Source organism: Cupressus sempervirens, chromosome 2, assembly GCF_028749045.1.
Source record: "Cupressus sempervirens isolate cs-2001-9-10 chromosome 2, ASM2874904v1, whole genome shotgun sequence".
NCBI classification, from domain to species: Eukaryota; Viridiplantae; Streptophyta; class Pinopsida; order Cupressales; family Cupressaceae; genus Cupressus; species Cupressus sempervirens.
The window spans coordinates 427,816,663-427,960,841 of record NC_143119.1 but is presented as its reverse complement, the minus strand read 5'-3'; the positions used below and the strand labels follow the sequence as shown (position 1 = coordinate 427,960,841).

At 34.5% G+C, this 144,179-nt stretch overlaps 1 protein-coding gene across 1 annotated transcript; it reads left to right on the top strand.

Annotated features, from left to right (window-relative positions):
- Window positions 1-74,552: 74,552 nt before the first annotated feature.
- Window positions 74,553-127,385, top strand: LOC149572916 (protein FATTY ACID EXPORT 2, chloroplastic-like). Its single transcript, XM_089814023.1, has 3 exons — window positions 74,553-74,944; window positions 126,519-126,653; window positions 126,984-127,385. Exons 1-3 carry the CDS (start codon window positions 74,890-74,892, stop codon window positions 127,124-127,126), a joined length of 333 nt encoding a protein of 110 aa, XP_089670149.1. The 5' UTR covers window positions 74,553-74,889; the 3' UTR covers window positions 127,127-127,385.
- The last annotated feature ends 16,794 nt before the right edge of the window (window positions 127,386-144,179 follow it).

Genomic DNA, 144,179 nt, shown 5'->3' with positions numbered 1-144,179 from the left:
TGTGGAGTAGAAGTCAGAAGTTCGTATATTTTTCAGTTTACATTGTCTTTATAGTCTGTCTAGTTTTTTGTGATTGTGTGAACGTATTTAGACTTGTGAATTTGAAAGAATAGTGAATATCAATGATTGAATTGCTAAGTTTTGATTTATATTATGAGTCTATATCTAGTGTTGTATGTATTTTCAAAGAAAATTAATACAAAACAAAATTTTGCATATTTGTGTATCTGAATTTTGTCTCCTTCCTTGCATATTTGTGATCTTGAGATTGAAATGAGCAATGTTCTTTCAATTTAATATACCTTAGATAGATTGTATATCTCTTATTGATTACTTTTAGTTCAAAGAATTAAGTAATCGCTCTCAATAAGTGGTAGGGTTTTGGGTATATAAGGGGGATATGATAAGAATGAGATTCAGAGTTCACTATTCAAAAATTTAATTGCAAGTTAATTAAATAGGTCTAAGCTTGTTGGTTCAAACTCTATATAACAATGGATAAGGCACTGATCAATTAATTTCAATTGCAAGTTGATGGTTTATATAGTTGCATAATATACATATCAATCAAAATCAATTTTCCATTTTATGTAATGAAGAACTAAAGTTGTTGGCCAGCCCTTATTTGTAATAGCTTTCCTCTTGATTATAAGTATCCATTGTGATCAAGAAATTTATTACAAATCTACGAAGAAATTGCTACCAAGATTTGCTATAAGGGATAGGTTTGAGGGAAAAAGTATTAATAAGTGTTTGAAGAGAAAATCCAAATTATCAATCATCTTCACATCCTTGAGGTTCACCCACCTTGGCCTTGCAAAGCCTAAAGAGTAGGGAGTAATTTGTACTCTGTTAAAGTTGGTCCAAAGCTAAGATTGATCATACTGAATATAGGATTTGGCTAATCCTTAGGTTTGTTTATGTCTTGTGTGTTCTAGTATTGGGTTTAAAGTACCTAGTAGTCTAAAATACAACCAACAGGATGAATGGAAGATAGTGCACCCACCTTATCCATTTGAGTAGCAACTTATCGATGTAATTTTTAATTTGGTTCTTTGCATGCTTCATTACAAATCAATTTCAATAAGTTTGCCTTCACATTTCCCTTCACATATGTAGAAGTTGAAGCCATTTTTGTAGGTTATGGCTTTGGTAAACAATGATTACACTTCACTTGATTCACACCAGGTTATCCTTCATACTTTGATTCTCAATATAACTGCTCTCACAGACTTCTGAATTTTTTGGCTCTAACAAATTGCACGAATTTTGTCTTCTTCCTTTGTGAATGAAGGGTGAATTAATGAACATTTGAAACCCCAATATATACGATCAAGTTTCCTTTATGACCACTAATTAAATCCTTCATACCCAATGTTCTATTATCATTAATAAACTCAATTACCATTAATTACTTGGTCATGCTCCATTTCCATCACTTACTTGGTTAGCATAATAAAATTGTCTCAAACTTGAGTCACATGCCATTTCTCCTTACAACATTACATGCTCGATCAACACTACATATTTTAGTTGTCGACCATCTTCGTGTGTGTAGACACCTAAATCCTTTAGAAAATAAAGTATTTTTATTTTCAAAAAAAATTCCTGATGACATCATCATTTATTAATTATTTATTTACTTAATTTATTTATTTATTTTTATGCCATTAAATCCCTTTATCTTAATTAAAAATATTTAATTAAGGAATCCCTCCCAAAAATGTTTAAATTTTATTTAAACATTATTTCCTTATTTATTAATTATTTAATTAATAAATTGATCAAAAAACCCAAAATAAATAAAAAAATTATTTTTTGCCCAAAACTTGGCCAATTTCCTTAAGACCACTAACCTCTTCCAAAATCTTCTAATCCTTCTTTAATTTTGATTAAAGGCTAATCCCATCATTTTTTACCCCTAATCCCAACTCAAAATATTTAATTAAGATTAAATATTAATCCTCATGTTTATTAAAAAAGTTTTAATAAATATCTCCTCAACCCAAACCCTTGAAATAAATAAAAATTTATTTATTTCCTAAAATCTAATTTATCCTCATCCTAAGAAGTTGTAGACTCTTCTAGAAAGTCTTCATCCTCATCCTAGGAAGTTCTAGACTATTCTAGAAAGTCTTTATCCTCATCCAAAGTCTAGACTCTTCTAGAAGATGTCTTTAAACCTAATCCTAATCCCCTCCTAACCTTGTCACATTCCCTAAACATGGGTTAATACTTGCTAACCCAAGCCAAAGTTAACAAATACCTCCTCTTTCACCCACCCTCATTAAATGTCATCCACTTGCCTATCTCTAAGCTAATCCTAAACCATCCTAATCCATCCTCTAATCATTTGCACAATCCTAAGCAAGCTTAAAACCTTACTAATCAAGCCCAAGTCGAGATTCCTCTCATCTTCCTCAAAATATCTCAACCATAAAACTTTATGAAGTCCACTAGGCCATAAATGACTCTTTCAAGCCCTTTCATTGCTCTTACAAGCCATTATGAGGGTCTTTATTAAGATTTTATCCCTTGAGCCTCCTTTGTTGACTCATCCTTCTCCTTTCCTCCATCCTCTCACCCTATGACATGTGTCACTCCCTGATTGGTTGTAAGGAAGCACAATCCATGTGCTCTCCTCTCATGCAATCTGAGCCCTCCATGAGCTTTTCCCCATCCTTGCATCTTAGCCCTCAATCCCTCAAGCCTCTTGCCTATAAATTGGATCCTTCCCCTTTGAAAAACAACACAATCCATGAAGTAAAGTCATAATGCCATTTTAAGAAGCCATTTTACATCAAAGCCATACACTCACACCCAAATTCCAACTCCATTTGAAGCCCTTTTTGAAGCATAAGCTTGAGCATACATCCTATCTATTTAGACAAAGCCACTCAACAAGAGAGCTTCTCATTGAGAGAGCCCATTAATGGCTCATATTCTCAATTGAGAGTTCATCTTAGTCTATCTTGAAGTTTATGAATTTTTTTTAGTTTGTAGAAGCTTTATTTAAATTTGGTTTCTATTAGCATACTAACATTGCTCATATACATTTTGGCACGCCCGATGGGACCCCACATGGGTCATTTTCATTAGCTTTTTTAGTCAAGTTTTGTATGTCATTTGCTAATTTTGGCTATTTTTTCTTGTTTTTGTGATTGGTAGGATTGTATAAATTGGTTTTGTAGGCCCACATGAGCATGAAGAAGACAAAGAAACTCATAGTCTATCTCATAGTGTTTGCAGATTTTTCAAGCTTATAGGTGGACAAAGCACTTGGAATTCTTCTTCTTCTTCTTGTCTATATTCTTCTTATTCCATCTACTTCTTCTTCTTCTTCTTGTGGGAGATCTTGGCCATTTTTTTTTAAGGAAGCAAAATCATACACACTTCTTTTTAGTGCTTAAAATGAACCCCCAAATCATACTTAAATCCATTAAAAACTAAAAATTTGCAAAAAAATAAAATAAAATCTTTTAACAAGTGAAACTAAACCAATCCAATCATTTTCATCCTTGCAACATCAAGGTTTTAGATACATTCATGCAAAGTTAGGAACACTTCATTTTTGGGAATTTAAAAAGAACTTCAAGTTTCCATTTCAAAAGGTTCAAAATCAACACTAAGTGCACACTAAAATCTAAATCAAACTCAAAGCATCAATCAAGGATAAAATGAACCTCATTTGCAAATATTTTAAAGTTCTTTTAAAAATCTTATTAAAACTAAGAGTCCTAAATGGTTGCCAAAATTGTCCTAAAAGCTTTGTTATTTGTTCCAAACAAATGTCTTGTTGCAAAATCTTGAATCTTTCTTAGGTTTTTCATGCATCAAAACAATCTAGGAATATCATTTTTGGGCTTAAAAAATGCAAACTAGAACACAAAATCTTGAATGAAAAGCAAAGACCAAAGAGTCATTTTCACTTTTGAGTCCAAAAAAATCTTGAATGATCTAAGGTTAAAACAAAGCACTTCAAAGTTCTTAAAACAACACACAAAATCTCAATCTTGAATGCTCAAAGGAAAAAAACTTGAATGTTTAATCACTTGTCTTTGAATGCATGTTGCTAAAATCACTCTTGAGTGCCATGGTTTTTTTATGAATGCATGATTAAAACAACAAATCCAATCGTGAATGCAAAAGGTCAATTAATCGTTACAATATCTCACACTTCATCTTTTGGGGCATAAAAAGAATCTACATTTTAGAAACTTTCTAAGTTATAAAAACAAATAAAGACACTTTGAGTGAATTTGTTGTTGGACTCACCCTCTTTAATCACCCATCATTCTAACCATTGGTTGCAATATCAGCGCCATATATGGGGATGGGTCTACCTAAGAACGTGTTAAGTGCTCCACAAAAATAAAATTCCACTCACTTAAGTTTTTATTGGTTTTTCTAAGTTAGAAAATTCCTTGAATGCACATTAGTCTCACTAACACTTCATTTGGGCATAAAAAAAAATTGAACAAATCTTGACGTGGAGGGCCTCCGAGTGTGTGCTTGAAATCGAATTTCACACATCTTTGTTTTGGGCTTAAAACAAACTCACACTCAATATTGAATGCCTTAAAGAAAAATTAATCGATACTTGATGTGGAGGGCCGTCGGGCGCGCGAGTTTACTTTTGTTGACCCTAAATCTTCTTGGTGTATTCATTCTTCAATAAATTTTACTTTTGTTAACACTTCAAGTTGGAATTGAAAATTTGCATCCTAAACATGTGTGTTTGCAAGGTCTAGATTAGAAAACTTAAACGTCAGTTGGAAAAGAATTCTGTCTTTTAGCCCAAGATCATCCAAGTCTTCTCTCCTCTTGTCATCTTTCGAGGCCATTTTGGGTGCATAAGATTAGGATCCAAAATCTTGTTTAAGTTTTAGGAGGCTTGCTTGGAGATTTTATCACCCCTTGAGATGACTTCAACTCTAGCGTTCCAACGGAGTATAAAGATCGGGAGGTGAATCCAAAGACACCTCTCTTGGAATCAAGATTTTGTCACTTGGGCTAAGCCTCAAGGAACTTTATACTCTTGAGAAGTGAAAGAGGAGAAGTGGGTTACCGCTCCTCTCGACTGTGTGACATTGTTTTGGTTTCATCTACAGATTAGAACCTCGCGTACCTTGGATATATCGAGGACTTCCTAGCTAAACCAACTATCAGCCTTGTAGACAACCATCTAAGATGTTAATGTGTTTGAAGTGACTGATCGAAACATTTGTAGAACATACACACTCTGTGGCGCAAGTATCACATTTTGAGAATCACAAACTTCTATTTGGTTGTTCCTATCTATTGCTTGATTTTTTACTTATTGAATGAATGTTTGCCAAACTTGGTCAATCCTAGCTTAGGGCACACTTAGCATAGTCACTGCCTATTCCAAAAGTTGAACGAGTTGAAGAAAAACAACTAAAATCTCTCTAAGCCAAGAACATTCAGGAATTTATGTCAGAACAACCCAAACCCAAACAAAAGTTTCACAAAGTCAAACTCAATCCGTCTCAAGCATACCAAGAACTTTCAGCCAAGAGAAAGGAAATAACACCAAGCCCTCGAATTGCCAAACTCCACAAAGTAGAGGACAAAGCTACCGACAAAGCCCTTGGAGATGCCTGGTTAGATCACACTATCCAACTTAACCAACATCCAGGAGTTAACCCTGCTTATGCATTACCAACTATGCATGATTTCTATGATTAGACCCCCTTGTTTCTCTACATCTTCTTGAATAAGCTTCACTTTAGAGTCATCCTTGTAGGTAAGCCAGCCATCTTTAGTCCTCCCCTTAAGCATTTTAGCTCATCCATCTCATTTAGAACCAAACCATCTAGCCAGCAATCCAAAATCTTCACATCCAAGCCTTCAAAATTGTTGTCACTTTGCCAAAAGTTTTCCATTCCTAACATCTTCCAAATCCACCAATCTCACCAAGGTTATCCCTTTGATAGAGCTTTGTCTAGGGTAATCTAGCTTTGTCACTTGTTATCCCTCATCACCTTGAGCTAAAGGTTGGGATCCACAAGTGGTCAATCTTGTGTTCTTCCTAAAGGATCATCAGTCTATCCTTAAGTTGACACAATCATCACCAAGCTTGCACATAGGAAAGCAGACCTTTCATGCTTTGGCAACATATCTTTGAAGTTAGAATCCCCAACCCAATCCTCCTTAGGTTTTGTCATACAGCTTTGCCTCAACCTAGGAAATCATTTGCATAGAAAAGCCTTCCCCCTTTGCATCCATCAACATTGTTGCATCTCATCCCTAGGAACATTCTGCATTTTCATGCCACCTGTCACTCATTTAGCCAAGAAGAAGAAGGAAACAATGGAGCCCTATCATTTGGATCAAATAGCTTTGCTCCCCTTAAGCACCCAACCATCCTTCAACCCAGAGAACACTATACCATAACCTACTGACATTGAAGCTTTCATGAACCAACCAAGAAATGCAGTATTGGTGAACGCCATTATAGACAAGAACAAAGAAATAATCATGGCTAACTTTCGAAGGGACAACATAGGAGCCTTCGACTTTGGAAGACCTCCTCCCTTATCAGATCCATCTCACCTATTGTTTGGACAACTCCCACCACCCATAGGCTCTTATGATTCAAATTATCCTCAATATGTGCCAAAAGAAGAGCCTCAACCCACCCCATATGATCCAAAAAACCCAAACATACCAGCCTCCACTCTAGTTGAAATCTCCCTCCCGCAAACCAATCCAGCCACCACCACTCCACCATTGGTCCATACCACTCCATCCCAAACCCCCTTTTCCCAAAACACCTCATCATTCACTCCCTTCACTATTGTTGTTGTTGCTCTCCAACCCAGCCTTCCAAATCCACCCATCTCCCAAATTAGTGCTAGTATCTTTGGCCAACCTCAGCAATATACAACAGGGATGCCACCCATGGGGCCAAGTAATCAATCCTTCATCACCTCCAGCTTGTTTACCTTAGCTTAGAACACAATTCCATCATTTCCACTAGGTCCTTAGAGCTCAGTGCCATCAGCCACAAATCCACAAGCTACTACCCTCACTCCACAAAGCTATCAAACCCCACAAGCTACTACCAATGTTCTGCCAAGCTCTCAAGTAACCCAAGCTCCTTCCACCACTCTACCAAGCTTTCAAATCCAGCCACCAAGCTATCAAACCCCATCAGTTCCATTCCCAAGCTTTCAATTCCCACCACCTCCACCACCAACTAATCCATTACCTCCTATCATCGACTATTTTTCTATGCCGCTTCTAGGAGGAAATCCACCACCACCAACCACCAATTACTTGGCCTCCTTTTCCATGCAGATACCTTCCCAAATGGGGGCACAACCCACATATATTGGCCAAAATTCTCAAATCCAAAGTCAAGTTCCACAAGCTCCCTGATCCTTCCCCCAAGCTTCACAACCATCTTATACCTTACCTCCACAAAGCAATCCGTTTATCCCATAGCCAGCTTATGTTTCTCAATCCCAACCTCAAATCCAATATCAGCAGCAAGCCTCACAACACATGTAGCAATATGTGCCACCTCCACCTCAGCAACCCACCATCCACCATTTAGTTGCCCAAGCCATGTACAATCCCTACCAGCCCATACCTCAAAGCCATCCATATTCCATTGCCCCATCTAGCACATACCTACCTCAGGGCACTCCTACATTGGGGGCACCCTAGCCATCACCCATTAATTCAGAATGGGAAGCCATGAAGATAGCTTTGAAGAACATCCAAGAGGGAAATGATCCAAAAACCTTCAAATTTGAGAATGTGTGTCCTTACCCATTTGACAGAGCCATTACTATGACTCCATTCCCCAAGCATTTTGAGACACCCAAGTTTGACAAATTCAGAGAAAAAGGAGATCCTGTCACACATATCAAAGAATTTTACATGACGATGACGTCTTCCTCTTGCGTCTCTTTCCCAAAAGCTTGGCCGGACCAGCTCTTGAATGGTTTTATAGAATACCATATGGCACAATTAAAAACTTTGTTGAATTATCTGAGGCATTTGTAGCCCAATATGCCCATCTTGTTGAAACAGAGCAATCAGTAGTGGATCTTGTCCACACTAAACAAAAAGGTGGAGAAAGCCTTCCCGAATATTTGCAAAGATAGAAAACCCTTACCACCCACATATCTTGCACCTTGCCAGAGCGCCATTTTGTGAAAATGTTTATTGATAATGCCCATCCTAGCTTGGCTCACCACATGACCATGAACTGTTTACAGACCTACAAAGATATCAAAGAGAAAGGAATGATCCTTGAGCAAGGACTCATTAAAGATGGTGTGGTCAAGATTTACAAAGAAGCCAACCAAAATCAAACACATTCAAATGACAAGTCTAGGTATTGAAACAAAAACAAGCACGTTGCAACAGATGGGGTTACTGATATGAGACATGTGAATATTGTTGGTCCTTCCTAAAATCAATCCAACCCACCTTATTAACCAAAACATCAACAAGTTATCAACTACCAACAAAAGAATCACCAAAGCTATCAAAGCCACAATCCAGGACCCAACTTTCAAAGGTCTAACAATCAAGCTAATGCCATCAATGTAGCTGCAGGGCAAAAGCCCAAATTCCAACCTGCACCTAGAAACTATACACCCCTTGGTGAGCCATTGGATGTCATTTTTGATAAATTGAGTAAGGAAAACCTCATCAAATTTCCTCCTACCCAGCAAATTGACCCAAGCCAATCCAAAGCTGCATGGTACAAAGTAATGAGTACTGCAAATTTCATAGGGTAAAAGGTCACACTACCCTTAGATGCATGAAACTGAAAGATTATGTGCAGGATCTCATTGATCGGAAAGAAATCACCGTTGGCACCCAAACCTCTCCCAATGCAGGCTTACAGATCTATCAAAATGCTTTTCCTCCTCACAACAACCAAAATCTTGGAAAAGCACCTATCCAAACCAACAACAACAACACCAACAACTGCCAGCCAAACCAATAGCATGGGAAGAACAATGACCACACTTCATCCTATATAGACTATGGTAGCCTCATAGGTTGTATATCCGAGAAAGAGCCTTCTGTCAATGTTATCAATATCCAAGGACCAAACAATGAGTGTGCAGTCACCACTCGAAGAGCATGATTTAACATCGCAGGCCCACCCATTTCACCAGCACCATCAGCTCCATCAAAAAGCCAGTACAATATCTTGGAACACCTTGGGAACATGCCAGCCCAAATCTCCATTTTAGACCTTCTCCGCACTAGTCCTGTGTACAAAAACATCCTTGACAGTGCTCTCATAAAATCTCGTGTCCCTTCAGATATCAACGCTGCTAATTTTTTTAATCTTGTTGGACACCTTTCATCCTCATGTGCCCTATCATTCAAACCCACCGACATACCCGTGGTTGAGCCAGATCACACCCTTTCACTTCGCATAGGCATTATGGTATCCAATTTTTCCATAAAAAGAATAATGATAGATAATGGATCGGCCTTGAATATTTGCACCCTAAAATTCATAAAACAAGCTGGGTATATTGAGGCAAATATCATCAGTGAGGTTATCACCATCAAAGCTTATGACAACTTTTAAAGAACCACAGAGGGAACTATTTTTCTGCCAATCAAGGTTGGGCCAGTCATTGAAGAAACACTTTTCCATGTTATTGATCTAAACCTACCATTTAACATCCTCCTTGGTCGCCCATGGATTCATGCCATGAAAGCCGTTCCATCTACTTACCATCAGTGCATCAAATTTTTGCATCAGGGCACTGAGGTAACCATCCATGTCGATCCAGAACCCTTTGCTACCATTTCCCTAGAATTGATATCGGCATAGCCATCGCCAGCTCATCCCACACTTGTAATGACCCAGAAACCATCCTTGCCTCCACCCTATCTACCGTGAAGATCAATAACAAAGGCTATGGAGAGTATAGTCTGTCAGATGCATTTGCTGTCGGGGCACTCCCACTTGATCCACACGCTCATGGACGACCGACATATCATAAAGCTAAGGAGATTCCACCTCCTCGATACAAATAGTTTGGCCCAACAACCTTTGTATCCTCAAAACTCCCTCTTCATGAGGAGCTCACTCCAGATATCAACAATTGGTTACATAATGATGCACCTCCAAGAAATCAAGCACGCCTTGATCACTTCAGCTAGAAGTATCCCCAAGAACATAAGCTCATCACTGACAAATGGAACTATCAAGGTGGTGGTCTAGGACCATAAGAAAGAGGCATGTAGTGCCCCATCGATGCACACAAGTGGGAATCGAAGTTAGGTCTTGGCTTTGGCATACCCACAACTAGGGGCACCAATGAGAACAGTCATGCTTTTTCAAACATTCACCGCGACCTTGTCAAAATCAAAGACATTCCTGAGGAAGTTGAAAAGAGAGCCTATGATGATATCCCAAAACAAATCTCCCTGGGAGACTTTGTTCTCCAAGAACTATCCATCCATTTCATTGACCTACCACTCGCCCATCCACAACTCATAGATTGGAACCAACCAAGCGTCATACACATTGATGAGTTCACATCAGAGGAAGCACTTTTGAGATTCATGGGAGCCAAAACTCCTCACAAGAAAACAAAGCTAGATTCTGCCTATATCTATAAGCTAGATCCCAAGGGGTATTTTAGAGAAAATCCCCAACCTAGTTCTGATACACCCAAAACTGGAACTAAGGTGAAACCAAGACTAGTTAAGGTAGCGAAGAGAACCCCTCAGCAAGAAAATCCAAAGTCACAAGTAGAACATGAGGATTTAGCATTGCCTCCTCAAGATAATCGACCAGAGATATCTTCTATTCTAATTGAGGATACTAGAGAAGTCAACATCGGTTCTTCAGACATCCCCAAACTTGTTCACATTGCTGCATCCCTATCACAAGACCAAGCTGATCTCCTCTTTGAGGTCTTAAGAGAGAACATTGGCCAATTTGCATGTTCATATCAGGACATGCCAGGACTTGATCCAAAGCTTGTAGTTCATCATCTTGCAGTCGATCCAAAGATTAGGCCTGTCAAACAAAAGCTTAGAAAAATGCACCCCAAGGTGGCATTACTAGTCAAAGCTGAATTAGAAAGAATGTTAGCTGCTAAGGTTATCCAACCTATCGACTACTCAGAGTGGATCTCCAACATGGTCCCCATCACTAAGCCTTTTGGTGACATTAGAATCTACACTGATTTCAGAAATCTTAACAAAGCTTGTCCAAAAGATGATTTTCCCTTACCCAGCATAGATATGATTGTAGACCTTACAACTGGACATGAAATTATGTCCCTCATGGATGGATTTTTTGGGTATAATCAAATCAAGATTGTAGAAGAGGATCAGCATAAGACAACATTCACTACCCCTTGGGGAACCTTTTGCTACAACATGATGCCTTTTGGCCTAAAGAATGTTGGGGCTACCTATCAAAGAGTTATGACAACCATTTTTCATTATCTCATCCATAGCATTTTGGAGGATTATGTGGATGATATCTTGGTCAAATCGCATACCTTCATGGATCATCTTGCTGACCTGGAGAAAGTCTTTGATAGGTTAGCCAAATATCATCTCATGCTGAATTCCAAGAAGTGTGTCTTTGGGGTCACATCTGGCAAGCTTCTAGGCTTTATAGTTTCTAAACGAGGTATAGAGATCGACCCCAAGAAGGTCAAGGCTATCTTAGACATGCCTCCTCCCCAGACACTGTGACAGCTTCACTCTCTTTAGGGAAAGCTTCAATTCATCCGACACTTCATCTACCAGCTTGCAGATAAGTGTAAACCATTTGCACATTTACTGAAGAAGGATGATAACTTAAAGTGGGATCCTTTATGTTAGCGCAGCTTTGATCAACTCAAGCAATATCTCATCAATCCCCCTATCTTGGTTCCACCAGTTCCTGGTCGTCCCCTAATTTTGTACATATCAGCAATGCCTACTGCTCTAGGGGCACTTCTAGCACAGCTCGATGACTACAATAGAGAAAGAGCGATCTACTACATCAGTAGAACCCTAGTTGGTTATGAACTCAATTATACTCCTATGGAAAAAGCTTGTTTGGCAGTTGCTTTCTCAACTCAAAAGCTTCGCCACTACATGCTAAGTCATACCATCCAACTAGTCTCCAAGATCGACCCTCTCAAGTATATGCTCTCCAGAACAGCACTTACAGGTCATTTGGCCAAATGGGTTATGCTCCTTAGAAAATTTGACATCCAGTATGTGGACAGAAAGGCAATCAAAGGGCAAGCTATAGCAGATCACCTAGCTGATGTGCCTCTAGTAGATACATATCCTTTGATCACAGAATTTCCAGATGAACATGTCTATCTAATTGAAGAACAGCCCCCATGGAAACTTTATTTTGATGGCTCACACACATCTTGTGGATCAGGGGTAGGAATATTGTTGGTCACACCTCAAGGAGATTACATTCCAAAAGCCTTCAAGCTACAATTCCCTAGCACCAACAATATAGCTAAATATGAGGCTCTCATAGCAGGATTAAAGATAGTTGCAAAATGGAACATCACTGAGTTACAAATCTTTGGCGATTCTTAGCTCATCATCAACCAATCCCTAAATGAATATCAAACCAAAGATGAAAAGCTATTACCCTACAAAGAGCTAGTTGATCAACTAACCCAGCATTTTACAAAGCTTTAGTTTACACAAGTACCTCGAATGCAGAACAAAGCAGCAGATGCTATGGCTACTATCGGCTCACTCTTGGAAATTCCCCAAGAAGCTACACAGTATGAATTTTTAGTCGAGCAGGTCCTCATACCCGCCTATGCCAATGAGGATTCAAACTATGTTTGTATCTTAGTTGGTCCCCAATCCCCTTGGTACCATGAGATTCACGCTTACCTTAACGATGGTATCATATCCCCTCACCTCACACGTACCCAATATTAGAACCTCATCCGAAAATGATCCTGCTATGTTATCATAGCCAATACCCTATATTATCGAGGTTATCACAATACTCTCTCTCGATGTTTAGATGAAAATGAGGCCATGATGGCGTTAAAAGAAGTACATTCCAAACTTTGCGGTGCCCACACAAGTGGTATTTATGATGGCGTTAAAAGAAGTACATTCCAAACTTTGCAGTGCCCACACAAGTGGTATTTTCCTAGCACGACAAATCCTTAGAGTAGGCTACTATTGGCCTACCATTGAAGAAGACTCTTGTGACTTTGTCAGAAAGTGTCTCCCATGTCAGCAACATGCAAATCTCATGCACGCTCCAGCACAGGATCTATAGCCTATTGCACCACCTTGGCATTTTGCTTGTTGGGGCCTTGATCTCATTGGAACTATCACACCTCTCTCATCTGATGGACATAAATGGATAATAACAGCTACAGACTATTTCACTAAGTGGGTGGAAGCAGTCCCCCTAGTCTCAGCTACAGGAGTTCAGGTCTCCAAGTTCATCTTGTACCACATTGTTTGCTGCTTCGACATCCCATCCACCATCTTCATCAACCATGGAGGTAACTTTGAAAATCTCAACATGGAAGAATTATGCACTTCCCTCCACATCCATCACCACTTTTCTAGTCCATATTTCCCACAAGGTAACGGCCAGGCAGAGGCAACTAACAAAACCCTCCTCAAAATCCTAAAGAAAGTTGTCAATGATTTCGGTTGTGATTGGCACCTACAAATAAATCCAGCCCTGCCTATCGAACTTCCTTCCATACATCCATAGGCACAACTCCATACTCCTTATTCTATGGTGCCAAAGTGGTACTACCCATAGAGGTTGAACTTCCCTCCTTGCGCATATCTTTGCAAGGGCAAATATCAGATGAAGAATACAGAGTAGCCAGACTCACCCAACTAGATCTCGTAGACGAGAAGCAACAACAAGCCTATGATCATCTCACAGCCTATCAAACTTGTCTCAAAAGGAATTTCAACAAGAAGGTGCTTCCATGACACTTTTAGCTAGGTGACATGGTCCTCAAAGAAAACATGAAAGTCCAAGCAGATCAAGAAAAGAAAGGCAAGTTTGAACCTACCTGGCTTGGTCCTTATGTTGTCACTACATCCGTTGGCTCTAGAGCCTATCAGCTATCTACACCAAAAGGAGAACTCTTGAATGATCCTACTAACATCATTCATGTCAAGAAGTTCTATGCTTGAAGATCCTTGGTATACCCAGCTTTTGAAAAATACAAAAAAATAGTAAAGAGAAATAAACGTCCAATGGTGAAAACTTGGCAATTCAAGTGCCTTGGATAGGTACTTTGGTGAAAACCTGGTAATTTAGGCACCTTGTGTACTAAGACTAATCCATTATCTATCACTATCCTATCCCTCATCCATTCACCCACCATCCCATAACACACCTGCTTGTTCCCTTAGTGTTCCAACCAAATATCCAAAATCTAATGAAGCTTGTAAATACCTCCTATACAGCTTGTAAATCTTGTACCTCAGCTTGTAAATCTTGTACCCCAGCTTTTAAATCTTGCATCATCCCTTGTATCATAGCTTGTATATCCAAATCTTGTCCAAAGCTTGTACCATATTCCAGCTTGTATTATATGCCAAATCTTGTATCCTAGCTTGTATCCTATCACATGCACACAAAGAATCTCATTTTCTTTAAGCTTTTCGCAAACCATCTACCTATCCGCCTATCAACTATTGTAGACATCCAACCCTTCATGAACATTTCCATCTCACAAAAACCAAAACATGAACAAACCTTGTACATTTGTAACATATCTTGGTCCGTCAGCTTGTACATCCTCTTTAGCTTAGTACCATTGTATCTATCCAACTTTCGTGTCATTTCCTCCTTGATCATCATCTTGCACACATCGCACAACCCTTGGTTACCTATTCCAATGCATCCTCTAGCTAGATCTCCTATCATCAAAGTGTTATCCTTCTTAGTTCAGCTTGCCAGATGCATCACTCATCCAAATCCATCATCTTAGGTGCTCTCCGATAGATCCTTGTAGGATATAGCTTTTCTCATGTCTGATCTTGGTCTGTTAGTACCTCGTCCCACCCATCTCGTTGAAAAATAGTTCTCTTTTGGATTTTCACTTTATTTTGATTTGGAATCTTCCCTTTGGGTCTTGAGTTATCTTTTCCAAGCAATCTTTTTGTTCCCTCCTCAAGGTTGCCACGATCTTCCATATCATGGTATACCTCGAATGGGGCAATCTGAGCATAAGGTCTCTATCAGGTCTTTTGTTTGTTTTTCTTTTTTGCTTGTGGGTTACCTAGTGTCAGTTACATGTTGCTTCCTCTAGGATTCATGTGTGATGCTGGGGCAATCCTTGCATGTTTGTTTTGAGTCAGTCCGTCAGTCCTCTAGATAGTTGGTGAAAAGGCCTTGATGTTCTTGGTAACCTTGGCAATTAACCAATAGTACTATAGCAAATCTAGTGCTCAACTACATGGTGGTACTTCTCTTTGAAGTATCCCCCTGCTCAAAAAAAAAGCTTCAATGGTTTCCCTTCATCTCCATTATCCCCCATCCATATCCAGCATCTGTCTCTCCTACCCTAGCTTATGCATCAGTATCTCTTTGAATCAATCTTCACTTTTAGCTTTAGGGATCCACAATCTTAGTCTTAGGGATCCACCAATCTAATCAATCCACCAAGCCTCATCTTCCGAGATCCACAATCCTAGTCCTAGGGATCTTCGAAACCCATCTTCCGCCAATTTGACTCTTTGAAATCCTGTTGCATCAGCTTTATCATCCCATCATCCATCTCCCTATCTTGGATTCCTTTTTATAACGCTCCACTCCTTCATCCTCTACAATCCCTGAGATCTTAAGCTTGCTTCCTCTTGTGCCTCTGATTCTCCCTTTATCATTCTCTTATAGTGAGAGTTTGAGCTAATCTCGCAGTCCATTCTCTCCTCTTCTGGTCTAGCCTTGGGCATCTTATTTTCTTATCTTTGATGCCATGCCACTTGCGGCATCACATCAAAGAGGGGCAAAATGTAGACACCTAAATCCTTTAGAAAATAAAGAATAAGTATTTTTATTTTCTGAAAAAAATCTCATTTATTAATTAATTAGTTATTTATTTTATTTATTTATTTTTATGCCATTAAATCCCTTTATCTTAATTGAAAATATTTAATTAAGGAATCCCTCCCAAAAATGTTTAAATCTTATTTAAACATTATTTCCTTATTTATTAATTATTTAATTAATAAATTGACCAAAAAACCCAAAATAAATAAATAAATAAAAATTTTGCCCAAAACTTGGCCAATTTACTTAAGACCACTAACCTCTTCCAAAATCTTCTAATCCTTCTTTAATTTTGATTAAAGGCTAATCCCATCATTTCTTACCTCTAATCCCAATTCAAAATATTTAATTAAGATTAAATATTAATCCTCATGTTTATTAAAAAAGTTTTAATAAATATCTCCTCAACCCAAACCCTTGAAATAAACAAAACTTTATTTATTTCCTAAAATCTAATTTATCCTCATCCTAAGAAGTTGTAGACTCTTCTAGAAAGTCTTCATCCTCATGTTAGGAAGTTCTAGACTATTCTAGAAAGTCTTTATCCTCATCCAAAGTCTAGACTCTTCTAAAAGATGTCTTTAAACCTAATCCTAATCCCCTCCTAACCTTGTCATATTCCCTAAACATGGGTTAAGACTTGCTAACCCAAGCCAAAGTTAACAAATATCTCCTCCTTCACCCACCCTCATTAAATGCCATCCACTTGCCTATCCCTAAGCTAATCCTAAACCATCCTAATCCATCCTCTAATCATTTGCACAATCTTGAGCAAGCTTAAAACCTTACTAATCAAGCCCAAGTTAAAATTCCTCTCATCTCCCTCAAAATATCCCAACCATAAAACTTTATGAAGCCCACTAGGCCATAAATGACTCTTCCAAGCCCTTTCATTGCTCTTACAAGCCATTATGAGGGTCTTTATGAAGATTTTATCCCTTGAGCCTCCTTTGTTGACTCATCCTTCCCTTTCCTCCATCCTCTCACCCTGTGACATGTGTTACTCTCTGATTGGCTGTAAGGAAGCACAATCCATGTGCTCTCCTCTCATGCAATCTGAGCCCTCCATGACCTTTTCCCCATCCTTGCATCTTAGCCCTCAATCCCTCAAGCCTCTTGCCTATAAATTGGATCCTTCCCCTTTGCAAAACAAGACAATCCATGAAGTAATGTCATAATGCTATTTTAAGAAGCCATTTTACATCAAAACCATACACTCACACCCAAATTCCATCTCCATTTGAAGCCCTTTTTGAAGCATAAGCTTGAGCATACATCCTATCTATTTAGACAAAGCCACTCAACAAGAGAGCTTCTCATTGAGAGAGCCCATTAATGGCTCACATTCTCAATTGAGAGTTCATCTTAGTCTATCTTGAAGTTTATGAATTTTTTTTAGTTTGTAGAAGCTTTATTTAAATTTGGTTTCTATTAGCATACTAACATTGCTCATATACAGTGTGACTCACCAACTTTGTAAAATTTTGAAACTTCATGAGTTGTCCTTGTGCATCATACAATATGTAGATATGGACTTCCTTCCATTGCATTCTAGGATCTCATGTAAAATATATCAATAGTAGTGTAGTTCCTTACTTCTTCTAAGGTTTAGTTAGAAGTAGAGGTTTCCCCTAATCCATTGGATGAGATGTCACCATCAATTGTATTTGATGTTTTATTCTCTTTTGACTTTTTCCTTCCATGTCTTATTCATCTATTTACGTATTTCATCCACATTGACTTTTCTTTTTCCTTTTGGATTTTCATCTTTCAATGTTGACACTCAATATCTATAGACTATAGTTCTTGCTTAACTATTTGAACACGTGGAAATGATGACATGCCATACCAGATTTCCTCCAATTACCAAATCTATCTTCAACATAAAATCTCACACAATTTGTAGAAATATGACCATACTTTCCACATGTAGTGCAATAGTACCATATATTTTAACTCCAGTTAATTATATTACCCTTATTTCTTGGTGTCTAGTTAGACTTCATCTATGACCTTCATTCTTGTGACTTATGTCCAAACTTTTTGAGAGTATAGAAATAACTATTAAATGTATACTTCTTAAGTGACTGATTGAACTTCGATTTACATTCATATGCTTGGTGTCCATGTTGAATACAATTGATTAATTGTGTATTGTCTTTGATGTTACACAAAATGTCATACCATTATCAGTCACTATATGTTGAGCTCACTCAGGCAGTGTAGATAGTTTTTTGTGTCTACTGAGCATTCTAGAGTTTTTCTAGTTCAGAAGAAAGTGTCTACCGAGTTCACTCAGGCATCCAAGGAAAGTCCATGGAAGATGAGTGTTAATTGAGATGACTCGGTTAATGAAGAAAATGTTGGATGGAACTAGTGCTAAATTAGCTCACTCAATTACCAATGAATTTGTGCAAGTATGCAGTGTTAACCAAGTTCACTTGGTTAACATAGGAAAATCATTTCTAAGTTAGTGTCTACCGAGCAGGGTCAACTAACAAAGGATTTTCTTGTTTTGGCATATTGAGTTCAATTGATTTGATTATTGGTTCTATCTGACTAAGAAGATGAATATTAGTTATTACAAGTTGTATTTCAACCTACTTGACAATATGAAAGATATAAATAAAAGATCAAGTTGAGGATTAGATGTAAGGAGATAGATATGTGAATGTATTGAAGATTTTATGATGAAAAGAAGAAGAAAATTAGAAGGATAAGTAGAATAACCTTGTGGAGCTAAAAATATATATTCAATCAGGAAGGATCAAGTATACAAGCAAGAATTGAGATTTGTAATCAACAATTCAATTGCATCCAAATCATGTCACTCTAACCATTGTAGCAGTGATCTAAATCTCTTAACAGAGTTGGCTTAACAGATATTTGTAAATCCTCTAACAAGGTGGTAGTTCTATTAAATTGTCTAAAGACCTCTAACAAGGCCAACCCTAATAGGTTGATTAAATCCTCTAACAAGGTCACACTTAACAGTGTGTTTTGTAACCTTTAACAGGGTTTGTTTCTAACAAGGCTCATTTTAGAAGAGTGAAAAATAGTAAGTAGTTGCAATTGATAGTTTTTCCAAAATTGGATTTCCACGTTAAATCTTGGTGTCTAATGTGTTCATGCTATTTCTTTTTTGCGTTTACAACTAAGTTAAAGTAAAGGTAATCAAAAATAACATCTTAAGATTTGCATGCTAAGTAATTACCGAGCAATTATAGTGTTTTTCGAGCATCAATAGAATCAAGTATTGATAGAATTATTTTGTACTAACATCTACGGGATCTAGGATTTATTTTTGTAGTAACTAATTTACCCCTCCCCCCTCAATTACTCCTCTTATCTTTCCAACAATTGGTATTAGAGCTTTTGGTGCTTGCAGAAAAGGTTTCAAGGACCTAAGCTAAAGATCGGGATGTCTTATAGAAGAGAGATTCCCAAATTGAACAAAGACAATTTTGTAGCTTGGCAAGGACTTATGAGGTTATATTTGGCTACTATCAATGATTTAGGTTGTAAATATTTTGATGCTGAATAGAAAACTCCCACTAGAACATTATTAGTAGAAGATATTGTTGAAAAGAAGAATCATAACATCATAATGATTGATATTGCATCTTCTCTCAGTTATGTTGAATTTGATGAAGCAAAAGATTGTAAAACAACACATGACATGTGGACCAAACTAAAAGACATTTATGGAGGAGATGACAATGTAAGAAGAGCTAAAGCAGAAATTCTCAAAGGTCATTTTGATTAGATGAAAATTAGAGAAGATGAAAACATTGCAAATTATGTGGAAAGAATCAAAGCAAGTGTGAGTGCAATCAAAGCATCTAGAGGAGATATTGATGACAAAATAGTTGTAAGCAAGGTACTCATAACTCTTCTTCCTATTTATGCAATTAGAGTATCAACTATTCAAGAGATGAGATGTGATCCAAATAAAAAAATATCTTTGGATGCTCTAGTTGAAAGATTAACAACTTTTGAGTTAGATAACTATGATAACTATGTTCCTAGTTCCAAAGGTATTGAGTCTACATTTGAAGCTAAACTCTCACTTAAGAAAAGGAGTAAGAAATCAAAGGCCAATCAATTAGGAAGTGACGAAGAAGAAATAGAAGAAAGTTTAGACTGTAATCTTGAATTTTTTGAAGCCTTACTTGCAAGAAAGTATTCCAAAGGAAAAGAAAAGTACAAAGGTAAGGTTCCTCTGATCTATTTTCTTGTGAAGAAGTTGGTCATATTGTTGCAAGGTGTCCAAACAAAGAAAACAAGGATGAAAAGAAAAGAAATAAGCACAAAGGAAAGAATAATTTCAAGAACTACAAGAACTACAATGACAAAGGTGAGAAATCTTGTTTTATGGCTAAAGATTTTGATAACAATGAAGATGAAATGGTATATATTGTTGTAAAAGATGAGTCTAATGATGAAGGAGATAAAATGGCACTTATCTCTCATGTTAGCAAAAATGATACATGGATTATTGATAGTGATTGTTCACATCATATGACTAGAGATAAAATAAAATTTGAGCACATGGAATATTATGATGGTGGTAGTGTGAGATTCAGAAACAATGAACTTTGTAACATAAAAGCTAAAGGATATATTTCCTTGACTAAAAAACTTGTATGTGATAATGCTTATTGGGTTGAAGGATTAAAGCATAATCTATTGAGTGTTGCATAGTTGAATAACATTGGATTTAAGGTAGAATTCATGAATGGAAAGGCCAAACTACTGGATGGAAAAGGAAATCTGGTTGGATCTAGCAAGCAAACAAAAGGTAATCTATTTTATCTTGATCTCAATGAAAGTTCATGTTTTATTGCTCAAGTAGAAGAAAGTTGGTTATGGCACAAAATATTATGTCATGTAAACTTTGATAATTTGATTAAGATAAGCAAACATAAAAGAGTAAGAGGTATTCCTAGTTTGAAGAAACCTGATATGGGCCTATGCAAAAATTGCCAAATTGGTAAGATGGGAAAGACTAGTTTCAAAAGCAAGAACTATCATTTAGAAGAAGTTTTAGAGCTTGTGCACATAGACTTATGTGGACCTATTAGAATAGAAAGTTATAGTGGAGAAAAAAAAATTATTCTTTTTGTTGATGATCATTCTAGAATGATGATTGTAACGTATCTAAAAGAAAAATTAGAAGCTTTTCAAAAATTCAAGTGTTACTTGGCAAGAGTAGAAAAAGAAACTGAAAAGAAATTGAAATGTTTGAGATTAGAAAAAGGTGGTGAATTCATCTTCAATGAATTCTACATTGAAAAAGGAATTAAAAGACAAGTATCAGCCCCTAGTACACTTCAGCAGAATGGCATAGCTGAAAGAAGAAACATATCCATAATGGATTGTGCAAGAACATTGATGATAGAAATAAATGTTGCAATCAAATACTAGAAGGAAGTTATCAGCACTATAGTTCATACCTTGAACAGAGTACAGCTAAAGAAAGACTCAAATCAAACTCCTTATGAACTATGGTATGGCTACAAAACCAATGTAAGTTGCTTGAAAGTATTTGGTAGCAAATGTTATATCTTGAAAGAATCTAGAAAAGGTAAATTTGATGTCAAAGGTAATGTAGGAATATTTCTAAGATACTCCTATAGAAGTAAAGCATACAAATGTTTGAATTTGTCTACTCATAAAATCATAGAAAGTGCACATGTGAGAATTGATGAGTTTGCATAAAAGAGTGAAGAAGAAAGCAACAAAGAGCCAGAAGATTACAGAAGATTTTTTTACTGTGAACCTAATACCCTACCAAATCTATCTGAAATAAAAGAAGCTTCACCTCTCAAGTCCCCAAAATCTCGAATAGTTATTGAGTTGCAGATAATACAACCCAAGTCACAATCTGAAGGACTCGAGTCAGAAGGTACTGAGCTAGAGAAAACCAAGTCTGAAGGACCTAAGTCATAGATAGTGGGACTCGAGCTTGATATTGAAGTTTATGATGAAATTAGTGAAACTCGTTCTAAATTTAAAGAACCTGTGTTAGCAAGATATGTCAAAAGGCATCATGTACCTGATCAAATCTTTGGAGACAAATCTGATGGAACAATGACAAGAAGCAAATTGAAAGGTACATGTTTACTTGTTGAATTTGAACCTAGAAATGTTAAAGATGCATTATAAAATGAAAGTTGGATTAAAGGAATGAATGAAGATACAAAAAAAATAGAGAAGACCAAAACTTGGACTCTTGTTCCTAGACCCAAGGATAAAAATCTAATTGGCACAAAGTGGGTATTCAAAAACAAGTCAAGAATGAAGATGGAAAACTATCTAGAAATAAAGAAAGGTTGCTATGTAAAGGCTATTCTCAAGAAGAAGGTATTGATTACGGTGAAACTTTTTCTCCTATTGCAAGACTAGAAGATGTTAGAACTCTATGAGCATATGCAACTCACAGAGGATTTAAATTATATCAAATCGATGTAAAATCTACATTCTTGAATGGAATTCTTGATGAGGAAGTCTACATTGAACAACCAGAAGGTTTTGTAGATCCTACCAAAAGGGACATGGTCTAAAAATTACATAAGGCATTATATGGACTCAAGCAAGCTCCCAAAGCTTGGTATGAAAGACTTCATATTTACTTCAATATAGATTGGCTTTCAAAGTAAAAATGATAACGGTAGTCTGTATATCAAAGAAGGACTAGATAAAAGGATTGTGTTGGCAGAAATATTTGTTGATGATACCTTATTCACAGGAAATGATGTCTTGTGCAAAGAATTTTTAGAAGAAATGAGTAAAGAATTTGAGATGTCTATGTTTGGAGAAATAAAATTCTTTCTTGGATTATAGATTCAGCAGAAGAAAGGTGGTATCTACATTACTCAATCTAAATATATCAAAGAAATACTAAAAAAAATTAAAATGAAAGATTCAAGACTAGTTGGAACCCCTATGTCTACTAGACATAAGCTTTCTAAAAATGATGATTTCAAAGAGGTAGATCAGACCACATACAAATCAATGATTGGAAAATTGTAGTATGTAGTGCATACAAGGCTTAATATTGCATTAGCAGTCGATATGGTGGCAAAATTTTTAGAAAATTCCAAAGAAAATCATTTGATCGTAGTCAAAAGAATTGTGAGATATCTAAAATGTACTGAAGAATATTGCTTATGCTACAAACTAGGAGACAATTTGGAATTAAAGGTATTCATTGATGTTGATTGGGTAGGAAGTGTTGATGATAGAAAAAGTGCTAGTGGAGGAACATTCTTTCTTGGTAAAAGATTAGTGTCTTGGACAAGAATGAAAAAAAATTGTATCTCTCAGTACACAGCAGAGGCAAAATATGTGGCAACAGCAGTTAATTGTTGTAACATTGTTTGGTTCAAACAATTGATGACAGGTATGAAGGTAGAGATCAAGGATCCGGTAGTCATATAATGTGATAACACCAGTGCAATCAATATATCAAAGAATCTAGTGATGCATACCAAAACAAAGCACATTCCTATAAAATATCACTTCTTAAGAGAATTGGTGCAAGATAAAGAAACTAGATTGGAATATGTGAACACAAAAGAACAAATTGCAAACATATTCACCAAGCCATTACCTAAGGATGCATTTTTGTATCTAAGAGGTAAGCTAGGGTTCACTCTACTATCTAAAGCTCATTAAATGAAGTTTAATGATACATCAACTAGAGCATGTTGAAGATCAATCAGTTGGTGTAGTATTGACAAGGGCATATTGCAAATGAATCAGTACTTAAGGTACATTTATTTTCATTGAGTATTGTCTTTGGCATGTGTTGTCAAAGAGGGAGAAGTATATTGTCATATCTCATAGAAATTTTGTTGAAAAGACAAAGAAGTGTGTTGTCATAGTAAAGAGATGTCATAGAGGGAGATTGGAAGAGAAGAATTATCAAAAATGGAGAATGAACTTGGCAGAAGTTCTATGCAAACAAAAAATTTCTAAAAGAGGGAGAAATTGAAGGTAGAAAGAGTTCACACTAACAATGGGAGTTCTCATGGATGAGAATTGGAACAAAGCTAAGGATATGTTCCTTACTTTATTCTTGCTCCAAAATTTTCATTGTAATATGACATGTTATGTTGCCATCAATGCCAACGAGAGAGATTGTTGAGTACAATTGATTAATTGTGTATTGTCTTTGATGTTACACAAAAAATTATATCATTATTAGTTAGTGTATGCTAAGCTCACTCGATTAGTGAAGACAATTTTTTGTGTCTATCGAACATTTCAGAGTTTGTCTAGTTCAGAAGGCAGTGTGTACTGAGTTTACTCGGGTGTCTAAGGAAAGTCTGAAAAAAATGAGTGTTAACCAAGCTCGCTCAATTAATGAAGAAAATGTTGGATGGAACTAGTGGTAACCAAGCTCACTCAGTTACTAAAGGATTTGTACAAGTATGTAGTGTTAATTGAGTTCATTTGGTTAACATAGGAAAATCATTTCAGAGTTAGTGTCTACCAAGTAGGGTCAGCTAACAAAGGATTTTTTGTTTTGACATATTGAGTTCAATTGATTATTGTTGGTTCTAGCCGACTGAGAAGATTAATATTAGTTATTGCAACTTGTATTTGAGCCAACTTGACAATATGAAAGATATAAATAAAAGTTCAAGCTGAGGATTAGATGTAAGAAGATGGACATGTGAATGTATTGAAGATTTGATGATGAAAAGAGGAAGCAAATCAGAAGGATAAGAAAAATATCCTTGTGGAGATGAAAAGATATATTTGATTAGGAAGGATCAAGTATACAAGCAAGAATTGAGATTTGTAATCAAAAATTCAATTGCGTCCAAATTAGTTCATGTCATTGTTACTCTCTAACCATTGTAGTAGTAATCTAAATCTCTTAACAGAGTTGGCTTAATAGCTATTTGTAAATCCTCTAACAAGGTGGCAATTTTATTGGATTGTCTAAAGACCTCTAACAAGGTCATTCCTAATAAGGTGATTAAATCCTCTAACAAGGTCACACCTAACAATGTGTTTTGTAACCTTTAGCAGGGTTGGCTCCTAATAGGGCTCACTTCATAAGAGTGAAAAACAATAACTAGTTGCAATTAGTGGTTTTTCCCAAATTGGGTTTCCACATTAAATCTTGGTGTCTAATTGTTCATGCTATTTCTTTTTTGTGTTTTCAACTAAGTTAAAGTAATGGTAAACATAGATAACATCATAAGATTTTCATGCGAAGTAATTACCAAGCAATTATAGTATTTACCGAGTTACAACATTTCTTTGTTTGTGGAGCATCAACAGAATCAAGTTTTGACAGAATTATATTGTACTGACATCTAAGGGATCTAGGATTTATTTTTGTAGTAACTGATTCACCCCTCCCCTCTGAGTTACTCCTCTTATATTTCCAATAGTCCATACTTATTGCAATGATAACTATAACCATCAAACTTGGGAGTAACATTGGACTTACAATTTTTTCTTTTTCAGACATTTGTTGTATGTCTAGGATATTCACAATGATAGAATGTAGGTTTCTTTGGATTTGGATTGGTGTAGGCATTCCTCTTTTCAACTTTCTTTGATGATTCTCCTTACTTGATTGTAGAATTGTTGGTATAATGTAGTCCAGATGTATCTTTTGAACACCTTTATCCTCTAAGTGGTTCATCCAATATCTTGATACTTTCCTCTGATATCCTCAGTCTCTCTTTGGTCTCTTTCTCAAATTTTGGTTTATTTTTTAGATCTTCATTCTCAGTGCTAATTTCAACAATATCTTCCATCTTCCTTCTAACCTCATGATTTTAATTGAGTTCCTAATTTATCATATCTTAATGATTCTAAGTCAACCTTGAGATTTCTTCATCTTCAATATCTAGCCTTACAATGATTTGTGTCTTATCTTCTTCCATAATCTACTAGTCATCCTTAGCTTTTCTCTTTTGTCCAATTACTTTACACATCCTACATGATCTTATGTCGATATCCCTAGCATTGATCCTAATATTGTAATGCATAACATTATTATCGAATCGAATGCTAAACCTATTGAACAAAAAATTCAAAAGATGAATCTGAGTATTTCCCTCCTTGTTAAAGAAAAGATCAAAAAATTATTAGATGATGGTATCATTTGTTCTATTGATTATTCATCTTGGATATAAAACATTGCTTTTGTTCCTAAGGGAGAGAAAAAAATCTCCATGTGCACTAGCTTTCAAGATTTGAACAAATCTTCCTTAAAAGATTATTTCCCTTTACCTAATATTGACATGATAGTGGATTCTAGTACTAGACATGCTTTGTTATCTTTCATGGATGGATTTTTTGTTATAATTAGATATTTATTCCCCTTGAAGATCAAAACAAGACTACATTTATAACACCTTGGGTAACCTTTTGTTAGGTTATGATGCCTTTTGGATTAAAAAATGTGAGAGTAACTTATCAATGTGTTATGACTCTCATGTTTCATGATTACATACATAAGATTCTTGAATATTATGTTGATGATGTTCTTTCTAAATCAATTAAGCATGAAGAACGTGTTGCTATCTTCAAAGATATCTTTGAATGGACAAGAATTTATAGCATTTGATTATATCCTCGTAAATGTTCCTTTGGGGTTGATACTAGAAAATTACTTGAACTTATTATTTCTAGTCATGGTATTGAAGTCAAAAATGATAAGATAGAGGATATTGTTAATATGCCTCCACCAAGTCCAATAGTGGCATGTTGTGATGGTTAAGTTGTCGAGTTGTTATCCTTGCCATCAAGGTTCAAATCTAATGGGGATGAGGTCCCCCATTTGTGGCCTCACTGGTTCATAGCTCCAAGTCAAAGCGTTTACCCCTCTTTAAAAAAAAAATGCCTCCACCAAGGAATATATCGTAGCTTCAAATTTACAAGGGAAGATACAAGATATTCAAAGATTTATTTCAAATTTGGTTGATAGAACTATTCCATTCACATCCTTGATTAAGAAAGATGAAAGTCAACAAGCATTTAATAGTTTAAAGATTGTCTTACTAATCCTCCTATCTTGAAGCCTATGCAAACTTGATAAAACTTGTTTATGTTTATACCTTGGCTTCCTCAAATGCATTAAGTGCGGTTTTTATTCAAAATGATGATCATGGTAAAGTATATCATATCAATTATACTCTAATTAATTATGAAACACAATATACAAAAAAGAAAGCAATGTCTTGCCTTAGTTTTTGCATGTCAAAACTTTGACACTGTCTCCCTAATAAAAAATTCAATGTGATTTTGAAACTTGATCCTCTAAAGCATATTTTTTTTCTAAAACAAATTTGTTTGGTCGATTGGAAAAATGGGTTATGATTTTTTTTTAAATTGATTTAAAATTTATATCTCAAAAATCCATTAAAGGGAAAGCCTTAACTAATCATTTAGATGAGGCTCCTTCTTCACATACAATTATCACTCCTATTGACTTTCACGATGCAGGAATATTATCTATGGATAAAGATGAAGCTAGGAAATATATTTTGATGGATCTAGGTGTAAATTGGTGTTGGGGTGTGTGTGATACTCGTTCCCCCATTTAAGAAACCAATTCATCTATCATATAAGATAAAATTCTCATCTACAAATAATATTGTGGAGGATGAGGATCTTGTTGCTAGATCACAAGATGCTTTATCCCTTAAAATTATGAAATTGAATATCTTTTGTGACTCACAATTAATTGTGTAATAAATAAAGGGTTTATATCAATCTAAGAATGATAACATGGCAAAATATCATGAACTAGCTCTTGATTCATTGACTAAATTCTCATCTTATGATATCTAGCTAGTTTCTCACATAGAAGTGGATAATAGGCATGCAGATGCTATGTAATGTCCCCTTTTTGGGATATTAGAAAATTCAAAGTCATATTTATATAATATTAAATTTTGACTTGGAGTGCATGGAATTAAATTATTAAAGGCCATTTAAAATATTATAAAGTGGGTAAAAAGGACAAGGAGAGATAAGACGAAAAGCCAGGAAGGGAGTCAAAGAGTCACATTTGTGAAGATAAAAGGAGATGAGACTCATTCCTTTGGATATGCTTGATTTATTATTTAGATTTTAGTTTCTCTCTCGTGAGAGTATTCAAAAAGCTTCATCTTTCAACCAGAGTGAGGGCGTAGCCCCTCATGCTAACAGACAGTGGACACAAACCCATTGTCCATGGAGACGTCACTTTAGGTGTCTCGTATGGGCTTATAGGTTCTTCTCTTAGTGTTCCAATCTGACTGTAAAACTATGTTCAAGATTAGATTCTAAATTGGTTATTGTATTGTTGTAGTATAATGTAATAACATGTTTGAGGAATTTTATGAGAGTTTTTGGGTTTTATATTGTGGGTCTATAATGCATTTTTATATGCTTGAATCCTAAGAATCATTTTGAGAAAGAATGATTTAATATCTGTTGGAGTTTCTACTAGTTTCTATTGTGTTTTGTAATACATCTGCATATGTTTAGTTCTAAATATATTTTGAGAAAAAATTGAGTAAATATCTGGTTTGGGATATTTCATTCTATGGCTAGTGTGGCATCCTTAATATGTCTTGATGATAATAGATATTTTTAATTCACTATTCACACTTTCTTGGAACCTTTTATTTTGGATAATGATCTTGTGGTAGATCAGTGTTACAATTTGAGTTTTGATGAATGATTTTCTAATATCTTCTAGTAATTGAAAGATGAAACTTTTCCTAAATCTTCTTCTCAAAATTATTTTAATCATTTTAAAAAATTAGTCATTTGATACATTATTTTGGTTAACACTATATAAAATATCTTATGATGGTCATTTACTAAGATGTCTAGGAAACAACCAAATCATGATTGCTTTACAAGAAGCTTATTTTGGATCTCATGGTGGACATTTTGGTGGAAATTCATTGGTAAACAAGTTATTGAGAATAAGATATTAGTGGGTTACAATGGAACAAGATTCTTTTGCTTTTGTCAAAAAATGTCTAAAATATCAACAACATGACAATATTATTCATGCTCATGCTACTGCATTTCACACTCTATTGTCTTCATGTCCTTTTAGTGTTTGGGGTTTAGATATTATTAACAGTGTTTCTCTTCCTTCTTCACAAGGACATACTTATATCTTAATAGCTACTAGTTATTTCACTAAATGGATTGAAGTTATTCCTATTCGATCTACTATGGAAGAGGTTATTTATGATTTTATTCTTCTTCAATTTTGTATCCCCTCTACTATTATTTTAAAAAGGTAACCTCTTTCAAAAATAAGGAAGTCAAGAAATTCATGGAGAAATATTGTATTCATTAGCAATTTTATACTTCTTATTATCCTCAATCTATTGGTCAAGGTGAGGCATCGAATAAAGTCATTGAGAAAATCTTATAGAAAATAGTGAACAAGCATGGGCAAGATTGGCATACTTAACTAACTTATGCTTTATGGGCTTATAGGCCTAAATTTTGTACTATTATAGGTACTTCTTCCTTTAACTTAGTATATTGATGCAGGAGCATCCTAGGTGTAAGGGATGTTAGTGTAAATAATTATTATTTACGCTTTACTTAAGTTTACTTAGAATAAATGCATTATTTTATTATTTCTTAGGTTAGACACTTAGGAGTTTGCATACTCATATGAGTTGTCATGTTGAAAACACAAGAGTAAGTAACTCTATTTTAGCACATCGTGTCTACAACACTAGAGTTTTTATTATTAACTGAGTTGTCATGTTGACAAGATAGTTATTCACACTCTTATTTTAGCACATGGTGTACCTACAACATAATTTTATGTGATACACTCATGTTAGCTTATCCTCTCATCATCGCACTAACTCCTATGCTTAATGGAGGATAATCCACTCCTAGTGGACATGTGCCTCGTTGTAAGACTTATCAATGTGTTGACTCCTAGTCGGTCTAGAGGCCTTTATATATAGGCACTCCTAGTGTACTTGTATCCAATATCCAATATCTGAGAACATTATTCATTCTCATACCATTATTTTGATCATTCTTTATTTGGTCAATATTATGTTTGTCTTGTGCTTCTTGGTCTTGGGTGAATTCTTACAAGGGAAACCTTGCATCAACCATAAGTATTTCTATTTTCATCTTTGTATTTTCAATCAAGGTTATTCTAGTGTAGAGTTGATATTTATGGAAGTTTTCTAATTTTAGTAAGTTGGTATTATGTGCTCAAACTATTCTAATCCCATATCTGGAGGTTCATCTTAGAAATATCAGCATGCTAGATGAGTTGCATTGCCATATCATATGTATTAGAGCAGTTATTACAAATTTTTTATATGAATTTCGCTATCCAAGCTTCAGGTCCAATGATGAAGGCCTAAATGACTTTGAAATGAGGTCAAACCTTGATTGATGGATTCTTGTTTAATCAATGACTATAAAAATTTAGTTAAGGATTCCATAATAGGATTATAATAGCCCATTAAGTCAATAGTTTCCTAATTATGGTCTTGAGAAATGGACCTATCCAAAAATGTAATTTATAATTTTTTGAGTCGATACTTTGTAATAAATTAATATAATATTATAAGGTTGGTTGGCCCCAATGGTTAGGGCTTAGTGTCTAGAACCTTCTTGGATGGTGAAAAATGCCTATATAGCGAAGGCTCATAGATTATCTAGGGCAGTTTTGGGTGATAGTTACAACTCTCTCTTGCATATTATTGTAAGGAAGGTGCCCATGTGGGTTTACATATTTTAATCTATAACTTTACATTTGCAACAATAATAAGAATCCCATATTTTCTTCTCTTAAATTGTATTGTTTCTCTTTTTCTATTGAATGTTGTTGTATTAAGGGGAGAATCCTTCATAAAGTGGTATCAAAGCCAAGTTCCTGAGTGTGTAAAAAAAAGGCTGACTTTGAGGTAGTTTGCATGAGGACTATGGTTTGGGCTAATTGTGTAGATAGATCATTGATTTTGAGCCAGTTTGCACTAGGGTTTTAGTGGAAGCACAAAAATGCCTCCATGAAGAGAGAGTGGTATTGGAGGTGTTACACCTTAGGTTAGAGCCCTCTAGAGGAAAATTCAAGCGTTACAAGAATAGATGCATAGAGGGATGAATCTCACCATAAGAGATGACAGTGAGGATGAAAAGGAAGGAGAAGGATAGACAGATCAAGAAGAAGAAGAAGTTTTGAACCCAGAATAGGAAAATATTTTTAGGACCATTTCCAAGATTAGAAAAAGACCCAGGTTTGAGGTTCCCACATTTTTAGGAAGTCTTAATGTGAAGGAATTGATTGATTGTATCAATGAATTACAAGAATATTTTGAGTATGAAGATATTCTAGATCCTAATAGGGCCAAGTTTGTGAAGGCCAAACTAAAGGGTCTCGTAACGATCTAGTGGAAAGAGATTCAATTGGAGTGAAATAGAAGAGGGAAAGATAAAATCACCAGATGGGATTGAATAAAAAATAAGTTAAAGTGACAATTTATTCATGTGGATTATGAGTTTGATCTACTAAAGAAAATTCAAGGGTTGAAGCAAGTGGGAAAATCAATTCAAGATTATACAAAAGAGTTCTACAAAGTTCTCATCAGAATTGGCCATGCAGAAGGATGATAAGAAGAAATTTTTTCATTATCTTAATGGGTTGGGGTCAAGAATTTAAGAGGATTTTATTCTAGTCTAAATTATTAGTATTGAAGAGGCATACCATTTTCCCCTAAGAGTTGAGGAAAATTTGAACAAGAAGTTTGATAACAAGAATAACAAGAGTGGTCGTGGTGGAAGATCTAGAAGACTATCTTATAGAGGCCAAAACAATGATAAAAAGAAGAAGGATAAAGATAGTAGTAGCAATTAGAACTAGAGAGGAACTAATTCAAATAATTTCTATGATTAGAATAATAGATATCAAAGAGTAAGAGGAAGAGGGAAAGGATCTGGAATAGAAGTTTTTTTTGGAACCTATTTTCATTGCAGAGAAGAAGGGTATAGGGCATTTGAATGTCCTTAGTGCCTAGGAAGGACTAATAGGAGAATTGAAGGCTAGGATAGAGTTGCGCATGTTGGTGAAGATTTCAAATCCTCATATTCTAAAGATATTGAAAGAGGAGAAGTCTTAGTTAATAGAAGAATCTAATTGAGTAGTGAAAATGAAATTGATCAAAGGAGGAGCCTATTTTGCACAAGGTGAAGATGTGAAGATAAGTGTTGTGATATAATCATTAATAGTAGTAGTACTTGTTGGAAATATAAGAGTAATTGAGAAGGGAGGGGTGAATCAGTTATCATTAAAACAATTCCAAATCCTATAGATGTCAAAACTTCTTAATAACTCAAATCCTTGCACAACTCGATTAGAACTAGATACTCAATGTAACTCAGTTAACCAAGAAATATTGAGATATTAATGTGCATTAACCTTTAGTAACTTAGTTTTAGAAAGATGAAGTACTAAGGAAATAACACGAACACATGAGACACCAAAATTTAACATGGAAACCCAATTTGGGAAAACTACCAATGCAACTAGTTACAACTTTTTACTCTTCTAAAGTGAGCACTGTTAGGAGCCAACCATGTTCAAGGTTACAAAACACATTGTTAGTTGTGACCTTGTTGAAGGATTTGCATCACCCTATTAGGAGTGTCTTTATTAGAGTTCTTAAGACACTTCAATCTAGAAACACCGCCTTGGTAGAGGATTTACAAAATGACTATTAAGTCAACTCTGTTAAGAGATTTCTTTACTACTACAATTGTTAGAGAGTAACAATGATTGACCTAATTAATGAAGCAACTAATTTGTAGATTTAGATTGTTGTTATGGCTTATCCTCTGGATCATCCTTGATTAGAATAATCTTTGTATCTCTTTGGATGTTCTACTCTAAATCGTATATCCTTTTGTATTTGCATCTTATCTTCTTCCATAAGTTCCATATTTTAATCAACAACTTGACCTTTCATATATATGAAACCCAATGTCAAGTTGGCTTGAATACCTTTACAAGTAAATTATTTAACATCCACTAAGTTGGCTTACATAAAAAAAGTAATAAAAAAATTTGTTCTATTGTAGGTCGGTTGATACTGAAATAGGGTCAGTCGTTTACCACCGAGTTCCTTGGTAACCAACCTAACTCGACTTACCCTAAACCCATTTGGTAACCGACCTGACTCGATTAACACTTGAATCCTTCAATGACTGACCTAGCTCAGTTTGTACTTGATCATTGAACTTGGCTTCTTCTAAACTTCTACTCGCGTAATATTGGAGTCTTCTAAGCCTGATTACTACTGGTAGTGCTTGGTTAGAGTGTAACATTTGTGTAACATCAATGAAAATATACAATTGAATAAGTGTTTTCAATAGTACTATCAATCTGGTGTCAAACAATATCATCATAAAGTTAAAAGCTCAAGAGGCAGAAAAATCCACGTCCACACCATATTTCTTGGGTGCAGGATGACCACAAGGTTATGGTCAATGAGAAGTGCCTAGTGAAGTTCAAGATATGAAGCTACTAGGATGAGGTGATTTTTGATAACATACCTATGGACATATGTCATATGTTGTTGGGTAGGTTGTGGCAGTTTGACAAACATGTTGTATAGGATGGGCATGAAAATACCTACACTCTAACAAGAGTGAAACATAAGTTGAACTCATTGAAGGACAAAGAAGAAAATGTATGTAGTGCTACCAAAATAATTTTTTGTTGATGCAAAGAAATTCCTAGAGTGTATGAGGTGTGAACATATGTGTTTTGTTATAATTCCAAAAGATGACAAAAAAGAAGTAGAAGAGGTACCTACAAAATTTGGAGATTTGTTGGAAGAATTCCTAGTTATTATATTTGATGGATTACCAATAGTAAGGAAGATCAATCACCAGATAGACTTGATACTAGGAGCCAATTTTCCAAACAAGTAGAAAGTAGTAAGGTAGGGCACAAAATTACACTAGTAGAAAATGATGAGTAGAACTGACAAGTGCATGAGTTGTTGTAGAAGGGGTTGATTTGAGATATTATGAGTCAATGTGTTGTACCAACAATATTAGTACCTAAGAAGTTTGGAGAATAAATGATGTTTATAGATTCTTTAGCTACCAACAAGATCACAATCAGTACAAATTTCTATTTTCATGAATGGATAGTACTATGGAATGTTTGAGTGGAGGTGTGTATTTCACAAAGATGGATCTAAAGAGTGGGTACCATTAGATTCACATTAGAGAAGGAGATGAGTGTAATACTTTCAAGACAAGGGAAGGATTGTACAAGTGGTAAGTCATGTCTTTTTTTACTAACCAATACATCAAGCACTTTCATGTGGCTCCCAAATGAGGTACTAAAGAAGCTTTTGGATAAGTGTCATTATTTACCTAGATAATATTTTGATCTTTAGTAAGACATTGGAGGAGCATTTGATGCACATTCATAAGGTGCTTGATAAATTAAAGGAGGAAACATTGTTGACAAATTTGAAGACGTGTAGTTCTGTGAAGGAGTTGGTGTACGTGGGATTTGTACTATCAAAAGAAGGTATGAAAATTGTAATAACCTCAATAGGTTATAACTTCTTCAAACACCAAAAATCTTTATACTTCAGTTGTTTGACATTTCATCAAACACTTTGCAAGCAAGCTCTGATACCACTGTAATAACCCACCTCTAATCTGCCCTCAAAAGAAATGTTGATGAAAGCTCAAGGAATTTCATCAAACAATTCACATGCAAGGGACGTATGACTGATATAGTATTTCAGCTAGCTTCAAATGACTTTTTCTTCAATTTGCATCAATGAAAGTCTTGTGCTAGAAGACTACAATGGACTACACAATGACCTAACATGAGTGTGCTACTAATTTTGACAATATTCAGTGCATATATATGATCTAAGCATGAGAAATGAACACCTACAACCAACTGGCATTTTTACAAATAGTTGGTATGCAAACTAACTAGCTGATAAATAATGATATTAAATTGCTTAAATGGCACCAGCAACTATTATCTTCTTAATTGCAATGAAAATTACAATGCTCATGAAATATGGCCAAGACATTGGCATTTACATGGATTACAAAATGATAATGCTGGTATAATGCACACTTACAGCTGAAAACTTATAACACCCTAAAAAATAATGCATAACAAAGAACCTAGTTGTAGATGGCTATAATAATTTTCTCCTATGCTGCCCCTTCTACTTCGCTTTTTCAAACTACTTTTTCGGCCTGCTTTTTTCGCACCCGCTTTTTCAGCCTGCTTTTTTCAGGATTGCTTTTTTCAAACTGCTTTTTTCAACCTGCTTTTTCGGTTTTGCTTTTTCGAACTGCTACTATGTTGAATCTCAAGACCATATCTTTCAATGGCGTCAAAATTTCTAGCTTGAAGGGATTTCATCCTCCAAACTATTGAGACATAATCTCCAATAAATTTCCCAATTTTTTTGATATTTCCAAGCATACTTAAAAGAAGCTCTTCTATTTCTTTATAGTGTTCTCACAAGGGCTCCATCCTTCGTTTTCTCAATGTGGGATAAAACATAACTCCCTTTATGTAACTTATGTCTCCAATGTGTTATAAAATAAAGGGATCTCTTTTAATTTAAATATTTTCCACAAACTATAGTCTATGCATTAATAAAGTTAAATATTTAAATTTAACTTTATAAAATAGCTTTATCAATGCATAACAAATCTTATTAGTGATAAACAAGTCTTCTTGTCAATTTTAAACAATTACCATTGATATATCATTGCCACTGGATGTCCGCCCATGCCCAAGATGACTTACTATAAATAGTAAGTATGCCCAAAGTTGCCTCAAAACCCCTCAAAAAAATTTGCAACTGAAACTATCTAGGCCAAATAGCCTCTAAGTCCCATTAATGTCTTGGTTAGTCTACGGGATTGTGGGGAAATAGGCTAACGACAACATCATGCTATGAATGCTAAAAAAGGGACATTACAAAAATGGACCTTGAGAAAGTGAAGGTTGTCCTTGAATGGACTACTCCAAGGAGTGAAACAGAGGTAAGATCTTTTCATGGACTAGCTAGTTTTTATAGAGAGTTTATCAGAATTTTAGCAGTATTTGTTGACCCTTGACTAAAATAATGAGAGGGAATAGGAAAGAATTTAGGTAGACTATAGGAGTAGATGAGATGTCCAATTTATTGAATAGAAAGTTATAGAGAAACCTATTTTAGCACTTCCATATTTTAATAAGGCATTTCATGTAGATTGTAATGCTAGTGGTATTGCAATAGGAGTTGTTTTGAGCGTAAAAGGCATACTTGTTGCTTATATCAGTGAGAAGTTGAATGTTGCAAAAAAAAAAATTATGTTTATGATTGGGAATTTATGCTATAGTTTAGGAATTGAAGAAGTGAAGACACTATCTTCTCCTAAGGAGTTTTTTTTGTATATTGATCATCAAGCTTTGCAATATTTGGATAGTCAAGGAAAATTAAACCAAAGGCATTTGAAATGGATTGAGTTTTTGTGGAGCTATACATATTTTTGAAACATGGGAGTGAAAATTCTAACATAATTGTAGATGCTCTTAGTAGAAGATAGATTTTGTTGATAAAGATGTAGATTGAGGTGGGTGGGTTTAAGGAACTCAAGAATTTATACCCGAAGGATCCTAATTTTGGTGAAGCTTGGAAAGATTGTACAGAACCTGTTACACTTGACAAGATGAAGTGGTTGGATTTCATAATCCAAGATAGAATGTTGTTCAAAGGAAGTTAGTTGTGCATTCCAAGAAATTCTATGAGAAATAATCACATTAAGGAGAAGCATAGTAGAGGGTTGGTTGGGCATTTTGGTAGAGATAAAACTATTGATTTGGATGCTAAGAATTATTACTAGCCACCATTGTAGCAAGATGTGAAGAATTTTGTACAGAGTATATCAAATGGGAAAAGGAGTGAAGAAAAATATAAGGAACTATTACTTGTACCTAAGAAGCCATGGGAAGATGTCAGTATGAATTTTGTGCTTGGTTTACCAAGAATACATCAAGGGCATGATTCTATATTTGTGATGGTTGATAGGTTTTCAAAGATGGTTCATTTCATTCCTTGTGAGAAGACTAGTGATTGTGTTCATGTGGTTGAGTTATTTTTTAGAGAAGTGGTGAGACTACATGGTCTACTAAAGAGTATAGTTTTTTATCAGAATACCAAGTTTGTTGGGTATTTAGGGAAAACTTTATGGAAGAATTTGAAGATAGATTTGAAGTTTAGTTCATCACATCATCCAAAGACTAATGAAAAAATAGCATTTGTAAATCAAATTTTATGGAATTTGTTGAGGTGTTGAGTTGGAGATAAGAAAAAAGGTTGGGATTTGATTTCACCAAAGGCAAAATTCACATACAATAATTTTATCAATGGGAGTACTAGTAAATCACTATTTTGGATTGTATATTGGAGCAATCCCAAAAATGCTTCTAAATTAAGGAAGTTGGATAAAAGAGAGATAAATAGTGCTAAAGTGTAGGATTTCATTGAGCATTTGAAGAACATCTATGAGGAGGTGAGGAAGCACATCGCAAAGATGAATACACAATACAAGACTCAGGCAGATGTGAAAGGAGGTATAAGGAATTTTAGATTAGAGATGAAGTCATGGTTCATTTGAGGAAGGAGAGATTTATAGTGGGTACATATAACAAGTTGAAAATGAAGAAGTTGGGACTATGCAAAATACTAAAGAGGCATGATTCTAGAAATGCCTATGATGTAGATTTTCTTACTGAACTGAATATTTTACCAGTATTCAATATTTCATATTTGACAAAATATTATGAAGGAGGTGATGGAGATGAAGTTGCAGAAGCACAACAGAGTATTCCAATAGCTACTACAACTACAAAGGAGATTGAGGAGATATTGGACAATCATGTTGGAAGGAGCACAAGGAATATAACATATGAAGAACATTTGGTTAAGTGGAAAGAGAGACTAGTGGAGGATTCATCATGGCTAGCAAGGGAGGAGGTTGAATGCCTTGATTTTCCTCTGAATACCAAAGATGTGATAGGGTCACTTCTCAAATTATCTCGGGTGCTTATAAAGGAGCATCTTGAGTGTTACAGAATTCTTGCATCACCCAAAATTATTTTTATTTCCAGTTCTATATTTTTATTGAGGGTTATTCCAATATAGAGTTGCTATTTGTGAAAGCTTGCTAATTTTAGTAAGTTGGTAATATGTGCTCAGATTGTTCTAATCTCATATGTGGAGGTTCATCTTAGACATATCAACCTACCAGATGAGTTTCATTTTCATATCATATGTACATTAGTACAATTATTGCAGATTTTTGGCATGAATTCTAGCTATCCAAACTTTAGGTCAAGAAATGAAGGCCTAAATGGCTTTGTAACAAGGTCAAACCTTGGTTGATGGATACTTGCACCCATAGCCACTATCTAACTTTAGTTAGGGATTCTGGAATAGAGTTATAATAGTCTATTGAATCAACGGTTTGCTAGTTATGGTCACCAAAAGTGGACCCACCTAGAAATGTAATTTGTACATTGTCTTGAACTAATCCTATGTAAAAAAAGTGTACTAAAGAAATATAATATGAGCTTGGTTGGACTCAAGGATTAGGGCTTATTGTCTAGAACTTTCCTAGGTGGTGAAAAATGCCTATATAAGGAAGCCATGTAGGTTGTCTAAGGAAGTTTTGAGTGATAGTTGCAGCATTGTCTTGGAGACTATTGTAAGGAAGACACCCATGTGGGTTTGCATATTGTGATCTCTAATTCCACATTTGCCGCGATAATAAGAAGCCCATATTTTGTTCTCTCAAATTGTATTATTTCTTTATTTGTGTAGTGTTGTGGTATTAAGGGGATCATCTTTCATCATATATGGTGTGGATGCTATTTTGCCTTCAAAATTAGAAATTACCTCTCTTCGAGTGTATTTTCATGGAATAATTGATAATGACAGTTTTAGAGAACAATGTTTATAAAAGTTAGAATTATTAGATGAACAACGAATCGATGCATTGGAATAGTTAAGAGATTATCTTAAATCTCTTCAAAATAATTATAACAATGGATTACTTGAATGGTGTTTTTTTATGGTTGATCTATTGGAAACTACAATTCGAACAATTTTCTATATTGTCATTGATGTCAAATATATTGGTGAGACAATTTTCTATCTAATCTAAGTGCATGTCTATTTGATTGATGAAGAGGATTTGAGAAGTTGTTCATAATTAAAGCATCTAGAGGATAGGTTGTGTTATGAAGAGGAAACTACAAATGGACATTTGATTAGTTTGACTTTGACAAGATAAAGTGATTGTTTGAATCATATTGCAAGAGGAGAAGATGGTAATGTTCAAGTCTTAAAAGTGTGAACAAAGATAGATCAAATACATAAGCTTGACCGAGTAATAAAGTAGAAGACTAAAGAATTTCAATTTATATGCTTAGTGATGCTAGTGTCAACTGAGCTATAGTCAGTGTCGAGAAAAGTTGGCATTGACCAAGCATTAGTATTGACTGAGTGATAGTGTACGTGTCAAACAATAAGTTCAATGGTGACCGAGTAACTCACTAATGATTGAGTGTTAATACACAGTGTTGGTCAAGGAACAACATTTTAACTGTTTGCAAGGAATTATAATTTCTAGCTGACTAAGTTGATTTCTTGGGATATGGAAAGTGTGTTGAAGATAAGGATCAATGAGTTGGATCATTTAATTATAGGAGAGGATTAGGTAAATGACCTAAGAGATGAATTCAAGGAAGAAAAGAAGAGATAAATAGAATGACGATCATATTCATTTAATTTGATAGATTGAATCGTGAACCCTAAGATCTATGATGGTGTTTAAGTGGCAAAAGATTAGAACTACTTGTTTAAGGAGGTTCAAAGGTGATAAATGTATAGAGTGCAGAGAGGCTTGTGTGTGTGAAGAAGTTCTAGAGAATTAGAGTTGTTTATGATTTTATTGACTGGTGAATCTAAGAAAAAGGCTGAATTGAGTTGAGAAGAAGTGAAGTGTGATTGCTTGAAAGGTTACCAAGCGAATCAAAACTAGAGTGAAAATGGAGGCCACATAGTGAATCGGTACATGAGAGCTAAAAAGAGATATGTACATGCAGAGTACTTAATAGATCAAACCTATTGTTACTTTCTAACCATTGTGAAAAATATTTCAAATCCTTTAATCAAGGTTGACCTAACAGTCATAGTGGCTTAATAGTCTATGTAAATCCTTTAACAGGGTGACATTCTAATGAAATGTTCTAAAGTCCTCTAACAAGGCCACTCCTAACAAGGTGATTAAATTTGTTAATAAGGACACATTTAATAGTGTGTATTATAACATTTAACTAGGTTGGCTCCTAACATAGCTCACTTTAGAAGAGTGAAAATTTCTGACATGTTGTTGGTGGTTTTTTCCAATTTGGGTTTCCATGTTAAGTCCTAGTGTCAAATTTGTGTGGATGTTATTATGATGTTTTACTAATTAAATTTTATATTATGTAAGTTTGTTAATTTACAATAGTGGACAACTAGTTAATGTTATTGATAATTTACAACAGAGACCGAGCAATGGAATGAGAATATCTTAAGTTGTATAAGTGTTTGTTTGTTCAATTGGTACATCTGAACCTTGGATAACTGATTCACCCCCCTTCCCCCTCTCTCAATTATTCTAAATATTCTAAAATGATCTTGTTCTTTATAATAATCAATTGAATGTTAATGTTATACCAGATAAAAAGCGAAAAAATAGTATTAATTAGCTAGGTCCTTTTATGGTTACTGAAGTTTATAGTTCTGGTGCATACAAGATTGTTGATATGGATGGTATTCCTCTCAAATAACCTATTAATATTATGCATATTTGTTGTTATTATATTTATCTTATCTTTCTTTTCATACTTATGTTTCTCATAATAGAACATTCATTGTGTTTTATTATTATGTAATGTTTAGATTACCAAGATGTTACTTTAGAAACATTAGTATTTTCTCTATTGTTGTTATTTTTATGCAATTAATTAAACATTAATCATACAATAGAATCATCTCACATATGTCATAAAAATTTGGTATACGTGGAGGCATTATATAAAATATATCTTTAATATATCATTTGTATATCTATCTCTATCTATCCCAATGCTCCATTAGGTGGTGACTCCCTGATCTCTCTCATCCATGGTGGGAGGAAGATGGCCTCAGGGATGCAATGCTAAGTGTGTAGCTACTAAATGAGCTACACTCAATTGCAGGCTCTCCCATCACTCATAACTCAGTATCCAACTCCACTATGTGATGCTTGAGTCTATCCTCATTCTCTTGTCTCATCCTTAGCTCTAGAGCAACAGATGCATAGATACCAACATGCCTTCCTAGATCTCTCTATCCTCTGACCTGATGATGGGTGGATGGTATCCTTGAAGCTATAGTCAAGTATTTTAGGACCTCACTCACAAATAATTTCCACTCTCTCTTTGTAATTGCAATCATAACATATGTCATGTCATTAGTATGGTATATTATTTCTTAAAATCTAACTCTAATCTATAACTTATTTTTAAACCCTACCTAGCTATCCCTCAAATCACTCTATATCTCTCTTTAATGTTGAAGGTGGGGGCATGAACCAACTACCCTCTCTAAGTTCTCACTTTTTTATTTATAGGAGTGGTGTATCACTCTAGGACTATGGTCATCATGATCGCAATTATATATCATGCACAGTAAACTCTGGATCCTTATCGATCACATCAACTGGTGGGGCCATCTCCACAACAATTGCCTCCTTTGTTGGGGGGTTTTTTCTCTCATCTTATCATTCTTCTAGATTGGGGATCTCCTCATCCCTCATCTCATGATTTGGCTAATCATCATCCTCCATCTTCTCACTCTCTCTCATGACCTCATCCTCCTCTCTAAGCTCTTTAGAATGGATTTTGATCTCTTGTAGGATAGTCTGGTGGGAAGATGGGCCTCACTCTATCTCATGTAGTAGTAGATGTACTCCTTTGTATAAATAGCATATAAGTTTGTTGTCACTAGGACATCTTATCCCTCCTTTATATCACTAGAGATGATATCAGCTATTATAGGTCGACATATGGCTTTAACTCTCTAAATATATCTTTGAGGATGAGAATACTATGGTACTACTCTCAATACACCCTAATGCAAGAAAAATTATCTAAGTACTTGGTCATAGTAATACAACATGATCACATGGCTCACTCAATCATCTAGAAATCTCTTCCTCTATGAGTATCTTATCTAGTGTCTAGAATCAAATCACTCTTCCATTTGGAGTTATGGTCTCTATACTATCTCATCTTCTTGCATACGATCAAACTTAACTCTCCAAAATTGTGTGTCTCTAAAACCACCACATCTTGGCAAGAGGATCTGCATACACTCTTAGATGACTCTGATCTAGTGCTATAGGAACTCCTACTAACTAGGGGCATGTAAAATTCTTGAACAACCACACCTATGAGAGTGTACATACTATCAAGATATCTCTCTAGTATTTGGTGAGTGTGCTCAACTCCAAATATACGCATACTCCTACCCCAAGAAAATAATGATCAATCTCTCTCCATTGCTTGTACTAAATGTGTAAAAGGTGATTGAAATATTGCACCCTTTCAATTTGGGGTCATGATATAGCTCAAAATAAAATATATCCACCATCTTAATAAAGGAGTATCACCTAAAATGATATCATGTAGATCCATCTAGTCTACTCTAGTTCCCATTAGTGATCTTTGTCATGTACAATACTCCTCATTTGCAAATATCTTTTATGCATCCTTACCACCATGAGGCCTCTCTAAAATCCCTCTGACAGGAACACATAGTATTCAATATATATTCTCTAAAGTCACAATGATCTCTCTTGTGGGAAGATGGAATGTAAAAGTTTCCTCATTCCACACTCTATCAGTGCTAGAATCATGCCTCAATGGAATCTCAAGTACGGAATATTGCCCACCCAATGTAGGCCCACATCTCTTAGTAGTTGGATGTCTTCTCTACTCATGTTTTTCATTTTATCCTAGATGAAGTGCATTACCTATGAAATTTCATGCTCCCATAGAGATATTGGGACCTTAAAATCATATCAAATTAGACATTAGTACCATATTGTGAGCTATTATTATCATTATGCATAGGGTTGACATCCTCATAACTAGGGGAAACTTTACTCTGATCAGGATCAACATCCCCTTGATTAGGGTCAACCTACATCATCATGGTCTGTTAGCATGAATGTTGATGGTATTCTTTTGGGGGAGTATTCTAAGCATTTCCAAAGCACGTGGAGATTGTTAGCATGTTGCATTCATGACTATGTTTTTCATTGATGACAACATATATGTTTTGGTGAAGACTAACAGAGTAGCAGATAGAGATTGAGGTCATATGAACAATGTAGGGATGGTCAAGTGAAGTAGGGTTGAGGACATGTTCTACACTATGTCCTGATGATGAGGTCAAGTATGCATGAAGTAAGTCAAAGACATACAAAATATATGCTTGATTTATAGAGAGTGGTATATAGACAGAGTATCTAATAAGAAGTTTCTGATGATTGGATTATATCTCCTAATAGAGATAGAATCTTGATATGTGAAATCATACAGCGATAGAGGATAATCTAATGATGATGTTAGTGAGTGTGTAAGGTATGGAGTCGCACGTGTGAGAAGTTGTAAAGATCGTGAGCTAACAATGTTTTGTAATTATAATATAATTATCTTAATATGGTCCTATTATAATTAATTGGGAAAGCCTCAAGGTTGACTCAAGGAATTTTTTTGATGATGTGGTATAAAGGAAGGATATTTTCCTTGTTTGGAAGTGTGGATTGTGTGAACAAGAGCAGAGTGTTTGGTAAATGAGTACACAATCCAAGGGATTATTTGATGCAAAGTTGGTGATCTGGTATTGATATCAAAAGAATAAGAGCAATCTGGTTGATGGGACAGAGGAAGAGGAAGTACAATTACAATTTATTTCTATTATCCTACAAGGAATAATACAAAAATCATTTCGATAGTGGGTTCATTGGTCTTGCCCCTGAAGCTTTTTTGATAGTTGGTCCATCTTCCTTCTACAACTCCTAATAGGGTTGAAATATCCTAATAGGGATTCAAAGTCTCCTAACAAGGATTGATATGTACCAAATGTTTTTATTGACTCCTAACAAGGTCCATCCTCTAACAAGGAATATTTATATTAGTACATCACTTTGTGGGTACCATCCCCACTGAGATTTTTCCTCTAATCAAGGGTTTCCCTAATTAATATATCTGGTCTTAACATGTATGAATATCTTATTATGGTTTCTAATTATATTGCTTATATGGTTAAGGATTAATAAGGTTGATAATTGTTATAATAGTTGGATAATTGATTCACACCCCCCCACCTCTCAGTTATATTGGTGGACTTTACATTCTAACAATTGGTATCAGAGTATGAGGTCCTTAAAGGAAAAGCTTAACAGCTTTGGGAGATCAATGACAAGTCAATTCAAAAAAGAAATTCTTCAGTCAGATGGAGGAAATTTTAACACTTAGAAGATGGAGCATCTTACTGAGATATCATAATTGTGTACAGAACAAAGTATTGAGTTCCTAGATCCAAAATCCTTTTGTTGCATACAAAAGAATAGAAGCACAAGTAAAGATATATCTAGATCTCAAGAAGACAAAAAGATTAAAGAAGGTATTGATCTTCTTATGAAAAGAGTGCCAAAAGGTATGAAATTTTTTATTTGTTGGACATGTAATGAATTTGGTCATCTTTCATCCACATGTCCTAAGAGAGTAAGAAGAACTATACAGAATTCACTTTCTAGTGATGATGAAGAATTTAAAGCAAGTATGGAAATATTCTTGAATAGCTGTGATGATAAAGATAATGAGCTTGAATTGGTTAAGAAAGATGAAGTAAAAGAAGAGATAGTCTTAGTGATTATTGTTGATTGAAAAGATAACCATGAGAATGTAGAAGTTTTCATTGAGACTAACAATAGCTTGTAGAATGATGTACAAATTATTGAACAAAGAGGAGAATAGAGAATTGAACCAAGAGAAGAGATAAGAGTTGAGATAGCAACTCCTATACTTAACAGGAACCTAACTAAGAACCACCCTGAAAAGAAAATAATTGGAAGTAAAGACAAATAAGTAATGAAAAGAAACAAAGTGCATGAGGAATAATGTTTGATTTATTGCATTGAACCTAAGAGTACAGATGAGGCATGCAAGGATGATCACTGGATTCAATCAATGAAGGAAGAACTTGATCAAATTGTGATGAATGAAACATGGGAATTGGTTCTTAGGCCTAAAGACATGAATGTTAAAGGAACTAAATGGGTATTCAAAAACAAGATGAATGAAAAAGGTGAAGTTGTGAGAAACAAATCTAGATTGGTATGCAAATTTTATTTACAGTAGGAAGGATTAGATTATGAGGAAATATATTCCCCTATAGTCTGAATGGAAGTAGTGAGAATGTTTTTGGCTAATGTAACAAGTAAGAAGTTCAAAGTGTATTAGATGGATTTCAAATCAGCCTTTCTGAATGGAGAACTTGAAGAAGAAGTTACATTGAGAAGACTGAAGGATTTCCTTCGATAAAAGAAAAAGATATGGTGTGTAGATTGAAGAAATCACTATATGGTCTAAAAAATACCTAGAACCTAGTATGCAAGATTAGACAAGTATTTTGCAAAACTTGGATTTTCTAAAGATATGGTAGATAATAACATATATTTAAAAGAAATTGAGAATGGTTTGTTGATAATTATGATATTTGTTGATGGTATAATATTTGGAGGTAACGATGGAGAAAGTGATAAGTCTTTTGAAGAGATGAAGAATGAATTTGAGATGAGCATGATTGGTGAGATGAAGTTTTTCCTAGGTTTATAGATTGTGAAAAATAATAATGGTATTTTCATATCACAAGCTAAGTATTTGAGAAATGTTTGGCTTTGGAAGTTGTAATCCTATTGGTACACCAATGGTAACTAGTCACAAGCTATCTAGTAAAGATGAGATGCCTAGAGTAGAATAGAAGAAGTATAGATCAATGATTGGAGGTTTGCAATATCTAACTCACACTAGACCAAATATAGAAAATGTAGTTGGGATCGTAGCTAGATTTCAAGCTGATCCTAAGGAGTATCATTATGCAATAGTAAAAAGGATATTCAGATATCTGAAGGGTACAGTTGATTATGGATTATGGTATGATAGATCAAGTGACTTTGCTTTGTGTGTTTATACTAATGTAGACTAGGCAAGTAGTATGGATGATAGAAAAATCACTAGGGGTGGAGCTTTTTTCCTTAGAGGAAGATTGGTTTCTTGGCTAAGCAAGAAACAAGATTACATTTCACTAAGTACGGTTGAAGCAGAATATGTAGCAGCAACAAATAATTGTAATTAGATTATGTGGATGAAACAAATGTTGAAGGATATTGGGATAGATTTTTCAAAACCTATTATCATACATTGTGATATCACAACTACAGTGAGTATGTTTGAGAATCATGTATTGTATTCTAAGACTAAGCATATATCTATTAAGTATCATGTTTTGAGAGAGAAACTTGTAGAAAAATAAATTTGTTTGGAGTATGTCAATACAAAAGATTAGATTGTAGATATATTTACAAAGCCTTTGCCTAAAGATACATTTGAGTACTTGAGAGGTATGCTTGGGGTTATACCCTTACCTACTTTGGAGTAGATGATGTAGACATTGCATCAGTCTAGTGGTACAGAGCATTATTGTTTGACTGGACTGAATGTTGATGCTTCCTATATGCAGAGGATCTTAGATGAGTAGAGTCATCAAGGGCTCTTGTTAATTGGTCTTGAACAATGTCTTTGGACACTTGAATTAATTAAAGACTTTGAGCATATGATTGACATAATGAAGTCTTTACCATTGATGTTAGTGGGAGAGAGAATGCATGAAAAAATCTCCTTTGTACTATAGGGGAGAGATTTCATAGAGTAGTACCATGTATGGGGGAGAAGATTGATTAATAGGGGAGAAGATTGATTAATAGGGGAGAGATTGACTAATGGCAGAGAGATTGGGATGTCCTATGTATAAATAATGGAAAGATTGAGTTACATCGTATGGGGGATAAGTTGAGAGTTGTTTAGTGTGTGAACAACTAATGTGAGTTATTTAGTATGTGAACAACTGATGCTAATCCTAAAAGAAAGAGATGCATAAAAGAGCAGTGTTCGAGAGGATTTCAAATTTTATTGATGAAGAGGATTTGAAAGAAAGAGAACAACAGCAATAATAGAGTGTTGTTTGGTATTCTTGGAACTTAGATGTTTTTCATTTATGTTGCCATTAATGCTAAAGGGGGAGATTGTTAGCATTAATGTTGATGGTATTCCTTTGGGGGAGTATCCTAAGCATTTCTAGAGCATGTGGAGATTCTTAACATGTTGCATTCATGATTGTGTTTGTGTCATTGATGACAACATCGTATGGTTTCTCTAAAGACTGGCAGAGTAGCAGATAGAGATCGAGGTTATATGGACAATGTATAGATGGTCAAGTAAAGCACGGTTGAGGATGTATTCTACACTATTTTTTGATGATGAGGTTAAGTGTGTATGAAGTAAGTCAAAGACATACAAAATATATGCTTGATTTACAGAGAGCAGTATATAGATAGAGTATCTAATAAGCAGTTTCTGATGGTTGGATTATATCTCCTATTAGAGATAGAATCCTAATATGTAAAGTCATATAGTAAAAAAGGAAAGTCTAATGATGATGTTAGCAAGTGCACAAGGTTTTGAGTCGCATGTGTGAGAAGTTGTAAAGACTGTGAGACGATGGTGTTGTGTAATTGTAATATAATTAATTATCTTAATGTGGTCCTATTATAATTAATTGGGAAAGCCTCAAGGTCAACTCAAGGAATTATTTTGAGGACATGGTATAAAGGAAGGATATTTTCCTTGTTTGGAAGTGTGTATCAAGTGTGGATTGTATGAATAAGAGTGGAGTGTTTGGTAAATGCGAGTAAGTGATCCAAGGGATTATTGGATGCGAAGTTGGTGATCTGGTATCAAGATTAGAAGAAGAAGAAGAGTAGTTTGGTTGACAAGAAAAAGGAAGTGGAAGTACAAGTACAGTTCATTTCTATTATTCTACAAAGAATAATACCAAGATCATTGGGAGAATGGGTTCATTGGTCTTGCCCCTGAATTTATAACTGCCCTTAGAAACATGTCTATAAAAGGCATATTCATAAACAAGGCATGTGAATTGTTTGACCTAATGTCTCTAATAATTTTTTTTCCATGGAAAAACCTACTGTAAGTGTTGAATATGTAAAATGTAGAATTATAGAGAAGGCACTGAACTTTGTAGGTAACTATTTGACAAATTACATAAAAGTGTATTGGAGCACTATAATTTTAGAAAAAAATGAGTTTGTTGAATAATCTTTAGAACCTTGTCTTTCCCAACTTCCTCATAGGAGAACTAGGTTGCAATTAAATATTTACAAATAATGCCAAACTATGTTGCAATCTAAAGCATAGTTCTTAGGGGAAGAGTGCTAGTTATTATTCATATTTTAATAAAAAATGAATAACTACTACTCTTCACCAAAAAACTATAATTTAGATTGCAAAATAATTCATTGATGAATACATGTATAGCTTAGCATCCATTTTTTGTTCAAATATTTTTGGTTAAGGGACCTATTTCAATAGTCCAAGAGTGAAGCTTTCAATTGAAAAAGTGGCAAATCTTTTATAATGGAGGAAGAAATAATATTTGTGTCTCTTAAATTTGTCATATTGCTAGCTAGTGATTTTTGAAGTGCACTTTTAGACAAAATTCTAGTCATGGTGTGAGACACACTCACATAGTGATTAGAAAAGCTCTGATGGTGTTGAAATTATACAAATTAATATTTTTTGAGATTACATTTGAAGAAACACTAAGATGATATATTTCAATTAACAAAAGAAGATAAGAGTGAAAAGACCCCTCATCAATACAAAATTGATAAGAGATATCGTAATTCTTAATGATTTTAGTCTTTGAAAGTTAAAAATGCATATATTTTGTAGAATTTTCAAATGCAACTTGCATTATAAGTTAGTCACTAAATACTTTCTTGAGAAATTCAAGTCTCAAAGTCATAGATCCATTGAGATGAAAGAAAAATAACTATAATGAATCTAAGGCCAAGTGTGTTTGATGCCACTAGACAAGTCCAAAATGAGCATGTGAAGGACTCTAGTTTATAGTAGGATGGATACCTTAAGTGAGGGGTCCTTATATGGTGGATTTTTTCAATTAGGGGAAACCATTACTAAACTAACCTCTAAAGAAAGAATATAAAAACACACTTGAACTTCACTTGTCAAATTAATTTAATCCAAAAGAACCATGTTAAAGAAATTTATAAATTAAATCCCAATGTTGGTTTGACTTGTTCAGAGTCAACAAAAAATTGGAATGAACTATGAAGAAATAATTTAGTAAATGAGCCCCATAGTGTATTTGATAAAAGGAATGACAAAGTTTTTACTTTAATCCATCCATTATGGGTTAGTAGTTGAGGATTCCTACATTCAAATAAAAGACATGATCCTGAATATAAAGGATGTAAGATGATGGAAACAATTGATAATATATTATGTCAAAATTTCTTATCTCTAAAAGTAAGAACACACATGCCATGATCATTTTAATAGGCATAAATTCCCTGAGTCACATTAAAAAGTAGACTAGAATTATTAATGATCGTAGACTACCAAAAGTTAGCATTGAGTTAAACAAAATGAAAAGACACACATTCGACCCATCTCCAACCCATTATAAGAGAACATTTATTAAATCAAAATCCTTGAAAATGAGATGACTAGGGGAAAAGATGGGAAATTACTATTGATAGGGGTTCTGATAATCGTTATCATTTTTGTCATAATTACCCTCCAATTAGTACTTTTAGAAGAGACTAAAAAATTAACACACATGTACTAATAATTGGTCACACATGTACTAATAGCCGATAATTTCTTAGATTTTTTTTATTGGTGATTGGCCCATTATTTGGACACTTTATAAAGAATACTTGAAAATTTAGCTATAAGTACTTGCATATTAGATTGAGTAACTATTAGTACATGAACATACTGAGTATCTTATGAGCTTTCTAAAATGACACTTTTGGACCACTTTACACTATGCAATCCATGTAGATAGATGTCTGGATACCCAAATGCTAAAATTTATATTTAAGCACTTTACTCATGTACAAAAGTACACCACAAAAATTTTCAAAATCTAACTTGCGGTTTAGGAGTTCTTGGTGAGGGAAGTTAGCCTAGGAAACTATTGGGTGTTTTTGGAATTGGAAAAAGAAGACATTTTAAAAGGGACACAAAACCCCAGTCTAAAATATTACAAGATATATTCAAAGTAGAGAAAAATTTTTAAATAATTGTAGAGGACAAAAAATTAGCAAACTACCTTGCAACCAATGGGCAACAAAAAACCAGAAACTAAAAAATAGTAACTAGACAAAACAAGCCCAACCTGAAATAAAACTATCTCCTTAAGAGCGTTGAAATCTTGTATCCCTATAGAATTCACCTTGTCCATGGTAGTATTCACCTTCTTTGTGGCCTTCGAGGACATTGTTGCTTTCTTATTAAGACATTCCCTAGTTCTCTTGCCCAAACCCTCAATAGTAGCCACCTCCTTGTCATTGCTTCCTAGGTCCACATTGAGTTGAATGCCTTCCATTTTGGTCTTTCCTATGATATCCATGAATTTCTACAAATAGAAATTCATCCTCTCATCATTCTCCTTAAGGATATTCCTAACTTTACCCTCATAGAGATGAAGTGCTTTGGAACTTTTTTGCATTTTCTTTCCAAATTCTGCTTGTTATTTCCTTCTTCCTTGAGTTTATTCTCCAAGATATTAAACCTTTTTCTAACGGTGTGAATTTCATCATACACCCAACTATCCATAGCAAGAGAGACATTCATTTTTTCCTTAGACTTATGCAACAATTCCAAGGAGGAAGGAGTGAAACCGATTTGCACATTGACCTTGTCTAGTGTATTGGTTTCATTATCACGATCAGAGTGATTCCCTTAAAATCTAGTAGCAACATGATAAATGATATTGATAACAGGGGGAGTCTCCATACTCTTCACAAATTCTTCTTTTCTTCCCCCTCCTTACCTTTTTCACAACTAATCTTCTTAACAGGGGATGTAGTTTTTCCCTTGTTCTGAGAAATAATGGAGTCATTCTCCTTTTACTTAATATTTATTTGCATACCCTTTAGCTCATCATTCCAATCATTTTTTAGGATCCCTTATCTCCGTTAAATCCTATGACATATCAACTGCTTCATCTCTTGTCTCCATACAACTCTCACTATCATCCAAAATAACCTTACCTTTTGTAATCTTAGGTTTCGAGGGAGGCTTCCTTTTCCCATCACAACATATATCCCCATGACCCTTCTTAATATTTTTAATTGGTGATTTAGGGCAGAGAGCTCTACAACATTCTATGAAAAGAAGAGTAAGCCCCTCATTATTGTGATGTGGAGCCTAATCAAACTCGAAGGTTAATTTCTCTCACTTTATTCAGTGTGGTTTTCCCCTAGATTATTACTACGGGGGTTTGGGGGTAGCGCAACCAAGACAAGGTCAAGGGGTAATGCCCCAAGTGTGCTCCCTATTGAAGCATAGGGTGGGGTCAAGGGGCAATGTCTTGATGAGAATTTCAGAGGGTAGTGCCCTCGAAGCCAAAAATGAATTAACTATTGTAAAATGCATTAGCTCTTATATTTTTCTATTGGATGACTTATTCAAGCCATATTTTTGTAAGCGGTAAAAGCTTGTATAATAAGGGTTAGGGTTAGGGATTTCAAATGAATGATGAGATTGTAGCTTCTTGCGATGGTATTGAGTTCTAAAGGATTATGGATTGCAAACACTAGATAATAATAATATTGGACTTGTTGTTGGTGGGCGTAGCCCAAAGATTGGGTGAACCACATTAAGTCTTTGCGTCTTGTGTTCTCTTTTGTGTGATTTATTATTTTATAATATTAGTTATATTTGTATTTAATTGTTATTTCTGTCTATGGTTAATCCTAACACTCATGAAGGATGGGCTTGGAAGCTTCTTTCCTATGTTTAATGACACTATTATTGAGGGAATTGACAATCCACTAAGGGAAAGAAACCTTATTCCCATATCAAAAATTATTTAGGAAAATGAAATTATAGTAGTGAACTCTAGAATACCTTCCATCAAGAGTTATATAGACCCTCACACAAGACAACACTTTCCTCCAAATGGGTTTTGTCATAGATCTTGAGAAGTAGTCCCTTTCCTTAACCAAAGTGTTTCTATTAACCTTTAAAAAAAAATCCACCAGAGCTTCATTTGCAACTTTCCTATCTTTGTAAAAATTCATGCCCTCGCAAGGAAGATCAGAAATCTCTAAAATAAATTTAGGGGTGAGGAGAAAAGTGATTCCATACATGGTAGTGTACGTGTCCTTGTATCCCTTAAAAAACCCCATCATAGCCTCCATCTTGAAACCATACAATCTTTCCTACTAGATAGTAATCCCCCCTTTACCAAACTTCTCCCAAACAAACAAATTGGTCTTCCACTCCTTGCATGACTCTTGGCATTTTGAAGCATCCCCATCTCTTTGTAATATCTTTGAAAAGCCTCTTTCCAATTATAATAATTCACCAACACAATGTCTCCATTCACAATGATGAAGAAGGAAAAGACCAGAATAACCCACAAAACATGTGAGTAATAAATATATATTAAGGCATAACCACCTTCTTCTTAGCAAAATAATGTTTTTAATATCAATGCTCTTTCCTATCATGTATATTTCCCATAACAATATGTGACAAATCCATTTTTATGGTCTCTTTCAATTCAGAATCAGATTCAAGATTAGCATTCCCCTATGGGTATGTGAATTACATACTTCTAAACCTTTTTTATGTAAGTTTAATGAGTAAGTATGTAATTCTTAAGGAGAATCTCTAATCATTCAACCCTTAAATATTTCAAAATCCATTTGGTAAAAGTGTTATGACTACATGAATAACACCAATTCCTTAAGAATTTTATTTATATTAAAAAACTTGGGTTTGTTTGGAATTAGCGTGCTTATGAAGTCATATTTAGCTTTACGAGAGTTTCTTGTCTCATTGGTGAGTCCAACATGAGCAATAATACTTAAATTAGTGTAGTAAGCACCTTAATGCAAATCTATTTAATTTACTTGTGAAGAAAAGAACCATATTAGTCCAACATGATTTAGATTTTGAATGTTGAAGCTCATATTATCAAAAGTTTCAAGAAATAATTCTATAAGCTAAAGATAACACTAAGAATCTCAATTGTTTTCTCTTTGGTTATATCCATTGTGAAGAAGTATATATAAACCAAAATAAAAAATGAAGCATGATTTGATAATTAAATTGAGTCTTAATCTACTATTAATTTTTGATGAATAGGCCCTTTAGATCCCAAAGCTTTTTATATCTATAGTCCATATATAAATCATCAATGGAACTATCAAAATTTCTTTGAGGTCAAAATCTAATAGAATCTAAATAAATATGTATGTGAAAATATTTCTTGGTTTTATTATAAAAATTGTTACTATCCATCATATGAGACAGAGAGAGAAATATAATATTTAACATTACATTTCTATTTTAAATAAAATATATCACATAATATATTCTAAATATGGCACATAATAGTAATATAATAATAAATAGTATATTATTCTACAAGATTGGGGATAAAAATGAAGCACAAATTTGTAAATGATCCCAAAGTTGACATTTCGTTCATTGGATAAGAAAGACACATATAGGAAGAGTGATTGGATCAAATTAAAAGTTGGACCCAAAACTCAATGACTAGTGGCGAGTTACCACCTAAGAACCTAGGATGTAGTGTCAAAATAGAATCAACACCTCTCTATACAAGTCTCAAATGACAAGAGCTTGTATGCATAAGTTTCAAATGAACATAAATGCGTGTATATAAATAATAAGCATAAATTAAATTAAATAATTGCACTAACAACCCCCTTTGTATAACTTAGAAGGACAATAAAAAAATGGGTCATGACTACTGGCCTAGTGACATATACATGTATAATGAAATCTCACATAAAAGGAGAATAATAGAAAATTTGGACAAGTAACTCTGAAAAGACGATGTGTAAGAGTGGTTAGGGAGTGGGGGTGGTGTAAGTAGCTGCTTTCTTTTTTTGAAATCAAGTAAACCTGAACTTCAAAAAGAAATTCAAGTATTGTGCACTCAAAACTTAGAGTTATGTGAAAAATATAAATTTTAGTACTCTAAGTCTAATCTCTAAACTAGTAATTTTGACAATCCATCAAAGTTTAGAGTTATATGGCTTCCTAGATTTGATTGTGTATATACTTTTGCATCAACATTTTGAATCATACTCTCTGATCCATCATTAGGACAAGAAGAGCAGGAGGAAACAAATGAGTTGTTGTAGACCAGTTGAAATATGATTAGAAAAAATGATGTTTCAACTAGCTTGCAACAACTCATTTTGGTTTTATCCTGACGATAGATCATAGAGTGTGATTTGAAACATTAATGCACAAATTATATACATAATCAAATCCAAAAAACCATATAACTCTATACTAATTTTGAGTTAAGAAACATAGCCACATACTCACCTAAGATGTTGAGAGTTAAGAAACATGACATGTTTTTGTATCAAACTTAATTAAATAAAACAAGTGTCAAATATTAAACTTAAAATAAAAGTATGTCAAATAAGCTTAGTATTTCACGAATATGATAATGTATCTAATAGATTTGTCCATGTGCTCCCATATCAATCCTATTAATATTTGGTTGTCCAACCTATATTAAATCTCATTTTTAGGCCCATCTCTTAGATGCCACCCTATTTAAAAATAAAATGACAATTTTTAGATGTTGTCATGAATGGAAAATCTCGATATTTATCAAAATCAAGAACCCAAGCATATTGATCAAAGATAAATTTTGAATAATTTGTCGTATTTATTTATTTATTTAGTTTTCTTATTTTTAAAGGCATTTATTAATTTATTAAGGCACTCCTTTATAAAAATATTGACAAAATTTTAAGAGTTTCAATTAAATAAATAGTCAAGTTTTTTGGTCAGTTTCATTGGGTTCTTTTATATAATATCAAAGCATGGTTTTCAAATAAGGTCCTAATGTTTCATTAAGAAATAAATTGTATATTCAATTTAGAGATTAATTAGAGAATTTACCATGCAACTACTATATTGACATAAATAGTAAGAAAGATAAAGCTCAAAAGATAGTCTTTTTTATTAATATTAATAGAAAATAGTTATTTTTAGATTATGTTAAAAGCAAGTTTTGAGGGGACTTGAAACCCCTTACAGAAACAAAAAGGATTAAACGTTAAAAGTCCCCCAGGTTTTACAAGGACCTAGAACCTAAAGATTCAAAACAACAACAAAAGACTAGGTTTTACAAGGACTTGGAACCTACAAAATAATTGGACAAAGTTCAAAACTAGGTTTTACAAGGACTTGGAACCTAACAGTATATTAGAATAAACAAAAGCTGGAAAAAGGAAACAAACACATAGATAACAAGGACCAACAATCAATTCAGCAACCAAAACCAATAATTAAGCTCGCTCTTTAATCTTCTTAGCCATCTCATTACCAACAGTCACAATCCCTTAAAGGATGTCCTCCACCATCGATCCAGGAGTAGCTTCAACAACTTTCTTTTTACTTTGTCTAGTTCTCTTACGAGGACCACCAATCAGTTGAGCTGTAATAGGGGAAACAATTTCCTCGTTGCTTCTTTCTACCAATGCCTACAACAACAACACACAAACTCAAGGTAACCATATCCATCCTTTGACCATTTTCCTTTACCAATTGATGCAATTCCATTTATAAGCCTTTAGGATCCTAGGGATATTCCCAACCTAACTCTCCAACTAAATTCTTTTTGCTCTCTCATTATCCAGGTTATTTTGAAGTTCCCCCATCTTTTTCTTAAGGATAATAATCTCATTGTAGAGCCAAGAATCAACCTAGAGAGAAGCATCATCTTTTAGTTTAGCTTTGTGGAGGAAAGTCAACTTCCCATTGTTTTTGCATTCTTTATTGGCCTCTTCTTCAACCAAATTCTCAAGATTGAAAGTAGCATCCTGGATATCATCCAACTTTAACTCATTTTCCTTGTTTAAACCCCCCAAGATAGTCTCTTCCTCCTTGTTATCCTTATTCAAATTTTGATTATTAATCACAAGGGCATTTTTATCATCACATTTTACCTTTTCGGAGTCAACCAAGAGCTTCACCTCTTGAATCTCCACCTAGGTAGGACCTTGACCATGAGTAGTGATACCTTTATCTGCAATAGGGTCTAAAGGATTAGAATGAGTCTTGATTTCCATTTTTAGGGACCCGTCATTACTACTTTTCCCATCATCTTTAGCCAAAGAAGCCCCTCAACTACCAGAATATCCATCAAACTTGGAGTTGAGATCACCAATCTCCATCTCACCCTCCTCTTCTTCTTCGCTCTCAGCTTTCATGGCATCCTTGTTAGACTTCAAAATATCTTCAGCCTCAATATCCTTCTTTTTACCCTTCTCATTAGTTTTCTTTTTTGCTTTCTTCTCAAGCTCCTCCAAGTTTGACATTGTCCCAGTGTTGATATTCTCACTACGAACCTTTTCAATTTTCACATTATGGATTTTGTTTTTTTGTCACTCATTTTATCAAGAGGCTCTTTCCCAAAAGATTTCCTCTTCTTACTTGGCACTGGAAAAAGTTTCACTACATTCTCTCTGCAATAATCCTCAATTAACAATATATAACCTTCATGAAATGCATGCCTACTATCTTTCTTTCTATGGGCATTGATGATATTAAGCAGTGAAAACTTCAAATAAAAGGGAAAGGATAACCTATCCTTATACCTAAAATGGTTTAGAAAAACAAAGTGAAATTTATGAACCCTTTTCGACCTTCCATCCAAAATAAAGTACTCATGAACACAAGATAAAACATCTTGCCAGATTTCCTTGATCTTATCTAGCTCATAGAAATCCCCTTCCTTTACCCGTTTCTTTTCTTTATCTTCATTTTTGGGAAACTTCTTGATAGTCGGATTAGATATACTGGTTTCCTTTTTGAACTTCATACCCTTTGTAGGAAGACCAATGATTTCAGAAATGAAATTCTTGGTCAAGTCCACAGTAACCCAAGAAGAGAAACCCTCTCCCCAGACCAATTCTTATAAAAATAATTAGTAAAATGTGATTTAAAACCATGCAACTTCTCAATATATGCAATCACCTTACCCTTTTGAATAATTTCACACATCGTGCACTTTTCCTTCCATTCTTTACAATTAGACGACTCCTGCTTCCTTGGCTCACCACCCATCATACACCCAACTTTGATGACTCTCAACAAATGGTAACAAGAACTAAAGAATAGTTTTCTTTAAAACTCAAAGAAACTTTTCGCCTAGAATACATGCCCTGTCCTATTGGCAATAATGAAGAAGTACCCCCTCAAAAAACAATAATAACCTTTATTAATGCCACCACTTGTCATATTAATCCTCAAAATCTCAAATTATCTTTCCTTCAACATTATTAGTCATATCATAACTAATGATCACCTTTAACTCCCCTTCCTTGTTAAGGTTGTTAGCCCATGTCATCTTATTATTCGCATTTGCTTCTTTTCTAGAAACCCAATCAACCACTTTGTTTCCCTCTCAATAATTATGAAAAATGATAACATTATCAAAATTATTGAAAAGATTTTTAATTTCCAAGATACTCCCTTCAATATTCCATGTCACCATATTTCTATTATTCAACATATTAATAATGTTTAAGGAGTCTCCTTCCAACCATTTTTTTGATAACCAATTTCCACTGCCATTCTATCAACATAAAGAGCAGCAATGGTTGCCACTCTATGGCTCATTGAGCAACCAGTTGGGATTGCCACAATATCCACAACCCTACTATTATGATCCCTCAAGACTCTACCACATCCAACTCTTCTAGGATTTCCTTTAGCAGACCCATCAAAGTTTACTTTCAGCCAGCCCATAGGAGGGGAATTCCACATGACACCCTCTTTGTCATCATTATGTTTTATTGTTTTATTTTCTTTAATTTTCAAGGGGTCACATATTATCAAATCATCAATATTTTTATTCTGGGAGATGAAGTTCTCTTTAATAGCCCTGAGAATATTTTGGCCCACTACCCAATTAGGTATTTCTTTGTTTCTAAAAATCCTATTGTTTCTTCCTTTCCAGACACCCCAACAAAGGTGAGGAAGATAAATACTCCAAAGGAAACAAATATCAAGACTTCTAATAGGGGATTTCTAGTTTTGGAAACACTCCATGAGATTACTAGTCTAAACCCACAATATATTCCAGTACTGGAGGAGAATTCCCCAAATATTCTGGTTGAATGTACAGTGGATGAAAACATGGTTAATATCTTCACCTTTCATCTTACATAAACTAAATCTATTCACAATAGAAATACCCCTTTTTTGAAGATTGTCTAGAGTTAAGATTTTATTTTGAAGAGCAGTCTAGAAGAAAATATTAATTTAAGGAATAAGACCCTTTTTCCAAGATTTAGCCCAAGAGGGAGGATTTTCATTTAAATTAGATCTAAACACAAAAGTCACCTTAAAATTACCACTTGGTTCTATATCCCACACCATAGAGTCCTCCATATTAGGATTAAGATTAAAGGAATTGAGAGATATTTGAATGTAGTTGAAGTTGTGGAAAACCTCTGAAAGATTAACCCATCCATTATTTCTCCAATAGTTGCAGACAAAAACCATAAAACTTGTTTGCATCTATCAATGGGAGTGATATCATTGAAGTCATTTAGCATTGGATGATCCAATAACCACACATCTTCCTAAAACCTAACCTTTCTTCCATCCCCAACTTTCCACATACATTTTTTATTTAGAATGTCTTTGGTACCTTGCACCACTCCCCAAATAGCTGAAGAATTGGAAATGTTTGGGTAAGACAAAAAATATAACAAAGATGAAACATTATAAAGATACTTATACTTCCAAATAGAACTCCATTCCTTATCATCTTGGTACACTCTCCATCCTTGTTTAGCAAGGAGAACTTTATTCATACTTCTTATAGATCTGATACCCAATCCACATTCAATCTTAGGTTTGGATACATTTTCCTACGCAATTAGTGTCATCCTCTTTCTTTCTTCAAAGCCAGACCATAAAAACTTCCTTTGAATTCTATCAATAGCATTTGTAAATTTTGTTGGAATTTTGAAGAGAGTAAGAGCATATGTAGGGAGGCTTTGAAGGCATGCCTTCAAAAGAGTCACTTTATCAACTTGACTCTGCATATTTCCTTTCCATCCAACTAATTTCTTATTGAATTTCTCGTTGAGGTCCTTCCAAAAGGAGCCTGAAGGACTATGTCCTAAAGGGAGACCAAGGTAAGTACTTGGAAAAGTACCTATAGAACATCCCAAGATATTAATAATTTTTCTTTGCCTAAGAATAGGGGTATTAATAAAGAATAAAGAACTCTTATCCCAATTGACCAGTTTCCCTATGACTGTAGAATATAAGTTAAGAGCCCTTTTAAGACTCCTAGCCTCCCTAACATCATCCTTTCCCATAAAAATAGTATCATCCACAAATTTTTCATGAGAACATAAGAGAGATCAGGGAGTGGTCTTACACCTTGAATTTCCCCTTTCAAGACAAGCCTACTAATATACCTTCCAAGATAATCACCCATAATTGTAAAGAAAATAGGAGAGATAGGATCACCTTGCCTCAAACCCCTAGAAGATTTTAAGCAATCTGATGAAACCCCATTGACCAGGACAACCGAGGAGGAAGTAGTTACAAGTTGCATAATAATATTTTATAGGCATTTCTCATTAAAACCAAAAGCCTGTATTACCTTTTCAATAAATTTTTTGTCAACTCTATTATAAGCTTTCACTATATCCACCTTCATCACAAAACCTTGAGAATTAGATAGAGATAAAGAATGTATGTTTTCATGAACCACAATAATAGAATCTAGGATTTTCCTTCCAGGAATGAAGCCATTATGTTGATCAGAAATCAAGTTTGGGAGGATAGTCAGAATATGCTAAATAAGACCTTTTGATATGATTTTTTAGATCAAATTACATAGGCTTATAGGCCTAAACTATTTCAAAGAGTCAGCACTCAACTTCTTTGGAATCAGACAGAGAAAGTTGGAATTTATTTCCTTTAGCATTCTTCAAGCCCCAAAGAATTCTTTCACCGCATCAGTGACATCTTTACCAACAACTTCCTAGAGCTTCTGGAAGAAAAACATGGGAAAGCCATCTAGACCAAGGGATTTATCTCCTTGAAAGGAAGAAATAGTCTTATAGATTTCTTCCCCAGAAGGAATTGCCATCAACATTTTGTTATGCTCATTAGTAATAATTTGAGGAATAGTTTCAAGAAGCTCCTTCTATCTAGCATCATTAACATTTGAATTAGCAGAATGAAGAGAGGAGAAGAAAGAAACCATATCTCTAGTGATTTTATTTTCATTTGTAATTTTATCCCTTCCCTTAATTGGGATAGAAAGTTGATTCCTATCCATATGCTTCATTGTAGTTAGATGTAAAAAATTAGTATTTCGATCACCTTCCTTGAGCCATATTGACCTAGATCTTTGCCTCCAAAAGGTTTCATCTCTTGATATGAGATTATGGTAACTAACTAGCTTCTCATTCTCTTCCTTTAACAACTCTGCTAAAGAACCATTAGACTGAATTTTGTCTTGAATATTCTTTAATTCTATTTTCAAATTATCTTTACCTTTAAAGATATCTCCAAAAGAGCTCTTGTTCCACTCTTTAACCCCATCTTTCACATTTCTTAAGTTTTATAGCTAAAAGGAAAAGTGTCATCCCCTCAATATTGATATTCCACCAACCTTTAAAAATAGTAAGAAAATTAGGATGTTGCATCCACATTTTCTCAAACCTAAAAGGAAGATTCTTCTTACTTAAAGAGGGTCTACTTCAAACAATAACAGAAAGTGGACAGATGCAACCTTCTAGATAAAAGAAAGGGCACACTCAAAATCTTGCATCCAATCAGGGGATATTAGGACCCTATCCAAGTGGGCTTGAATACAACTATCTCTAATTCTTTTATTGCTCCAGGTGAAATCTATTCCTCGAAGGTCCATATCCATAAGTCCCTCCTTGTTAATAAAATCCATTAGATCCAATCTTCCATCTAGCTGACTTGGATTACCTCCCTTTTTTTCATGTTCATGGAGAGGAATATTAAAGTACCCTACCATAATCCATCTACCACTATAATCTAAACTTTTAAGCTTAGATAAAGAGGTCCAAAAAAATTTCCTCACACTTTTATTATTAGGAGCATATATATTAACCATATACCAGTAGGTTCCCTGAATTAAATGTTGGACCTTTAAACGCAATAAAATTCTTCCTTGCCTCCATCAAATTTCTAGAGAACACTAAATTTTTCCACATGATCAGAGTTCCTCCTAAGGCCCCTTCAGAACTACTAGCCAAAAGACCATAGTTATTGGGGGATTTAAAACTTTCTACTTTTCCTTTCTCCATTTTCATTTGTTGAATCACCATGATATCCTATTTGTGATCCCAAATAAAATTTTTAACCACATCTAATTTATGGATGCTATTTATCCCACTTACGTTCCAAGATACGATCTTCACTACTTTTTAGGAGTATAATCCAGAATAGTCACTTGCTTTCCATTAGCTATATTCTGCATAATTTTCGTTTCTCTCTTGTTTTTAATAGTCTTTCTACCCATTTTTCTTGGAGATCCAACATCGAGCTTAAATTTTGGTGATGTTATCTCCAATTTGCTTCTTCTGGCTGCAACTCCTGAAGATAAGACTATTGAGGAAGCTTCCTTTTCAACCTTCTTCCTTTGTTTAGTTCTTTGTTTAATATCCACTTTACCAACTTTTTGTTCCCTTGGTATGCTTGGAGAACTAGAGATAGAAACATTCGAGTTTGACTCCTCAAGTAGATGTTTCGATAATGGGAGGTTGCCTCCATCAAGGGAGTCCTCCACATAATCATTCAAAATATTATCTAGATCTCATTTCTCTTCCTCTTGTATTTCTCCTTCCTCAAAATCCCCTTCCTCTTCATCATTTCCCAGATCCTCATCCTTATTCAGATTAATAGCCATCTGATCCTATATCCTCCCCATTTCCCCATTTACCTGTGGGATATAGGGAAGACTTTCCTCTACTTCCATCACCTTACTACCATTCTTAGACTGCACCCCACTCTCATCAGCCTTATCCTGGTTGCTAGGATTTTCCCTACATTGTATCTCCTTAGAAATTGACTCCCCTTTTGTTACTTTAGGTTTCCATACTAGTTTTGGAGCCTTCTATTCCACTATCCCCACCTTTTTTTATTTGCAGTTTCCATGGGCAATTTTTTGACTGGTGTCCCATCTTCTTGCAAAAGAAACAAGCATTAGGGAGATCTTCAAAAATAATCTCTTGAGTCCATTTTCCTAGTTTAGAGATAATATTCACCTTCAGAGGTAAATCCTTCAGCTGAGAAACCTTAACATAGATCCTAGTTGACATAAGCCTTGACCTTGAGGCAGTCATATTATCAATAGCAATAAGTTCACCAAATGATCCAACAATCCCTTCAAAAATAGCTTCATGCCAAAACTCCAGTGGGAGACCCAGGAGTCTAACCCAAACAGGAGTAGTGAGAAAGAAAGCATCCAATAGGTCCAGATTTGGTTCCCATTTTTTGATTATGAAGGAGCTACTTCAAAATTAGTATCATGGGCCCCCACATAATACCATATTCAGATCCTCCTTATAGGTAAATAAAAGGGAAAAAAAACATTAGGCATAATAACAATGTCAACCTGACCCCAAAGGGCCCATTTCCTTTTTACCATATTTCTTAAGGAATCAATATCTAGCCAAGCCCTGAGAAATTTCCCAACTAGGGTTAAATCCATTTGATGATATAGAGAAATTAACAATCGGGTCTGCAACAAAAATTTGGAACTCATCTTTTTCTCAGCAAGATTTAGATGTAATAGGGGGAAAAATGACTTACCTACTGGTCTTTTTCCAAAAAGACAAGACCATTGCATTCTTTCTGCAATAATCCTCAATTAATAATACAAGACCTTCATGAAGTGCAGGCCTACTATCTTTCTTTCTATGGGCATTGAGGCTATTAAGCAACAACAACTTCAAATAAAAGGGAAAGGATAACCTATCCTTATACCTAAAATAGTTCAGAACAATAAAGTGAAATTTATGAACCCTTTTCGACCTTCCATCCAAAATAAAGTACTCACGAACACAAGATAAAACATTTTTCCAAATTCCCTTGATCTTATCCAACTCTTAGATATCCCCTTCCTTTACCAGTTTCTTTTCCTCCTCTTCATTTTTGGGAAACTTCTTGATAGTTGCATTAGATATACTGGTTTCATTTTTGAACTTCATACCCTTTGTAGGAAGACTGATGATTTCATAAATGAAATCCTTGGTCAAGTCCACAATAACCCCGTGAAGAGAAACCCTCTCCCCAGACCAATTCTTGAAAAAATAATCAGTAAAATGTGGTTTAAAACCATGCAAGTCAACATCCCCAAGCCTTCTTGAAACAAACCCCAATAATATTTTGCCTTCTTCCTTCTCCTGGGAACCACCCATAGTGTCATTCCCAACATTGCCATTACCAGAATCCACATTCACATGCCCTACAATTACATTGTTGATTTGTACAGCTAAATTCTTGCCAAGAACCTCTACCATTCCCGCTCTATCTTAGTAGATTATAGTAAAAAATAGTTGTTTATAATTGTGGTTTCATTAGTTTAATTTAAACCATGAGAAATAATAAGAGAAAATATGTAAGAAGAAAGGTTAAAGTGGTTCATAGATGAGTTGCTAAGCTATGAGGTGGAGGAAAAAGACAAATTGAATTAAGAGTAGAGGGAACCCAATAAATTGGAAAAAAAAAATATAGATAAATTCACAATTCTCAATGTAATTGTGATTAGGAATTATAGATAAACATTATGTGGGGGATATGGAATATAGTCACTAACATCATAATGAAATGAATATTCCATACAAAATTTAAGCATGAAACAAGTACGAAAATTCACATAAACATTATATGGGGGATATGGAATATAGTCTTCACTAACATTTTCCAACCATACAACTACTGCAAATTTATTTGCTTCCCATCTTACCACTTTCACTAATAGATATATAGGCATTGTGGGTTAAAAGTATCACAATGTTTATTATTATAGTAAAATATAATTGTAGCTAGGCTCATGAATCTATAAATAATACTCGATCATCTTTATTACAACCAAAGTTATTCATAGATTGTAGGAACATGCATACTTTTCTTCTTAGTATCCACCATTACAATAAAGTATTCAACTCTAAATGGGTGTTTTTTAGGCATGCGACTATTCTGCAAGACTCCTACCATCTAAGGAATTTTGTTGCTAGTGTCTTAACATATGTATACATAGACACACACAGACCATTAAACATTTGGTCAGAATTACATTCAACAAAGTTTAGGGGATACAGCCATTTTGATGTGCCCTATCACATGCAAATAATTAAATATCAATGCAATTGATAAACTATGCCGAACTATGCCAAAGTAAGCTTTGTCATCTAGGTGAGAAATTAAAATAAACATTTTTATCCTACACAACAAAATGTAACAAATTAATGCTAAAGAAAATATTTTGTACACAAATAGTACACATATTTCTTCAAAAAATAAAAAATAGATCCCTTTATTATTAGAACAAGGGAAAGCATATCAATGCTCAATATATCTAACTTGGCACACCCACAAATCCTTAATAGTACATTGGATTTCAACGAAAAGATTGTTGTTGTTGTATTTATATAAAACTAAATTTCTTATAGCTATTATTATGGCTTCTAGGTAATAGCAACAAATGTTGTAGGATTTGTTAAGTGTGCAAGGGATAAAAGTGGTCATTTCAAAGTGTTGTTCAATTCCTTACTTAAGGTTGCACAATAACCACGCACTACAACCACCTAAAAAATTGCTAATACGTATACACAGTATCTTGGAAAATGTTCAATAATACTCATTATTAGGAATGTAAATAGACAGATATTGGTACATTATACATTTCATAAATTGTATTATTATTATGATATATTTTTTATTAAAATATGAATAATAACTAGTACTCTTCCCCTAAGAACTATAATTCAGATTGCAACAACTTGATATTATTTATTAAAAAAATTGCAACCTAGTTCTCCTATGAGGAAGTTGGGAAAGACAAGGTTCTAAAGATTATTCAACAAATCATTTTGTTAATATCCTACACTTATGGTGCTTCGTTACACTTTAATGCAATTTGTCAAATAGTTATCTGCAAAGTTCAATGCCTTCTCTATAATTCCTCATTTTACATATTCTACACTTGCAACAAGTTATTCCATGGAAACAAATTTATTAGAGACATTCTCTCAAACAACTGACATGCCTTGTTTACATGCCTTGTTTATTAATACACCTTTTACACACATGTTTCTAAGGGTAGTTATAGCTACAACATCTATAAAATTCCCCTACCAATGTTGATGGATCATTGTTTAGAGACACAAATAAAACACTGGGAAACTTTCATGTCAACCTTTATAGGACATTCTTACCTCGTCATTATTGCCAATAGTAAAACCAAATCAAATAACAATGAAAAACCAATGATCTGGACTTTCTACGCTGATAAAATTGTTTGTATTTGTGGACAAGTTATTATGATTATTTTTTTCATTATATACAATGACAATGGTGAGGGAGAGGAAAGAACTAATAATGCATCATAGTTTGATGGATTTCTATACCCTATTTCAAAACCCCCATTTTCAGAGAGTCTATGATGATATTGAAAAAAGTTTTCAACTCTGCCTTTACGCCTTTCAATATCATTTTTTAAAATGTACTTTTGAACAAAATGAACACACATTGTAATGTATATCTTGCATTCACAAAATTCTATTAATTTTTTTAAATCCTTATCATCAAATAGTTCACATACCCTATCTCTGTGTCCATATTATTCAATACTTGTTTACTATGTGTCCATATTATTCCATAATTGTTTACCAAATGAATGCAATGACTAAATCTAACAGCATTAGTACCCTGTTCCAAAGCACCCATCTTTTATAAGCTAAGAGTACCTGCACAATTATTAAAAAAATATTTGGTTAGAAATCTACTCATGAATGCTTGATAGGCGAGAACATCGGTTCAAAAAATAAGGTAGTAGTGGCAAAAAAATAGAAGTAGGTTGCTAGAGGTGAATGGAAGTTATTCAAATTTCAAAAATTAATGGAGATAACTTTTTAGAATGTGAGTAGATGGCTAAAAGATGGGCTTGATCTAATTAGGATCTAGGACGATTACAGAAGAATGCTTAACATAATTACATTAAGTTAATCCAAAACATTAATTAGTGAATTAACATAATTATAATGCTTAAATGAACAAAGCATAATAAGGTAATGATCTAAAAGAAATAGAATAAAGAGATAGAAGACAAAACACAATTGATAACGAAGTTCGTCCGCAATTCGGACTATGTCTTTGGGTCCTGCTCCAATAGAGGGACCGATCTAATGACCTCCAAACAAATCAATTACAAGTGTTCAAGATCTTCCCTTCAAGCATAATGGCAACATTATTCTCCAATGTGTAGGAATAATCAACAAGCCTTCAAGATCATAATTTCTTTCTCATCATCTGGATGATTTTTCAAAGCTTACTACTCCCTTTTATACATGAAATTAGCCATAATTAGACTTTAACCATGAAAACAAAAAATAATCTCCCTTGGGAAAATAATCCCCAAAAAATCCCCTTTGTCATTTTACAAATATGGCCTTATTTCATTTTTAGGGCCTATCTTAACAAATAAACCTTATTTTAATAAGGTTGGCGGTTAAAATAAATTTCAAATATAATATGCACCACACACACTCTTAAATCCATAAATAACACATCGGTGCTCCACCATTTTAGGGAGCCGGTGGTGAAGTTTCAACCCCTATCGACCTCAATTCACTCCATTTGGCGGTCTATTGTAATTTGAAAACAACTTCCCACCAAAATTTAGTAAAATGCATGTGTGGTGTAGCGACTGTCTAGAGAATTAGTTGGAAGTTGGTTGTGGGTTCCACCCCAATAAGGAGATTTATTTTGCATCCGAATTTCAATGTGCCATGTCACTATGCTGACTGGGATGCTAACATCATGATGATGTCATGAATACTTGTGTATTTCCTCTAAAATTGGATGGGCATAACTTCCATGAATCTCGTTGGAAAGCTCTTGACAAGCTCTTCAATTTGAAACCCATTGTTGACCACTTTTGAGATGATTATTTTTTCACCTTGTGACGACCTCTGTACATGGTTTGACCAATTTTTGACCAGCCATAATTTTGGCATCCAAACTCCAATTCCATGCATTCAAGTTGTGTTGGAGTCAGAATTGTGAACACTTTTTAATGATGTTGATTCTTGGAGCATTAGGAACATCTCAATTTTCATTGATTTTTATCTCCCGAATTAGGGTTGACACTTGCCAGTTGCCACTCGAAGCGGTCAAAGCTTCGATTGTGTTCGTTAAGCCCAACCCTGTCAAAGAGCCACATGTTATTCCACAAAGCCACGTGTTGGGCAATAGAGGTGCTTGCTAGATGATTAGGCAACGTATGATGAGAAGTCAGAGGTGCCACTGGGTAAAAATATGAGCAAACCAAGAATTTGCAAGTAAATATTTATTTCAATGACTTTGACATGTTTATCAATTACCTATTTGTGTAAAATAAATAAAAATGCTAAAACTTTGTCACGAATCAATTTCCACCAAAAGAAAAGAATGTTCACAGGCAAAACATCCAATTCTCAAACAAAATTGTAAAACAAACCAAGGCTTATGGAAAATAGTATAGTGCCCATATGATTTAGTTGCAATATGAGATATGTGGCCATTGGCAAATAAGTTGAAAGGAGTGAGGAAGAATGTGCATAACTGCATTGTATTTTAGTTCCATAAATTCCTAGCAATTGTATCTACACAGATCTTGGTCTGAATGCTACCCTCAGAGGTAATTGTTTGAAAATATTTTGGCATTAATATATGCAAAATTTAAAGAGAAGTAAATGTGTGCTCCACACCTGGTAAGATAATCTTCAGTTAAAGCTAAATAATTTCTTGTGAGGCCAAACAAACAGTGATGAGCGTGATGAGTTGGCATGAAAGAAAATCTTCCCAATGATTGGATTCCACCCTAGAAAGAGGATTTTATCTTTTTTGATGTTGAAATTTCGTCGCCTCATTTGGGGATCTCTTAAATGTTAGAACACGTGGCATAAATTTTGGAGGGAACGCATGAATTCATTTTTGAAATCATTTTCCATACCTCCAGTTCGAGTCAACTTACAAAGGTGAAGGAAATTTAATCCAAATTCATTTTGATTGGCCTGACGAAATCCCAATTTGGACTCTTATTGAGAATTATGTTTTTTTATGTCGCCTATATAAACAAGTCAACGAGTTCAATTTTTACTCTCTTTCAAATGTGATCTTGTCTCAGTGTGCATTAGCAACGAAACTCCTAATGTGGAATTTGCTAGCAGATTTCACCAACAAGGCAATAGATTGGCCCTTTAGATAGGTTGCAAATTACCCCAAGGCAATTCTAACAAGTGCTTAGATCTTTATTTTATTTTAATTACCTATTCCTCACAATCAAAATTGAAATTCCTTTTTTCGTATTGAAAGTGCAAAAAATTGCACTATCGAAGAAAATCAAGGCAAGGAGGATTAAGATAAATTAGGGTAAAATTAGATGTGGATAGTTAAGGAATCATTAAAGGTAATTTTAGTTCAATTCATTAGCGGCCTTGTTGAATAAATTGAAAACATAATTTGGGTGACTTTATGGGTCTTGGTGGAATAAAGGGAGTGAATTAATTGTTATAGATATATTTTTATCATATATTCAAATTTCTTTAATTATTATTAGAAGCTTATAAAGTATTTTCAAATTCAAGGAACACAAATCTCACCAAGGCATTAAAGGAAAAGCATTTTAAAATCTAGCTTGCAAAATTCAAGTCACAATCTTAATCTTTTATGTTTGATCAAAAATTAAAATCCAAAGTCTAATTGAGGATGTATGGTGGCAGGAAGGGGGTGGGATCTAGAAGGATTTTACTTTTTTAAAATTATAAGTTTCTTCATTTTATCTAATCTTGTTATCTCACAACTTTAATGCATCTTTATCTTGTTTTGCGAGGTGAATTTAGGAGGGGGAAAGCAAGGAATCTAGGAGATTCTTGAGGATTTATAGTGGAAAGAAAAAAACAAGCTGTCAAGAGCAAAATTTGGCTTGGGGTGCAATTTAAGTTCAAGAGAAAGAAAGGTTTGGCTATATGAAGACTTCAAGGAGTCCAATCAAGACTACAATTTTAAATTGCAAGTTCAAGTTTGAGGATGAAGATTAAAAGGTTCATGTATGCAAATTAATGTCAAAGCCATAAATAAAATTCCCAAGAGATGATGAAGACACAAAGGATAAATCAATTTGGGAAAATGAAACATCACAATCACCCTCAAGAAATTGATGTTTGGAAGATTTAATCAAAGTTAGGAATTTTGTCCCCTCATCAAAGGATTAAAAACATCTACAAGATAAGGATGATGAGGTGACAACATACTAAGTGCCCTATTTCCATATTGGTTGGAAAAAATCACTATGATTTTCTTATTTTCCCATGATGCGGTGCTCTCATGTAATTGGTTGCAAATTTGACAACCCTAATTAGGATTTGTGTAATTACATCTCAGCCCTTGATCTTGAATCAATCTTGGCCCTTCATTGTATTTGAGTAACTATAAAATGTCAAGGCCTTCTCATTTGTAATTCATTAGTTTTGGAGATGGTATTAAAGAGCTAGATTAGAGTAGGCTAGCTAAGGGAGAGACTTGATCAAATTGTTGCTATATGCTTTGGAAGTAATAGATAGTTCATTGTTGGTTCTTCAAGGTGAATTACTTGTTATTAATTTGAAGTGTTACATGGTTTCCTCAATCTTTTACTTGGAGTAGTTTTGGTTTCATGTTGAAGTATCTTAGCTTAATGGAAGTTATTGTGGATATTTACGTGTTTAACTTGAACAAATTTAGGCCACTAGCCTCGTACTAATGGTAAGGGTGTCTTGTGTGGTAAGTCGATGATTGAAAGTATTTAACTTCAATTGATATTCATTCTTTAGTTTGCTTTCATTTGATGAGATTGAAAGGGAGATATTGATGTGAAAACCAGTAAAGTGTTTCATAGAAGCTTGTCGTAGGTGGGTTAAGCCACTAGCAAGATTGCATCTAGTAGAGTTTATGTCCATCTATGATTCCTTGCATTCATAGTAAAGTAGATGTAGAAATAGAGGTTAGAAGTTTAAGTTGGAGTTGAAGTGGAAAAGTTAGATACGTTTTCACTGCACATTGTAAAGCCAAATCTTTAGAAGTGAAACAATTGACATCCACAAGAAACGTATGTGTTATTGTAGCATGATTTTTTAAAGTTCTATTTAGTGGCTTATTTATTTTCGTTGAATGGATGTGTTTCAAGTAATTCAAGTTCTCTATATTTTGAACCCTTTGTATCTTTTGTTTTACTTCTCTACCGATTTTACTGTCATTAGCTACAACATTGTACGCACATTGGTCAAAATTGATTTTCTGTTAGATGTATGTAAACATGTTTGTGCTATTCTAAATTGTGATATTCAGTCTTGATTGTCATTTATGTGCTTTGGTCATAAAGGCCTTAGGCTTAATAAAATGGAGGACAAAATCATTTCAACAGCTGAAACGTTATTCTAATTGACTTCAAAAATATATAGAATTGCCTAGAATGCTTAGAAGAATCTTATAATTGTTACAACATGCATAGTAGCAATTAAATAGAGGTAGCATTATCATTCATTGATTTAGATGTTTTAATAGTCATGGCATTTCAAGATGTCCAAACTTCGCTAAAAAGCATCCAAATTATTTTCCCAATGTTGCCATACTTTATAAGTGCTCAAATTGTTTTGGCTTGAGTAGGGTTAATTATTTTTACTTTCAAATTTTGATAGTTGCAAAAGAGTTTTCTCTCATGTGCAATAAGGATGTAGACTCTTAACTTCAAATAAATATTCTACAACTCAGAATGGATTAGGCAAAAGGTAATTTGGTAAAGGTAAATTATATTAAAAAGATGAACATTTATTTACAGACATACAACTATTAAAGGTATTAGTATGATATCACAAATTGTTATTAGAACAACAATACATATAAGTAAACATTTTTATGTGTTTAATGCTTTTAGATGTATAGATAGTTTAACATATATACATTTTTAATTACCAAATTTGTTTGTAATTCATATTAGAGGCCCTTTAAAATTTTCCCTATTCTTATTTGATAACTCATCTATCGCTATTTCAACCCTAAGATGTTAGTATCTAGCATTTTCCTTTAAGTAGGCAAGTGTATTAATCTTCTTCTCATCTATCTTTTTCATTACACTATTTATGACTCTCATTATTTTGGCTATTGTCACTGCTACTGTATTGAGTTCCTGTTATCATTGTGAAATGAAAATGAATTTTGCAATGAAGACTTTTCTGATCTCTTGTCTTCTTATTCTCTAAGAGAATTTTGTTGCAATGATATAATAAAGCATCACATTTCGACATCATATTATCAATAACACAAACATTTTACTTTATGTGTTCTTATTGTGTACACATCCAGATTTTATTTTATTTGGTGAGTAGCAAATAAGCCAATCAAGTAAGTTTTAGGCTAGAAACTTGATTCCTTGAAGCTTTGCAATAGAGATTACTATTCTACAACAATGCTTACGAAGCTAAAAGTTCTAGAATTTCTTTGTAATAAAAAAGGTTTTATATTAGTCTTGTTAATACATGTTTATTGTGTGGGATGAGCGAGAATGGTTGATATAAGAATAATTTTTATATAATATACTATTATATTTCATTATTTGCTTATATTTGTGATTGAGGTTACATTTAGGAGTATGATTAATTTTAGGATTAAAGTTATAATTTTTTTTTTAATGATTAAAATTAGGATAATGAATTATGATTAGATTGTCTTTACAATTTGAACTATGATATTGTATTTAAAAATACACTTACTTTTTTCCCATAAATATATCTTCCTACCTATTGCACCTTACTTGGTAGTAGATAATTACTATTAATATATAGAAATCTAAGATAATGAAACGAGTCATGGACCCCTAACGTTACCTTTCCTGTACAATTTAACATACTTTTTGTTCACAAGGGGCCATCTTACCTGCGTTATGATATGATATGATAGATTTTAATGACGTCCACGAGACTAAAGTAGTCTATGGGACCCATGCAATCGCCCTCCCGAGTCAGGAGCCAAACTAGTCAGTTGCAAAGTTTTGGTTAACTTGTCTCTTCTTCTTTGAATTTTGATAATCAACTCCGCTGTTCTCTTCACTTGATCTTCCTCAAATAAATAGTTGAAGTCCTTGTTCTGCAGAATTTTTGTATAATCAGATCTGATGTCGTTGTAAGTCAAGCATTCCATGACAAAGTGTTGCTCTGTCTCCACTGTTCCCATATTGCAGAATAAACATGTTCTGTCTGCCCACTCTTCCTTCGGAACTTGCCATCTACCAGTTTCACATCGCAGCTGATGTGAACTAGTTCTAATTTGTGCCATCAACATTTTTGCTTTCCAGTTAATAGGTGCCCTTATATAGACCTTTTCATCATGACTAGAAGTGGGATTAAATTCTTTAATGTAATAAGATTTTTTCCTCCCTATGTGTCTTGTCTACAGAATATTGCGAAATTTTTCATTGACAAACTTTTTTATTTCTTTAATGTTATCTGGGCAAGCTTGGATGTTGATATCCCATTTTTGCATCCATTTGTCATTTTGTTTCATCCATGTGCTTTTCCGCCTCACAAGTTTTTCTTCTATTACCAACTTGGGCCAACGATGTGTTTCTAGACCTTGGGTTTTCTTTAAATAGCTTAGCATTCGGATCAATGCGACGGCTTCTAATGGAAAGGAACCCACCTCCGCCAAAAGGATTTCATACGGAACTGTGGTCTTGACTTTAAGATTGCATGTGATAAAGTATTTTTGAATTCTTTCTACTTGCCGCCATTTCTGTTTGGACATACTACCGCCCCACACTTCACATCCGTATAGAATAACCGGAGTGACCAGCAAACCAAACGGAGTTTTCATGGTTGTCCAATCCCACAATTCTGTGTTCCTGCACTTGTTTTGTAAAGAGTATAACGCCTTCCAGCCCCCTTGGATCCTTTTCAATCTACAAGTATCCCAGTTGAGTTTGTTATGAAAATCGATGCCCAAGTATTTGTACTCTTCCACAATCTCGAGGGGGCTATTTTCAAACAAAAACTTGTCTTGTATGCCCCTATTCTTCTTTAGTGAGAAGATCATAATTTTGGTTTTGCTAGTGTTAACTTGCATTTCTACATCATGGCAAAAAAATTCTAGTGCTTTCAAGTGCTCTTTCAAACCTTTAGCTGTTCTAGCAAGAATTATGAGATCCTCTGCATATAAGAGCAATCTTATCACGAAGTGGGCCAGCTGCACCCCCTCACCATTGGTCTTGTTTATCCACTCTTCTAACTTGTCAATATAAAGCCCGAATAGTGTTGGAGAAAGCGGACACCCTTGCTTAACCCCGATGTTGCTGTCAAAATCTTCTGATATCCCTTCTGTCGTTCTGATTTTAGCTTTGACCTGCTCATATAATCTGTAAACCGCTGACCTAAGTTCTTTAGGGACATCCAACTCTACCATTCTATCCCACAGTTTATTACGTGGCACTGTTTCGAAAGCTTTTTTAAAGTCCACGAAACAACAAAAAGCCTCGTTCCCCGGAGTGTCCCAAACTTTCTCAATCAAATGCGTTGATCAGCCGATTAATGGATTCTCTTTTGATCCGTTAGACCATTGATCTCGTGATTAAAACCTTTCATTTCATTTCATTTCAGTGCATTATTTCACCGACAGCCAAGCATTCTAAATGCTTAAATTGAACATGAGCGGCGAACAGTTACGTCGACCATGGTGTGAACTGGGCAGCGTCATCGGTCGCTTCTACACATTCTCACTCTTCCCATTCAAATATTTTCTCATTCAAAGGAGGTGGCAAATTTCAACCGATTCCAACAATTTGTCTTTATTTGCACCTCATTGACCGTGTCTTCAAGAGCTCGTAACAACTGGTCTCTGTAATCGATTCCTCTTTATATCAAACGATCGACAAATTATAGTGTGCGGAGTCAGTGAGGGGCGGAAAGATTTCTCTGGAAGTAGCGGAAAGGGAGGAGAAGATAAAGTAGGCGACCCTGCCGGAAGTGAAGAAGAAGGAAAGGCAGAGCGTAAACAGAAGATGGCTTTATCAATGTCTCAACAATTAACAATCGCCTATGCGGGGTTGCTAGGAGGTAAACATCTCCCCGCACCATTTCAAGATTTAGTTTTTCTTTCTCATCGCTAACGAACACCCACAGAATGAGTAAGGTTTCTGCAAATAACTGCGAATTTAGTTTAGATCAACGTTTTCAGTCTGTAGCGGACATATTGCTGGCTGAAAGATTGATTTTTTCGCAGCTGATAATGTTAATTGGTTTTGATAAATTTCCTGTACTTTCTTGATGAAAGATTTGATTTTTGCATCGTCTGTGAAGTAAAAGTCTACAGCAAATTTTTCTATCAACATTGTGATTAACAGGATTTTTTTGTATTTGAAGCACAATTTATGAATAAGAAGGAAAATGAGATATATTGCATAACTAGATTTCGTTAGAAAAAAGAGGGAATAAATTAAAGGTCAAGGAGAGTGAATCTAATTTCTTTTCCTTTTCCTTTTAATTTTGATTTTGTAGTATGCTTAGAGTTCATCTTCTTGTTTCTTGTTTTCTGCTCTACTTTCTCCTTTTGCTTATTAAGTGGGTTATGCAATTTATTTCATTCATTCTATGTAATGCCCCCTCCTAGAAGTCCTGATTCTAAGAAGGATAAATTAATATAAATTTAAATTTAAATTGAGTTTAAGTTTTAATAAGGTCAATTTTGTCCATCAAAGAAAAAAGGTATACAAGGAAGATCAAGCAAGGAGTTGGAAGAATAATGAATGATTTTTATTATCCTTAGGAGCATGGAATTGCGGTTCAATCTGACCTGAGGATATGGCCCCATAAGGTCTGGAATTAGAAGATTGAATCTTTGAATTGCATTACTGAATAAGAGGATGAAAACCCTTGATTCATATCTGGGGCAATTTCACAGAGAGATTGCATAGAAGTTTCATGTGTTAGACACTTAGAATTCCTGTCAATAACTAGTGTAAATTTAGGGCACCTTTCAAAGATATTTTGATCAATTGTAATTTGCTGCAGATTTCGCTGCCGAAGATAATACAGAATTCTCTGAGCAGAATTCTAATTTTTTAAATTTTATATATAATTAATATTAATTGAAAATAAATATTATTTGTGTATATATAAATTAAATAGAAGTTATCATAGTTGTGCATGGAGTTTTTTATATGCAGTTTTTTCTCAAATAAAACATTATGTTCTGATGATGGTTTATAGAGTGTGAGCCAAAGTGTTAATGAAAAAGTTCACACTCAATTTTATTAGAAGCATTTGTCTTCACTACAATTTATTAATTATGCCCATTATTAGAACAGAAATGCGTATTTATTCACTTTACTCTGGTGTCTCCTAGAATGGAACGCATGAGCCCAAGAACATGAAAACTTGAGTACGAAATTTGAACAGTACATATGAGGATAGGAAAAAGTCCCAAATGACCTGGTCAAGACCATGATTTAAATGACATTTACCTTTTCCTATGATGTTTAATTTATTGACAAGAATGTATGGTACCATTAGATTTATCACTGGTTTAGGTACACAAAGATTTATCACTGATTTATGACCTGTTCAGCAGCATGTTTGATCAGAATATCAGTAAAACATGAATTACAAAATTGTGCAATTGAACCTGAAACAAACTTAACTAGCTTGCATCAGCTAATTCAACCAGAAAAAGAAATTGAATGGCAACAACCAAACAACTTTGACAAATTGTGAAAAAAGTTTTGGAAATACCAAGTTGGAAGAACAAATCCACTAGCTATTCATCAGAAATTACATAAGACAAATGAACACGATCTTAGACTCAACCATATGCACTATAAATGCAAGACAAGTAACATTTAACAAGCCAATGGAGTAGAGTGCTGAAAAGCTTTTAGTTGGGTCTTTTTAATAGAGAATGTAGTGAAGACGTATTTTTAGTCAAGTGTTTTTTAACATCTCTTAAATCTTCGTGGAGTAGGAAGAGGTTAATATCTCAATGCTGTGTGCATTAATCTTTTATAATTCTTCTCAAATGTGCTGAAAAAATAAGCCTGCATTTCTTTGTTTGCAAATTTCTGAAATGATGGTCCTGAATATTCCTCAATCTTGATTTGCCCTCTAGGAGGCATATTTAAAGCCATTAAAGAAAATGAAAGGTGCAAGAAGCTCAAGAGTGCTAGAAACTATATCACTTTGCTTGATATTTGTTGTAATTGCTAGGAGGTAATGCACTATGCAGTTCATTTAATCCAATTTCTGCATAACCTATGAGAGAAAAGCATGTATACAAGCTTATAAAATAACCATTATGTGTAGAGGTCAAATAAACAAGCCACAAGATAACACATGATGTACCATAGAGAAACACCGAAAAGGGAAAAACCAGACATCTAAAACTATTCATACTCCATCTTATTATTCTGCAATAAATCAATGCAAAACATTTACAAAGTTACAATGAGTACTTCTAAAACATCAAGCCTCTCTCATGCACCCTTCGTGTGTCCAAGCTTGAATCTACATGTATCCCATGCCATGCTTCACATATGCACTCAGAAAGACTCAATAATATGACAACCCACTCACACTTCCAACCTAAACCGCGATATGTGTGCTTGCTTATATAGACCCAAGCTCACACACACAACCAAGTGGTAAGATAAAACTATGCACCACAAAAGCATATAGCACAATACTATTGACTCCTCATTTTATATCAGGTACTAAATTTTCATCTTAAATATCTTTTCCCAACATTTAGTGAAATACATTTTTACGATTTACATTCAAAATATACCTTGATATTACTTACAACATATAAAGTGGTCCCAAAATCCTCTATGTACCCTAGATACCTAAATACACCACAAATAATAATAAATAAGAAATTATAAATATTATGCAAGATGTACAATACCTAATTCTCAACATTCTCCCACTTGTTTGTACACATTGCATATGGGTTGATCAATGAGATGCATCATCATAACCATATATGAAACCACATGAATCTCCAACATGCTTTTGTGCTCCATCAAGATACTTACAATAAAATGGCGAGTTCTATCTCAGGCAAGAACTCATCTCATCCTCCAACATGCCAACTATGGAAAAGAAGGAATGAGCCAAGGTGAAGATGCATCAATCAAAGAACACAAGCATCAAATATAATGTGATAACAAAGGCTTGTTGGAAATGACATCCACAACACATGCCGATACATCTAGCTATCCATACCTCTTAGATATAAACAACATCGGTAAACTCATGCCAAACACATATCAGATTATAAATGCAATCAAGTCTTTAGTATCAAACCTATCAATGAAGAGCATACTTATCCAGGAACTCCTGTTGCATGGGTAATGTTAAATCTGAAAATAAGGCATATAAAGTCTGCCAATCAATATTCATATCAAGGTGTGACAAATTTTATCAAAACACAAAGCACTATCACACATGCAACCCAAATAGGTGCATACTTTGTCACAAATATGTCACCATGCTCCCAAATAGTATAGTCATGAATCTCATGAAAGAAACCATAGAATGAAGAAAGAAAACCTATAGACCATAAATTGTCCTTCTACTAACACCTCAAAGAAGCAACCTTGTGTAACGTATGATCTCCTTACAACCCCAAATGAAAAGCCATAACAACACCCAACCTATTCAATTTCTTATATCAAACAAACATATGTATTACAATGCCAACATGAATGTAAGCTTCACAAACCAAGAAAATCAAACTTAAAATATCCATTTCCAATAAAGGAGATTATCCCAATAAAACATTTGCTAAGATCCCCATAATGACATCTTAATCTCAACATACGCATAAGGAGATAACCATGCTATCCACCTTTCAAAATGAATCCTCCAGAACTAGCCATCTGTCCATAGCTCAAGATCCATATCTATGCAAGTGTGATGTCCCTTTATCTGAAATAAGATTTAATAACAATAACAATAAAATATAAAAATAATAAATCATAAATACATATACACATGAATAAACAAATTTATAATAATAATATAATTACTAGACAATTTTGGGAATTCTATAGAAGACTATATTGCTCTCGATTCAGGACATGAAGATATAGAAACTATAGTATCAGCCTTCATTGCTTATTTACAATTACAAACATATAGTATTGTTATAAAGCAATTCATTAGCGGCAGGGATCGACAACCTATTTATACATAGACAAATATTTATAACCCAAGATAATGACGCAGCTGAGGCTTGAAGAGGAGTATCGACGTGTTGTATGAAAGAATACAATTGCCCGGGAAGATGATTAAGATCGGTAATGCAGCTCAATGCAATCAATCAAATATAAGTACCGACTTGTACGGAGTAACTCATATGTCTTTGGGAGATTTTTGATGGAGGAGTTTACCATGAAACAGAGAATACCATACGAAACACATGGAACAATGTAAAGGTCTGCCCCTTTTTACTGATTTTTTGTTTTCCAATTACTGTGATTTTGTCAAATAGTTTGCTTGCAACTGAACAATTGGCTTATTGAGTTTTATCTTGTTTGTTTGAAGGTTTGTAGTTGTTTGGACAGATTTAAGAATAAGATTGATAACTCAAATAAATTCTAAATACTACCATTGCATTCGCTTTCCACTATCAACAAAATCTATTCAAAGCATACATTAAGTCTTTCAAACTTGTACTACAGTACTAAGAACAAGTAACAGAAGTTTGATACTAAATTCTCTTAGTCCAATGAGTACAAACATTACTAGTGCATATCCATAATGCTGCTTATGGATGAAAACATATAGCAATAGCCCTTGCTTCCCACGTCCAGTCTTCTGTCTTTATTATCAACTTAATACAGTGCCCAGCAATTGATCATAGACTAATGCAGCTCCCTTGGTAGTGGTTCACAGCCGGGTGAAGAATTCTGATGTATTGTTAATGTCTCCAGCACAGCAGATTGTTTCCAGCAATGATTGACAGCTTAGGAAGGTCTGAATAAATCTGATACAGCAGTGAAGAAATGTGATACAGCAGTTTAATCTCTTCTAAATCCTTGGTACTTCACTTTCTAAACTCAAACTCTCAGCTCAAACCCTCCTCGAAATCGCAATCTTGATAAACAACAGTAACAGTGATTGATATGATTTTAAATGACAAATTTACCTTGAAGCTCAGTACACAAATCCCACTGACTGAATCTTGAACAGTGGGAAAAGTGCATATAGGGTTTCTGTCCCCTAGAGATAATCTCCACAATATTGCCAATTTCACAAATTATCCAAGCATGCTAAAAAGAGAGCCCTTCATTTCTTTTTATATACTTTCTCATGGGCTCAATCGTTTCGTCAATGTGGGATAAAAAACACATTGCTTTCTAAACTTACTATTTTCTTGTGGCCCCTATTTTCTTGCGGCTCCTATTTCTATCTGCGTGTTTTTTCTTTGATATTTCCCCTTTTACCTTTATATCTCCAACCTGTTATAAAATGAAGGGGGACTATTTCATTTATATGTCCCACAACTATTGAGTCATAGAGTATACATTAATAAAGTTGAATAATTAAATTTAACTTCATAAAATAACTTTATTAAGCATGATAAGTTTTATTGATGATAAATAATTGATTTGTTGATATAAAACAATTTATCATCAATCCTTTGTCACTGGATGTCCAAAAATGCCCATATTGACTCAGATCACATCAGAATGAACTGCAACTGAAATTACCCGGGGCAAATGACCTCCAAGTGCTTTTCATGTCCTGGTTAGCCTATGAGACCAAGGGGAAATAGGCTAACAACAACAGTATATTGTGAACTCTAGAAGGGGGATATTGCAAATGATAATGAGCAAGCTATAGCTCAACAAGGAAAGTTAAAAGTCGTTGAACATAAAGGATGTGCAAATAGTAACTATAAGAATATTGATGGTTATCAACCAAGGAAGATGTAGATACAAGCAACATCAATAATAGGGACGTAGAACATAGCTGACTTGTATTAATCGAAACTTGAAGATAGTAATATCATCTGAGCATAAACTAAGGAAAGACAACAACAGTTATTTAACAATAATTACATTAATTGATAAATTGAGAAGGTATTAATCAATGCAATGATAATGCGAAGACATCAATAATATAACTTGGAGAATCCACATGATTGATGGATACATTGTCATGAGTTGTTAATGAAACAGTAAAAGGCAAGATGGCCAACAATTATAAGAAGGATAAAGTAATACCAGTAATGTAATTCTCATCAATGAGGATTGAGTTGCAATAATATTTGTTGGAAGTATGCGACTTCTTTTGGAGAGATAAGAAACTATAAGAGAGGCATGTCTTTAATGCCAAAGAGATGCAACCATTTTTTTCTGCAATGTACATAAGGAGGTTGAAATCCTTCACTCAGAATCATGGGGGATTATTTCTTTATTTTATTCACCCTTTACAGATCATCTCAGTTAATAAGACTTGAACACCATCACAGCAAATAAGACTTACTTGAACATCATCTCAGTAAATAAGACATGAAGATCATATCAGTGAATAAGGTTTGAAGATCATCAGAAACAATCAATTTCTCTTATAGCAGATAAAGGACCACAGCAATATGAAGGATACAACAGTAATCGATCTCACTTCCAGCAAGAATTATAACAACTAGAAGACTTGCAGCATCAAATATAATACAAATCCTGTCCAACAAATAAAGATCAAGGTGATTTTAAGAATAACATTAGCAATCAAGATTCATTCACTGTGAAGAAGCAGTAGCATTGCATCAGCAATAGAATTTGATCCTTCTTGAGATCACTAATCAATACAATTAAGTCTCTCTCAACTATCAAATGCAGTCAGATAAAAGGAAATAAGAATACCAGCAGATAGGGAATTCATTGAGGCATCTAGAATCAATTGAACAGCAAAAGGAATAGGCAGCCATTAGATATCAAATCTGACGAGAACTTAGTTCTTAGCAACTAAGTAGAGGGATTCTCATTTGCAAAATAAGAGATTATATGAGCCAGAAAATAAGGATTAAGTTCAAGGACATTCTCATTTGAATGTTGCTATTCCTAGTAAGGAATTAAGGTAGAGATTATACATATCTGAAGATCAGTATATACTGCTAGAGTTAATGACATATGCATATGTGAGGATGGATATGCCAAGTTTAGGGTATCTATAAGGCTTGGAAAGAGATGAATCTCTTTGCGAGGATAATGCAACCATGAGGATGGATATGCCTAGTATAGGGTATCCGTGAGCACCTGTAACCGATCAATCCATGCTAAACCTCAAATGCAACACTTGCATAACTAGGAAGACCAAAGTACTCAATAATAAGAGGACCAAACAAGATAACTGTCAAAGTTCCAACCATAGAATTAGGAACCTAAACATTACATCATGATCTAGGCATCTCTTCCTAGGAGATAACATGCAATCAAAGCAAACATCTTGGTCATAAGGTAACTTCTATCATGTTGAACCTCTAACTAGCGTCAAGAGTAAATCATGACATAATACCAAACACACCCTAAACCAAGAATCGACATCTTCAATGGCATGAAGATAACCATCTCTTAAAGTTGAGCTTGCAAGTGTGAAAAATCCTTTTGGAACAACAGGACTTAAGAACACCTCCAAAATGTCTACAAACAATAAAGATCTTATTACAAACAATGAATCTACATAACTACCAATAACTCCCTCTAGATCATGTTACTGAATCACCCATGGCATCGTGTTAACCAGCTCCTAAATGAAAATCATCCATACATAAATGAAATGTCACTGTACTGAGTGAAACCGAGATCTCTGAGACAAGAAGATACAAGTGCCAAACATCATTGTCACAAGCTCCCATTGAAGTGCCTAAACAAGCTATCTATGACCTTGTTATAATGATCTCCTCGTTAAAAATCAACCAAAACCATGAGCCTCAAACAAGAAGATACACCGACAACAAATATCAATAATCAATCCTACAATGCCAATCCATCACTGTCAAAAGCTCCCTCTAAAAAGTGTAACCAAGCTATCATGACATTGTGATAAAACACGTGCTACAGGTCCCAACACTTTACTATGTCATGAGCCCTAATTAGTGTGTATGTTACAAATATATTCTAAACATATACACTCTATTTAAATACCTTATTACAATTGTTAACTAATAAATATGATATTAAACATTAGTATTAATCTTGATATCAATCACATTAATATTAATAATTAATATTAGTCTATAAATATTAAATAAAATAATTTATTATTATTACATTAACTATACTATAACATGATATCATATAAATCATATTACATTTATAAATTAATAAATACTAAAATAAAATGAGATATATAAAACAAGTTTCATTTAAAATATTAAATGAGATTAATTAGCTTTCTTATATGAAGTAAGATGTCCTAAAAAACCAAAAGATGCAACCTTTCAAACTAGGTTATATAAGTTTAAAGGTAAGATAATATGGACAATATCATAGAATTTAAACGAAAAGGACAACTGAAGAGAGGCTTCCAATGTAAGGATCATCACAGTGGTATTAGAGCTTTGATCCTGCCATCCTGCAAGGTAAAAGTAGAAAGGAGATTTAAAATAGAAGAAGCATGTCAAATCCCATCAGACATTTCGAAAAAACTTGAGATTATCAACATCCATCAATCCATATAAATTTGTAACCTCTAAATTTAAAGAGAGTGAAGAATATCAAATAGACGAGAAAGAAATCTGATAAGAAGTAAATAAACTACAAGAAGAATATATATAAAGGTTATAAAGCCTTGAATAAAAAAAATTAAGCGGCTTGAGCTAGCAAAGTGATGAGGATAGAATAGCCAAGAAATCCATCTGGTGTTGTCATGCTGAATCCTACAGCCAACACAACACAACCCATAAGGCAGGAAAAATATGACTACCACCAATGGACAAGAATTTGAAAGACTAAAATAATATAGGCAAATAACTATTGCCTACTCAGGAGAATAAATAATCACAACAATGACCACTGGGAGGAACGTCCAGTATAAGACAGCAAGCACATTATTTTGTTTCCACAGATAATTGGAGATTTCCTTGTTATAAGAACATAAGTATCAACCCGCCCTTTTTGGTGTCAAATCACCTATGATTCAAGACACGTATAAATCAGGAAATAGCACTATCTGAATTGGGGAAAGAAACAAGTAAAGGAGTTCAAGGGAAACTAAAGAAATAAATAAGGGTAGGTATAAAGAAATAAAACAAAAAAAGGGTGAATCATAAAAGTAAAGTGAGAAACCTGTGGCATTTACACAGAGACCAAAAACCTTTAGTGGGTAAAGGACACCATTTTAATAAGATGATAAAGCCCACTTGATAAGGAAGAAAGTATTGGGGGTCGGAGGATATTGGATAATGGAATAAAGTAAGAGAATAGTGGAAAAGAATAAGCATATTAATTTAAGTTGGTCATATTATTATGGGTGAACTATAATATTAATACATTTTATTTAGTATATGAGATGATTTTACATATACATATTATTCAAAGCTCATACATTTATGAGTGAATATATTGAAATAGGAAATAAAGTTCAAGTGAAAATTAAATGGAAGTATTTACAAGTTATTCAGAATATACATAAAATTCATTCCAAGTAAACATGAATGTGAAGGGATTGGGATGGTGTTAGTGAACAGATTGTCTTCAAAATAAATACATACAAATTGACCCAAAGACGCCCAGACAAGAAGACTTTAACTAGCACTAATAGTTGGGTCACTTTGCTATTGAAGAGCGGAAGCACCCTTTGAATTTATTCGGGTACAGCTCCCAGTGTAAGATTTACAATGAATCAACTAAAATATCACTGATAATGCTTTTAACCTGAAAGCAAGAAAGGCTTACAAACATCTACACGTAAACACATAATAGATGCGAAAAGGAAGATGAACAATTGGAAATAATGAATAAATGACACAAAGTCCATTTGTTTAGACTTTACATAACAAAGAGAACGAAAACAAGGAAAAAACTTTCCATCCTGTTGAGAAAATGAAGAGTCCAAGCTTTAGGAACCTTGAAGACAAACGCATTTGGAAAACAGTGATACTAAAATGCATTTAGAGAAAACTGAAAATTATACAAAGATCATAATTAGTGGAAAGATAAATGCTCGAACTCAAAGTCTTGATATGCAATTATCTCTTGTATCTCCCTTCTCTAATGTGCAAAAGATTACATAGATCTTATTACATCTTTGCATCAGAATCACTACTTAGAAGAAATAAACATTCCCTCCCTTACATTACGATTAAAATCAAGATTTCCCCCGTCCCTAGCATCGAGTCCATAAAAAGAAAAAAGAAAAAGCTCTGCTCTTCCACAGTCCACAATTTGCTTTCTTTTCCTCTTAGAAGAATTGAAACCCTTGAATTGCCTTTCTCTAGCCTATTTAACACTTGGTTATTCCCGATAACTTACTTTTTAGTTGCGAGAACTGATTTCCTTTTTTTTTTGGATTTATTTCCTTTCTCAATATGTTAGGTATGTGTCCTTCATATATTGCTTCAAAGGTTGTGTGGATTTCCTAGAGAATTCTCTGTTATATGAGGATTGATCAAATCTGTTACTCCAAGATCTATTTCTGGTTCTTGATGTCATGCTTGGGATGGATGCTCGACATGCCATGACATCAATAGCACATGTGCGCATTCCTCATTCACTGGGATCTTTATGGAATGAAGGCCTGAGACTTGAAGTTCAATGTGATCCAACATCATGTCAATGTCGTTGCCAATCAAGAAAAAGGAAAGCCTGGAATATCTCTAACCTCCTTCGATTATGACTCAGGTGCATCAAATTCACAAGTTTTTCTTGCTTTGAAAGAAACTATCTGAAGTTCTCGGACATTTAAGAATATTTACATTGGCTCATCATTGGCAATTACTTGTGGTGTGATAGATGCCATGTCCGACATCTCTGCATAGAATAACACTTGTGACAATTTCAACATACGATGGACAACTACCAATCCATGTGTTCAATGCCTCCCATGTGACAGATTGTGGTACACCATTTGAGAATCTGCCATTTTGTAGATTGGGCCAGTTGTTGAATATCACATATCTTTGTATTTATCTTTCATGAGGGTCTCGATCGACAATGGGGAGCTCGTTTTTCTTTATATTGGGACTTTTACCTTCAAGCTTGAAGATGGAATGGAGCCAACATGAGTTGAATCTCAAAATCGTGTCTCTTATGTAAACCACCAATGGTATACGCTAAACAATGCTTTTATGATTCGGGCATTATGTCAAACAATTGGCAGGTGTCTGTCATTACCATGTTCATGCATATTCAACTTTATTGTAAACGCCACTATTTCTTTCTTTCTTGTTTGTCTGCAAGTCGAATTCCTGAGAACAATTGCTCTTGGGCCCGCACCTCCCATGTTATCAAGACGGGTGTGACATTGATGGCATACCTCTATCTCCACCATGGGCATCCATGTTGAAGATCTCTTACTAATTTCCCTTAGACCTCCCGCTACGTACTCACCAAACTTGAGTATTTAGTCAAAGAGTTCACATGCGTTGTCGATGCTCCAACAGATTGGGTTTGATGGAAGTTGACACTTGTTATTTTATCCCTTGCAGTCAATCACGAGCCATCAATCTTCCTCAGGTTTTATAGCCATGACACAAACAAGATGTAGTTGTATTGATATTTTGCTTTGACGATTAGAAATGGCTTCATGGGATCAAGTTTCTATCTGCAGCTTAATGTGGCAACAGGGATATAAAGCATCGATGATCATGGAGAGGATAATTGATCCCGGGTCTAGCCCATCAATATCTTAACCGACAGTTTATAAGAATTAACAATTTGAATTGCTAAGGGGATAGTGCAATACGATATTTGACTTTGACCTTTTTGGTTCGAGTCAATACTCATGGAGTTGCATCTTTGTCATTTGGTATTGCAAATACGAGCATGCCCTTCTTGGAATGATGAGTGTGGTTCTTCGCATATTTTATGCATTACTGCCCAACCTCGTGGATCCCGACCACCATAGGAGTTAATACAACACTTGTTATATCTGAATGAACCAAAAATGGGTGAAGCCTCACTGATATTACTTCGGGATGTCATCTTTATTCATTGTGTTGACCATCATTGAGGTATTAAATCTTCCGCATATCAGCATTTGATTGATCTTTGGGGACTGATTAGAAGCTTAGATAGCCTCATGCTTGCCTTTTAAAGCATCAAATATGAACCCAATGTGTCTTAATGTGAAGGTGAATTAAAACAAGTGAACTCTCACCCAACACTCCGAGTCTTTGTTGCGGAATATGCTAGGTGTAATCTTAGTACCGATCCCAATCATTCAAACTATTTGTACAGTTATGTGCTCGATTGATCGGGCTATACACCATAAATAGATTGACATTCCTGTCTCTTATAACTTAATTGATAGTAATAATGTGATCATGAGCATTGGCATATGTTGTCCGAACTTGAAATCTGGACCATTGAATTTGCATTTTGAAACACTGAATTCGAATCGCAACACTATGTCAAACCTTGAACTTTGAACCTCATGCTGATGGATCTAATAATGGCACTTGAATTTGTACGTTAGGAATTTGAACCTTAATCTGAACCTTGACACTTCGAATCTACAACACAAGATTTGAATTTTGAACTTTTGATCTTCAAATCACTGGACTTCGGTACTGAACCTACAAGATGAAACATTTCGAACCACTTCAAACCACTTTGAACCATTGTTCGAAGGAGTTCAAGACCATAAATTGAAAATTTAAATTTCTGAGTGTATTATGGGTACCAATAGATGGTTTTAGCCAATTCTCTTATTCTCTCACTATGCTTCTAGGAGTTGATAGATGCTATTGTGGAGGGAGAGACAAAGTAAAATCAAAGCATATATTGGTGTCAAGCGCCCTACAACAAGTAAACCCACACTCTCCTTAGGATAGGTGTAAGAGGGAAGGAAGGAATCAAAGTTAAACCATGCTAATTACTAGAAGAATTACAAGATATAAATGTCATTACTCAAAATCAATTAAATTGTTTACTTAGTAATGATTGCTAAACCTTGATTATTGTTAGCCTATGAGTAGGGGCCATTATTCAAAATTCTTTCTGTTTAAATTCATAGTGGGTAGGGAGTGTGCATAGGGGGAGGGGTAAATTGCTCACTTTGGGGTAAGAGAATCTCGAGGTGATTGTGTCCAAACTTGAGTAACAATAAATCTACCATCCACTATAGAATCAAGCACATACTGAATGGATAGGGAGTTTGCACAAAGGGAGAAGTAAATGGCTCACTTTGGGGCAAGAGAATCCCAAGTAGATCATCTCCAAATTTGAGTAGCAGTAAATCTACCATCCACTATAAAATTAAGCACGTACTGAGTGGGTAGGGAATGTGCACATGAGGAGTAAATTGCTCACTCAGGGGCAAGAGAATCACAATATGGCTAAAGATCTAAGGGAGCCCCAAGTAGATCATGTCGAAACTTGAGCAACAGTAAATCTAGCATCCACTACAGAAATAGGCATGTGAGAAAAAGTCTGCAGTGAGGGGATAACTACTAAGACACCCTATTGTAGTGCTAGCTCAAGGAAAGTTGCTAAAAGACACATTGTAATGTCCCCATTTTTAAAAGGTTCCTGCAGTTGGCTTGGTCAGTTGACCATTGCGACCCTGGTGGGCTGACAGTGGGATTTGAGAGTTTCAGTTGTGGGGTCATAGACTTTCCAACAACCTATGGTGTGTTTTGGCTCTATTTGAGGGACTTATTATTTATAGTAAGTCAAGCAGTTGGTTTTGATGAGCTCAGTTGAGCTAGAGGAGTTGAGTGATGCACTCAGTTTTTATTTTGGGCTTTTGGTTTGGGCTCCAAGAATCTTGGAGGGAGTGTCTATTTATAGTAAGTCACCCCACCAAGTTCATTCATCATCTTTCTTCATTAGGATCACTTTGGTGTTGTCAGATTTGAATTCTGATGCTTCTTTAGTTGTTTTTGCAAGATGGTTGAATTATTATTATTATTCATCTAAATATGTTGAGGTTGCTATTTTTGTTGGTGTTTAATGTTGGTCACCTTAGTATCATAGTTCGTTGGAACCGGGTTGAAAAGTTTTAAATTGTGGGCACAAGAAACAGTGGCCTTTGTTAGACTATTATGTTATGGTGGAAAAGGTCATTTTTGGAGCCAAAAGCTAATAAATTATTTTATAATGGCACTTTATTATATTTTAATGTTGTGTGGAGGAAGCTTCTTAAGTGAAGTTCATTTGGGAAACTTGTGCCATTTGGAGATTATAAATATGAAAGGCCATTTGATGGGAAAGGCATCCAATTGATTATTTTGCTTTTGTCGATTTGGTGAGTTTATCTGAGGTTGATGATGTATGTGCCCTTGCTGAAGTATAAGGGTTTGAAGCTGATTGTTCTTTCCACAGCTGAGGTATTGTGGTTAAGTCTGAGAATTATTTTAGTTGAATTGAAAGTCTCTTTTCTGTGATTGCTGTGGTTAAGGAGACTAATCTGACTGAGTGTGATTTTTGCAAATAAGTTGAGGTTGATTATATTCTGCACTTAAAGACAAGTATATTGGTAGCTATTGACCTACCTGGGCACTTAGTTTAACAGTTTCAGCTTTGATTTATTATCTGCTACCAAACTCCAAGTTTCATGTGCCTGGGTGTCCACATTTGTGCCATTTGTGGGGGGTCCGATCTCTTCTTGAGTGGCTGCTATATCATTACAAGGCAGCGTTACATATTCAGAGGGTTGTGTATAACCTCTAGGGGCCTGCAACAAAGTTTAGAGAGGCCAGCATTTGCTTCAGGCCCTGCTATCTGATCAAGAAGGACTGCGATTGAAAATTATGTCCTGTGATTTCAGTAAGGAGGCCTGAGATTGGTTTATAGAGGTCTGCGGGTGCTAGAAGGGACCTGCAATTCATTACTTTGGGCCAGTGTTGGTGACTGTAGAAGCCACATTGGCTGTTGTAGCTTGGATAATAAATTCTAAAGGCTGTGATCTGTTTGGTGTAAAATTGTTTTGCTCAAGAGTTGTATGGACTTGCAGGGATCACTATTGTGTCTTAAATCAGGTTCTTCATATCTCCATATTTCAATCAATTGTAATACAGTTTGCAGCTATTTAATTTTTATAAAATCAGAACTAGTGAATATAATATTTGCAATTGCTACTAAGTCTATTTGGCATTGTCATTTACATTTGGATTTACATTCTTGCGAAAATTGAATAAAAAAAAAAAAAACATTCCAAACAACATATGAACAGTAATACTAATAATGTGTTTGCACACAATGTCAAACCACTAATTAGCAAAGGAAATTGGAGTTATTAAGTTATAACCAGGCAGGGTTTATTACACACATCTTCAAGAACTTTTGATTTCCAGACAGAGGAGAGGAGTGCAACAATTATGGTCAAAGTCGGTAAAATATTCCTTACCCTTTGCTTATTTCAAATTGTAAAAATAATCTAACAGAGTTTTAATCATTTATACTCTTTGTATACATCATGTCTTCATGCATTAATGTGTTTTCTTCATGTCTTCTTTGCGTCTTCATGCATTCATATCTCTACCTCGTGTTTGCATTGTGTTTTCATGCATTGATGTGTCTACTTCATGTATGCTTAGTGTTTTCATTCATATGCTCTTACATAGGCCATCATATATTAACACACCTAATTTTGCAAGTGCTTAACACATAGGTATGCGAGACAATGAACAAGATTGCAGCCAAAGCCTCTCACATCAATTGCTTGAGGACAAGCAAATTTGTGAGGTGTGGACTTGTCATGAGCCCTAATTAGTGTGTATGTTATAAATATACCCTAAACATATACACTCTATTTAAATACCTTCTTACATTTGTTTATTAATAAATATGATATTAAGCATTATTATTAATCTTGATATCAATCATGGCAACATTAATGATTAATATTAGTCTATAAATATTAAATACTAATAAAATAAGATACAATCTATTATTATTAAATTAACTATACTATAACATGATATCATATAAATTGTATTACATTTATAAATTCATAAATACTAAAATAAAATGAGATATATAAAATAAATCTTATTTAAAATATTAAATGAAATTAATTAGCATTCTTATATGAAGTGAGATGTCCTTAAAAATCAAAAGATGCAACCTTTCAAACTAAAGGTTATATAATTTAAAAGTAAGAAAATGGGAGGGACATTATTACAGACTTTTAATGAAAAGGACAACTGAAGAGAGGTTGCCAATGTAAGGATCATCACAGATTATCATCCATCATCTTATCTCAAAGCAAATATACCAATGTACAAATGACGATAAACAAGGCTAACAATAAAACAGTGAATCAATCTAGTGAATATGACAGTCCACATCTGATTCATCCCACTGCAACTAAATAGGCCATACACACCTACAAGTTGCATAACCTATAGATTACAAACATCAAAATATGCAAACTTATCATCGCATTAGTAATTCTCAAACTGAAATATCAAAGAGTATAATCTTGTAGACACCAAAGACATGACAATAAACAAGGCCAACAATAAAACAGTGAATCAATCTAGTGAATATGACAGTCCACATCCAATTCATCCCACTGCAACTAAATAGGCCATATACACCTACAAGTTGCATAACCTATAGATTACAAACATCAAAATATGCAAACTCATCATAACATTAGTAATTCACAAACTGAAATATCAAAGAGTATAATCTTGTAGACACCAAAGACTTAAACACCGATCAACCAAAAATCTGATTTGTGAAACATGTGCACAAATGAGTAACCATGGTCAAGGAATCAAACAAGCATCCAAGATATAAGAACAACCTCCTAATATCAAACCAAATCATTGCCAAACCAACACAAACCTAATCATGTCATGTCAATGCAAAATGTACCTAGATTGCCATGACCCCATAATCACCACCAATGCTGTACCTACAGTCAACGATTACCAACATGAGACTCCAAGCCTCCAATCAAGTCCAAAAATGTTCTCAAAACTGAAGACAGCTTGTATACCTATCACCATCAAAGTCCAACTTTGCAAAACACCTGTAAACCTGGACAAAGAAGTACCAAATCTGAACATCAGCTGTTTCATGATGAATATCACAAAAACATGTACTCCTCAAGGTTTTACCTGTCAACTTGTCCCAATGCTCACATAATCACACCTCGAATCTCAAACACCTACAAGTGATCAAACAAGTATTTAGCTCTTTTTGCACCAAATCCATAAGCACCACCATGCAGTACACTGTACAAAATTGGAATGATGTGAAAAGAGGTGGGGATATCTCAATTAGGTCTTCAAACGGGGGACATGAGAACGTCATTCTACATTGCAAAGATAGACATACACTCCTTGATACCACATGTAAGTCTATGAGAGAAAGTAAGCAGTAAATACGATTCATATACTCTTCTAATCAGTAGGTCACAAGATAGGTAAGTAGTACATCAATGTGCTATACAGCCTATTCTCCGTAACTTGAAATGGAAGAGAGAGAGCATCATCAAAGTGATATTCACCTTGTCATGAAGCATTACACTTTCGTGTGCTACTCCATTGAAGGAGCCCATCCATCAGAAAGGATCCAGGAAGACTTGGGCAACATGCATGATAGAATCTAAATCACTCGGAATCATTGTTAAGGTAAACATATCTATAAGCTAATGCAATGTGTATCTAATGCACTTGTCTATTGGTAAATATAGTGTGGAAGAGTGTCAAACAATCTTAAGCAATGCATCTATGGATGTATTAAATGACAATGACTGTTTACGACACAAAAATGTTCCGATCATCTCACTTCCATATTTTGGCATTCTACGTGAAAGAAAATAAATATCTAGAAGACAAAGCCCACAGTGACATTTTTCCAAACCATATATTCCCAATGCAATCACATTTATCAATAGTCTGCCAAGGAAACAATTTCATGTTCTAACCATAATTCCTAAATCCTATTTCAGACAATGATACAAGGGACAAATGATCTTACATCCTCATTTGGTAACTTTCCAAATCTACAACTCTTTATAGGATTCAGTGGAAGGGATTCAATTATTTAATAATACATTTATACATTGCATATCTTCATGATTTAATCTCCTAACAATTTTCAATATGGTGATTTTCAGTGAAACGGGCAGTGTTTAAATGGTCATAACTTTTACTTTATTGGACATAATTCAAAACTTCTATGTGTGTTTTGAAAGGTGAAAGAACGAAGAACAAAATGCAAAAAGACTGTAGCACAATTCTTAGGCATGTGTAAGCAGTTCTCTGTGCAACTCAGCTCATTATTTATACCCAGAACAGCACTTGACAACAGGGCAACCTTAATTCTAGCTATTTATAACTCATGCCTTATATAATAAATCAGTTGTCTAACACAAGTTGTTTGACATTCAGGACTGCCTTGGATGAAATATGCTTTTCATAAGTAATAAATATACATTAGAAGTGAATTCACTAAATGATTACACTAGCATAAGTTCAATAGTGAACATTAGAGAACTCACTATCATTTATTTACGAGAATTAGTGGTTGACCTGTGTAACCTTGGTGTTCAGGTAATTAAATATTTCAGGACCAATTATTTTCTTCTTCAATCTTTAGTTTTTGGGTTTTCTTTTTGTACCAATGTTTATTTACTTTGGCTTCCTTTTAATTTTTAGAGAGCTCTGTTCTGCTTATGTTTCTTGACATGTTTTAACATTGTTAATCAATAAATCCAAGGTAAATGCACTGTAGACATCCAAAGGAGTCAAATGAATTGAGAATGGAATGCTAGAGAAGATTTTTGGAATTATTTGCATGCTAGACAATGCATCATCATTCCAGGAGCCTTTCATAAACATGCTCAGAATTCTTTTCACTGAAATTCCATGTTCTCACACTCATCTGGAAAAACCTTATCAGATTGTGAAATTCATCCAATAAGGGTACCTGGCACCAATAATGGTAGTTTTGATTCATATTGTATCAGGTATAGAAGTTTGGAAATTTATCTTACCAGCAATATTTATACATTGATTGCTTAGTTTCCACCATTAATTTTATAAACAATTCTGGCTACTAGAGTTATCCTTTGTGGACTGTGTATCCCTGTTCACATTTGGATGAAAATTAGATGTATAACTAAACATCAACTAATTCAATGCACAGTAGGATACTAATGTCGGAAATTCATAGAGAATTGTGAGTTATACATATCCCAACTATTCAAGATGCAAATAAGATAGCAAGAAGAATTTGAAGATAACAATTCATAAACAAAGAAAAGCTCTATGTTTTATCCGAACAATGATTTTATAAGAGCATATAAACATGAATCAATTAGATATAAGCCCATGTTATATATCTGATTAAGCATTGTTAGTTATCAATGGCTTCTCTCCACAGGTGAGAAGTGACTAAGTATGGTTTATTTAAATACCACTTGATATATACTAAATGTATAATTTTGTCAATTGCATAGCCTTGTTATCAAGTTAGTTCCAAATTTCCAATAGCATGAGATATAACAGAACTACTTGACATTTTGATAAGAAACTCTCAACAGTATAATAGTTGAGTAAAAGCCACCCCTTTAGCCATTTTTCCATTGGAGCTCAACATCTCTATAATGCTTTCATTAAGCAGTTTTCAAAGCTCAATGTTCAGCTATTCTCTGGTGCTTTCTTGCAGCCATGGAGCTTGTAACTTTAGCAACAATGCTCCCCTCAGGAAACAATACATTTTCTGCCATGTATAAATTTCCTCCATAATGTAACCAGTCTATTTCCTTTCATACATCAGGTAGAGGATCCTAACACCCCTCTCCCCCCCACCCCCCCGAAAAAAAATAAAATTATGTGTTGTACATATAAATTTTTGCCTTCACTCAATCTGAAATGTAATGCCACAAGACGTACATGCAAATGTGAAAGCATTGCTAGGGCATGTAGGATGTAGAAAGTATTACAATAATGGATAAACGTCTATTATTAGTTAATGGTAATCTATTGGTAATCTATTGTATATATTAGAATGTTTTTAATATTTAGTTAGCTGTAGTTATCTGTTAGCTTTCTTTTGTAGGAAATATCACTTTATTCTTTTGTATATATAGACCTCTCGGTCTCTGTTAATAACACGCAAATATTTTACCAATTACTTCGTAATAGGAAGATTGGTATCTTTATTTAATGTTTTGATTTTTTTCTGCTTCTAAATATATTTTAACCCTTCTCCATTTAAATAAAATAAAATATAACAAAGTTGTATTAACATATATCAATTTTATAAATAATAATATTTATTTTATTTCTTATTATATACTATTATTTGTCAACATTAAAATATAATGTTATTAGTATTATTTCTACTTTCTCTATATAATAGCAACACATTCTTATGCTATTTTATCTTATGACCTGATGTTGATCTAAGCTCTCCAAATTACAAAATTTGTCTAGATTTATACTAGCACTTGCACCAAAAGGAGGTGCAAGGGTAGCCGATAGAAGTTTTATTTGAAGATACATATAATAGAAGGAAGCATATAAAATTGACATTATACAAATATTTGTTACACCATTAATAAATAAATAGTAGATTAATATTGTATAGCTTTTGTGTTTCTAGAGATTTTAGAATGGATTATACATCATTAATATGTCAATATTTGAATCTTTTGAAAATTTAAAAAAAAAAACATTTTTTATGTCTGATTAAGATTTTTATAAGATTTTTTATTTTTATATTAATTATATATTAAAAAGTACTACACGAACTCATTTTCATTTGTAACATATATTTAAAAGAATAGTAAAATACAATTTTTTTTTTTTATAAATATATAATATGATATTATATATTTTATTTTATTTATATTATATATTAGTTATGCATTGATAAATATTATCATTTTCACACAATATTATAGAATTAAATGTTATTTTATCAACAATTTGATATAAGTTATTAAAGTTAAATTATGTATAGATATTTTTAAATTCATTAAGGGAAGTAGTAAGTCATTATGTGGCACTTGTTTCCAATTTTATTTCAATATTGTACAAGGTCATTTCATTGAGGTTCTTTGCCACATCATGGAGTAATCTCCTCATCCAGGCTCTATTATATATTTTCCTTATCATTTTAAAAATTAATGACATTACAACTGCATTCTTTCTTTATTGCAATAATGCAAGTATTACCTCCTAGTGATTATAATTGCAGTCATAAAATTACATTCAATCAATGATTTTAGCTTTTTATTTCTAAACTTTTATTAGTTAATCATGGAAGCTTGAACCACTAGAAATGTACGGAGTGGGAAGGAGAAGCATGAGTTTAGTATGGTTGAAAAGACTTGTGTACTATTTAGTAAGTCATCTATGTGTAAGTGTACTACGATATCATAATATTTTATCTTTTGAAAGATCTCTGATGGATCTCTGCTGCAAATCTGCTGTAGATTTATTTTATTTTTGTTTTTTCCTGTTTATTAATGTTTTCTTGTAGAACTAGACGGAAATGTAGAAGAGTTTGTTTGTTTTTGTGTTTTTGATGATTATGCCGCATAGAAATGAGAAGTAACAAATGGCAAGAAAAGAGTCTGAAAATAAATAACAATATGCAGTAAAGTCAGAGTTGATACAAATCGTACCAGGCAGATCTCTGAATTAAAGAGCCAAATAAAAGATCCAGTACATTTCCTCTAACAATGACGCCACAACTGGCTGATGAAAACGGGCTGATAAGATGCAAGATTCTGCTGCTGAGTAACCGATTTTTCTATGTATCCAAGTGCTGCAAATGATAGAGTACAGCTGCAAGAAATGATAGTGTACGGCTGCTAGAATTCACCTCCCATACGCCAAAGAACATGCCCAACAAAACAAACTGTAGGCCCAAGCTGAAGTGGCGTCTACCTTCCTCTTGAATACTGTTGAAACTATTGACAAACCAATACCCAATGCTGCTGAGGGTTACGTCCCAGCCAGCAATTACCCTGGGGTTTGCGTCCCAGAATGCAAATCGCTCAAGCAGAGCAAATCTGAAAAGAAGTGTTTGAACAATATGCATAATCATGAGAAATGGCGCCCATCTCCTTATAACCCCTTGCAAAGCAATTCGAACCCTAAAGTGACCCCCAATTGGCGTTGGCTATAAAAATGAATTAAATCTTATTTTAAAGTGACCATGTCACTAGAAAATGACCTTTTCCACCATAGTAATAAATCCGCTCACCGAATTGCCCTGAGACCAAAGAGGAAGATTTAGAGAATTTCAAGACCTTTCCAACGAGCTATCATAACATGGGATACGCATCCAGATGAGGCCAAAATTCCCTTATTACTCCAAAATGGCTATTAACTTAGCCTTATTTAAATATTAAACGCTAACTTAGGAAATATTAAAAATATAACCCAAATAGCCATAAACTGCCCAACTGACATCACAAACCATAAAATCATCCTGTCACCTGTCTGTGACTGAAGTCGGAAATCAAGGATCCACTGGCAGTCTCATCCCTAAAATCTAGGGATGCTCCTAAAATTTAGGAAACAAGCCCTATCCCTCTGAAACTGAACCCAAAGAGTCATCTCATGGAAACCCAGCCCTGGGCATGATCATACCTCCTAAAAAGTAGGAATGAACCCCATAAATGTAGGAACTGCCTCCTAAAAACAAGGAACGTCACCCAATTGATCAATACCCACCAGAAAACCAAGTCCCCAACACTGAATAACCATACTGGGTCTCTATCCAACCCTGCCAGCCTACAAGACCCCATAATAAGCTGACTCACATGTCTCTGTTAGACTGAGCTAGAGTGGGGACATGACATCTTTCTTATGATATTTTTCTCTACAACCACAAATTTATTCTCTATGAAAGAGGGTTTGCTTCAATGGTGGAGAAAAGCCTCTCAAAAGTTTTGGTGTATTTCTAACCTTATTGATAGTAGACTATGTATGAAAGATGAGACTTTGGATCTCACAATATATTTTAAAATTTTCTACATTCTATCTATTGTATACCATAGAATGAGCATAGAAGCCATGGAAAGTTTAACAAAAGCCCCCAAATCTCTAAAAGCTGAAATGGACAACCTCTCTAGGAATTTGAGCATGGGCCGCATGCTACATATATCAACTGCTCCAATGTTATTATCCACCATGATATGTTCAGCCCCATTATTGCTCCCGCTAACCCCCATCCCAATTTTACTATGCATCTCCAACAAAGAAAAATGTGGAGGATCAAGCCAATTAGAAAGATCTATGCCAGGGTCATCACTTTGCTCTATGCTTGAAGAAACTTCTGGACTAGGAAATAAATTGCAAATGCGAGGAGTTGGGGAAGCATCCAAATGCAATTTTTTTGGGTAACTTGAGAAATATCTTTAGATTGTCCAAATGCCTTGAGTATTGGCCCAACAAATATGTAAAGAGGACTAAGTGCAATTGCTGTGGTTATGGGAATAATCCAAGATCTTTGCATATACACACTCAGCATATGAATATCTCCTGTTCCAAAAGCCTGCCCGCATAATGTCTCCAATGCACTGCTCATTCCCATGTACAAGGGGAAAGAAAAACACATAAGAAACAATAGATGCAACAGCTTCAACAATGGCTGCCCAAATCAGAAATATTGGCTTCAACATTTTTTCAACTTGATTATTGACCAAGTTAATGAAAACTTTATGATGATTCCCATTGCAAGACCTCCAATAATTGCATCATTGATGGTAACTGTAGCGAGTTCAAAGTTGCCAATGTGCCCAAAAAATGTCTGGGTTACAACACATACATATTAATCATTTGGAAATTTGGTATGCAGAACTCGCAAGGACAAGAAATAGTTTGTAATTGGATGGTTGGAATGAACAATGAATAGTAGAATGTAACTGCAATAATTGCGACTGATAACATGATTTTCCATGGGTTGGGAGATGGTTTTAGCATTCTTGGAATTTATTTGTCTTTATCTTCAATGAATAATATTAGCAAATGGTATTATGATGCAATTATTTCAGTAGAATCCAGTGCAAAGAAGAGAAATCAGTGATATCATTGGTCTTTTTTTAGCAGAGTCTTGTCTTGTTGTCTTCTCTTTCTCAAAAGCTGGGACTGGTTGAGCATGATGGGAAGAAAAAGGATGATGAGGAGAAGGTAAAGGAGAAGGCTCTTCAATCTCATATTTTGATGCTTCATAGTCTGAATGGTAAAGTTTATGAGAAACATCTCGACTTTCAATGTCTCCCATTGATCTGTATTTGTGGAGCATGTGTATTGGTGATGATCCATGGCTTGGAGTTGTATCACCACTTTGAAATCCACTTCCAGAGAATTCAGACCCCCTAGTTTTCTTCCTCTTTTGCTTTGCATTGTGCTGCTATTTCTTTAGCGCATTAGTTGTCCATTCTTCGAATATAGCCTCTCTCATGTGAGACCCCATCTGCATAAACCATTGTTCTGATCTTTGGAGAATAATTATCTACATTTCTACTATCTATTTCTAATATAATTTTGTTTTTGGATTTGATTGTTTGTATTTTTTTACCATTAATATTTCAGATCACATTCCATTATCCATCATCAGAATGAGAGTGAAGTATAGTAAAGAAAAAAAGAATTGAATCACAGAGTGTGATCAGAAATGGTGATGCTAAAAAATATATACAATCGAATCCAAAAACAAAATTATATTAATTGTCCAGTTGTGGCTAAAATGTTAAGCACAATAAATTCCACATTTCTTTAGTAATGAATTTGAATAGGCTTCTAGCACTATAACTACATTGGATTTTTCTTATGGGATTCAACACAAATGCTACTCAATTCAATTTGCATTAAGAGAATACACGGGTGCATAAAAAGAAATACTTGTCACAAGTGCATAGAGAGGAAGTGTGACATAGCTGCATAAAAATTGCACAGCGATCCTAGAAACATGCACAAGAAATAAAGATTAGTTTACATTCGTCTCTAAACCAGAGATCTATTATTCTTAAAAGATTTATACGACAATTAGGAAGGGGAATGGAAATCAAAACCCCAGTTCAAAGGATTCCATGTCCGTCTTGAGTCTATTAGGGAAAAACACCAACTGAAAATGTGGATGAAAATCATTTTGTATGCTCACCCCATTGCAACTTTGGTCAAGATAAATGTGAAATTTTGATGGAAATGGGATCTTGGGCCAAACTCATACTGCACTTTGCAAAAAATGAAGTCTAAATTAGCTGCATTTATTCTGGAAGATGTAAACTATTCAACTCTATTACAGAAAATTTGCTTGAGAGTATTTATGTAACTACTTATTCTTGACCAAATAATATTGTTCTTAGTACTTACCCATATCCATAAAAAGAAAGCAAGCTGTAAAGCATTCTGCACAAAATAAGGTTGAACTCATCAGTGAGTCTATTATCTTCCACAGAGTAATAGGAAGTGACATTTACATTGAGACTTCAAGCTCTACAAAATTTTAATACTTGGAAGAGAATAAAATGTATCAGAAAGAGAACCAACTTTGGGTGATCGAACCAAAAATTAACACATAAAAAAGTCCAAGGGAGTTTTAAAAAGTGCACTCTATAGTACATAAGTTGATAATTGATTTTTTGTGTTTTTTTTTTTGTCATTTCAGGTACCAATAGTTGTCCACCTGCAAATGTAAAATGATCAAATATATACTTTTGGTCCATTTATATAAGTCTATAAATGCAAACAAATAATTTTTTTTTTTTTTTACAAAGTTAATTGACTTTTTATGTGCAACTATATTTGTATATGCTTTTACTTATAATTGACACTGATTATTGTGCGCCTGTCTCCAACACTCTTTTTCCTCCCAAGAAAAGTACGAAACATTGTAACAGAAAAAATGAAAGGGAAAAATAGATGCCAATGTAAGCAGCCAATAAGATTACTAACCAATATGTTACTGCCTTACCAACTCATTCCACAAAGGGGCTCTAGAAAAATATTTCCCGATCGAAGCATCTATGGTCACCCAATTATCTGTTTTGGAACCCTATCAACCAAACATTCCAAATTGCCTGTGTATAGATTGACAGTGTTTTTCCAAGATCCTGAAACAGAAAAATTAAGAGCATTGCATCCTTCCCTCAAATGGATCATATAGTCCAGCTACCTATCGAAGCACCCTGCCTGAATTACGGTAACATAATAAGTGCAAGGTTTAGCTCAAGACCTAAGTTTTAACACCTCAAAATCTGTATACCAAGAGCCGTTTATAATCAAAAGAAATAATTCCATGCTCTTCATTTGTTCCGTGGTACTTAAGATGCTACAGCATTGAATTTTACTATGTGAGAGAATTTGTAAGGCACTTATTGAATTTAGAATTAATGTGAATTGATTACAGAGTGCAATTCCTCGCCCATCAAATTACATGCATGATCTGACAAGCTTATGCCGTGAGATACATGTTGACCACCATTTAAGTGGTCACCTTTCTTCACAACTCTGGTTGCAATATCCACTTATGAAGTCACCTGTGAAACTATCAGGTTCCACCCACTCTACAAAGTCTAATATGCTCAAAGCTTAGTCCAGTTGCCACCTGGTTGTGAAACCACTCTCTCTTACTTGTGGAATTATGCACCAACGTGTATCCTATGAAACCTTTTCTGCTTCTTGTGTGGTTTATCTTCTGCTTTTGTCTTCCCGTCTATCTTAATAGAAAGGCGAGCATGAATATCCATAAGCTTTGATGTCACATTCTTAAATGGGGCATCAGACCTTTCTGCCATTAATTGCTGCAAACAAGAACAAGGAGGATTATATTTGAATTTTATGGAACAATGAAAAGTAGCTGAGTAAAACCAAAAATCTTAATTTGATAGTTTTTACTGAACTCCCAAACCATGAATAAATTAGCCGGCAAGGTGAGAAAACCATTAAAAACCTTGAGGTGATCCATTGCTGCAAGATTGAAACCTAGTACATCTTTACAGCCCTGCAAAATGACATGATGGAAATTCTTAAAGAAAAATAAAAAGACCAACGAGAAAAAAAAGACACAAAAAGCTCACTGTACCTTAACCCTGCTGCGAGGAATTCCTTGTAGAGTGGTCAAGACAGATCTAGCTGCAGGAGCGGAAAAAAGTTGCTGGTGATGTATTTGAAGCAGCAATGTAGCAATGCGACAAACAAGCTCAACCTGAGATGCATCATAACTTAGGGCAGTTCTGTTGAACTTCATTAAGTACAAAAAAATTACATGTCCAATGTAAAGGTCCAATTTTTCACATAGCAAATATATATCTCTACATAATATATCCAGTAACCCTACAGAGTGTAAGCAATTCAGGAAACAAAAGAAACTAACTTGATACATGACATCATAGTAATTTTAAAGAATTCTATTACCTTATCTCCGTCAGATATCCATTGCTCCATGTATGAGAAGAGTTTCAAAGCATCTGTAAAGGGTAAAGCCTGCACATCAAGGACACACCAACCATCACTGTTTCTGAATAATAGAAATGAAATTATTTGAAAGTGGGGAAGCAATACTAAATTAGTAACATATAGATACAAAAATCATTCCTGCCAAAATACTAATGCATTGAATGGTATTATCAGATTGGGACTCCTGTTCTCAACATGCAATGATGTCAGCTTTGGGGCTTCAAAAATGCACATTGTGAGCTGGAGATATTCAGGAAAGGGTTTAGCCCTGGTGAATGCTTATAGATTTGGTTCCAATGGTGACTAAGATACTATTTAGGGGATAACACACAAGTGTATCTTGATTTGATTTGATAGTTTTTAAAGAGGAGTTTAAGTATGAATTGACCCCTTCTTTCCCTCTCCTCTCGTAAGAGCTTGTCTTCTAAATTGAGCTTTGAGTTCTACGAGTCTCGATCGCCGCATCTCTCGACGATCACTGAGTCGTCAGCGAGAAACAAATCTCGGTGCAGTGTCCGGTGTAGCGTCACGCGTAGGAGCAAGTTTTCGTCTTGCAGCCTCTCGCCTGCAAATGTTTGTCCGAACGGTGTGAGAACCCACTCAGCCTGCATTCAAGCATTCAGTTGATTGAAATTAGTTGTTGATGACTGAATATGGAATTCAAGGAAAGTGGACAATGTTGTGCATGAGTTGAGTTAAATGGTGTGTTGGACAGGCTATCAATGGTGATGATCTTATGATACCCGCATATTGTAGATAAGATTTCTCAAAGATTTTCTCCGCCTTTAATGACTGTAGGATCACAAAATCATGCCTTTTATGATTGTTGAAAGATATGCTTCCTGGTATTTTATCTTTTATCTGTGGTCGTGATTCAAAATCCGGCAAATTCCAGCCAGTGTGCGACAAATTCCAAACGATGTGAGAGAAAATCCAATTGGAGTGAACTCCACAAGGAAAGCCTATCGGCTAATAAAGATATTTATTCTTATATTTGTCTAGATTTATATAAAGATATTTATTCTTATACAAATATATTTTAAGTATCCTTCATAAATAACATATTATACAAATATCGAAACCCAAAATATCTATTCTTCTTCACACACTTGCAACCTAATACATGAGTCTTGATGAGTGTGTTTGTTGATTCAATTATATCTAGTTACCTCCACTTGTTAGAATCTTTTCCCCAGTGATACTCTTTCACTCTCCAATCTCAGTGTAAGTCAACGATTCCTATCACACCTGCATACTTAGTTGTCAACAATGAGCATAATCATTTTCCAAAAAATACTAAAACATCTTATTGCAGGATGCATACCTTGCCCTTGCACATTCACTCTGGATGTGTTTCAGTTTGGATGCATCATCTAGATGTGCCCAGGACGTGCATCTTGGGCTATATATTTCTTTAATATTTTTGTATACACACACACATACAACAATTTTTTCTATATTGTTTATTTCTTTAAATTTTTTTGTATATTTAGCATTTGGCATTGATCATGATGAAGTATCATAGTATCAAATGATTTAGTTTTACTAATCTGTATATTACTTTTTATTTTAATTTTTCATAGACACATGTACCCAAATGCATTCAAACCCCCTAAACAAATTTCCATGCATTCATGTACTGGGTTCTCATACTTGCATCCAAGCCAGTAATTAAGTAGAACATAATCAAATTGCCTACCTAATTGTTTTCATTTAAACAATTAGTACAATAATCTAGTAATTATTCTAGGCTAATTAAAATGGAAGTGATAGGAAACACATCAAATTTTTAATGATTAGTGGAAGAAATGTTTGTATATTTGATTTGGTGAGATTTTTGATATATCTTGCAAAAATCGTTAGTTTTGGTGCATTTTGGATATTTTTTCATGTAAAAAATGCCCTGAGTTTTACGTAAACCCTAAGTTACCATATTTGTCCATGCAACCCCAAAGTCAGAAGTCAATTTGTCCCAAATTCGAATTCGATGCAAATTCATCTGTAGTTTGATAAGTTCGATCGACATTCTTTTGAAAGGACCCTGGGTGACTTCATGGTGATTTTCAGCGAAGGAGGAAAAAAAATAAAATTTCTGGATCATTTATTAGTTAAATTTTATACAGTAAGTATTTTAGCTTTTTATGGAATTTCAACTTGATATCATAGTGGAATTTCAACTCGAGAGTAAACAAAGTGCTACCAAAAACCCTCCTTCCAACCCACATTGTGAACAAATACATTCAAGAACAAAAGCAAACAAATGAATTTTGGGAGGGCATATTCTTCTCATCCATTGTAAAGTGGTAGGCCTTCAAAGAAAGGAAAAATATCTTCTATGTCTTCAACTACTAGTCCCAATGATAGAGAACCATCCATTCTTGCATTCTCGTCAACAATAGGTTGTATGTAAGAGAGCAATGGGACTCTTGGAAACATCATTTCAAAATGAAGCTAGAGACATTGCCGATCAAGCCATAGCGAGATGCATCGATGCAAATGGATTGTCATTTAATGTTCACTCACCGTATTGGCAATACATGGTGAGAGCAATTAATGAGGCTCCAAAGGGGTTCAAGGGCCCTAGTTATGAGAAGATACACACCACTTTATTGGATAATGAGGTAGCCTGTTTAGAGGCTGCCATGCTGCCCATCAAGGATTCATGAATCAAAATAGCTATTGGATGGAAAGATGTGAGAAATCGTCTTGTAGTGTCTACAAGAGGTGTAATGTTTTTGAAAGTTATAGATTGTGAAGGAGAGGTGAAGGACGATCCTTTCCTTGCAAACATTCTCATCTAAGCGATTGAGGAATTTGGCCCTCAGAATGTTGTTCAAGTAGTAACCGACAATGCAAAGAATTGTAGGGCTGTTGACTTATTGGTTGAGGAGTAGTACGAACAAATTTTTTGGACACCTTGTGCTATGCACTCACTCAAGCTAATGCTGCAAAAAATTGACACTAAGGTTGAGTGGATAAAAAAAATGTATGAGAGGTAGAGGATATCCAAAAGTTTATCACGAACCACCATGTGATGCAAGCTATATTTAGACAATTCTCAAAATTGGAACTCTTGAAGGTAAGTTCAATTGTTTAAAATTTAAATATGTTTTAGAAATCTAGTCACTTTAGTTTTGTTATCTTTTTATGTTTTTAAATTTAAAATTTAGTCTTGATTTTAAATTTTTTAGATTATTATTGTTTTGATCTTAAATAGGTCGCTGAGACCTGCTTTGCCTCCAACACTATTGTTTGAGGCATTTTGTCAAGGTCAAAGAGGCACTATCTAGAATGGTTATCAGTGCTAATTGGAGCATATGGAGGCAATCTAATAGTGCTAAGGCAACTGCCGTTAAGTGATTGATAGTAGATGACTCTTGGCGAGATCATGTTCAGTACCTTCTAAAGTTCACTGAGCCTATATTGAGCATAATCCGATACACTGACATGGATAGGCCTTGCTTGGGTGAGTTATATGATGACATTGACTCCATGATTGAGGATATTAGAAATATCATAAATGAGAGAGGAAGATCCTGATGAAAATTTCTTCCAGGAGCTACAAGTAATCATGGTAGAGAGATGGAACAAAATGATCACCCCTTTGCATTGAGCCCCAAGTTCTATAGCCAATCAGTCCTCAAGGGGAACACTACTAGAGTTGCCCCATACAAAGATCCTAAAGTTGGTCAAGGGTACAAGATAGCCCTTCGAAGACTCTTTCTTGGGCACCTATAACCTACAATAAAGTTTGAATTTATGAGTTTCGCAAGCACCAATGATTGTGATCTTGAAGCTCTTGAAGACAAGAATAATGCCGATTCTCATAATTGGTGGTACTTCCATGGACAAATGTACCAGCACTTGCAACCCATTGCCATCAAAATTTTATCATAGGTAAGTTCTTTAATCTTAAGATTCTAAGTTCTAATTTCTTGTTGATAAATTTTCAAAACTCTTCATTCTATAATTTCAAATTTGTAAATCTTGATAGGTTACTATCATTTAATTTAGTTGCTTGTATGTAGTATCATGAATGGGAGGAGAATCAAATTTGGCCCATCTCAAAAATCTTCATTTTCTCTAAATAGTAAAAACCTGAGTCCCAAACTTTATTAGAGCCTCTGTGTTTCCTGAGTGAAAACACAACCAACTAGGGTGGTCTCTCACCATTGAAACCAGCAGATTGAAGAGGGTTCTCATTCTCAACAACACCCATCAAAAATTCATCTATTCATTCTATCAGCTATGTGTGCAGACTCTATATTCCAAATGAGAGCCGCAATCTTCCTTTTATAACTTTTGACAACTATTGTAGGAAAAAATGTTTTTCTTTTTTTATTTCTTTATCAAAAAATTGTCCTTTTTTGGGTCGTTTCATTGCTTTTTTGAAAACTTTTTTATTTTTCGCTATTCTTTGAAAAAAACAATTTTTACTTTTCAGTTACTTTTTTGAGAAAGCTTCTTTTGCATTTTGTTTCTTTTTTTGAAAATGTGTATTTTTTTCATTTTTTGAAAAAACAATTTTCCATTCAAAAAGACCTCTTTGAAACATAAATAGCAATGCATGTGCAAACAAATTCATCTATTCATTCTAACAACATTTTTCTATGTGTGCAAAGTCTACAATCTCTATATTCCAAATGAGAGCGCCAATCCTCTCCTTATATTACTTTTGACAACTATTTTAGGAAAAAAAAATTGCTTCTGTATCAAAATTTTGTTTTTTGTTTTTTAGTGCTTTTTTGGAAAAACACTTTTTCATTTTTTGCTGTTTTTGAAAAAGAAAACAATTTTTACTGTTTAGTTACTTTTTTGGAAAAGCTCCTTTGCGTTTCATTGATTTTTTGAAAATGCGTTTTTTTCCACATTTTTTGAAAAAAAATAATTTTCCATTCAAAAAGACCTTTTTAAAATATAAATAGCAATACATGTGCGAATCCCCCCACATCTCTTGAATCCATCCACTTTTGAGTAGCATAACTACACAATATTTAACACTAAAATTAATATTAAAACATAACTTTATAATTTAGTGCAAAAATTAGAATAATTCTAAGCACATTGCAAAAGACCCCTTGAAGCGTCAAAAACTAAAATTGAACATGCTGAGACATTACTCAGGCCGTAAATTGATGCTTGGTGGGTGAACAAGCATAAAGTACAAATAGTAATGTTCTCTGAGAACCAAAGAGAACAAACCCAGAAAGATTGATGCTTTACAAGCACTTGTCATACATGGCAACTACTGTTAAAACCCTTCAAAACCTTCTCAAGGCATCTGGAAACCTACAAAAAAGACTAAGAACTGGCCAACACTCGCAGAGCAAGATGGTGTAAAAAAATAAAAAAATTGGACATTACAAAATCTTTGTTGGGTGGATATTTTGCAACCGACAGTTTTGGGTAAAAATTCAGTCACAAAATAGGATGACTAGCCACAGCGTGTGAAACAGTCTCTCTTATCTTAAAGGGAAGGCTCCCCCTTCTCACCGTTTCTTGGATCAACTCAAGGTAAGCAAGAAATTGAGAGATTTATAAAGAGGGTGTTACTATTATCCTTTCTTCTTAACTTTCAAGAAAAGATCCACTTATTCGTAAGACGAATAATGGGCAAGGTGAATCTCTAATTACACTTCTATCACGAGCTGGAAACAATGATACTGATAAATTTCAACTAACTCAAAGGCTAGCCAAAATGTACCAATTTGGCTCTAAGTCCTGTTGCATTTCTATGTGGTAAAATGTTTACAATTAGGGCACAAAGACTCCTAAAAGTAACAACAATCTAACTATTTTGCATTCAAGATGAAAATACAAGCTACAGACAAAGCTTCTAGCTATGGATTTTCACATTTTTTCCTGGTCAAAGCTTGGGATTCAATTGTTTCTTAACTCTTTTCTATCAATCACAAGATACAATATCAATGACAAAAAATAGTACGAATCAAAGGTAACTTGAATGAATTATAGACAAAGCTTACAATTCACACAAATAACAATCTCACTTAATCAAAGTTAAGTCTCAAATGCTCCTTTGTATTCACTTTCTCTCAAAATAGTGCTACACAAACAAAGTTCTGCTGGCGCAATTTCTCCAGAGCTCTCTTGTATAAAGATAATGATGATTTTACAATGAGGGGGGCACTCCTTTATATAGGCAAAGAAGTTGAGAAAAAGGGGGAGGAAAAAATGGGAGCAACTCAACCAACTTTGACCAAGTCTAACTACAGAAACTAAAAGGATTACATGCAACTGCACGTGCAACTCGCATTACATTGTTTACATACACATGTAACTCGCATTACAGATAATTACACTTTTTCATGTAATGCATCTAAAACAACTTTTTCATGTAATGCATCTAAAACAACTATGAAGTAGAAATTACATAACAATCTTAAAGATTGCTTCTTAATGCTTTGAATTTCACAATGACGTCACGCACTGTAGGAAGATCAGCAATCTCCATTGTCTTTGATATGGCTTCGATCCTCATTGCATTCTCATATGCTAATTTAACAACTTTAGAATTTGCTATTGTATTATCCAACAAGTGTTTTGTCAAGGATTTGTACAAAACGAACTTGTTCATTGTGTGCGAACCAAATTCTTCAGAATCTACATCAGCATTGATTCTAATTGTATATTCTGAATTCACTCTCTCTGCTGCCAAAAGATTACCAAGATTATCAGTAACATGGCATCCCAATTGCTCCAAATCACAAGTAAGGCTTGTTTCAACTGCTTGACAATCTTCAAGAGCCACTTGCAATTTTGTGATCAACTTTCTTAAGGTCTCTTCCTTGTAACCAATGAGTCCTTGAAATCTGAAGAACATTTCACATGACGGAAGAACGTCACATAAGACCATAGCATTTAGATCAAATTTTATCATTTCATCCCAATCCTCAAGGATTTCCTTCAGGTTATCTGCTTCTTGAGTCAAAGAAGAAATTAAGCTTAGTTCCATTTTGTTCATCTCTTTGATACGCTTCAGAAGTGCAAGTGTTTCTGTGATAGCTCGAACTCCTTCAACAATGATTTCCTGTATCCAAGACTCAGCAGCTTCAATCAACCTTCTTTCTTTAGATGTTTGTGATGTAACAACATTCTGAGAAGATTGCTTTTGAATGATCTCATTCAAACGAGCTATTTCCTGTTTCAATTGATTCTTCTTTTCCCAAAGCTCATGACTGCTTTTTGATACATTTGCCAATGCATCATGAGCATCTTGCAAAGAACTCAAACGAGATTGCCTTCCAACTTCAACCTTAGTAAATTTATAATCAGAGCTAGTGAGTTCTTCAACAGGTTTATCTACTAAAGGCTCAGCAACCTCAACATACTTGGTTTTGTCAGAATCAACCAAAATTCTAGAAACAATCTTGTCCTTCAGAGATTTGGATTTAGTCTTCTTCACAGGAAGATTGTCAAGAGGAACAACCACCTTCCTTCTCTTCGTTGTTATTCTACTCAACCATGCAGGTAGGCTGAAACTTTCATCTGTAGAAGCAAGCATAGTGGAGACCATTGGCATTGATCCAAATTGTATATCTGTAGTGACTGAACAAGATTCAGTTTGCACTGTTGTAGGCATAGGAACATGTTGTGAAGATTCTGCCATGAAAAGTTCAAATCCTGTCAAAGATGTATCAAGTTGGGAAACTTGACCACTAGTAAGAGTCGGAAAATCTTCAAACACATTTGCTAAGTGTTCAAATTGATCATGTGTAGGAACACGAGGAGCAGCAGATGAAATTGGAAGAGCCATGGTATTAACTTCTGAGACGGGAATAGAGTGAGTGAAAATAGTACAAAATGAATCTACATCATCATCAACCTCATGCAAAAAGGGCTCTTCATGTGGAGAAGATGTACAAGCTTGTGTAGGCTTAGGAGGAGATATGATTCTTATTTCTCCTTCTTCATCTGAATCTTCTTTTTCGAATTCTGTTTCCAATTCTTCTTCTGATTCTGTCACTGATTCTTGAATTGGTTTAGGAACTTGGGATGATTTAGTCCCTTTTCCGCTCTTTAATTTGATTTTGAGAGTATTCTTGACATTTGAAGATGAAGCACCATCTTTCCTTGTAATTTCTAGTTGTGACTTCCTGCCAGGAGGACCAAAGCTTCCACAATCCAAACCCATTTTAGGATTTACTCTTTTTAGGCCTTTACTTTTCAACCACTTGTTAGTGTTTGCTAAGATGGATTGAAACCTGTCCATAATAGATGTACCTTCTTTTTGTTGCCATTGAATAGGAAAATGACACATTTTATCAAAACCGGCTTGATGAAATTCCGGATCAAGGATGTTGCCGTCATCTTCAACTTGGAAATCTGGAGGGATTTCCAACATATGAAGATCGATTATTTGTTGCAAGGTTAACCTGCAATAATCCATCTTCACAATATCAAGCTCTGTTCTTATGTCAATCCAAATGTCTTCAATGTGATGAACATGAGTATAAGCCCTCTTTATCTGAGAGTTCATCTCTCTATAATCAAAGTCAAATCTAGCCTTGAACCTCTTCAATGTAATCAATTGCAACTCTGCTTCCATATTCTTCGCTTTAGGCACAGAAACAATTGAATAATTGCCAATAGATAAAGGCCTAGCTGAGGTGATGCCAAATCCAGGCCTATGTGATGCATGCTGATCATTCTGCACGTCCATGAGTTGTCTTGCTAACTCCATTAGAATAATTTGATCTGTAGCATACCTAGGTAAGGTATACGGCTCTCCTTTGAAATACCCAACTCTCAAGTATGTGAAAGTGAGAAATTGAAGAAAAATGCAGCCGTACCGGGTTTACCTTTTCCCATGCTGCATTAGATACTCTTTTGATACACAATTGTTTGTCGAACAGACACCTGTAATGTCCAAAGAAAGCATCTTGGACTCTTCTGTAATGATACTGTTAGCCAAAGTAATTTGGTCATAGTATTCCCAAACAGTTACTTGAAGACGATCACCTTTGGTGGATAGCCTCGAAAAAGACCCCATAGTAGCAGCAATGTAAACTAAAAATGAATTCATGTAAAAAGGTACTGATGTTCCTACATTGCATATCTGCTGACAGAGTGCAGTACTAATAAGCTCTCCCCAAAAGATATGTTCTTTGCTCTCTATGATTTGAAACATAAATTTGTACATCCATGGCTCAAAGTCGGAAGAATCCTTAAGACCGCAGATTCTGCTGAGAAGGATGATGAGGTCTTTGTATTCCTATTTAAAATTGGACCGATGAAGAGTCTTTGGCCACCTGGAAAAATTACTTTTGTTGTCCAACCAGTAAAGGTTGACATACTTCTGATAGTTGCTTTTTGTTCATTCCAACAAGCCAATGAGGAATCTTTGGTCAAATCAATACATTCTGATTTATGAGGAACTTTGAAGACTTGTTCAATCACTTCAGGGTCAAAGCTAATAATAACCTTGCCGTCAACATCTTTGATATTCTTTGTCTTCGAAGTGAAGGGCCGAGCACATCCGTAGACAAAATCAGGTTCTATGGCCGCCATGGGAAATGTAGAAACCAAATGGATGTTGCTTCTTTTAATACGTTTCATCTCATGCGTAGCTAGAGCTTCAATCTTTTGTAGAAAATCGGCTACATCTACGTGACCAATCTTGGTGTCTAGTATGTTATCCAGAATAGACGTAACTGAAGAAGGAACTGCATGAGCCAATTCTTTGTCATATTGGTATTTCATCTTGCCCTTGGATTTGGAAGGTGAGGACATTTCTTGTGCTTGTACTGTAACACAAAAATTCCAAAACACAAATACATCATCACAAGGAATCTCCATGTAAGTGAATTCCAGAGCAGCAGTGAAGATTCGAAAATGAGTGACTTTTGAAGAGGAAGCGTATGCATATGCAATGGAATGTGAAGTGAAATGGAATGGAATGAAAATGCGTGAAGGTGAAACGTATGGGAATGCGTGCAAAGTGAAAGTTGCTGATTTCAAAAGCGACTTAAATGTTTTCAAAGCTTTATTGAATGAAGCATGCATATATGTAAATGCAATATGTAACGGAAGGTGAAAAAATGAAAAGAGGTGTAAGTGCGAATGTGTATACTTTACATGTATATGCGGATGCAAATGGAGGGTAACATGTAAAATATGGTATGAGGTGGAAACATGTATTTATTCATGTAAGTGCAAATGCGTATATGAAGATGGAAATGAAACAATGGAGGTGAGATAATGAATTATATAGTCACTTTTGGAGAAAGAAAGAAATCATAATTCATGGAAAGTGAAAATAACATCTTTTTTGTCTTTTCAAAATATGACTTTTGATCAAAATCGGACCTTTTAGATGCAATTACACGTAAAGCATTTCATGTAATCGTGTCGTGCGAATGAAAGCGAAAAATGAGATGGATGAAAATGAAAACAGAAAATGGGATTACATGCATGTGCGGATGGCGAATGAAGTGAAAAACATGTAATCGCATTTGTCGGATGAAATGTGAGATGTAATGACATGGAAACGGAATGTGAAATGAAATGATAATGCTTTCGCATGTAGTGAAAGAAAAACAAGTTTTTGGGAAAAAACTTGCAACTTCTCAAAAATGGAGAAAAACCGGCAACAAGCACACAAAAACAAAACAAGAGAAAAACATACCTTTGAAAATAACTCAAAACATGCCAAGATGTAATGCATTCCCAAAGATGAAATTCGAATTTGGAACTTGGGGAAGAACCAAAGACATCAAAATGAAGAAAAATTTCATATTTAAAGAAAAAATGCACATTCTAAGGCAAAGATTTTCACAAATGGCATCCATCCAACGATTTCAAGCATCAAATCAGCAAGGATAAGCATGAATTAAAACATAAGAAAGAAGAAGTCCACTTACTTGATGAATATGTGCCAAAAATGAAGGAAAAGATGCTCTTTCTTTGAAATTTTCTTCAAAAATGATGAGAATTTGTCAAATCTCCAAAATCCGAATGATAGAGGGCAGCAAACAAGGAGATTATTATGCAAGATCACAAAATGTGCCATAAATTAGCTCCTCATTGCCACATTTTAAAGATTTAAAAGTTTTTGAGCCGTTTTTATCAAAACAAGCAAAAAACGTGATCTTCAAAGTAAAGTATTTTGATGATTTAACACCAAAATAATGATCCTCAACCAATGTAATCACCTAAAAAGGTAAAAACGACTTGATCTCATGCAAAAACGTGATCAAACTTGGCAGATTTATGGATTTTTATGCAAAAAACGTGCCCTAGCTTGAAGTTTCAAACATGTTTTTGGGTACAATAACTTGATTTTTGATGAGGGCAAAATGATCACCTCTCCAAAACATGATGAATGCAATTGATTTCATTCAAATCCATGAAGAGAATCAAAAGTTATAATCAAAATAGGAGGTTTTTGGAGCAAGAACATGTTTTCTTCACATAATAGGACATTTTTGTGTTCATTGCATATTTTAAAACATGTAATAAGATAAAATAGAACCTTTTTGATGCAATTGCATGTTTTAAAATATGTCTTTGGTTATAATATCACTTTTTGAAGCCCATTACATATTTTAAAATGTGCAAATCTCCAAAATCTCACTTTTTGGAGTCACTTACATATTTTATAAACATATCTCACCTTTTTCATGCACAAGCATGAAAACTCAACTTTTCATATCATTGCATCAAAAAGGTCCACTTTAAGAAGCTTTTGATGTAATGACTTGAAAAAGGTCCTCAAAATGAATTTGTATATGCATTAGCATGAAAACTCAACTTTTCATAGTTTTTTTTACATGCATATGCATATAAAATGTCCACTTTTAGACTTTTAAGTTATGCATTTCACTTATTTTTATAAAAATGTCAACAATATGGGTCAAAAATAACATTTCTGTATTATATTAATCAATATAAGTCATAAACATTAAGTTAAAGTGACATTTATGTAAGTATTTGATTTAAAAATAAAAAATTTAATAAGTAACTATATAGTTCTATAGTCACTTTAAGTAAAAAATTTAAAAGTAACTCAACTTAAAATTATAACATAAAGTGCACTATAGTCACTTTAAGTTATAAATTTAAATGAAAAGTAACTTAAAAACATAACAAAAAGTGAGTAAAAATGTTATATTTTCAAAAAGTAAATGTCAAAATGAAAATATAACATCATATTTTTAATTTGTGCTGTTGCACCTAAAATGTCTACTTTTGAGGCACTAAAATGACCATATCTCTTGACTGACAACTCCGATTGACCTCTAAGTTAGACCGAATCGAAGGGGAAAACGAAAGGCATAAGATGAGCGAATTCAAAGGACCAAAAACAAGCAAACACAAACTCAAAAGCAAAGAACGGACTCTGAAGGCTTCAAAAATCAAGCAAAGGCTCGACGGAAAGAAAAATAAAAACGACTTGACGAAGGCCTTCAGTAAAACAATTTGATATTCGAATTGAAATGGATCAATCGATCAACATTAAGCAATTGAATATCAAATTCAAGCTTAGAGAGACACGAAACTAGCTTGGAAAAGTTTCGTGTTGTTACCAACATTTTGTGGTGACAAAATGCAGGACAACAATCTTAATAACTATCATTAACAAGGTATATAAAGAGGATTGAAGACAAGCAATCAGCTAGATGTGTTAAAAATGAGAGTTTAGGAATTGTCAACTAAACATGCATTAAGATGGCTAAAGGCTTCACAATTTTAATCCATTCAGTTTGAAACCTGTGTTACTTGAGGATGCATCCCCGACCTAAAAACCCTCGTCCCCATACCGAAAACATTTCGAGGACTTGGGAACAGCTAGGGAACGTCCTCACCCCGTCCCCTTTTTCTAAAAATTCCCATGAAACATCCCAAAAACTTGGGAACTTCAACAAATTGTTTTTGAGGCGTCCGTACATCTCGAAGACAAGGATGCCTTGGAAGTCCCCGAGATGGATAGTTGTCCCTGATTTTATAGACAACATCAGCCCTTATAAAATATTTTTCTTTTATAAAATGTTTTTTTTTAAAATTTTTTTTTAAAGTGGGCCCTTCCTTCCAATTTCACCCTAACATGCTTATTATTGTTTGGTAGTTAATTCCTACTAGTTGGAGCCCTCTTATTAGTATTTGACAACATTACATTCAGAATCATGGAATTAATATTGTTATTAGTCACGCTACATGCTTAGCATTATATAGTAGATTGTTTGCAAGGTGTTGGGAAAGTCTGAAAAGTGCATTATAGGCCTAGAACATGCATCCTTATGTCATTTTCTGGCAATACATTAGTACTTAATTGGTCTTGGGTTGATTTGGGTCCTTTGTGGAGGATATGGTGAATATTGGAAGTTGCATCAAGATACCGTCTTACTGTAACAAACCTATATCATGATCCGAACTATATAGAGGACCCTTTTGTATTAATATCAGTCCACTTACAATGAATTGGAAGTGTAGTTTCAGAATTAAATAGTAGTAGTGTGTTTCAATTTGGAAGGTAGGTTATTGTTCGTCTTGCTATTGAAAATGAATTCTAAATTATGTTCTTTGGTATATTTCAAATTTTTATATTAATATTTTAATATTACATGCACATTGACAATAATTCCAAATTATGAACACATTATAACATATTGAGCATTGAGTTTGATTATTGAAATGTTGTATGTTAAGGTTCTATGATGTTTAAGTGCTATGGTTTATCCATGTCTACATACGAATGTAAAGTATATATGCAAATTTCCCTATATATTTTATATTTTCCCTATATTTATATAGCTGTCCATGTTTCCTGTCACCTAGAGTACTGTTGATATTTCCTTATTTTTGTTCTATGCATCAGGTAACCAACCAGACCAAAACATAATATTTCCAAAAGTTTTTCCATATTCTAGGTTACAGGGACCATAGTTGTAAAGCTCTACAATTACTTGAGCATCAGAGTCGGCAATTCGGCATCTTTGATTTAGGGAATCAAACAATGTTTATGTTAGTCTTTTGATATGACTGATCTTGGGCTCATGCATTATTGCCTAGGTGTTGAGGTTTGGCAATAGTCTTCTAATATATTCATCTCTCAGTCCAAATATGTCAGGGCTCTGTTAGACAAATTTTGTATGCAGGATTGCAAGCTTGCATCTACACCCATGGAGAAAGGCCTCAAGTTATCAACCAAATTTGATTCTCCTTCCATTCATGATACTACATACAAGCAACTAGTAGGCAGCCTCATCTACCTCTCTGCTATTAAGCTTGATATATCTCACGTTTTATGACAATCCCTAAGGCTGATCATTGGATGGCAGCAAAGCGTGTGCTTCGTTATGTGAAGGGAACTACAGATTATGGACTTCTTTACTCTCAAAGTTATAATCCTAGACTCAGTGGTTTCACTGATTCAAATTGGGCAGGCTTGGTTGACGATAAAAAGTCAACTTCTAGATATGTGTTCAGTTTGGGATCAAGTGTCGTCACATGGACTGCAACAAGCAATTTCTCTCCTCCACAGAGGCTGAATATAGAGGGACTGTTACGGCAGGATGTGAAGTTGTTTGGCTTCATCAGATGCTTGGGGATATGCAGATGTCACTAGCAAGATCGACCACTTTGTTTGTTGATAACGAAGGCGTTATCTAATCAGTACGGAATCCAGTCTTCCATGAACGAACCAAGCATGTGGATGTTCACTGTCACTACATACGACTGCTGGTTGAAGAGAGGACAATAGGCTTGCAGTATGTTCCTACAACGGATCAAACTACAGACATTCTCACCAAGCCTCTTGGTCCTAATAAGTTTGTCAAATTCAAAGGATAGCGTGGTGTTGTGAAAAGACTAACTATTAAGGGAGGGTATTACGACAATAAGATTCTATTATTAGTTAATGGTTATCTATTTGTAATCTATTGTTAATATTAGAATGTTTCTAATATTTAGTTAGGTTGTAGATAATTAATTGTTTTCTTTCAGCTAGAATACGAAGTTTATATTCTTTAGGATCGTTTCCTAAGGAAACATTGTTTCATTCTTTTGTATATATTGACCTCTCTGTCTCTATAAAATATCAAGCAAATATTTACCAATTGTCTTTCTTTCTTATTCAATGATAAGTCATGATCGCACAAGAATTTTCAAATGTCTGCATATTTGGATGACAGATAAGTTTTATTTTACAAGTTATTTGCATATAAGGATTGCATTTTCTAGTTATAGTATTATATGCTATCAAAGATTTTAATGATTTCTTTCTTTTGGTTTGAAAAAGAATTGATGGCGGTTTTCAAAGATAAGATTCCCTTCATTTGATATCTCTTATTAAAAGAATTCAAAGAGTACTGTAACGACCCATTCCTGTGTTGAGAGTTCTTAGTGAAATGTGTACTAGTGCTACAAGGCTTAATTTATTTTTGAGTTGGTGTGAGCTTTAGTAGTCATCATTTGCATGAGCTTTGGTAGTCATCATTTGCGTGAGCTTTAGTATGTCTCTTACCAATTGATGGTTACTTTTCGGAAGAGAATTGGCTAAGGAGAGAAAAAGTCAAGTATTGTTTTGAGCGGGAGTCTCTGATCATTTGAATTTCTAATGAAAACTGTGATTGTATGTCAATCTAGTAACGATAGTCATCCATCGGGTATGGTTGTCTCTCTCTCTCTCTCAATAGTTCTTCCATTGGCAAGATTTCGATATGGTCAGGCATCTCAAAGAAATCGAAAGGAGCATGTTTTGGCATATGAAGTGGAAGCATTTTTATAAAAGGACAATCGTATGTGTCTATAGTGGTGCTTGCCAAGATTGATTTCCAATTTTAAGCTCTATGGCATAGTCGGTTCTTGATTCTTGCTGGAAGATTGCATATTTTTTAAGCAGGAAGCGGAGTTGTTAATATTTGCATATTGTGAGGCGATTTGCACGTCCCATTTTACAAATGGCATCGACATCCCTGGGTAGTCCTTGTATGCCATTGGAGTCCTATGCAGTTTCGACACTCATTAAGGATCTGTTGTGTTGGTAACCGTTTTCCTTTATGCTTGCATGCTCAAAGAAAAGATGCCACTATTGTTGCAATGTCATTCATTAGCTATTGTTGTATTTTATGTGGTGAATTTTTATTTGTCTTGTGATTTGAAGCCTGATAGTAATAGCCTGTCATAGAGGAGATATAAAATTTGGGAAGAGAATTTCAAAAGTGGGCCATCAAATTGTGTATTCACATATAAAATGCGATTTTTTATTCAGGTCTTTGTTTTACTAGGATGGCCTTTTCACCTTTGCACAAGAGTTGAAGCATTCAAGAGATTATGAGGCAATCCATGCTAGATTCAACGGGTCATCACATCAATCTAGCGCAAAACTCGTTGTTCTCGTCAGTTATGATCATCCAATAAGGATTAGTGACATGGACGTACATCCTAAATGTTGAGAGATAAATGAATATGAGAATGTTGATTACAATCTTGAGGAAATCTTTTTGTGTTCAAAGGGAGCTTGTAACTCAGAGGGAGATGTTCAGCCTTAGAGGAAGGTTACATCTTATCTTTTGTGTTGATCAAAGTCATCTCTGTTGAGAGGGAGTCTTTGGGAGATTAACCACAACAATGGAGGCATGTGGTGTTCCTTTAGAAGCTTACAGAGGTGTTGTGAATAAGCCAACGACAGGTGGATTGTGAGGAGGATTAGATAATAAGTAGATAAGTACTATTGTTCCAATTTTATGATCAGATTTTTAATGCGATGAGCATTGCATTGGGTGTAGAGGCACAATACAGAATCTCTTCTATATGTATATTTGTGTGCATGTTGAGATTAGATCTCAAAGAGATAAGTATTTATGATTATCTCCTGAATATTGACTATAGTGATTGTTTTTTAGCATTAATAGTTATGAGTTATTAATATTTCTCATGGTTGCGGGATGAAATGGAATGGTAAGAGATTATGCAATGTTATTAATTCAACTAATCTGAGAACCTGATGTTCTTTACCGACAACCTTGAAACCAAGAGGTTACGCCATGTAGACCTCTTCTTGTAGCTCACCATTCAAGAAAGCACTCTTGACGTCCATCTGATGGACCTTCCAACCAAACTGTGCTGCTATGGCCAGGACTAATATGATTGTGCTCATCTTTGCAGTAGGAGCAAAGGTCTCCTCATAATCAATGCCTTGACGCTGAGAAAAGCCCTTTCCAACTAAACAAGCTTTGTACTTATCCAAAGTACCATCAGATTTGTATTTGATTTTGTAAAATCATTTGTAGTCAATAGGTTTTTTCCCTGGTGGAAGATCAGAAAGGACCCAAGTGTTATTCTTCAGCAGGCTCTGGGGTTTAGATGTCATTGGCTGTTGCCACTCTGGAATCCCTTTAGCTTCGGAATATGTTTGAGGTTCAAACACATTGTGAATGTTGGCCATAAGAGCAAAATTAACCGACTTTGTAGGTTTTTTTTTTTTTTTTTTTTTGAGCAGTTCTTCCATCAATGAGCTCATCATTGCAAAGATCAGCAAGTGTCTTAGCCCACCACTTAGGCTGGAGAGGAGAATGACCAACACGAGTATCAGGAGATGCTCTATGATCAGGTTCCTCATCTTGGTGATCTTGCAGGAGAAGCTGGAGGGGTCTATATAGGGATCACTGGTGTAACCAGAGTTGCAAAAGTTACTGAAGCCCTCCCATTAGGTGGACCTAATTGGAAGCCTAACTCCAAAATCATGAGTCTTCATAGGCTGGTTTGCTAGATTAGGAATAGGAGAAACAGGCATGAATGGTCCTCACTGCTCATCACAGACTACATCACGACTGTACAGGAGATGAGATGTCTTAGTGTCGATCAAGCGGTAGGCTTTGTAAAGACTACTGCATCCAACAAGTATGAGTTTCTAACTCTTGGTATCAAACTTGGTGCGTGATGCATTAGGGATCCAAACAAAAGCAAGACAGCCAAAAACTTTCAGGTGGTTGATTCTAGGCTTGTGACCTGACTAGGCCTCTTTTGGAGTCTTACCTTTAACCGCCACAGTGGGTGATCGGTTCAAAAGATAAAATGCAATGTTAATTGCTAATGCCCAAAACATCTTTGAAACATGTCTGTGTTTGAGCATGGATTGAGCCATTTCGGTGATTGTTCTGTTTCGACATTCAATTACACTATTTTTTTGTTGTGTGTGGGGTGTGGTTAACTAATGTTTGATGCCACGAGTATCCAAGAAGCTAGAGAATTCATTAGAACAAAATTCCCCCCATTGTCTGACCTAAGAGTAATAAGAGATTTCCCAAACTCTTTTTCAACTAAAGGTTTAAACTTTTGAAATACAGTAAATGCATCTAATTTTTTTAAAGAAAATATACCCACATTTTACTACTGAAATCATCCACTAACAACAGAAAATACTTGGACCCAAGAACAAAAAGAGTGGCCATAGGGCTGTAGATATCGACATGAACAAGCTGAAGTACCTGAGAAGCTCGCCAGGAATCACCATTGGTAAAAGGTGTGCGATGTTGCTTTGCGGCCTGATATGCATCACAAACTCCAAGCTGCTGAGTTTGAATCTCTGGCAAATCGAGGACAAGCTCTTCCCGAGTAAGCTGAGAGAGATAATGCACATTTAAGTGCCCATACAGAGGATGCCAAAGTGTTGTAATTGAAGACCGTCGAGCAGCCATAGCTAAGTCCCTAGAATAACCAGAATCACTAAGTCTAAAAAGACCGTGATCCTCAAGACCCATTGTAACAATAGGTTGAGTCACCCTATCAATGGTGGTACATTGATGTGAACTGAAGGTGACATCCAACTGTGGAGAGTGTCTCAACAACTGACTGATTGAGAGTAGATTTAGTTCCATCCTTGAAACATAATACACATCAAGGAAAATGAGATTCCCCCTAGCAGACTGAATTTGTATGTTGCCTTTACCGACAACAATGTACTCTTCTCCACCACCAAAAATAACAGAGTATGAATAAGGTTGGTAGTCAGTGAACCGGTCTTTGCGGTAGGTGAAATGACGAGAGGCACCTGAATCAATATACCAGGCAGACAACTTCACATGATTTGTAGGTCTTTTAGCCATGAAGGCGTAAAAGGCAGCTTCCGTCTGCTCAGCGTGCTCTGCACTATTCGCTTTGGGCTGCGAACCTGATTGCTTAGATTGGGCAGCTAAGCATTTCTAACATTCAACCTTCATGTGACCAAACTTGTGGCAATAGTTGCATTGAGTGTTCTTCCGGGAGCCTTCTGAAGCTGGAGCAGAGGACTTTTGTCGAGAAGATTGTTGAGACTTGCCTTTATCCTTTTGAAAGGATTTAACAACAAAGGCTTGCTCTGTGGAGGTGGAGCTGGAATTGCTACCGAACTATTGTTTTCACCGATCTTACTGAAGCAAAAATGTGCAGACATTTATGAACTTCATATCAACACCAGTAAAAGTGATGTCAAGAGTCCCAATAAAATGCTTGTAGGACTTGGGCAAACTTTTGAGGGTTATGACCACAATTTCCTCTTCCTCCATCTTGCGTCCAATAGCAAGCAACTGATCACGGATTTCCTGAATCCTATTCAAGTGTTCCTGGATTGGTTTCCGCTCATCCATGACTATAGAAAACAAAGTGCTCTTGAGAAAGAAGGCTTTTCTTTTGTCCGAAGTCTCATGAATTTTCTTGAGATGCTCTCATATCTCGGTAGCTGTCTTGCTTGATGGAATCTGAGGGAGTTGATCATTAGCTACGTATAATTTGAGAAGCATAACTGCCTCCCGATTATTGAGATCCCATGTATCCTAATCAGTACCAGTTGCAGTCAGACGCTTTGTAACACCTAGAGCAATCTGATCAATATTTCGATATTCAAAGATTGATAGTATCTGCTGCTTCCATGTGCTATAATTCCGACCATTGAATTTTGAATTGCCCTCGAGTAGAGTATTTTTCAAATATGCCATAGCACGTTTTTCAGTGAAAAACATGAAAATCTGTGAACGTTTTTCAGTGAAAAACATGAAAATCTGTGAATGCACGTACTTCGAGGCAAGATTGTCGAAGACCCAAAAAAATTGAAGGGGTACCCATAAGAGCATAAAAAACCCAAAAAGAATATATTGTCGATTTTTGGATCTGCTAGCTCAAAAATTGCGGCACAAAAAACAAGGTTCTTAGAAGAATATGAAGACAACCCAGTTGAGCTCTTGAAAAACCCACCAAGAATCTATGATCAGAAAAAAAAAATTGAGTCCAAAAATTAGGGTTTTCAAACAAAAACCCTAGCCAGCCAATAATGGCAAATTTAGGCAAAAAAATTGCAGAATTTGGATTAAAAAATGGCGGATTGCAGAGATTTGATGTCGAAATAGGAGTTGGACAGAAATGGGGCTGTCCAGACTTTTTCAGCGCCAAAAAAAGCTCAATACACTAGTCGTGAGTACTGAACCCAAAAAAAAACCGCTTCGGAGAATGCGCAGGAGAATGAAGGACACTGCAATTTGCAGGGAAATCAACTAGAGAAATCATGAACTTCCAAAAGATATCAGACACGAGCAAACATCAAATGCGTTTTTCCAGTGACATGAAAATCGCAAGCTGCCAGAGGCTAAGTCACAATTTTTGCAGATATTCGTCTCTGAAACCCTAGCCGAAACTAGGTGTTAGGAAGTAGGTAAAATACAAAAAATGATTTCGAAAATAAGGTTCAGATAATTTCAACAAGAAATTATTATTATCGAAAAGTTTCAGCCATGTTCTGATACCATATTACAAAGTAGTTGGTAAATATTTGCTTGATATTAATTGAATTTGAGAGGACAATATATACAAAAGAATGAAACAATGTTTCCTTAGGAAACAATCGTAAAGAATAGAAACTTTCTATTCTAGTTGAAAGAATACAAACAGTTATCTACGGTCTAACTAAATATTAGAAACATTCTAATATTTACAATAGATTACAAATAGATAACCATTAACTAATAATAGAAGCTATCTATTATCATGATAATACGGTTGGCAAATCCATACACGACGTTGTTAATGATTTGGAAGCCCATCATGGAAAAGTACCGCCGTATCAAACAAAAGATAATCTTTTATTGCCGATCTACCCAAAGTTATGAAATAATAAAGACATGCGGGAAGCGTAGATCCATGCAGAAATAACATGAGTCATAGAGAGAATTATCTGCCACAATAGAAAAATAATTGTGTTGGAAAACACACGATGCAGAGTCTCCATATATATCTTCACATCATCGCAATCTGAAATCTCCTTCAATTGTGTGAAATTGTCACTCAGTTCTTCAGTCACTGAAAACCATTATCTTCCTCCCACAAGATTAAGATTTACACATAGTGCAAGAAGGATCACGATACACATAATATTAAACAGGTGTTCAACAACAAACATCCATTATGCTCCAATGAATTTCATTGCATAAACAAGAGAACTTTTCTTACTATTGTTATCTAACTAGGCTCTGATACCATGTTAAGTTTTATGCCCAATGATTAGATAAGTAGCATAACAAAACTAAATAAAAATTGCGCAGAAAAGACAAAAGATTCATCCTAGGAAAACCCTTTGACTTGAAGGGAAAAACCCAGCCACACCAGCAAAAATATCTCTTCTATTGATCAATAAAAATAAATGAGTACAAGATTTTTCACTTGATTGATTTACAATATACCAAGCAATCATATAAATAGCATAAGACTCTTCATCTTACACACAAAGGTCACTTTGAGTCCTAAAAGTAAGACCCTTAATATTTCCACATATTCAACCTTTCACATTTCCATACGCATGCCTCTCTGCATGACGTATGACACGTCTTTCTGCATAATATTAACACAAGTATCTCTTTCAGCTGAAGGTGACCATAATGGTCATAACAAACATACTTCCATTTTAAAAGAGCAGAGATAAAGATCTCTATCGCAGCTACAAAATTCAACCCTCGATCTAAGCACATATGAAGAGTTTTGGCAAGTTTGAAGAGTCTCAAAGACATTATCAACTGCTCTTGGGAGGTCTACAGAAAGACAATGAAAATTCCATTTTATCTCTGCTGTTGACTGTTATCGTGTGGATTGCTGCAACAGTTCTGAAGACCGATTATAATGTTTCCTATCGAGGTATTTGATGTATATGATTGTTAGCCTCATAAAAAAAATTCCTTAAGCTTTGTTTATATTAACAACTTTCATGAAAAAATTTAAACATTCTGAGTTGAATATTGAAACTTGCTAAGTTACCAGATTCTCTCCAGCAACCCTCAAAGTCTGGTTCTTGTCAAATTCTCCCCAAATTTGCCCACACGACCACATATGTCCTGCGAATCTGTTAGAGGAACCTGGGCAGAATTTGGAGTGAATTTTGAAGAATCTGCTGCCCAATGGTCGAACCCAGGCCGAATTAACTTTTTTAATGTGCTTTTTTTTTTTGTGCCTAATTTGATATTTTTGATCCTCCCAACCTCAAAAGTGACCACTAAAAAGGCCAAAAAAGATGGTTTATATGTCATTTATGCATTTGTGAATGAAAATGAAAACTTGACAATAGGTGAAATCCAAATTGATGATTATAGAGGAGTTTCTTTAAAAAAGCAACGATCTCTTTGAATCCAGGGCTTTAAATTTGAATTTGAATCTCAACTTTTGATCTAGACTGATTAGAAATCCTCTAAACAATATAAGCAAAAATTCAGAAACTGTACTTATCTTTTTATGATTCCTTTCATTCTCATATTGTTCCCTTGATATGGAAATATTTCCCATGCATGTGACCAAACAAGTTTATCATGTTGTATGTATGGTTAAATGATGCAATTAATATCCTATTGAATTGAAACATAGATATGGTGCTGTATTTTGCTATGTTGGTTTACTATTAGCAGAGTGGTGTATGGACTTACTTGTTTCATAAATACACACACATTTTTTTAAAAACATATGTTTTTGTATGGACAAACCCAAGACGAATCCGAACTGAACCCCCAAACAAATTGGACTAATTTTGAACCTGAATCTTGAACCCACATCTGTACCGGAATCCAAACTGGCAACTTAAATTGAAAGGATTCAATACTGAAAATGCATGTAAGCAAAAGACTCTATTTTCCAATGTTATGTTAACCTTGAAATTGGATTATCTTCTCAATTTACGAGCAGAGAGTTTATTGAGCAATTATCTGTAGTTGCAGACCTTTACGACAGCCATTCATTTATTTTGCTATTGAAATGTTGTTTGAAATTCAAATTTCCACATGAACATCGCAAACAATTGAACTTCAAATCAGAAATATTACAGCAGCCATGGACATCAATTTGCACAGTTGAATCAAACAACAGTTGCTAATTGCAGTGACCTGTCATTTTCCATATTTACTGTAACTAAGCAAATTGACAATTCTTTCACAAATTTTATTTAGGGGTGTTTGTCACAGTTTTGGTCCGACATTTTTCAGGATGTGATTCAAACTGAACAGCTTAAAGTCAGAAGTATGAAGCTTCTAGCCAATCTAAGACTTTTTAATCTGACAATTTTCTGAATAACACATCTAGCTGATTGCTTCTGTCTTTAATCCACTTTTATGTACATTGTTGATGGCAGTTAAGTTTTTGACATCTTTGACATTTCCCATCATGTGATTTAAAGTGAACGGCTTAAACGTGTAAACCTCCTCGATGGCTTATTTAATTGTAGAAACCAATATCTCAGGTGATGTGCAGAGAACAAGAAATTATGTAATAACAAAGTATTTGTCTGTTTTTAAGGTATTGGCTTCCTTAGTAGCTAGAGGGACTATCAATCAGTTGTTCATTTGTAAACAGTTGTGCCTGAAAGTTGTTTTGGCAAACTAACTTGTGGATGCATACAACTCGTAGCTTAGAATTAGATAATAATAACATAATAAATTCCATAGAAGAAAAATCTCAAAGTTTATTTGCTGATCCTTGATGTGTAATGCTTCCAGGGATAAGAACAGGCATTATCAATGTTGAAGTACCCTTGCTATGAATATTTTCCTATAATTGACTAAACATGCACATGAGGATAAAACCTATTATTGATTTTCTGAACTCAATATTCCCTTTGTTGTTGTTCAGTGGGCGGGCTTATGGGCTATCTGAAAAGTGGGAGCACTATGTCGCTTATATCTGGAGGATTGTCAGCATCGGTGCTTTGCTATGTACAAACTCAACTGCCTACAAACCCTATATTTGCATCGTCAGTTGGGCTTGGTAAGTATTGCCATGATATTGCTTTGTTTTCCTGTGTTTTTGTTAGTTTTTATCTTGGACTTCGCCATCCTTCCAAATTGGCTTTTATAGCCCCTTGTGTTTATGCAAGGCCACATCTCTCTCAATACCCCCCTACCCATGCACACATACATATATAAAAGTTGTCATTTAATTGCTTTTAGCATTGACATGCTAATCCGAACTGAGGTTTTATAGAGATTTAATAGTTTGTTATTTTTGGCTTGGAGTTACTAGGATAGTAAGTGAGGAGAAAACAAATTCTCCAGAAATTTCCTGGGAGACTATCTAATATAAGTGTTTTATTTACAGGGATTTCAGGTGTTCTTTTGATTGCAATGGGGGCACGTTTTAAGAAATCTGGGAAGATTTTTCCTGCAGGCATCGTATCTTTGGTCTCGTTGATCATGGCTGGTGGTTACCTTCATGGAATTCTACGCAGTTCCCATGCGTAGAGTAGTTACAGTCGTAGAATCTTCAAGAATGAATGCTATGATACTTTTGAGATTTTGATCATATATAATAACATGTTTATCTTTTGTATTTTCTCCTCGAAATTCTTGGTTGAGGCACGCGTTTGAACCTTTCATGCAGTCTAGTGGTGTCCAAACATACGGAAGAATTGAGGTTACCATATTCAATACTTGTTGGCTATTAAATTGCGTTTGTTCAGGGTTAATTATCTGTTAATAAATCATTGGTTTTGATGTGTAATGTTATGTCTTTCTTTAGTTTATAATGTGGTGCTCTTAGTGGTAAATTGGTATTATTCTTTCTCATTTCGAGCTGAGACTAGAGTGACCGTACAATTTTCTAATGCCATTTTTGTGATTTCACCATGCTGAATAACTAAAATTTTATTTGTTTTCTCCACTGTCACTGCGAGATGTGTCTCCACCCCTCGGAGACATGTCTCAGCAACGGAGACACATCTCTGAGACTTTACAGTACCAAAGACCTCAGAAATGAGTGGAAATAATTAACTTTTATTGAAAAAAAGTGTCGTCTCCAAGTACCCGCGTCTCCCATTTTTGAAATTAGTTGTACCACTACTAGTACTAGTCTCCAAGTCTCTGCGTCTCTTGGTGACCTTGGTTTTCTCTCATTTGTTTCATGTTCTGAATAGCATAGATTGAAGTGTGATATTTCAAGTGATCACAAGAAGTTTTCATGGCTGATAAAACCTGTCAAGTTCGCGCCGATAAGTGTAACATATTGCGTCGAGAACTTGGGAAAATCTCGACATTTCTTGCGATATCTTGGCAACTTATCACACGCAAGTGCCAGTAAATTCAGACACCCAACAAAAGGGCAATTCATAATTTTTTGTTTGAAAGAGCACATATGAAGACGAGAAAGGTTTTGGAGGAGAAAAAAGGTCATTTGCAACCTAGTAGGATGATTTCTTGTGGAGTTGAAGTGGGTTCAAAGAGGATTTTCGAGCAAACTCAGATTTACTAGTAAAATTTCAATTTTGTTTAAAAATAAATGATTTTGTCTAGCCTCAGTTGCATCTAAGTTTATACAAACTCTATAATATCATTTATAATGTACTTTAACTCATTTTAGAGCGTAGTGAATAAGGACTAATACTAGTTTTAGCAACTTTTGCAAAACATTTCATAGTTTTCTCAATAATTCACATTTTAAAAATAAATTCATAACCTAACATTTTTTTTTCAAAGTTTCAGCTATGCTTAAATGTATTTAAAGCTTTAAACTAATTTAATTTGTTTCTAAATTTGTTTATTGATTTCTAATTGTGCCTTCAATTTGTATGTGGGGGTTGTTTCTTCAATAAATGACAAGGGATACCTCTACAGCTAGGTCAACTACAAGGTTTGCCACCATCTAGATATGTAGGCATATGCACTAAAGGCACTAGAGACAAGGGATGTGTATATGCTTTTGAAGGATTTGAATATAATACTATGATATGTATAATATGTGAAAAACTAATTAGTGGAGACATATCTCATTTGAAATGCCACCTTGGAGGGATTAAAAAGCATGATGAGTTTGTGAGTTCACCATAGATGAGAAAAAGAGAGATGAATGCCTCTTTCTCCTTGCTCTAGAAGTGAAAAAGTTGTAAAGGGAAAGGGTAGAAATGGTTGTGAGATTACAATTTGGAGTGGCAACTATGGAGAAGGTGGATTCACAAGGGGATTGGATGACATTCACGAGGAGGATGAGGGCATTGAGAGTGAGGAGGATACAAATGATGAGTCATTGCCAACTTCAGCACCATCTACATCAAGGATGAAGGTCGAGTCATAGTCACAACCATAGTCATAGCCACAACCACAACCACAATCACAATCACAGTAGACTTCTAGGACTAGACCCACTCCCATTCCAATAGTTTTTACTAGAGCTGTAGGAAAGAGGAAGATGTAGACTATTTTGATGTTGTAGGTGACACTTGTATTTGCTTATATCTTTACAAAGACAGTTTTTATTTTTATTTTTCAAAGTTTAGACTATTAGACTATGGTTTACGAGCCATCAACATTTCACATGAGGTTGCAGTTCTGTATCCTATTTGAATATATATATATATATATATAGTTCAGCTTGTTTGGTTAGTTTACTCATTTACTGACTCATTAGATATATCTCCTTATTGAATATTGCAAAATGCATTTTCAATTAAATTTAAGTAAATTTTTAAGTTTTTGATATTTTTCCAAGAAGTTCCCATCTTATCTTTGATATTTGCTGATATTTTTTTTTGCCCATAGTGATAAGTTGCTGATTACAATATTTTGAACTATGGTCAATAGTATGTTGGCTAACTTGTGTATTCAACGAGCATAAAGTATGTGCATATGTAATGTCCTCACATTTTGGTGCTTATTTATGTATTATTCAACTCAATGTCTTATTTATTTGTGGTGTGCCCTTCAGAGATTGTTGCTATTTACTTGGATGTTTTACTCATAGTTACTATTCATAGTAAACCATTGGGGCAACCACTTGACATCTTATCTATATTTGGAAAGCAAGTGAATTATTTCGATGAGTTGATATTGACAATTATCAAGGGTTTAATGGTTCAAATTAGATTCTCAAGTTAAAACAGGAGCTCTAGTTGAGCTAGAGTCCTTGCTTTTTGTGAAAAGTACAAAATAGGTTGAGGAAATGTATTGTTTTGCTAGGAAGAGTCATTCAAAAAATGGCATTCCTTAAGCTCACTACCAAAACGTAGTTGAAAACTACAAAAGAGTAACATCCTCCTATTGTAATAGATATCTTGATGCTTTGCAGCTTTGCAAAGGTTAACAATAAGAAATTTTTATTTATTTATGTATATATTTTCTGAAGAGAATTGCAATATTGTAAAACTTTGACTTCAGCTATACCTATATTTCAAACAAGGATATAGTATTTAAAAATCTTTAAATTCAGCCATTACATTTTACCAATGATTCAATAGATTTAATCTTGGTAAAACAGTAAATTCAATCATTACATCATATAATAATTCCTAATAAACAATATAGCGATTTCTGTCTTGGAATTTTACCTCCCTTACCCACTATTTTTGTATATATAGTAGCAAACAAAAGTACATTATGACTATTGAAAATATTGATTTTAAGAGAAACAATTCAATTACCAATAAAATTAAAGTTCATAGCCATTTAAACTAATTAAATACTTTAAATTAGATTTATAAAACAAATATATTAATTTTCTTATTTTTTTTTATATGTATATATGAACTAATTTTTGAACTTGGGTTAATATTGAAATTTCAAATATTTATTTTCTAAATTGAGGTTCAAAATATTTGGACAATATAATTTAATAAAAATTTATATATATATATATATATATATATATATATATATATATATATATATATATATATATATATATATATATATATATGTTCAAAATTGATACATAATTTTGATAAAACAATATAGGTGTGCTAATAAAATTTAGACATCATTTTTAGTATTTGATTAGAATTTAGAATCAAATTATAGTATTATTTAAATTTTGCTTTCTAATTGTCCTCTTAAAAATCTTTCATAGAATATAGTGTGAATAATTTTGATGACATAATTCACTATGACATTTTATTTAAGTTTAAATATAAAAAAAGAATAAATACAAATTCTTTGAATAAACACTTCTTATAATCATTATTTGTAATATTTTTAGATTAGTAAACTTCCATTTTATTATTAGTCATGCTTAGTTTTAATTTGTTTCTATGCTTATTGCTATCTCTCAAAATTGTGAACACAAATTCATTCACATTAAAATGGCTCTCCTACACTTCTTGTGTATAGTGTCCCCCGAGTGTGATTTTACTGGTGGGGGACTGATATTTTTGGCAACAAAGGAGCCCTCAACGAGGGACACCGACAAGCACGACACACAAATTGAATCTATGTCTATTGGCGGGTTTGTAAGAATCGCGAGCAACATTTTTTGGGTAAGAAAGGGGGATCTACAGCTTCGTGTATACCTGACAACACAATAAATACATAGTTATCCTCATTTTTTTCTATATTGAAAAGAAACCCCAACAAAATTGTTTCCAACCAATGAGAAACAAGAAATTATGTTTCAAAAATAGATTTTAAAAATAATATTACAGAAACATTAGAAATTTAAAACTTGTTTATTATGCAAATTAATTCAATACATCGAACAAAAATATTTATAGGCAGGAACTAATAAATTTAACTTTAACAATATTAAATATTTTAAATGACTTTATTATATGATGGCATAAAGAGGGTTAATGTGAATTTTAAGTTGTTTTCATAAAGTTACTTTATTTTGTCATCTAGAGAGTTACAAGGTTTTAAATAATTTAATAAAGTATTTTATGGAGATAGGTGCTAATATTGGAAGATATGAGGTGGATATATAACTCATTTATAAAGTGAGTTTGAGTTTATTCAAATTATAGAAGAGGTCATTTTATCATTATTTACAATTACAAGTTAATATGAATATTAAAGGGAAATTTTCAAAAAGGCTTTTTAAAAACGTAATGAGATGATTGTAAAAGGAGATTTGAAAAGGCCATTTATTATATATGGTTTTGTTTAATTTCTATTTAGGAAGCTTGAGAGGTTTTACCTTCATTTTCTAGGAAATATGATGATAAAAACTCTTGGAGTTCTTTAGTGGTGTGGACGAAAACTGATTCAACCTATTAGGTGGATTCATTCTAGAATTCTCATTGAGCTTATTGTAGATTGAAGGCGGCATATTTCAATTTGGGACACCTTTGGACATACTTTATCATCCAAGTTGTAGGTAGGCATGTGGGAGTTGTTGGTATAGGCTTTAAGGCTTTTTATAGCGAAACTCTCACCATAAGTGATGTAGAGTTACCTGAAGAAACCAAAATTTTCTTATCTCCCTTTAATCACCTTATTTATTTCTTTAGCAATAGACCTACTATCCCCCCTCCTTGTTGCAATTTCTTTCTGTGTCTCCAAGAGCTACTTGTAGACTCCAAGGGTTCCTATATGTCCCCTTTAACAACTCACTATCCCAATAGCACCATTCCTTAGTTCCATGCACCTTCAATCTTTCATTTGCCTTACATAATAAATCATTTGACAACTTTATTTCTTCCTCTTAATCCTCAAGAGAGTGAGTTAGGTTCTCCCTTCAACATGTTTTGGCACAGGAACATTAGATTGACCAAACTTCACCATCCAATTGGCCTTATCAACTTGTTAGGATGTCATGTCCTAGTTAGGCTTAGTTCTCAATTAGGCACCCTTTTCCACTTTTGACCTAAAAATTTGAGATTTCCCCAAACAACCCTGATAAAAAATCACAGTTTGGAATACCCTTTTGGGCCCTTGACAACATATGCCAAAATGGGTTTTTGCTTCCACAAACTTGTCACTTGAATGAGACTACTTGATTAGACCTAATAGGACTATTTTGGTTTGTTTTATAAAGAAAATCCCTTCTAATGAATTGAACCAATATTATTAATCATTGAAACATCTTTGCCCCTTTGCCAAGTCACCAAATCCATCCTTAAACCTCAACCAACTCCCTCTCTAGTCTTTCAACAATACTCATTTGCACTAGTCTGTGAACTACTCACATAAAGATGTTTGGTTAGGGCCTCATCTTTCTCCCAAATTCCTTCATCTCCTAATCTAGGCCTAGTTGAGTCTTATAATACATCTATGGGCCTCACTTTCCACCAAGGGTTGTAATTGTCCAATGGTGGAAAGTGGAGTTATTTACATTTGAATCTCAAACCCTAGGAAACTAAGGGTTTTACGACCTCTCTTCAGAGGATCACCTATAACTTTTGACAGAGATGAGATCTCAACCTTAAACCACCTACAAATAAAAGTGAAGACATTACTCTATCCAAATGTGTATAGCAATTGCCACTACAAATCCGTACAGGGTCATACAATTCCATGAGATACAAAAAAACCCAAGAAAATGAATTATTTTTATTGCTCCAAAACTTGCCAAACCTTCAACAAAGTTTTCCTTTGATCTCTGAAGGCTTGAGAAGTGTTTTGCATCCCCTGTAATGATTTTCAACTACCATTTGAATTGTTATGACCATATGGAACAAAAGTGCAAAATGTTACACAGTTGTTGTTAATGTTGTCATGACGACATTACTAACTTTTGATATTCCTGTTCAATGTTTGTTTGTACACACAAAGGAATCAACCTAAAGACCAAAAGTGGTCCAAAAGAACATACCAACCCTTCTCCACCCTTTCCTAGAGCTTTGATGAGTTGTTGACCATAATAGACCATGAGGGCTTATAAATACCTATTAGGCCAATGGTCTTACAAATGGGCCTTGGCGATTCCCAAATTCCCCCATATGGTCCTTAAAACATTATTATATTCAACGATGATCCTATGAACCTTCAAGAGGTTCATTACATAACATGGGTGCCTTGCACCATACTTATAGGTCAAATAGATCTCACACTTCTCTTTAGATGAGTTCCCATGGTGTAGTGCCATGGTTCTTGATGTCGTGTTCATCCATCCATATGACTTCAAAGGTAGGCAACCCCTTTCATTTCACTAGGTATTTCTTGTATTCATTCCTTCTAGTCTTCTTGACAACTTTAGTGTCCAACATGCATTCCAACTCCACAAGTTGGCTAGGAGGTAGGTCTTTTTCCCATTCCTCGTCTCCAAATGCTCCCTGATCACTTTGAATACCTACAATGACATCACCTTTAAATGACATAAGATCATTCACGCTAAAAATTAGAGAAATAGCTCTGTTAGGAGGTAGCTTAATCTCATAGGCATTAGGTGAAAATTTCTTAAGGATTTTGCAAGGCCCTATCTTTTTCATCATAAGCTTGTTGTGTTTCCCATTTGACAACCCCGCCACCCCACCCGCCTCTTTAAGCATTCCCATACTAGATCCCTACTTGGTATTGCACATATCTCCTCTTATTTGTTTATTTATTATCTCTGATGACATTTTTTTGTAGTGTCTCCTTGACCTAATCATGTATCTTCTTTATAGCTGCTACAAAATTTTCCCCTGGAGCACTAAACTTCTATTCATGAGGTAACTCTCTAAGCTCTAGGGGATCCCACTTGGATCCATCCCATATATAGTTTGAAAATGACTCTTGTTTATATTCTTATGGACTAAGTCATGATAGGAAAATTCTTTCTGAGGAAGAATATCATCTCAAGTTTGATTGTGTTGTTTTGTTAAGCATCTCGATAGATTCCCTAGTTACTTGTTAACCACACTAGTCTGCCCATTGGTTTGAGGGTGATAAGAGGAATTGGAAGTTAAATGAGTTCCCAGTTTCCTCCATAAGCTCCTCCAAAAATGACCTATCAAATTCACATCCCTATCTGATAGAATGTTGGAAGGAAGTTCATGAGTCCTTACCACCTCTCTGAAGAAAACATGTTCTATATGAGATGCATTAGTATTTCTTTAACATAACAAGATATGAGCCATCTTTATGAACCTATGCATCTGTTGGCTAAAATTTTTGTAAGTCATAGCTTATAAATTTGTGATTTTATGCAGTAGTGTAATAAGATAAATGTCTCCTCTTAGTAATAGGGGAGGTTCCCCTCTTATCATATGTGGCTACAATAGAGATCTAATTAAAATTAACAAAAGGGTGCTTGTTCTTAATCACTTACTCTTTTTTTAGGAATAATTCATATACAATTATAAATTTCAACTTAACAAACGGCATATATTGCTATGATAATACTGATGGCTCTAGAGTTGACATTAGAACAACAATAGAAATAAAAGTTTAATGATATATTCTATGGATTAACAAAATGGGCTCAAAGTCTCTCACGATTAATCCCTTTTGGTGAAGAATCAAAATAGATAGAAAAGCACAAAGTATCTTGCTAACTATCCAAATAGAAATAAGATAGTCCAAACTAAAATACAAAGTCTTTAACTTAGAGTATTTGGGGCCACTGTGTAACTATAAAATTCTTATTTCTAGAAGCTCAAAGTCTTTAAGAAACCAAACCCAATGCTCAAATGATCCACACAAAAAAACCAAAAATTGAATGAAAGATAAACTGATCAATGCAACATAAGAACACAATGATCAATTTCAAGCTTAACAACACAAAATTTGGGAACACTTGCTTCTTCTATTTAATTCAGAAATTTGTATCAAAAAACACAAAGTTTTCAAGTTATGTATGCAACTTTAGCATAGTCTCTTTTTATAAAACAAAAGATGATTATTTACAATGAACTTTCTCCTTTATATATAAAAAGAAGAGAGAGAAAAGTGGAGAGGAAAGGGGAAACACTCAATGACCTTGACTTACCCTTTATGAAGTCCTAACTAATTTTGACTTATTCAAAGTTGCATGCCTAACATGCACCATAAACTACTTCTACTCCTAAAAAGAACGATAAATAAATGTCCAAGGTACTCAGAAGAGATTTTCACGTGCCCATGAATTCTTTGAATTTTTGCAATAATTTCTGTAGAACTGTTGCATTTGGTTCTCCTCAACTTTGTGCGATGACTAACAACTTACATATAACATTTGCATTTTTTAATTAACGTTACCAAACTCTTTCATTTTGCATGTTAGCTACTAAAAATTATCATTGATAATGCACTTGTGTTCTCATAATTGTTATATCATTGCTTCACCTTTAGTCACCATGCCTTTCAAGCTTTTTCCCCCTATTGATCATTAAATGCGTGTAATTGTAGTACATCTCTACTAAAGAGACAATCTCACATTTTCACAAATCATCTAAGTCATCAACCATATTCATGTCCTCCATACATTTAGGTTCATCCTGAGGGATTTGAGTTGTTGATGGAAAGAAGAAAGAAGCTCCCTCAACTTGACTGGAGTATTTCTTTCACACCTTAGAATTCTAAAACTATCTTGATCACATATACTCCTTGAGATTCTAGACAAGCACATCAATTATCCAAAGCCTTATCTTTCCTCTCAATTTGAACTACATGCTCTTAAGACTCAATTTTTATAGAAGAGGTCTTCATCTTCTCAATGATATCATGCAGCTCGACATTCTCCTCTTTGAGCCTAATTTTATTTTCCACAACTTGTCATTCTCTTGGTTGAGAAAAATAATCATATCACACACATCATGTTGACAAGCCAATCAATAATGTTTACCAAGTTAAATTATGGTGAACTTTCAATAATTGATTTGCATCTCTTCCATTGGATTTTCAATGAGAGACTCAACTACCTTTGCATACTTGGTGTTACCATCATCAATATCCTTGACACTACTTTTTCCTTTTTAGTCTTAAGAACCTTAGTCTTTGTAACCATGTTGGAATCATGGTCCTTGGGTGGAAGTTCTTCCTTTTTCCTCTTTTGAATAATCACAATGAGCTAAAGAGGAATTTTGAGGGAAGAGAACCATGCAACAGTAGTGGTAACCAACAAAGTTGGTCACAGAGTCTTTTTGAAGATAGATCATGTAATGCCCACCTGTATGTTTCTTTTTTGTTTAGTTTGCCAAACTCTTTTAGGCCTAACTCATGTATTTGTTAGTTTTAGAGATATCTAATTTAGAGTTATATGATATTGTTTCATAACTTGGATTGCATCTATATTAGAGATGATTACTTAGTTGATTATATTTTATGCATTGATTTATAATTAGGATTAGTCATGCATTAAAGATGTTAGAATGATTCTTAGCTAGTGAATGCGATTTCTTTCATAATGACATTAGATGATATGTCTTTAATGATAATAATTTTATATTCATAGTGAGGTATTGTTATATTTGAGCATTCGATGATTTGACTTGTGATTTATTATGGTACTTACCCCATACTTGCATGTGTATGGTGTGTGTGTTTGTTTTACTTTTCTATCAGACATCTCTGATGTGGTTAAGGGAGGGAGTCATAATCACTTACTAGTTGAGATATGCACACACGCACGCACACACATGCATGCACATGCACACACACACACACACACACACACACACACACACATGCATGCACATGCGCGCGCGCGCACACACACACACACACACGCGCGCGCGCGTGTGCATACATGCTCATCTTTTATGCAGAATTCTGGTACTGGGCATCAACTTCCTTGAATTACTAGGATGATCGTGCCCTATCGCAATAACTCAATGGTAAGAATGGGAAGATAATGATCAGATCCAATCCCAACCATAGCCTAAATACTTGTCTTGTAAGGAGGACTCGTAATTGACTATCTACTCTTTTAAAACTAGTGAGTCTGTATGCGTGTCTGTTGTTTGACTTTCTCTTTGGTTGATTTCCTTATGCATTTCATGTGATTTGACTTTGTGGTTTGCTTGGTAGAATGCTTACTATGATTTTTGGATTAATTGTTGATTTTTGAATCATTAAGTGTTATTTAATTAAAGAAGGAAAAATATTAAATAAGACGATATCTAATTGTTGGGATTATTTGAATATTTGGCTAAATTAATTTATTCAACTCGAAGTCCTAATTTAGGAAATTTAAATTAAAAAAATTAAAAAAAGAATTAAATAATAAATATTAAACGTTAAATTTTATTTAGTGCGATTATTTATTTAATATGGATTTAAATTGAATTGCATTTAAATAATGCACTTTAGTTATTTTTATTAATTAAATAATAAATACTTGCTTTTAATGTGTTTGCATTAAATAAATGAAGTGTGAAAATAAAAATAAGAGTATTTTAATTTAAAAAGTGAGTTAAATGTGCATGAAAAGAATAATTAAATAAAATAATAATATTTTAAGGCTTTTAGAGACAAACCCTAAAATAGTGTTAGGGCTCTATATTAGAGGTTTTTGGGTCATTATTTCACACAGTTTTTTAGAGAGCAATTTTTGGATTTTGGGCAAGAGGAATTTTGGAGGCTTTGAGGGTTTCATCAGAGTGTCAGTCGCTAGCATCAATGTGAGGTAGGGTTTAAAAATGCACACTATTACATTTCATTGGAAACAATATGTTTGTTTCGTGTCTTCTGTGTTAAATAACATGAACTATTTCTGCAAATGTTATTATATTGCCATTGATATAGATATTTTCCAAATGTAGATTTGAGGACTCATAAATATGAGAGGAGGAGACACTTCCAATGAAGAGACATGTCTTTATAGTTAATCATCATTAGTTAGAATATTAATAATATAAATAACCATATATATATATATATATATATATATATATATATATATATATATATATATATATATATATATATATATATATATATATATATAATGTGAGTAAAATAAGTACTATTAAAGAATAAATCAAAAATGTCAAATCATGCAAAAAAAGCAGTATTTTCAAAATAGGCAGAAATCAAGAAAAGCGTTAAACACCATCCCCAGGCGAACAATATCAATCATCCTAATTTCCCTAAGCTAGTCTTGAAACCACAAACATAGAACACAGAGATATCCTACTTATTCAACACTACAAACATTTTTGAAGTAATATCTTCAAAAAAAGAAGAAAGGCGATTCATCAAACCAGAAGAAAATCAAATAGTTTTGAAACCCTAGTTTGGCTACATGAAATTCAAATTACAACAATTGCCATTAACCAGAAGAACATAGAAGATCAAAATGAAGGCGATTGGCAACATGTAACAAATGAAAAAATCAAGAGACCAAGCTCTATCCAATTTACATCAAAGTCAAGCACAATCAAAGGAAAAGAATCATAGTGCTTTAAGAACCAAAAAGCTTTTTTCAGACAGCCAAGTATACTAAAAGTGGAGTAAACCAGGTAAAAACTACTCCACTAGGAAACATCCATAGGTCACTTCCAATTTCTTGCAATATTCTATGACTTACAAATGTTTCAGTTGTAAATAGTGTCCCATTAGGCATTCCAAAAACCTAATCCCCCCCAGATTGTGGATCTAATTAAAGGGCTAAATAAATTACCTTCTAGCTCCACCAAACCCCCAGTCTATATTCCACCACATAGGAAAAGGTAGTTAAACCTATGCAAGCAGGTAGACACCCGAATCTTCCATCCCAAAGAAATTAACCCTGATGATAGTAGAGATGTTATTATCAGTAGCAATGAATCTAGTGAGACAAAATGGCAGGAATGCTATGCTCTAGGAGTATATGCACTTTGGAATGGGCCAGAAAATCACAAAGCAAAATCGGTAAGGTATTTAGCAAAGATCTGTAATGCCCAGGTAAGTACCATCATCAGTTATGATAAGCTCTCTTTGTATATTCAATGTCAAAATTTTAGAATCAAGAATGAATTGGTAGGAACATCTTGTTGGATACAATTGATTAATTATGTGTTGTCTTTGATGTTACAAAAATTTCATATCAATTGATAGTTAGTGCATGCCAAGCTCACTTGGTCAATAAAGACAGTTTTCCTAATCTACCGAGCGTTCCTTAGTTTACTCTGTATAGAAGGCAATATCTACCGAGCTCACTTAGGCGTCAAAGGAAGTTAAGCAGAAAAGAGTGTTAACCGAGCCCACTCAGTTAACAAAGGGGAAGTTGAACAAAGTTAGTATTAACCAAGTTCACTCGGTTACCAAACAAATTTTGTAAGTTCGAAGTGTTAATCGAGCTTCTGTTGGTTAACACAAAAAATCGCTTCAGAATCAGTTTCTACCGAGCTATGTCGACTACCAAAGGATTTTCTTATTTTGGCATGTAAAGCTTAATTATTTTACCTATTGATTCTAGCTAACTGAGGTGATGAAAATTGGTTATTCTAATTTGTATTGAGCCGACTTGACAATCTAGAAGGTATAAGTAAAAGGTCAAGCTGTGATTTCAATGTGTGATATGCAAGTTGAATAAGTTGAAAGAGATAAAGAGAAAGGAAGTGAATTTGAAGGATAAGCAGGTATCCTTGTGGAGCAGAATAGTGTTATTCGATCAGGAAGGATCAAGTATGAACCAGAACAAAGATCTATAATCAACAATTCAGTTGCATCACAATCAGGTCATTTCATTGTTACTCTCTAACCATTGTAGCAGTGATTTAAAATCTCTTAACAAAGTTGGTTTAATAGCCATCTGTAAATCCTCTAACAAGGTGGCAATTCCTTTGAATTGTTTCAAGACCTCTTACAAGGCCACTCCTAATAGGGTGATTAAATCTTTTAACAGGGTCACACCTGACAGTGTGTTTTGTAACCTTTAATAGGGTTGGCTCCTAACAGGGCTCACTTCAGAAGAGTGAAAAACAATAACTAGTTGCATTCAATGGGCTTTTCCAAATTGGGTTTCCACGTTAAATCTTGGTGTCATATGTGTTCATGTTATTTCATTTATGCTTGAAAGTAAATTACTAATAACATCTTAAGATCTGCTAAAGTTAAACACACTCTGCATTTGCCTAGTTACAACAATTTTTGTATGTTTATCGAGTATCAACAGTAATCAATTTTATCAGTCTAAATTTTATTTGACATCTAAGGGATCTGGGATTTATTTGAGTAGTAATTCATTCACCCCTCCCCTCTTAGTTACTCCTCTTATATTTCCAAAAATTGATATCAAAGCTTTTGGTGCTTGCAGAGAAGGTTTCAAGGACCCAAGCTAAAGATCAAGATGTCTTACAAAAGAGAGATTCTAAAGCTGAACAAAGACAACTTTGCAGCATGGCAAGGAATTATGAGGCACAATCTGGCTACCATCACTCACTTAGGATGCAAATACCTTGATGAAGAATATAAAATTCCACTAGAACATTGTCAGTTAAAGATATTGTTGATAAGAAGAACCATAACATCATGATGATTGATATTGCATCTGCTCTTAGTTATGCTGAATTTGATGAGATCAAAGATTGTAAAACCGCTTTTGATATGTGGAACAAACTAAAAGAAATCTATGGAGGAGATGACAATGTAAGAAGAGCCAAAGTAGAAAGCCTTAGAGGACAATTTGATCAGATGAGAATGAGAGAAGATGAAAACGTTAGAAAATATGTGGAAAGAATTAAGGCCAGTATTAGTGCTGTTAGGATAAAACATGGACAAAAATAAAAACTACATGCAAATATAACCAATAACAAAAAAATAACAGATCACACAGAAATGAACACAAGGCACCAAGACTTAACGTGGTTCACCCAATCCCTGGGCTACGTCCACCAAACTGCAAGTCCAATATTATTACAATCCAGTGATTACAACCTGATTACAATCCGTAATCCCTTACAACTCAATACCACCACAAGAAGCAATTTCACATCACAACATAATGAAAATACCTAACCCTAAACCCTTTTATACAAGTATTTTATGCCATTTTAGGGTTACAACATGTCGGCCATATGTCGGCCATATGTCGGCCATATGTCAGCTACAATATCGGCCACGGCCCAAACCCCACTAATTATGAAGTATGTACAATACTTTTCTGACCAGTCACCATAATCTCACAAGTGCAATCAGAGCATTTAGAGGAAATATCAAAGAAGAAACTGTTGCAAGTAAAATACTCAGAACTTTGCTTCCCATCTATGCAATTACAGTGTCTACTATTCAAGAAAAGAGATGTGATCCAAATAACAAGATAGGCTTGGATGCCCTAGTAGGAAGATTGACAGCTTTTGAACTAGACAACTTTGACAACTATGTTCTTGCTTCCAAGAATATTGCGTCTGCATTCGAAGCTAAACTCTCACTCAAAGAAAAGGGCAAGAAAATAAAAGATAATCAATCAGAAAGTGAGGAAGAAATAGAAGAAAGTTCTGATAGTGATCTTGAAATTGTTGATGCTCTACTTACAAAGAAAAATTCTAGGAGCAGAGGAAAGTACAAAGGTGAGATTCCTTTAATCTATTTCTCTTGTGAAGAAATTGGTCATATTGCTGCTAGGTGTCCAAACAAAGAAGGCAAGGAAGAGAAGAAAAGCCACAAGTACAAAGGCAAGAAGGAACTCAAAGGTTAAAAATGCCACAAAGACAAAGGTAAGAAAACTTGTTTTATGGGTAAAGATTCTGATAACAGTGAAAATGAAATAGTGTATATTATTGTAAAAGATGAATCTGACGATGAAGGAGATAAGATCACACTTGTCTCTCATATTAGTAAAAATGACACATGGATCATAGATAGTGGATGTTCTCACCATATGACTGGAGATAAAACTAAGTTTGAACATTTTGAACACTATGATGGAGGTTGTAGTGCCTCTCATGTTTGCATTCTATACCTTGTTGTTTATTTTGATTCGAGAGATACTTATTACTCTTATTGTTATTTGTATTTTGAGATGACCTGAGGGTTAGATGTATACTTGATTCGGTATCATAGATTTTTCACTTCTATATTGTTCAGTTTATCATATTTGCATGTTGATGCTATTTTGAGATGATAGTAGATCTACGATGATATTTGGTTTTATGGTTTATTGGACATAGTTTTTGATTATGTTATGTGATGGATTTTATGGTATGGTGATTTACTTCATTGATGTATCTTTATGCTTTCTACGAACATGAGTGGTGTAAATGGATCAATTAATTATTTAAAGCATTAATTGCTGCGACTATGTAGTGCCTCTCGTGGTTGTAGTCTGTACCTTGTCTATTTTGATTCGAGAGATACTTGATACTCTTATTTTGTACCTTATGATGACCCGAGGGTCAGATGTTATACTTTGACTCAGTACCATAGATGCTATACTGCTATGTTGTTCAATTTATCATTTTTCATGTTGATGCTATTTTGAGATGATAGTAGATCTATGATGTTATCTGGTTTTATAGTTTATTGGACATATTTGTTGAGTATGTTATGAGATGGATTCTATGTTATGGTTATTTACTTCATTCTTGTTCTTTATGCTTTCTGTGAATATGAGTGATGTAAATGGATTAATTAGTTAATTAATGTTTTAATTGCTTTGGCTATTATATTATATGCAATTGCACTTGATCGTGTATTTTAGTGTGCAGGATTTATATCCTTGGCAGTGGCACATGGAGTGAGTGATTCAGCTATTCATATTTTGCCAATGTCATCCCTATATGGTCGATGTATCCTTATTTTAAGTTGTTTTAATTAAAACCTTTAGGTGATTAGTAAATTCGAACTCATCTACATTATGTGATTAAACCAGTGAACATGTCTGTGCATTTAGAAGTTTGCATTTGCCGCGAAAGTGTTAATTGATTTATGTGATTTTAGGTTTTCGGATTTTAAATCTTTTTGGATTTAATTTCTAGCAGCTTTGCCTTAGGTGAATTTTCGTTACGGATAATAACCTATTTTTGTTTACGTCGATTCAGAGTTTAGCTACTCCAGCTGGCTAATTTCTAGAATCGACTATTCACTCAAAAAGTGAATAAGGATTGGAAAAGTGAATTGATTATTTACTTCTCACTTTTTAGAATTTGAAATTAGAGTGCCATTTTGGAAATCCTCTTCTAAAGGATTCTTGTTTTGTTCATTCTGGGAGTTGTGAGCATGGGATCTTCGCAAGGTTGGTCTTGTTGGATTCGGCTCGGGGAGTTTATGCTTTGCTGTCATTTTCAGTAGATTTGGTGGGTGGTTTATTTTACTGTGCACATTTCAGTTTCAGCCCCTTTTGCTGTCAGGCAGGGCTTTCTCGTTTTATTGTTTTTGCTCTGTTTCAGCTTCTGATTCTTGTAGCAATTTGTTAGGAGGTTGAGAACTAGTGTTCCCCTCCATTTCTGTTTGCTAGTTCTGCTAGGTTGGTCGGGTATGAACATTTTCCCTATTTTTGAAATGGGAGTTCGGAAATTTGAGCTATTATGTTGGCCATTTTTGCATACGGTGCTCAATTTCATTTATTTTTGGATTTTTGGGGTTTTTACACCTAGAGGCCAAATGGGTTTTAATTTCAAAATTTTTACAAAATTTGGGATTTTTGCCTCGTTTTGTGTGCCACCCTATTTTCTCAAGTTTTCTTGGAATAATGTGGGTCGTGGACTTGGATGATCCATTTGGATATCTGTCAGACCACTTTTGCACTTTATGTTGCATTGGGATGTGTGTAGCA

Excerpts from the sequence above, each read along its gene's own strand:
- LOC149572916 (XM_089814023.1), top strand. The coding sequence starts at position 74,890 with ATGGCTTTATCAATGTCTCAACAATTAACAATCGCCTATGCGGGGTTG. Across the intron at positions 74,945-126,518 it reads CTATGCGGGGTTGCTAGGAG|TGGGCGGGCTTATGGGCTAT; the intron begins GTAAACATCTCC and ends GTTGTTGTTCAG. Across the intron at positions 126,654-126,983 it reads TGCATCGTCAGTTGGGCTTG|GGATTTCAGGTGTTCTTTTG; the intron begins GTAAGTATTGCC and ends TTTTATTTACAG.